This window comes from Schistosoma mansoni, chromosome 4 (assembly GCF_000237925.1).
Source record: "Schistosoma mansoni strain Puerto Rico chromosome 4, complete genome".
NCBI lineage: Eukaryota > Metazoa > Platyhelminthes > Trematoda > Strigeidida > Schistosomatidae > Schistosoma > Schistosoma mansoni.
Genome location: NC_031498.1, coordinates 19,054,859 through 19,165,019, shown reverse-complemented (window position 1 = coordinate 19,165,019; position 110,161 = coordinate 19,054,859). Strand labels below are relative to the sequence as shown.

The following is a 110,161-nucleotide window of genomic DNA, read 5'->3' as shown; positions in this document are numbered from 1 at the left end:
AAGCATCAAATCCATGGGGGGGATATGGCAGCAAAGATCCTGAAAAGCTACACACGAAGATCTACTAAAAATACTTTTAATTCACTGCAGCACTGAACTGTCTTCTCCTGTATTCAACTAACTCAAGAATGTCTTACAAATAAACTGTTATTCTAGTCCACGTTAAACTGCATCTGATAATGTGGATGATGTTGATGTTGTGAATGATGATGTTAATAATAATAATTGTATTATTTATGATAATAATTTGTTTAATCTAACTAATCGTTTCAATGCGATTTGATAATAATTCTTATTTTTATTTTCTATCAATTCTCCTTTGATTGGTATAGGATGATGGTATTCAAAGAAGGAGAATACTAGAATGGAACAATGAAGAAGAATGTGATTTTGATTGTGTACAAATTTGATTTTACATTGTATAATATAATCTTAAAATAATGCACATTTGTGTTTTCATTGTGTTAATCGGTAGATAGTGAATGTGGGCAGCTTAGAGCGTACTAGTTAAAGTCTGACCACTGTGTAAGTTCAGTTAAATGAATCATACTGAACAAGAGTTAGAAATAGAGTAAAAGGCGGGCGGGGGGGGGACATAAGGGCTTAATAATTTTGAAATTTATTAGCTATTTAAGCTTCAATCTTATAGTGACTGATTAATAAAACCGAATTAACCATTGGTTTCCAATTAATAGACTTACATTCCTTATATGGATACTAATTTATTATTACCAGTCATCATATCTTTACATGTTGAAGTTACAAGTTCAATATAGGAAGAAATGTTGATGATGGCACCCATTCCAAGTTACTTATTATATATCTATATATGTACTATTGGGTTCGAGTCTTGGAGTGAACATCAACTCTAGGATGTAAGCACATCCACTTGGCGAATCCCAAATGGGACTAAACGCATGTCCTAGGTTCCACCGCTATTCACCATCCATCTATGCTTACAATATTTTTTATGCTTATTACTATTTGTGAGTTAATGCTTCAAATGGTCAGTAAAATAAATAGCTACCATAACAATCGCTATAATATCAGGAACCGATGAAATAGCAACTTGTGGAAAATAATTTTCTTCAACTTGACCATAAGTTTTCATTAATTTTGTAGCTTTAATGATACTTCCATGTGATTCACAAAAAACTAAAATGATCAAGTCATATAAACACTGGGGTTACTTTTCGATAACACAGTTTATTTACACAAAAGAATAGATCTTAAATTTAGATCGTAATTTAGAATGACCAGGATAATCTGATGTTGATCATCGGATGATTTGGATGAAATATGTGTACATTTTTTTCTACAAATATCAGTTACACTGAGATTCACTTTCAGTAAATATTACCAATAAGATTTATAATCTATGGCGTGTTGGTTGAAGAACAGTTGGAAGTCAAAGAGCATCAAATAAATGTTTTGTATACATTTGGGCTTCCTTGGTGTTATGTTTCAACAACACTCTACTGGATAAAGTCCAGTAAATTTGGGCTCTTTAGTGACCACAACACCTAGAAATCTTTGAATACACTAGTTCAAATTCTGAGCACGATTCTAACTGAACATTGTTAGTGAATTGTCTCACTCTCAACTTTGCTGACACCATAGAGCAAGGCTATTCACTAGACTATGAGAAATTCATTTTGATTATAGTCAGTAATACTAATAGATTAACATAATATTTGATGTTTTCATGTAGTGTTATATATTTCAAAAGTGATCATTTTCAAACTAGTATGAAATAGCTGTCCAATACCATGTAAAATATGGCTAACAGTGGAGCCCAAGACGTGCGTTTCGTCCTGTTTAGGACTCGTCTGCTGTATATATCTGCATCCAAAAAGTCCATGTTCACTCCAGGACATTCCATCTATACTATACTATTTCGTGCCATAATCGCTATAGTGAGGCAATCATCACAAGATGCACATATCTCTACCAAACAGAGTATCAGCAACGGGATAATCCAATCTTTTGCAAATTAAAATCAGAATAATAGTTCAAAACGGATGTAATTGAAGAACATAAAACGGCAGGAGTCAATACTGGCTTGAAATATGTTGTGATCCGTATGAAAAAGCGATGACTAAATTAATTAACTATATATTACTCTTCAGAGTCCGTTGGCCTGATACCATCAACAACAACCTACTGTATGAGAGAACAAATCAGCTTCCAACTGAAGAGGAAATCACGGAAAGATGTTGGAAGTGGATAGAACATACATTGAGGAAATCCCCAAACTGCATCACGAGGCAAGCCCTAACTTAGAATGCTGAAAGAAATGGACAAGAGGATGGCCGAAGAACACATCACGTCAGGAAATAGAAGGAGATATGAAAGGGAGTAATAGCAACTGGAAAGAACCGGAAAGGATTGTATAGGACAGAGTTGGATGGAGAATTCTGGTGAGCATCCTATGCTCCTCGACGAGGGGTAACAGGCGTAAGTGAGTAAGTAAGTACTCTTCACAATTATGCTTGTAATTTGCCCTGAAATTCATTCAATAATGCTAAATCTCAACTGTATATCGATCTTCAAATATTTCACAGTCTATAAAGTTGGCAATGTTTAAGTAATTGATATTTGGATGCCGGCTCAGTGGTCTAGAGGTTAAGTGCTCTGTCACAAGACTGGTAGGTCCTGGGTTCGAATCTCGCGAGGCGGGGTTGAGGATGCGCGCTGCTGAGGAGTCCCACAATAGGACGAGACGGCCGTCCAGTGCCTCTAGGTTTTACACGGTGGTCTAGCTTCAATTGACTCATGATTTCAACTATATATAAATAATTCATATTTGTTAAGGAAAAGCTGTATAGTGAATTACCTTTTAGTTTAAATTTATATTAAGGATAACATTGCTTAGAAAAATAATGAATGTAATACCATCAAAATATTTGCCGAAATACTTATAGTGTGTTTAACCAGGTCAATTAATAGTCACTGTTTTTGTAATAACTCACATATTAATATTTAAGTACACATTTTGTTAATTTGACATAAGTTCAATAACCCCCGTATCTTTTAATACGTGTGTTAGTATCTAAAACTAACGATTTTTGTATCTAAGTTTTATCAAGAACACTTATTGGTTGTAACATCTAATCTTTGGAAGGTTTGGTGTATCGCTTAGAAATTTATTATTATTATTTAGAAAGTATGGTGATAATTTAGAGTATTGGAAACAAGAGTCAAACAAAATCACGAGTCAGTAACTCAATAACCATACTGGATCCAGTTACACTTGTAGGTCATATATGTGGCGATCTATGTTAATGATTTTGATCTACTCTAGTTAAATCGATGTTAGATAACCTCCTAGCTTACGTCGAAATTATACTTCATGGTTGATACCTAACCTGGCTTTTCCTACGTGATAACTAGGTGAATTACCTTTCATGATGACTATCTAGAATAAACAGGGTCCGACCAAAATAATTGGCATACACCAGTAAGAACTGATTAGAGAAGTATAAAGTAAATCCATTGTTGTTTGGTGCCATCCGTAGTGCACCAATGATTGGTCGGCGTTAGTCATCCTTGACCTTGAAGATATTTGGACAACTGTTCAACCTTCAATCACCTCTTATTTAACCTATAAACGACTTTGATGGATGATTTCGCTTGGGCTCAGTAACATTTCACTGGTCCTACTCACTCAATAATAAAAACGATTAAAGATAATTAGCACCACACCAGAATAGTTGAAATCAAATATTAAACAACTGGGATTTTGAGTATACTGCATATCTAAATAATTTCATTTAATAAATCATAATTCGAATTATTCATCAGTCAAAGTTAACTTACAGAAGATTATGGTTTCTGTGGATTCATTTCAAAATACTATAAGTAAAAATGGATTGTATCATATAACAAGTGGATTAAAAAATTTAATGTATCAGTAGTCAACTATGTTTTTTTGTATTATTAGTTATTGTAACTATGCCATTGTCATATGTAGGCAAAAAAATCCTTATTATCAATATTGCTAAAACTTTTTTTTTTCGTTGTTTGTACAGTTTCTATACATAGGTGTGTTAATTAATGTTCTCCTCTACTTATATTACTATAAACATTAATAGTAGTCGTAGCAATGGTATTAAATAGACAACAGACAACTCCCTTAATAAAATGAACAAAAACTAGACATATTTCAATCATTATTCCGATTAGTTGCTATGTGAAAAATATGATAAAGCCCAAATAAAAAAAGTATACAAAATAGATGGGAAAAGTAATAAACTACTTTCTCCTTTTCTATGTCTCCCTACCTTTTTCTTTACCGAAATTTACAGTCCATATACACACATACACTAGAGAACAAAAAGTTAAGATGAAAATGATATACTTACTTTTCTCACCTGCCATCTGCCTTAACAGTAAAGATGCTACAAATTAACCATATTAAGTAGCTTTGTCAATAAAGTTTATCCGTCCGTTTTGAAAAAAATATCTAACATACTAAAACTACTACTCTCACATCTTATTCTCCCTACATTCTTATCAATTTCGCACTATTATTCATCATCTATGCTCGTTTCACATACCATCTGTTATAGATATACCAATACACAAATTGACTGTTTTCACTAGAATACAATATTATCACCTAATACGTGTAATACAAATATTAAAATAAATTTAATATCAGTAGTATCCAACTTGCTTATCATTTTGCTCATTATTAACTTCCATTATAACGTTAACAACAGTAAAGTCAATCATATTCTATATAACTCATGTTAATATTAGAAAATTTAACACACTTTTCATTTCAATATTAAAATTGAAGTCACATTTATACTGGTAAAAATCAAAATCGAATGTGGTTATATGTACCATTATAATTAATGGTTGAATTCATGAGTCAATTTAAGCACAAACCACCATGGAAAATCTGGACTCACTGGACGACCGTTTCATCCCACTATGGGACTCCTCATCAGTGAGCACTCACGATCCCGCATATGGAACTCAAACCCAGGACCTTCGGTTTGAAGCGTGAACGCTTAATCTTTAGACCAGTGAGCCAGCATTTAACGATGTTAAGGTCTAACTTCAACTATTCTGCGATATTGCGTGACCACCCATCATTATCTTCAGTGAGTAACTGCTCACAGAAAACACGGGTGAACCCCATATTAAGACGAAAGTGCCATCCAGTGATTCCAGGTTTTCCATGGTGGCCTAGCTTAAATCGACTCATGAACTCAACTATTAAATATTAATACAATCTCCATGATCCCCCACTACGATAATAAACATGAAGTATTACTCAAATAATAAGTAAATTAATGGGAAATACGTTTCATTTCTGTTCAACAAATATTATCCATTCAAAGGTGAAAACAACTTGAATTTGTAAAACAAACCAATAATTTTTGTGACTGACTGATCATTAGGATAGAACTAACCAGAAATACTTAAAAACGATGTTATTAGATGATGAAAGTAGTAAACCATAAAAACTTATAGACAGTGGAGCATAATACAGCACTTTAATATTAGTTTATTAACAACTTACTACGCATATCTGCAGTTCAAAGGTTCGATAAATACCTATGAAGTATACCACATTAAATCAATGTTAACCATGACCTACAGCAAGAACAATCCATTTGAAACAGTGAGACGAAATTCAATTATAAGTGTTTTCAAACATAGATATTTAGTGTCTCATTTGCTTATGAGTTGGAGGATTCTACAGTTTACACACCATGCCACTAGTAGTTAAAGTGACCCACCTTGAAGCAACAAAGTGAGCGACTAAAGTTAGCCAATGTAAACTAGTGAAGTCTTACTCAGTGAAAGAACTGTGTAGTGTTCATGATGAATTCTAAATGTCCAGAATTTGATATTCCATAGGATTGTAATAAACCAGTAACTCATTGATGATATTACATGAGAACTGTACTGTATTAGAAATTGATGAAAGTTAAAGATGTTGACCGTCGGATTCCGATTTGAAGGCTTATAATTAACTTAAAGTTTCAGAGACCAAATCATCGTAGGTTCTCATTTTTAAAATGTCTCAGCCTAGGACAAAATTTTTATTGCTATTCTTCCTGGTTTTGAACAATTTTCTATCGGAAATCTATTTATAATAGAGATTACGTAATATATAGTATTATAAACTCTATGAATCCACCAAACTATTTGGTTTTGTCTGTTATATAAAAATTTTGGTTAAATCAATGTATCTTCTCTAGTAATTATAAAAGTTTTACATGTCAATTGCAATTTACTGCATAGTTAATACGTGTTTTGGCCATGGTTATATTGTTAAAACTATTTACTAAAACAAACAACTCGTATAAGCTGCCACATACGTTTCCTGTTCAACGATCAAGATGCATAGTTGAGCAAAGGTGAAAAGCCCCAAGTGAAAACAAAATAATCATTCATCATTCCCTAGTTTTCAAAGCTTCCCCAGCCGCTGACAATCCCTTCAATCAATCAATCTAATTAATGTTTTGTCGAACACCCGTTTATATTCATCTATACAGAAGTCTCCAAATGATTTCTATCTATAATCAGAATTACAATATACATTACCTTAACGGTTAATCACAAAACTAAGCAAGCTAATCTAAATTTTAGATGATTATCCATGTAATATTTATTTGAGCTAATACAAGTGCTGAACATATTTCGTCCAATTTGGACACACTTCATCAGTACACTTTGCATTTTATTCAATATCGATTTTAATATTTACGAAATGTGAAAATGAATAAAACAGTTATTTACTATTCAATGTCAGTAAAATTGTATGCTGAAAGTTATATGCTTTATGATTTATTTTTATTTTACGATCATAAAACTAATATTTTGAACATAACAAAAAAATCTAATCTCTGACCTTTCTTTCTTCCCCATCTTCGTAATTTCATCTTGAAAATGTGGTATAACGATCCTCGTTTCATAAATCATGGTATCTTTAAGGTGGACATCTGGAAGGTGTATTTATTTTCCTATATGATGTTACAGAGTATTTTTTTCATCAGTAGTTACTAGGTTGTGGGAATGATTAGACTATATTTATAACCCTAGCAGATGCAAGTAGTACATATGTATATGTGCACAGACGTACACACCAAAGATAAATAATTAATTGCTTATATCTCCTACCAAATTAGAAACATACATTTATACGTATACTGTGGGCTTAGCAACTAATACCCAAGATAGCAGTAAGACACATTTCTTCCTAATTCACTCAGTGAATAATAGTTATTATTATTATTATTATTATTATTATTATTACTGTTCGTATAAGGTCATTTATTCACTGACCCTTTCGTTTAACCGCAATCATGAAGTTTCAATGATTCATTAAACAGTTCGCCAGATGACTATTTGTGCCTACACTAACATATAAATGTATAAATAAGGTGTTAGTCCAAGTGAATAAACAGGTGGTAGACAACTTTTTTTATGTCTAAAATACACGTTTTTTTCACAAAAAAATTCATCCCTAGTTGTAGTATTTTAGTAATTATAACTTGACATTTATTCATTTACATCAGTGGTTAGTTATAAAGTTGCTTGTTTTTATAATTATAGACTTGGTAGAATTTAGTCACTGAGGTATAATATAATGATAATATTGTACTTTATATTATCTTAAACTATCACAATGGGTGAAGTCTAGTAATTCTCAGAGTCAATTAAAATGGAGTTATATGTGAGATAAAAATATACATTTTGTATCGTAAAACTTATCTTAGTATACTTTACTGTCTAATACTTTTCAATTGATAGTTACACTTTCAAGTTAAGTTTCATAAAGACCCGAAGTTTACTCAAGAACTGGTGAAGTGGGGGTAACATTGGATACTAGCAAACATTAGACAGTTATTTCGTTCTAGAATGGGAATCATTAACAGAGCTCAATCATGACTACAATACAGATTGAATTCAAGATATTCGAGTTTCGTGATGAGCTCTTAACCTTCAGACCACCGAGTCAACATCCAATGGTTTACATTTCTATTCAAATTAATTACGTAACCATCGACTAGTGGCATATGTGAATAACTGGTACACATTCGATATGCTCGAACTCCATTGATTACGGCTTCTTACCAGAACGCTGGGAATTAAGACAATCACTAAAAACACGAAATAAACTTTCGAAAAATTCACCTCATGCCAGCCAAACTGTAGAAACTCTTTAAAATACCATCCCGATTTCGAACTGAAAGCATTATAATCTAGTCAGACGCAAAGTTCTTCATTAGAGAAACATGTAATTTTTAATGACTGTAATCTTACAGTAAGATAAAGATCAGTGTTTCTTCAAATCATCTGTTTGTTTGTACCTTGAATTATAGATCATACTATGCACCTCTGATAATCCAGTTACCTTAACGTTGAAGAGAAGAACGAGTGTTTTGCTTCTTTTTTTTAGTGTGATATCACTTGTTATATGATCTAGAATAAATAGATTCTATAAAACAGATATTTGTTAATATCATGACTGGTCTTTGTCAGATTTGAGTACTGAATGTTTCATGTTACAAATTAATATTAATATTAGTACATAATAGTGAATATGTATGTGAACATGTTAATGGTTAGTAAACAAATGAAAAATTAACTATCCTTAAACTTGGAAAACAGATAGTTCCTGATAATTTTTTCATATGATTAATACCATACTTTAAAAAGTTCATTCTTCATCCAGATATGTCAATTGAGAAACATGGATGAACAATCTAAGCTCTATTCATTTCACTCGAATCTAATGTCATAAGTATCATAGATATAGTAAGTTTAACCTTTTAGATTCGTGTATACATCCACTACGTTAAATTACTGAACATACTCACTACTATAGAAACATTGAACAATGACAGATTTCTGGCTAGTATCATTTTTATTAATAAAAAAAACGCTGACCTAACTTAGATTTTAATGAACCCGCACATGCGTACAATTTTTCTACTTCCATTATTTATGTATTAGTTCATGTTAACTGGATGAAAATAGGTTGTAATGGCAGGTGTTAATGTGGTTCAACAAATCTATAAACCTAACAAACCTTTACATCATTTAATCACCTTTACAGTGTTAATTCACTTTTTGTTGTAAATCTGGAATTTGAAGATCAATCAAAAGATAGAGAAATTATATTTTATATAGAAAAGAAATTCGAAGGGAAAAACAGAGAAAATAAGCAATGAATAGGTAGACATTTTAGGTGGTCAATATTAGGTTGTGGAGACAGTTAGATTCCAATGAAATCACGAACAGGTCTAAATTTGTACAGCCATTCAATACCTGAAAGCAATGGACGTCTGCAAATTGATTGAATTACACCACTGTATACCGATTCAGTGGCTTAGAGTCTAAGCGTTCACATGAGAAACTGATGGTCCTGAGTTCGATTTCCACTTGTGTACTGTTGAGGAGTCCCATATTAGTGCTCCCATATTTCCAATAGTTGTCTAACTTAGATCGATTCGTTATTACAATGGTATAAATGTATATTGTCCCAACTTTGTCAGTAATTGCAGTTGTTGTGTAAATAAACACTCACATATAAATAGACAACAATGATAATATAATCCTATTTCAGTTCAAGAACTACGTAAATTCCCAAACTAACCTTATGTTACTCCTTCAGTTGAGCTAGAACCTCTCTAACAACAACAAATTAGTTTTAACTAAGATTGTAAAAAATAATTTAAAAAGTCTTTCTAATGAATAACACTTATTCAACCTTGTTTTGGGGTGACTTATCATATCTTTTTTTAATTGTTTCAAATTGTTTGGTGTCTATTATCCTCTTCTGTATCTTGTAAATGTTGAGTCACAAAGGTCTACTTTATATTTTCTCATAGTCGATGTTAAGAATTGCATTTGACCAGTCTCCCTTGATATATGTACATCGTGAGCGGATTGTCTTGATATCGTTATTTAGTTACAAGTATTTTAGTACAGTTGGATTGTGACTTGCAGCAGAATCCAAGACGGGAAAATATAATTCATAACCATCTCACAAGCTGGGTCCTGGATGAATATCAACACTGGGATACAGGCACCTCAAACTAAAGGGCCCAAACTAGAAGAAACGAGCGTCCTAGATTTCACTGATAGTTACTATCCAGTGTTACAAAATCTCAATTGGTCATTCGCACTTTTAAGCATATTATTATTAACAGTATCATAACTTTAAAGACAAATCGAAATGTATTTGTTTTATATTTTATAAACAAGGTTGAAAAAACATGTTTAAGCAAGTCGTCTCCTACTGTGCACAAGGTTTAAATGTGAAAAAAGCACATCTGTGTAAAGTATTAATACTTATTGGATAAGAATAATTCCTAGGTTATTAAATCAAGACCTAGGTATGATCAATATTTTTAAGGTTCATTAATTAGTCTTTCAATTCTGATATAGCCAACAGTGAAACTAGAACAACTCAACGAATAAAGGCGCTTTCAAATACAAACGGATAATTTGACTGTTATATAATGGTTTCGTTTTAAAAAAAAAGCTGCTGAAATATTTACTAGCACTTATTGAATTCTATGACTTTCAGTAAGATATGTAAATATATTACTGAATGAAGTTTTTATTATTATTTAGTCAGACTGATTGAATCTAAACTGTCGTACACTTGACTGAATTCGGCAAAGCCACATTTGAATGAGAACTTAACAAACTATTGAACATTACCTTTCAGTAGTATATACCTTACGGTTTTCGTCTACGAAATTCTTCACTAATTAGTTACTTCTCGTCTTTTATTTTCTTATTTCGTACTCTTCGACTTAGAGAATCCATTCTATTCGCTTTATCATAGTCGTTTTTCCACCTCAATGACTTGTGATTTACATACTCTATGCTATAGACCGATTGTGTGGTCACGATTACTGGGAGATAAAATGATAATAATAACAATGCATATGACGATAATCATCTAGTCTGTAGCGAATTCAATGGTATTGACTTGAACTGACCAGTTGTATGTAAGCACCATATCCTTGAATATTACAAATAGGTTTTGTTAATTGTTAATCACTATAAAACTTAGTTCTTAGGGTTTTCTGTAGTTTGTTTTTAACAGGTTTTTTTAGTTTACACTATAGGACTAATAAACTAAATTTCTAAACGAACTGACTCCTTCTCATGACGACAGAAAACTTCAAAACAGAGTTAGATACCGAGATGGTGGAGAAGACTTGTAGCTCAGGTGGATGATTTTGATGGAGTTTTGTTCTCTGAGCTGAATGGTTTGGTCGTGGAGCTTTCATCGTCCTTCTGAAAGACATTATCAGCACAAACCTCGGGTAGAAGTGAACTGTTTGATGTCGTTCAGATGGACGATGAAAGCTCCACGACCAAACAAATCCAGCTCAGAGAACAAAACCCCATCTAAACGAGTTAGATATCTTAAAAAAAGATGTATATTTTAGTAGTGACATTTCTGATTACATAATAAAACCAAATAAGAATTTATAATCATTCATAATTTATCTCATGAAATATTTAATCCGATCAAAATAGCTTATGTACAATAATGTATGTATTTTTATGTACAGTTAACTGGGTTTAGTGTTCAACGGTGGTTTGGGCTGTTTACCATCGAATACGTTCACTTTTTTTATTTACAAGGCGCTGAATTTGTAGTATTTAAAAAGATTTTTTTATCGTATCCTTTCACCCTAATTGATCAATATCATCATCTGTCTGATATGGCGTACTGCCATTGGAATTTAAATATTCATAGGATTTTGATAAAAAATTATGATCAGTAATGTAATTAGTATCTAGTTGAGATATATTATGATAGGAATTATTCGTATGAAAAAGCAAATTCTCTTCTGATATTGATTGTGATTGATTATTCTGACTAGATAATAATTTGAAAATAAACGCTGGAAGTAAGGAGGATGAGGACAATGAGGAAGAATGAAGATTACCTGTAGGATGAAGAAAAAAAAGAAAACAATGGATTGATGAAAACCATTATTTTTCAAAAGGAAATAGGTATAACTATAATCACTTCCTTGTCAAAAGCTCTATCATTTAATACCTTCAACATCTATTATAAAAAAAAATTATATTCAATACCGACAGTTTTTTGCAACCATGTCTTAGTATCGAGATATTTTGGATATTTTTACAATACTGAACATCGTTATCTCAGTAAACCGGTAATTGGATATAACTTTCTATGGAGAAATCCAACTCATACATTGTCATTTTTTGAGAACGAGGCCATCATTCAAAACCTGGGACCACTGGACGGCCGTTTCGTCATGGTATGGGACTCCTCAGCATTGCATATCCGCGACTCCACACACAGGATTCAAACCCGGGACCTTCGGTCTCGCACGTGGACACTTAACCTCCGGACCACTGAGCCAGCATTCAACGATGCTAATGTCTAACTTCAATCGGTTCCTAATCTTACGCAAAGCTGAGAAGTATCATACTAAGACCAAACGGCCGTCCAGTGCTTCCAGGTTTTCCATGGTGGTCTAGTTTAGATCAATTCATGAGTTGGTAAAATTACTAAAGTATTGTACTATAAGAATGAAATACTTCCTAAATGTGTTAATTTAACTAAATGATTCAAGATTAAAATATATTTTTTAAATGAGAATAGCAGTGAATCATTTGGATGTACTCGTTATTATTATTATTAATTCTACTACAATATCATTTTGAGAATTGAACCATATGTTTAAATCAGGTATTTATTTATTATCTGATAGTAGCACGCATGTATATTATATACACAAAACAACATTTACTTTTACACATACAGAATTTGGAATCATACCAAGTGATGTGTGAACAGAACATGTGTTATTAATTTACATAAATAATTCTATTGACTTGCCAAAACATACATATATGATGATTAAGAATATAAATGACCTGATAGTTACTAACATTATTCATATTTTTATTTCTAAGATGAACTTGCCTCAAATTTTAAGTAGACTTATTCATTCAACAACTTGAAAATATCATCTACAAGTCGATTGAGAAATAAACATGATCTTGGTTTTTGCAATAGATACAAGGAATAGCATCTAGGTTAAGCATCGAAGTATTTTCAGCTGGATGTTATTAGCAATCATTATTCGGGTAACCTCAGTATTTCGACCTTTATTTTATTATAAAATTGGCACAAATAAGCTAAAAACATGGTTAAGACTACAGGGCATGAAAAGTTGTAATAGCAACTTAACAAAAGTAATGTATAGTACACATCTTAATTAAATATTTGTGACTTAATATTACGAACCTCAAATTTCTACTCATTAATACGTATCGTTATTCCTTGAATTTCAGTTTTTTGACCATTGATAAGAAGATATATTTAGGATGAACAAATAGAATTAGCGTATTCATATACAGTTGAACTATATCAACCTTTTTACAAGACCTGTAAATATTTTAATTTCCTCAAACTAAAATAACCCCATATCCACAGTTGAAGGTACACTGACTATTAAAGAGAAGAAACTATACTTAATGTCTAATTCCATTACTCCTCCCAGTCAATTATTTTGAAAATTAAACTAAATTATAAACAGTTTGGAGAAACTTTAACAAAATGATCATAATTATCAGTATGGGGTTGTGAAGATTGTTGTGTTTTTGATTGAGATCATGAATTGACTAATGTTAGACCTCTATTGGAAACCTTAAAGCACTAGACGGCCGTTTCGTTCTAGTATGGGGTTCCTCAACAGTGAGCATCCACGATCCTGCATGCCGGCTCGCTGTTTATGAGTCTCATACTAGGACAAAACGGCCATCTAGTGATTCCAGGTTTTCAATGCTGTTCTAACATTGATCGATTCATGATCTCAATTAAGTGGTCATAATAACACAGACGATACAAAACAAAGCTTACTGTTTTCAATTGGAGTTTCTACATTGATAATATTTAATCGTTGAAGTACTGCTTGTTCCAAATAGTTTATATGCTTTATTGCTTCTTGAATAATTTTCACCTAATAGAAAAATTAATGAAGTAAAAAAGGTTTATGTATCTATACAATAACTTCCATTTATAAAACAGAGTACATGATAAATTTCAGATTACCACAGGTGAGTAGTCGGCAGGATAAATAAAGCTAAATTACATTATTTATTCAAAGAAATAAGCAAAGCAAAATCTGACAATGATTAATCTGTCTCATTTAACTTGCTAAACGGCTCATTGGATTTTTTGTTTTGTTTTGATAAGCAACATCAGAATAAATTAACTTATATTTATATGAACAATGTGGATACTCATTGGTAAAACTGTCAGTTCTATCATTTGAGTGTTTACATTTGAATTAAGGAAAACGCACGTATATGTAGAACGATAAACTGACATTTAGAAAGAAACGTGATCTTATTTAAAAATTTGTCAATATCAAAGAGATCAGTTTTAAGAACGTGATTAATTGATAATCAAATTTCGTATACACAATTCCTTTTATTATCGTAAAGAGAGTAGAAACAAAGATTGGTGAAAAATAATATGAATTCATTCTATTTCGTTAGGTTCTCATAAGCTGCTTATCACAGATATTGACATACTTATAGGTGTCTTTGTTTCTATCCTCTTCATAATTGAAGTTGAATAACTGATTGGAATAGTAGTCATAAATTACTATTACTAACAATAAACATTTTATGAAAAGCGGAAGATTAGTTTTCGAGTTATAATCTGAGGATGGAGGTCCTTTCTAAGCAATTTGTGGGAAAACTTGTAAGCTATGAGGATCCTTTCTGCTCTTAACTAGAGAATTCTCAGTTTTAGTCTTACACTAAAAAAGTCAGCATGCTTGAATATCTGGACTAACTGTTCCTACTATCTAGATATTTCAACAAGTCATCTGTTTTTTGTTTGTTTCAACAGATCCTTATGTCAATTAATTGCACAGCCTAATCAGGTGCGTTTGTGAAAAGTTCATGACCTTTCGCCGTACAAGAGGAAAGAGCACAATCAAAGATATTGTGGTTGCTGGCAATATGCAGCGAAAAGAATGTACATTATTAACAGAAACTTGTTGAAATACATTGTGCTGAGAATTCTATACTGTACCGAAAATATAATATTGAATAAAGCTTATAATTTTTAAAAAATAGAAAGCTTGCTAGAATCTTATTATAAACATAATATAATATGATTAACAATTATCAACAACCAGCTGTATATATGTGTGAGATCTTGGATGCAGATACATCCAGTACAAAATAGAACCAAACAACACTCCACTTTTAGTCAGGATTCAACTGTACTGAAATTTATAACTAAAGGGATACCTAGTCAAACAACACAGGGTGCATATATCTTAATAAAGATTAGTCAGTTACAGTCCTGAAAATTTAATCCAGACTGCAACAAAAAGTATGGTATAGTTTTAGAGTTCCGGTGCTTATAAAAATAACTATACATACGATATCATTATAGCATATACATAATTTTAAGGTTTAATAACTTACTTCATCCAAATTTTCGCAATTGGCAACAGTTGGCAGAATTTCCTTCAATCGTTCACATTCAATTTGATGTGGTTTTAAAGAACTATTGCCATTTAATCTTTTTAAGCATGTTCTCTTTCGGATATTTTTATTCAATCCACTGAGTAATTTGAATGTAGATTGACATCGTTTTGTTAAAAGTTTCCGTTGAATCGGTGATAGATTTCTGATACGATTTCGCGACATAATGTCTTTGAAGTAAAGCAAGAATGTTGTGTAGAAGAAAATGAAATAAGGATCAACAACAATATAGCTTTAAATAGGAAAGATGTATGCCTCAAGTTAAATATGCATGATTTTGATTGGACAAAATAAAGGAGACAGAAAAAATAATTAGACCAATCGGAATAATCTGCGTTCTTTCAGGTTACATTTACAGTTCATAAAATGACCATGTACATAATCATTTTTTCTAACAAAGGGAAAAAACAATTTAACTCAGAGGGCGTGTTTGAAAAAAAGAATATTTTCTGAATCCATTGAAACCAAACATTTTATTTTATCCAATGAATATTGAGATATTTTGTTGCTTCCTTATTTCTAGAACAGTAAACAGTTCGTATGCTTGTAAATGAGATTAATGAAATAAAAAAATAACACGCCAGTAAATCACATGCTCAGATATAAAAAAACATTTAGGGGGGATTATTCAATATTTAATATATGCCAGTAGTCAGAAGTTGTGATGTTGATTAATTGAGTTTGGAAGTGATTTTCACCACGAATTGACATTAATTAGAAAACCACTGAAAACCAGAGAGTGCTTGGCGATTATCAGGTTCCATATCAGAACTTATGTATGAAGATCACCCAAAACCGTTTACTAATTAAAAACCTTCATCCTCAAGACTCACGACATGAGTATTGTGCTGATTAACATCGTGATTTATTGTAAAAAGTACTTCAGTACATAATGTGGTTCACAGAAGTAATTATTTACCTGTAGTGGATGCTGAATGGAAAACATCATTGTAATATTTGTACAATTGAGGCATATATAGTCCAGGGATTTAAATAGGCTACTTTAAAATACTTCACCAAGGATTATACACGCGAATATAAACAGTAATAAAATCATTATCAAAAACATATCATTTATTCGGAGTTATAATAATAATTTTATAGTTGAATTCATGAGTCAATTGAAGCTAGACCACAATGGGAAACCTGGAAGCACTGAACGGCCGTTTCGTACTATTGTGGGACTCCTCAGCAGTGCGCATCCACTGCTTTAATCGACTCATGCATTCAACTATAAAATTACTGAAATCTTCACAACACCCCTTCTAACTATAATAGTAAGCTTTGAAATAAAGCTAGCTGAGAATAGTTTTCATTTTTGATTCGATAGTATTGAAAACCTCAAACCAAACAAAGATTATAATCAAAGATTAATAGAGGCTAGCAACGGCATTCAGGACTCCGTTTCATCCTATTTTGGACTCGTCAGCTGGATGTGCCTGCATCTGAGATGATGTTCACTCTGGGACTCGACTCCAGTACCGCTCGCTTCAAACACCATCGCGTAATCTACTTAGCTACTGAGTCATGGTAGCCGTCTCCCTATACAATGGAATGAAGTTTAAATTCATTTGGTATTGTTCACTTGAATCTTCCCATTGATGTTTAGGACTGCAATTGGTCAGTCTCTTATGTGTATACTGTGTGTATTGCCTCTATATTGCCTTAATTTACAAGCATTACAGACTGATTGATTGCAGTCCTAAACATCAATGGGAAGATTCGAGTAAACAATACCAAGTGAATTCAAAGAAAGATTTGTTAATTTTAATTGAAAAAAATTTAAGATCTATAGAAGTAATTATGTAATAAAAATAATCCCTTAGATTAGAACATAATACATTGCTAATGTAAAGTAAGATAAAGTATTCAAGCTAAATAAAAGAAAATGGTTTGATGAAATAAAAAAGTGTAGAGCTTGAAAAAGAATCAGTGAAAGGAGGAATTGATCAAACATATTATCCATGTAAGGCTATTTTACAAATTGCTTGTAGCCTATTTATGCAAAGTAGATATTTATATTATCCTTCAGATTTAAGAATCATCCCTAAGATGCTTTGAAAACTAGGTAACATGGTACTCTTATTTATTTTTAGTTTGAGATTCTGTGGCACTCAGGGCACACAATAAAATTGAATGAATAAAATTCAGATTATGAACAGAGAGTGAATAGGTCATTCAATCCATTTAATCAACCATGTTTTCTAACTTTAGTGGTAATACAACTTGACTGTTATCTGTTGTCAGTCGTGAGTAAATGACTCTTTTAATGGTCGACTTTGCAGGTCGCTGTACAGTTTGTTTAGTTTGAGAAAAAATGAAATCTATTAACATCTTGTTACATAAACACCTTTTAGTTTTAATAAATTACTTCCTTCATATAATTACATTCAAAATAATTGAGAGGATCTTATTAAAATAATCTATTTTTACAAGTGACTAACATTGAAATCGATTTTTAATAAAATTAGATTGTGAGTAGTAATGGAACCTGGGTCTCAGATTCCGTCCTATTTGAGACACACCCGATGAATTTACATACATCCTAGTATTGGAATTCATATCAAAACTCAGAACCAGTACCTTTCCCTTTAATCATCTAATGAATAATCCACTAAGTTACTTACTTACTTACGTCTGTTACCCCTCGTCGAGGAGCATAGGCCGCTCACCAGCATTCTCCATGCAACCCTGTCCTGGGCAATCATTTCCAGTTTTTTCCAGTTACCATTCATCCTTTTCATATCTGCTTCTATTTTCTGGCGCAATATGTTCCTTGGTCTTCCTCTTTTCAGCTTTCCTTCGTGATTCCAAGGTAGGGATTGCCTCGTGATGCAGTTTGATGATTTCCTTAATGTATGTTCTATCCACTTCCAATATATTTTCCTAATTTCCTCTTCAGCTGGAAGCTGGTTTGTCCTCTCCCATAAAACGCTGTTGCTGATAGTATCCGACCAATGGATGTTGAGTATTTTGCGTACACAGCTGTTTATAAATACTTGTACCTTCCTGATGATGGTCGTAGTAGTTCTCCACGTTTCAGCTCCGTATAGTAGGACAGTCTTGGCGTTCGTATTGAAGATTCTCACTTTGGTATTAGTTGAGAGTTGTTTTGAGTTCCATATGTTTTTCAATTGTAGAAATGCTGCCCTTGCTTTGCCAATCCTCGCCTTTACATCTGCATCCGATCCTCCTTGTTTATCAACGATGCTTCCCAGGTACTTGAATGTTTCCACCTCTTCCAGAGTTTCGCCATCAAGTGTGATTGGGTTGGTGTTCTCCGTGTTGCATTTGAGAATCTTGCTTTTTCCTTTGTGAATGTGGAGGCCTATCGATGCGGAGGCTGCTGCTACATTTGCTGTCTTCATCTGCATTTGTTCGTGTGTATGAGAGAGGAGGGCCAGGTCATCTGCGAAGTCCAAATCATCTAATTGATTCTGAGCTGTCCATTGTATTCAGTATTTCCCTTCAGATGTCGAATTCTTCATAATCCAGTCAATCACTAGAAGGAAGAGGAATGGGGAGAGTAAACAGCCTTGTCTGACTCCGGTCCTTACTGGAAATGCATCTGTCAGCTGTCCTCCATGCATGACTTTGCACTGTAGTCCATCGTATGAGTTTTGGATAATGTTGACAATCTTTTCAGGAACCCCATAATGTCGAAGAAGTTTCCATAATGTTCCCCTGTCCACGCTATCAAACGCCTTCTCATAGTCAATGAAGTTGACGTATGGTGATGAGTTCCACTCAACTGATTGTTCAACGATGACCCGTAGTGTCGAAATCTGGTCTTTGCGCGACCTATCCTTACGGAATCCAGCCTGATGATCCCTAAGTTCGGTGTCTACTGCGTCTTTCATCCGATTCAGCAGCACTCTGTTGAAAACTTTTCCTGGTACTGATAACAAACTGATGCCTCTGTAATTCTCACATTGGCTCAGATCTCCTTTCTTTGGTATCTTGATGAGATATTCTTCTTTCCAGTCAATTGGCACTTGTTCCTCCTCCCAAATCTTTCTGAGTAGAAGGTGCAGCATGTTTGCAGTTATTTCAATGTCTGACTTCAGTGCTTCTGCTAGTATATTGTCAGGTCCTGCCGCTTTTCCACTATTGATTTGTCTGATGGCTATCTTGACTTCTTCGATCGTTGGTGGAGTGACATCTACTGAGCCTAAATAGGCGATGGCTTATGCGACAGGTATGCGCATCTTACCATAGAGAATAATCAACTGAGTTATTTAATAACAACAACTAGAAAACATGTACTCTGAGGAATTTGAAATCGATTCTCCAAAGTTTGTGTTTTAAACTATGATCCTGGTAGAGTTAACTCAGTTGACATCGATGCAGTTACTTACTGATAAACATTAACTAACAGTCGCATTCATCAAAATTGAAACATGTGAACCAATGACTTCCCATTCAACAGAAACATATTTAAGACAGAAAACGCCATATATAATTGAATGAACAGGATACTGATGATTCTTCAGCCTCAACTGACTATAATTTCATAATTTTCAATAGTGTTAGTTAATAATAAAGATAAACTTTAAATCTGACAGTTTTTATTATGTATTGTCATATGTTTTATAAGAAACTTTAAACCCCTGGATACATTTCTCTTCTTCTTATATGACTTATCTATGTAGGTAACATGAACAGGTGTCCTATTTTTAAATGATAGAAGTTTAGAAAAAAAAATTAAGATCATTAGATGTATATCACAATTGTCCCATGTTAATTTACTTCTCCCAGTTTCTATCATTCTCATTTATTGTTCATTTTAACAACAAAACTTGTAGTTATGATCATCATGTTTCTCTTTATCATTTCTTTATATTCATCCGAATGAAATATTATTATTATTTTCATTATTATGGAACTTAGTAACTAAAACGATTCATATCCAGTTAGGGATAATGAAATTATTGAGCGGGCAAAGAGTTTAACAATGAGAAGAAGGCTTGTCAAATATGGTGATTACACATGATTAATACTAATAAATAACTTGAGTGAAAAACATGTTCACTAATTTTAATTGTGAGTTAATTCATATACATTTTATAATAGCAGGTTTACATGTTCAACATTTTCCTGACTAGAACATCATCATCATCACCATCATCATCATCATCGTTATAATCATGAATGGATTTAGTTTCAGTAGTTAAGCGGATATGGTTATTTCGATTGCATATTTTTTTGAAAAAGGGTGACATTATTTCTAGATTGAATTTCACTAAATATCACTAAGATTGATTAAACTTACACAATGTTAGTGAGGAGATTAGTAGACCAAATGTCTGTGTATAATAAGTTGAATCATGTATAAAAGAATTAGTGACAATTTTCAAAGGGGGATAATTGTTGAAAAATTATTTTACCAAATAAAGCAATTGGGATGATAATTTAGGCCATAGGATTCTTGGAGCCTTTGTTGTAATATAATGTAGATCATATAAAGTAATGGTCATCGTCGGTAACTTAAGCATTTAAAAGCAAAGATGGATAGTGGCTAGCAGTGGAATCAAGGACGCGCGTTTCATCCTATTTTGGACTCGTCAGAGTTGATTTTCACTCTGGGACTCGAACCCAGTAACTTTCGCTTCAAATGCCATCGCACAGTATGCACATATGCCAATTAGAGACTGACCAGTTGCAGTTCTAAGCATCAATGGGAAGATTCAAACAAACAATACTAAGTGAATTAAGCATTTAAAGTTATGTTGATGATTTTTAAGATTCTGTTTCATAAAAATATCAAACGAAATAATTTTGGGAGACTGAAACAAATCATCTGATTGCTAGTTGAAGGATACAAATAGAGAGCACAAATACACATATTTCCTTTCAATAAAAGTTATTCCCATAAATAGAATGATACCTAAACCTTGAATTCTTCTTCAAATTTCTGTCAGTAGTGTAAAAAAAGCTACTATCAAATAAATGTGATATGAATTATTCTTACAATTTGTAATGATTTAGAATGTGTTACATACTATAATCATCAATCAAGGGTGCTTGGTTTGTCATAAAATATACAATAGTGGTTTATAGGAATTTTGAATATTTATTTAATGTCTCCACTCATCAAGGTAAATTAAAAATTAATCTCTACACTCACAGTTTCAGTTCGAGAACAATAGGCTGGATGCTTTGTTATTCCTGGTAATGTTTTCTCCTCAGTTTGTCCGAATTTATTTTTGAAGAGTAGATGAAAGGAGCTCTAACCACATATTGATGTTTCAATGAGAAAGTTGTTAGTCAGCTGAGATGTAATTAGTTCAGGGCTTATGAAATTTTTTGAGTGTTCTCTTAAATCCCTTGTTCTAGAAGGCAAGAAAAATGGACGTAAGTCAAGAGCAAAATGATTACTAAATAATTTGAAAGACTATGAATAAATCACCACAGTTCTTTTTATATAATAGGGGAATAGGTCTAATCTAACCTGTCTGTCGTCATACGGTAGGTTTGAGATTCTTAAAATCAATTCAGCTACTGTTACTTAGACCTTAATTAAAAGCTCACTGACTTTTTCCAAACAGAGGTTGGGTGTTTGTATGGAGCACTTAAATTTTAGCCAACCGAACACTATTCATAAAGTATGCCTTAACATCTATGTGGTCGGAAGTTCTACCCAATGATCGAAGAGTTCTGTACTTTCGGCAGCTATTGTACAGTAGTATTAAGTGGTACTCAGTTCTTGACTGATAAAGATTCTTAGATTATTGTTGATTGAGTTGGAAAAATTGCATTAGTGATAGTCCGAAAGAAATTTTAGCACAACCTAGATGAATTTTCAGTTTCGTTGTTAATCATAATAGAAATAAGGACCATGTATATATATTTGGATTACTGAATTTTATTATGTTAAGAAAATTAAATATCTCTTATTGTTATTATTATTATTATTATTATTATTATTAGTCTCAAATAGGACGAAACGCGCATTCTGGATTCCACTGCTAGCCACTATCCATCTTTGCTTACAATGCTTGTGAAATTAAGCTATATCGAAGTAATACTCACAGTATCCACGTATGCCAATAAGAGACTGACCAATTGCAGTCCTAACAAATCGATGGGAAGATTCAAACAAATAATACTAAGTGAATTTTAACTTCACCCGATTGCACAAGCAAGTGGCTATCAAGACTCAGTAGCCGAGTGGATAACGCGATGGTGTTTGAAGCGAGCGGTACTGGAGTCGAGTCCTAGAGTAAACATCATCTCTGAGATCCAGGTACATCCAGCTGACGAGTCCCAAACAGGACGAAACGCGCGTCCTGGACTCCACTGCTAGCCACTATCCATCTTTGCTTACAATATTATCATTATTATTATTCGTTGATGTATCTTTTTAGATTTCAATAACTAACATCTTGCATAAGTTCAAAGACCTCTTATCTATATATTTTTGATTAGTCATTTATTTATGTTATATCGCCTTATCGAATCTGTTTGTAAAAGTCACTCGTGAAAAACCAAATTTGTGTGTTAAAAAAAATGACTGTGCAAACAATAAGATAAAGTACAATAGAAACAAAGGACTATACACTAAATCAAGGTTCAGTAACCTCGGTAATATTAAATAAGTCATTTTGATTATCTATTTATTAGTATAAATGAGTTGCAAGTAATTTTTCACTAGGGTAATCGAGCTTTCAATGTAATTTGTCGTTTCGTTCACTTTAGTTTGAGTGCGTAAACTTGGGGAAGCAGTGATAAGTAAGTCCGTTTGAGCTTAAATTATATCAGCTCTGGTAAAGATATTAACCTGCAAACATTGACTAACGGAGAAAACTATGTCTAACTACCTTTTATATTTTAAATGGACTAAAACATGCAGATACTCTCAATTATTACTATTAACTATTATCTATGTAGTAAAAGAGCACCTATCTACTCAACTGTATAAAATCTTAAGCTATACCTAAAAATGAAATATCAGTCAGATGAAGACCTATATTTTAATTGGCAAGGAAATCATATTTCTTCGTTTATTAAGTTTAAATTTACGTGAATTAAATGTAAATATTAATTGAGATGAATAAAATCTTGTATAGCTAAATTATTAAGATGAACTAGAGAAGAAGAGTCAAACGAGAAGAATGCAGTAAATGCTTAAAATTGAAAAAAACTGAACAACAACAAATAATCTAAAGGTTAAGTTCTCGCTATGAGAATTGAAGGTCCTGGGTTCGATCTTTAGTGTTTTCATGGATGAACAATGCTGAAGCATCTCATACTAGGACGAATCATCTATCTAGTCTTTTCAAACTTTTAATGGTCGTCTAACTTAGGTTGGTTTGTGATGTCCATAACAAATAGTCAGTCAATACTAGAGTAATATTGAATGACATGAGAAGATAGATAGTTCTTTTATCAATGTGTACTAAATTTATAATGCTATTTTTTTTATTGAGAGGTATTAAGAATCAGTCGATAAATACAGATCTTCAAATGACTAATCAATACTTTAACTTATTTCCATCACACTTCTAACCTTTAAAGTAGTGAATAAACAGGAATAAAATTATCAGTCTCTTATTTGGTGCTCACAGTTAACTCTTTAATAAAAAAAACGATATCAACGTTGATGAAATATGGATTCTATTTATTTCCGATATATTTTGTTGAAAAATCACGTTGCTACAAGGTAGATAGTAAACATTGAATACGAAATATATTTAAGCTATGTACATGTCAGACATGCTAATGTTGCATGGCAGACAAGCAAATAAAAGATTCAGTGACTGTATAAAGCAATGGAGTTTCGGTAACACTGATTCATAGAATAGCAAGGTGACTCAGTCTTTGTAAGTTGTATAAGAAGTACAGTAATTGAATAGACATAACGTACTAAATACATACATGTATAAAACATGGTCAACGTTATACGTGAGCAATTGAGATGGTCAAACACATAGGTGACAGAACAAATGGGAAATTAGAATAATTGATCTGTCCAAACGTTAGAATAAATCACGTAAACAATACTAATTTCTACACTTTAGATACATGTGCTTCTTGTATGGACAATTTTAGAATTGTTTTTTGTAATATCTCAATTAATGGAAAGATCTTATGTGAGACCCTTCTTTTATGTAAGGATCACTAACTGAATATAACAACATTCCACTTCAGTTTTGGACTGTTTCTGGGACTCGATACCGTGGACACAAGCGACAGCTGTTTTAATTTAACAGCTGAGCATGTGATACTCTGGGTTTTGAAGTGATTTCAATTCAATTTCAGCAACATTAAGAGGATAAAAACTAACTATGATATAGATGTATCCTTGTAATGAATCATAGGTAAGACCTGTGAATTTTATTCAGCTGTTAGCTATCCAAAAGTAGATGTATGCTTTATTTTATTCAGTAGCAATGACTTTTCATTAAAACTTCGAAGTTCAACAATGTTAGTGGTCAGATGGCACTTTACTGATAAATTTGGGTTAGAAACGTGTTATCGTGTTAGGAGACTTGAAGTTTCTGAGTTATATCCAATGTGTGATCATTGGTACTTACTTTACTTAATCCTTTTACCATTTGTGGAACATAGTCTACCGGCAAGGATTCTCCAACCTGTTTAGTCCTGGGCTCTGCAATCCCGTCCTTCCATTCTTTTGATGTCTACATCCAATTCTCGGTGCAATGTACTCTTAGGTCTGCATCTTTTCCCTTCGACTTTAAGATTCCAAGTTAGGACTTGTCTCAGGATGCAGTTTGATGAATTCCTCAGTGTATGTCCGATCCACTTCCTACATCTCCTCAAATAGAAGCTAGTTTTTTCTCTTCCACAGTAGGTTGCTGCTAATAGTGTCTGACCCACAGATCTAGAGTATATTACGGGGATAGTTGTATATAAATACCTCTACCTTTCAGATGACGGTTGTAGTAATTCTTGAAGTTTCAGATCCGTACAATAGAACTGTCTAGACGTTCGTATTGAAAATACTGATTTGGGTGTTGGCTGACAGTTTTTTTACTTTTATATGTTCTTCAATTATACGAATGCTGCTGTTGCTTTGCTAATATGTGCCTTCACATCTGCATCAGATCCTCCCTGTTTATCAGTGATACTCTTCAGGTACATAAAGGTAAACCTCTTCCATAGGTGCTTATTGTTTTAAGAGTCTCACATTAAAAAAGCGATAGCTATTCACCTATGCAGGATTTTTATGAGTTACCTATCTGATGTCAGTGTGTAGTACATAAATGACCAACGAATTAAACAATCTATACAAGATTCTCATGAAAGTAATCCAACCAACATTCTCAAAATTATATCGTATGTCTTTTTTAAAAGAATAGAAAACAACTACTCCATCTGTTTCTTTCATTTTCTTTTTGTTCCAGTCGCCTTTTTTCACTTCTTTTTTTTGTTGTTGAAACAGATGGACTCATATCATATTCAACTAGGATGGTCAGATGGTTACAGTAATTATCTAAAATGAAAAAAGTCTCATCAAACACCACTGTATTATAAGACAATTTATTTATTAAATTTCTGTCGCATGCCATTTGTTGAGTGTTTTAATTGTTCTAGTCACCTTGACAACAATTATTTTTATCAAGTATTAGTAATTATATTGAAATTAAGCATACAGATGAGAACTGAGATTACATGCTTATGTAAAATATTATAAAAGGTCACCTATTGGAAAAATTGATGCTCTATATAACTGACAAAAACGACAGATTTCCTTACCCTTCCTCCATGAGTTTATCAAATAGAACTTGGACAATTTCTCATTGAATTAAAACGAAACTGAAGTTTGAGAATTGATTCCAGATGTTTCTTATTAATTATTAACAATAAATGAAATAAATTAGAATAGCTGAAGTCAACCTTCATCAGGATATTTAATTAAGTAATCAATACAATGAAGTCAGGGGAGTTATTAGAATAAGGTTTCACTTATATTTAGATGTCGGTAGAACTATTCCTTATTGTCTGTTTTCAAAAGAGAATATAAGGGTTCAATAACAATATAAAACTGCGTAGAGTTCGTACACGGATTCGAACTTAATACCTGATTTGGACTTAAAAATTCTAGGACCAAAAAGAATAACTTCTTAAATATGTGGTATTATTATGAAATATCAAATAAACACTAAACATTTACAAACGTCAGATTGGTGAGGTCTTGAAACATCCCTAACCTAGTCAATTGCACAATTAGAAGAACGATAAGTGAAGAATGAAAAATATTCTATAGAGAAAAAGACATAAGATAATAATAAACGATGGTGATAGTTGGTACATTTTATATATTCGATATAACCTCATTGATTAAGAGTAAGATAACCCTTTTATGAACTAAGATAGACATACAGGTTACCTTACTTTAAATTCATTCCAATAGTTTTCTTAGTAAGTTACATAAACAGTGAAAACATAAACACCCAGTCTTTTGTATTCAAATGATACAAATCTATTCAATTGTGACTGATTCATCGAATATTCCATTCTTCTGTTCGGTTATCATCAAGTTCATAAATCATGTGGTGAAAACGCTTTGTCATTCAGATATCTTCGATACTACCAGAAGGCTGCAATATCATTAATTGAAAAGTGTAGACTATTAGGATCTAAATTAGAAGCTGGAAATTGTTACGATCAAACAGTAACTTAAGAAACGGATGCCAAACTCAATTTTGTGAGAATTACACTGCAGATGGAATAGCTGCATATTGTCTTTCGGTTTTCATTGATTTCCTGTATTTTAAAAATGTGTAGATATCTTAAAACTACTTATTAGTAGCACAGTTCTGAAACGATATTTATGGTTAAGAGAACCTCACTTTGCTTCTAGTAAACGGGACTAGACTATATTGATTAAGATATATCTAAACGATATGAAAACCTGTATCTTTAAATGCTTAAGTCTTGCGTACTGCTTCGTATCTCAGAATTTTTAAACATATATAACTATTACTAGTCATCTTTTGGATCATATAGTTACTTTGATATTTAGCGTCAGTTGGCAATTTTTTATTTAAAACATGAAACTTTTTACGCAGTAGGCCACCAAGAAATGCACTAGACAAAGTGAGGTTATGGCAAAATTAAGAGGTGTGAGAGACGACGTTTATATAATAAATAAATGAAAGTTGTATTTATTCAAGAAGACAATGAAATGAGATTTCGTACAAGGCATATCTTAAATTTATAAGGAATTTGATAAAAGAACTACAATAACAATGCCACAAGCTTCTGTTCTGAGTCATGTTTAATAACATTTTGAACCATTGAGTTGTAGGGTTTCGAGGACCCCAACTAGGGAGTCACAGTGTGGATCGTCATTTCATTGTAAAGCATCACGTAAATTACTGACCACTTTACTTCTCCTTTCACTCAGTCCTAGTATCAAAAAATAATATGTTATATAAAAGCCACTGAAACATCATTCGTAAAATATGTACAAACCAGGAGATATAGAACGCATATATATATATATATATAGGAAGATGTTTCAAGTGTTTTTACTATCTTATACAGAATTTTGGAGCCTTAGAGATACTGCCTCAATAGGAATATTGATCATAACAATCGACTCTTCATATGAGGATTAAGAATTTACTGTACTGAATAATAATCAACTATTATTCACCAGATTTCTAAATCCCTATTTTACCACAATATTTCATTGACAAACTTAAAAATATGCGTGAGCTGTATAAAAGGATTTTGGTCCATAGATCTGCAGTAATATATAAATCTACAAAATAAATATCTTTATAAGTCTTCGATATTGATCTCAAAAGTTTTACTGGACACATCCCTACCTGAAGGTGCTCGGTCAAGCATCCTTATCAAAACACACTTAAGTATGTCGTACTGTGAATCTCTCACGATAAATAGTCAGCTTAAACTCTATACACATCGACCATTGTCCAAATATATCTTCACATCCCTTCATTCTCGAATTGTGTTATAACTGGTTTTTAGCAATGTTGACATTTTTGTGAGGTGTTGAATGATAATAGGTACACAAACACAGTTTTATTTACAATAATTAAATAGAGTACGGTGACTTCATTCTATAGTAACAGAGCCTTGATTATATGTTCATGAATAAATTCTTTCCTTGTTCTCTGATTCTTATTTCTAATCAGTTGAAGCTAACGGATTAGTCCTTATCAGCATATCGGGTCCTTGAGAAAATTTAGCGATTCGGCATTGACTTTGTTTTAATACATTTTGTTAATACTTCTTGCAGTGATCTAGGATTGTGAATGCATAATTTGAAGTTGGCTTGATGAATGGAGAGTTTATTCTTAGTCAAGGACAATACCACCTAATGGGATTCATTTGTTTCTAACCGAATAATTCAATTTGCGGTGAAAAATGAGTTCAAGATTTTGTTCTTTCACATCACCAGTTATGTTTAAGAACTGTCCTAGTTATCTAGAACGGAAAAAGTTTAAAATATTTATCAGTCACTGAAGCATTTAACCCCCCTTGTTGATATTCAAGGATCTGAAACAGTGAATTACAGGCTTGAAGTTCCCTATGATTACCAACACTAGAGTCTAAGTAGATCCAACTGACAAGTTCACAGTAGAATAGAAACAAATGATGAAATGATCCACAAACCACTGAACAAATATAGTCACACTTAATTATTAATGATAAAAAAGTATCGGATAAACTATTGAGGTTTAAAATTTTATTACCGGATATCAATAATCACTGATAGATTTTAAAAGATGGTATACATTCTGGATGACTGATATTCGTAAAGCAAACAATAATTTATTTTCATCGATTACAAAATGAAATGTGTTTACTAAATGTTTATGATAATTTTCAATAATTCCCATATATGCATACTTTTTATTAGTGTAACTTCATTATAATTCAAATACGTAGAGTTTATACTTAACTAAATTCTGATCAACATTAATGATTGAAATATTATAACAAATTACCGAATAATAAGTACTGTTAGAAGAGATAATCCGTTACTCAAATAAGTTATTAGTGAATACCGGTTCAGTGGTCTAGTGATTAAGCGCTAGGGAGCGAGACTGATAGATCATGGGTTGGAATCTCGCGAGGCGGGATCTTGGATGCGCACTGCTGAGGAGTCCAACAATAAGACGAAACGACCTTCCACTGCTTCCAAGTTTTTCATGGTGGTCTAGCTTTAATTGACTCATGATTTCCACAAAATAAACCCTTCTGATAAAACAACAATAATCCAAAGTCTACTAATAATTCTTATCAATCATTTAAAACATGACATATCAAAATTATTGATCACAATATTCTGTTATTTAATCAATGATTAGTAATCAGGATTTTTTTTGAGTATTAGCTACTTGGGATATCTACTCCTCAGTTTATTGATTACTTTTAATAAATCAATAATTTATTCTGTTTCGTTTAAATTCATTATGTTACATATATTTGACACGTGTATATTGAAACCTTCCATCTCTAATTGAGTAATAATCACTGTTCCTTTTTGTGATCATAAGTTTATCGATCTGACTGATTAATGCTCATCAGTGATGAATTATTTATATAAACTTTATATTCATTATATTCAGAAGAGACTAACGAATATAGTAAGTTCATATTATTGAAATATGGAAAGAAATAATACTGAGAATATTCCAAAAGCTATAGATGATACTAATCAAGCAATTAATTGTTATATACCGAATCGAAAACAATTAGATGATCTTCAAAAAGAATTAGAGAAGTATACAAGAGTTACACAAAATGAAACATACAAAGATTTTTATTTCAATGATGATAACTTTAGGAATACAGTTTTAAAACATTTATCATTTGAACAATCAAGTTATGTTGTTGATAGAAATACAATGATCGAATTAAAGAATCAAAATAATCTGGAAAATTCTGAAATCTGTTATTCAATTATGAATGGTTATCCTTTATCATCTTTCAAGCTTAATTTCTCAGAGCTAAGTTATTCACAGAAATATGATAATGAAAATTGTATAATACCATCAAAAGGTCGACATTATAAAACAGAATTGTGTAAACGTTATTTAAACAGTTCTAATGGAGATTGTAGTTATGGTAATAAGTGTCAGTTTGCTCATGGAATTAATGAACTTAGATTTGCTCCACGTCATCCACGGTATAAAACTGAAATATGTTATAGTTATCACGTTTTTGGAACATGTAACTATGGGAAGAGATGTGATTTTATTCATGATGAACCATTGGAAAAGTTGATCCTTATTCGATTACAGAATCAATTATTTCAAGCTTATCGGAAAAGTCATCCACATGTACAAGAAGTTCGTTTGATCGAGTTATTAGGATTACAAGAAGATAATTTGGAGAGTTTAAAAATATTATCATCAGCGTTATACGATGAAAAAACGTTTCATAGTAATGATGATAACTTTTCTGTCATTACCAACAGCGAGCTCTAATATTTATGAAGGACTTTTCGTAATAGAGACAGATGTTTCATGGGTAGATTGTTATACTTGCTTACCTATATTTACCTTAAACTTAATATGTGCAGTTTTTCTTGTTTTAACCATCATTTTCATAGAACAAATTTTCATTTGTATGAGTAATATATTTAAAATTTATTTTCTAAGATTATGTACAATGCTTTTACTGAAATAATAATTTGGTAATTAATAATATATTGATGTTACGCAATAACCATTAGTCTACTCTTTTAAAAATGACTAGCATTATACGAATGAAATGGCGTTGTAGATTTAATCAGCTTAAAATCACCGTTCATCATGGTATGCTTTTGCACAACAAATTCGAAGTATTTAGGAAGAGCTGGAGGTGCAGAGTCAGCAATGGACACTTTAGATCCATTTCGAGCAAAAAGTCCAGTTAGTTTGAATATTATTAATTTAAACCAGAACATGATAGGAATAATCACACGGATTCAGCAGATGTGTTTGTTTTCATTTAAAAGTCTCCCAATAAACTGTGTACCTGGGTCACTAAAAGTGAAATAGTTGTATATTTACTTACTTACCTACGCCTGTTACTCCCAATGGAGCATAGGCCGCCGACCAGCATTCTCCAACCCATTCTGTCCTGTGCCTTCCTTTCTAGTTCTATCCAAGTTTTGTTCATTCTTTTCATGTCTGTCTCCATTTCTCAGCGCAATGTGTTCTTTGGTCTTCCTCTTCTGCTTCGGCCTTCAGGATTCCATGTGAGGGCTTGCCTTGTGACGCAGTTAACTGCTTTCCTCAATGTGTGTCCTATCCACTTCCAGTGCTTCTTCCCAATTTCTTCCTCCGCTGGAGTCTGGTTTGTTCTCTCCCACAGTAGAATGTTTCTGATAGTGTCTGGCCAACGGATACGAAGTATCTTGCGTCGACAACTGTTAATAAATACTTGTATGTTCTGGATGATAGCTTTCGTAGTTCTCCAGGTCTCCGCCCCATATAGTAGAACTGTCTTGACATTTTTATTGAAAATTCTGAACTTGGTGTTGGTTGACAATTGTTCTGAGTTCCAAGTGTTCTTTAGTTGTAAATATACTGCTCTTACTTTGCCGATCCGCGTTTTCACATCTGCATCAGATCCACCATGTTCATCAGTGATGCTGCCCAGATATGTGAAGGTTTTCACATCCTCCAAAGCTTCTCCGTCAAGTGTAATTCGATTGGTGCATGCTGTATTGTATCGGAGAAACTTGCTTTTCCCTTTGTTTATATTGAGACACACTGCTGCTGAGGCTACTGCGACACTGGTCATCTTCTCCTGCATTTGTTGTTGCATGTGTGATAAAAGAGCCAGATCATCTGCGAAGTCAAAATCGTCCAGCTGCATCCTAGCTGTCCACTGTATCCCGTGCTTCCCTTCAGATGTTGATGTCTTCATGATTCAGTCGATCACCAGGAGAAAATGAAAGTATGAGAGTGAGCAACCTTGCCTGACACCGGTCTTTACCTCGAACGAGTCAGTGAGTTGTCATCCATGAACGATTTGGCAGTTTAATCCATCATAGGAAATCCGTATGATACTGACTATCTTCTCAGGCACGCCGTAGTGATGATGAAGACTCAATGGTGTTGTCCTGTCCACGCTATCAAATGCTTTCTCCTAGTCAATGAAGTTGATGTAGAGTGATGAATTCCGTTCAATTGATTGTTCCACAATGATCCGTGGTGTTGCGATTTGGTCTGTACACGATCGATCCTTACGAAATCCAGCTTGTTGGTTTCGAAGTTGGGTGTCTATGGAGTCCTTCATCCTGTTGAAGAATTTTCCTGGTATTGAGAGAAGAGTGTTGCCCCTGTAGTTATCACACTTGCTGGGATCGCCTTTCTTTAGTTTCTTGATAAAAAGTCCTTCTTTCCAGTCTGTTAGTACTTGTTCTTCATCCCTAATCTTACTGAAGAGAATGTGGAGTATCTTTGCAGTTGCTACTACATCTGCTTTGAGTGCCTCTGCTGGAATGTTGTCTGGTCTCGCTGCTTTGCCACTCTTGATTTGTCTGATGGCCATGCTGATCTCTTCAATTGTTGGAGGGCCAACATCGATTGGGAGGTCCGTGGGTGCTGCTCCGATGTTGGGTGGGTTCAGTGGAGCTGGTCGATTCAAGAGTTCTTTGAAGTGTTTTACCCACCTGTTTCGTTGTTCTTCGGTGTTGGTGATTACTTTGCCTTCCTTGCTTTTCACTGGTCGTTCTAGTTTACGGTAATTTCCAGCGAGTTTCTTTGTTGTATCATACAATTGTCTGTTTCCTTCTCTTGCAGCCTTTTCTGCTGTCATTGCTAAATCTTCCACATATTTACGTTTGTCGGTTCTGATGCTCCTCTTCACTTGCTTGTTTATTTCTGTGTATTCGGCTTGTGCCTTGGCTTTTTCTGCTCCTATTCGGCTAGTATTGATTGCTGTCTTCTTGTTCCTCCTTTCTTCAATCTTATCTAGTGCACCAACAGTGATTCATTCCTTTTGATGGTGCTTCTTGTGGCCCAGAACCTCCTGACATGTTGAAATGATTTCCTCTTTTATTCCTTTCCAGTTGCTCTCCCTAATAGTTCTCTCTCCATTGAGTAGATCATGAAAGATCTGGAACCTGTTGCTGAGGGCTATCTTGAATTTGTTGAGTTTATCAGTATCCCGAAGAAAAGCCTATTAAGCTTTTGTAATCTTGTACACCTCGCTGTCCAGTGCTTCTTAAGTTTTAATTTCATTTTGGTGACCAGCAAATGATGAACTGATGCTATATCAGCTCCTCTCCTGGTTCTCACATCCTCCATCGTCTTCCTGAACTTTTCGTTGATGCAGATATGGTCAATTAGGTTCTGTCTAGTCCGGTGAAGTCCGTGTGGTTTTTTTGAATGCGTTTATGTGGGAATATAGTGCTACCTGTGACCAGTTTGTTGAAGGCACATAGGTTTGCAAATCTCTCACCATTATCGTTCCTTTCGCCCAACCCATATCGTCTCATGACGTCTTCGTATCCAGTGTTATCAATTGCAACCTTGGCATTTAAATCTCCCATCAGAATGGTCAGGTCCTTTGTTGGGCACTTCTAGACTGCAGCCTATTGTAGAATTGGTCTTTAACGTCTTCATTGTAGTCGTTGGTAGGCGCATAGCATTGGATGACGTTCATTGTAATGCCCTCTTTCTTTGTTTTGAAGGAGGCTTTGATGATCCCTGGTCCATGAGATTCCCATCCAATAAAGGCATTTTGTGCTTTTCTGGACAGCATCAATGCAACTCCTTGTGTATGTGGGGCATTTTCTTCTTTATGACCGGAGTATAACAGAAGTTCCCCTGAAGATAGTCTTCGTTGTTCAACCTGCGTCCAATGTGTTCACTGATCCAAGCACCCCCGGGTTGTATTTCCTCATTTCTGCAGCAATTTGGAAGACTCTTCCGGTCTCCCACATTGTCCGGACGTTCGATGTACCTATAAAAATTGTTGTTCTAGTTGTTAGAAGGTGCATCGGCCTCATGACTTCCGAAGAAACTCGGCTTTCATCATGAGACGTCATAATTATTCCTTCTACTCCCAGGTCAGAGTTTAAATGGTTTGAACAATTTTTTCTGGTTAGCGTTTTTTGGCGAGTTGGTTTTCTACGGGATGGGGTCTCTAACTCCATGCCCAACCCTCCTCCTTTACCCGGGCTTGGGACCGGCAGTAACCCCCGGAGGAGCTACTGGCGGAGTTAGTTGGATATTTGGTTCATGCTATTTCAACTTACCACAAAGGGAGTATGGATAAGTCAGGCTTTACTTGTCACTGGTTTTATTATGGTCTGACTTCGTCGAGGGCAGACTGCTTTTAAATCAGTCTCGATCTAATGTTCCACGATTTCAAATTTGGTCGATACACAACACAGCGCTACTAGAACTATCTAATGTTTCACGACTGATACAGATGAACTACATCAGTCAGCACTTTACACCGAAATCTCAGCAAATCATCTTCATGTTAGTTATTACTGAATAAATGAATTTATTTTCTCACAATAATTCAAGGAATGACCTTTTTGAATAGAGAATTTTCTCTCAAGGATTTTATATGGTCACTTAATGCTTCATTTTTAATTACTGGTTTTAAAAAGATATGTCTTAATCATAAATCTTTAACGTCCACTACACAATGGTACACTTCAATAAGGACGAGGACAGAAAGGTCAATTTAATAATAATAATAATAATAATAATAATAGCAATAATAATAATAATGGTAGTAGTAATAGTAATAATGATAAAATATTTATTCTGGTATTCGCTACAGTGTTTGACAGAATATCACAGAACTATATTGGGTTATTTAACTGTCACGAGATTCCTACAAGTTTCCAAATAACGAAAGTAATAAAATAACATTATTAATATATTAACTGACTGAATATAATAAATCAAGAACGATCATCGAAGCAGTAAATATCAGTAAAACTATGGGAAGGAAAAATAACTAGTGGTTCGATTTGAAATGAGTTATTGGATACGGAGTATAGATCCAGGAGATAGAATATATGAAGATATTAAACTCAATCAAGATTAATTAATTGTAATAAAAGCGTGATTATATATGAAATAAATTAATATCTATTTGCCTAAAAATAAATTGTTTGGTTAACGTTTGAAACGATAATCTTATATATAAAGTTAACGAACCATGTTCCGGGTCATATTTTTTTAACAACCCATCGGAATGAAAATATAATGAGATAAAGGTAACAAGGGTACTGAGTTTCGTTAGTGAATAGCCACAACCTTAGGAAAGAAGTGATTGGTGACAAAAAGTTGTTAGATGCGTTATATTGTACAGCAAAGTATAGATTGCTTAATTTTTTTTTATATTTACATAATAATTACGTCAAAAATTACTCTTATGGTGATCGCTCTTGATTTAGTTAGTTTATATATTGGAGACATTATTGCATTATATTCTTAGACCTCCCAATTGGAAGGTGTCATCATAAAATACCGTTAGGCTACTTTTGGTACAAATAATTGACATTAAGTTTGTAGAACGAAACCAAATACCTATAAACTGTAGTACACAAGGTGGTAACGATTCAACCATTTACAAGGTAAAAAGCGTGATCCAGAACTATTATTTTGGGAAAAGTCTGCACTTGTCACTGACTTGATAGTGAAGATGACAAGTAGTGTCAACAGAAGCCTACCGACTGAGAAAACTGAAAAATCACTAGGCAGAAGCGGAAAATTCAATAATCCATACAGTCGTTAACTGTTGGTCGGTAAACACCGTAACAAGTTGCAGTAACGTTTATTTTCCTAAATCGTGAATTTAGCGCTACTTTCCAGTTATCGACTCAATTTATTCTTCAATCATACTTAATATTACTTCTTACCGTGCTTTTCATCTGGTTAATCTCTTGTTGCACTAATTCGAGACCTGAAATGATATACATTTAAGCCAAGTTCCACATTGACTATGACAAACTTAAGGCCTTATCACACGGGTTCCTTTCTTTTTCAAAGGCACAGATGTATTATGGTGACTGAATTACCTATCTCTGGTAAGTTGAATGAACCGTAAACATTTTCTTTCAAGGTAGATATTGGATTGTAATTACGCCCACAAACCTCTAAATTCCAAAAACTGGTCTAATACAGTAACCACGTACAAGTTCTTGTGCACAGATTTGATGTATATCATGTCAAAACTAGTGATAATGGGAGGTAACCCAAATTAATGTAAGCAGAGCGGAGTTTGAACCTACACCCAGTACTCGAGAGCGAAGGTGTATATGCAGTACGTAATACAATACCCATGTTATTTTTTCCAAAATTGGTTATATGATTAGACGTTTATGAAAAGTCTAAAGTGTATATTATCATAACTGAGAGGAAAACAGGACTACAATGTCTCAAAATTACAAGTAAATGATTTACTGAAGTCCACTCAAACATGAACCAAATCTTTCTGTCTCCTTCAGTATGAGCAGGATGATAATAAAAATTGGTTTCCATCCTAGCCACATAAGTTAACCAATAGACGTACTAAACAATACAGTTACTCCAAAAAACATAGATGTTTTTGAAATAATAACTCTATACTTTAAAAGCATGTTTATGAAAATTTGTATTCCGTAAAAATCATTTACATGATATACTGCCATGAACTGAAAAATAACCGGAAAGTCGTTTCGTCCTGGTTTTGAACACTGCAAGAATGCTTTCCAACGGTTCTATATTCTATTAAATCAATGTTGTGAAGCGAAAATACCGTTCAGCTACTGGGTAGAGATCCAATGACTTTTACTATTTGATTCTTCAGATAGGCGCATAACATAATTCTTATTTGATATCACCAGCCAGTGACCATTTTATTTCTGAACCGACTGAGTTCAAGAAGTACAACTTCAAACTGGAACTATGATACAAAATTCACAGAACATACCACTACTATCTATCTAGGTAGTTAGTTTTTATCTACCGTTTAGCTTAACTACTAGCATTAATTAAGCATACTCGTTTTTAGTGGAGATTAACGTTATCGCCCATCATTTAACCTAGATTCTTTGGGCAGATCATTTTTTGTTACGCTTGAGTTGATGCAAACTAGCACGAAACAGATGTTTGGTGAGAATGATGTTCGAATTCCGCCATTAGTTGGTGTATACAATAAGTCTACCGCATTATTATAGTTTTTGTTATTTAATCCCATAAAACCATTTCTATGTTCATCGTTAGTTTGGAAATATTAGTCCAGATATATAGAAATGAACTTTTAAAAACGAAGGCTGGATTACAGCTAAGCAATACAACTTATCCAACTAAAAGAGATTTTATTTGCACACACTGTAAATGGTGGAATGCCAAAGGTTCAATTGGTATAATATAACTGTGTTACTCATGAGTAACTAAACTATTTTATCATATAATCTTTCCTCATGTTTTATTGGTCAGTAATAAACCAACTGTTTTCTCGTTACTGATACACCTTTTGTCTGTGCGGATATACTGAACTGTTTATTTTTTACGAGTTTCTGTGCTGAGTTGACTAATTTTGCGAAGCTTATCACCCCGACTGAGAATTATAACTTAAGTTAATGATTATTTATTGTAGGACCATTTCTAATTTGCATATATTCATATATAAATGTTCCGAGCGACCAAAATAGTCTTTTGATTTTGAAAGACTTCAGATATGTTATTCTGGTGAAGCTAACAGCAGAACTAAATTATTCGTGTTACGTACCTAGAAAACGGCACAAATATTGGTGATTCAATAAAACCCCATTGTATTAACTGTAATTAAGAAATTATCTCACAAAAAAATTTGACGCTCGTGTAGCGAAAATCTCTTTGAGTTATAAAACGATTTTGGAATGAAAAGGCTGGTGGTATCTCATGAAACAAATGGAAATTGAATTATTAGCTACTGTATTTCGAACTACAAATTTAATGCAGAATTGTGAGAGCGTGAACTATGAAAGCTAAAGTACAAACTGAGCCATTAAAGTTCTTAGCAAATTTCAAGAGAAGTAAATCTTACATATTCATCATACCCAGCAAACTTTTAACATGGCTCATGATTCCAAAGACATCCCAGGGGCATATACTCTATTCAATTCAAAAGCCTCAGTTATTTTTACAGAAAACAATTATATACCCTGATACCGGTGTGTGAGATCAATGCTATTCTTATAAGGCAGTGATGAAAAATAACAAACGTACATAAAATCACAAATAATACTGTTGGTATGAGAAGACGTCTATAAGTCGGTCAATTTCATGCTCGATAAAACAACACAATGAGTAAGGAATAAAGCAACAAGAAACAACTTAGTTTAGATTCCCCAAGACTTTATAACGATGAGTTTAAGTTTCAACATCGGTATTCAATAGGAACACAGAATATGAATTAAACCACTATTAATAAACGTAAAATTATTAATAAGTATGATGTGTCATTATAAGAACAACAAACTCGTTGACAAATGAATTGATGTGAAAAAGATAAACTACTAAGTGACTAACCCAATAAGATAAAAAACACCAATATAATTCATGAATAGTATTTGATGAGACTGTAAAAAACGGAAAATATCTGAAAGTAAAATAAGCAGTTATACATAAATATTCTGGAATTATATAAATCTTTATATTTAAAGTCGATTGATTAACATATTAACATGTGGATAAAGAGAAAGTAAATTATTATCTACTGATAATGAAATGGATAAATTCGACTTTGTTTTATGTTTTGTTTTCCATAAGTGACGTAAACGTACCCACAAACCAAGAGCCATGTAATCTATGCGCATATCAGATGAAAGGTCAGGTCTCATGAGAGGCTTCCACATTATGTATATTCGTCTGTAATAAGAAAATACGAAAACACCGGAACGTTTTGTATAAGTTCCAAGCAAAACTGATATGTAAATAGGTTTACACAATTCACATGACATCACTGATTGAGACCAAATGACAAGAAAGGGAATGGAAGTATTATGAGCAAATATATTTTACGAGAACCATAGGATTACTGTTACAAAAGCATTGTATTTTGAAATTCATAGTTTCTCGTTCTCGATACTTACGTACAATAAAAACAAGACATAGATAAACTGTTAATATTTACATGAATTCTTTTTATACTGGTACAGCTTAATTCTAAAGATTCTCAAGGTACAAACTGGTGCTTATCTATCCTAAGAAGGGGATCAGTCTTCAATTATGCCACAATCCCGATTGAATGGAAATTTTACCACCTAACTACCCACATAAAACTTAACTCGAAAGCATCTAGCATTATATTGATAATATAGGAAATTAAGTGGTATATGAACTCAAACTTCACTCACCATTCGAATGAAAGTAGTATTTCATATTATATTGCTATCTTGTGACTAACACAGGTTAGAAGTTTATATGCCGTAGTGAACCAAAAAAATATCTGACTCATGTATTCAGAAAGTACTGTAAAACATCAGGAAATTTACACATGACCTCACAGTGATGTTGCTGAAGTAATTGCTGAACAAGTGGTGTTTAGGTGGTCAAGGGCGATAGGCACGAAACCTTGGATATCGGTATTATGCTAGCTGACATAAGCAAACAAACCGTATCTACATTTTAAATAGATTGATGTACTCTCAGAGATCCGAACCTGGGTCATCTAGTGGAGTCGATTTTACTGTTAAACCGTATACGTAACAATACTACATGAAAATTCTATATCTTGAACTAACTGAACTTATTATATTGTATGTAGCCAAAGAGAAATAAATAAAATAAAGTGGATTCATTTAGTACCGAGAATATTGTTATTCTTGTTTTGCTTGTGAGGGAAATTAATCGCATCAACATTTTCTCAAAGAACATCAATTGATTGTTAGTGGCTTTCTTTTGTAAGTCCAGTAACTTAAACCAATGTATCGCAAATCTATATTCTACGTCATTACACCACAATAAATAATTTAGATGTATTTCATGATTATAAAGAACATGGTGGTATGATGACACTTGCCAAATTTTTTCACGACTACGAGACACGAGGCTACCACTATTTTCGACACAATAAGTTGTCAAACTTAGACAGATTTTTGTTCTACGTTAAATGTTTCACAAGCCAACAATCACTTTTTCATGATGTTGCAGAGGGATTCCACCAATTGTATATATAAGGGATATACGACTAACATTTTCAAAAGGGAATTTACAACAGCGGTTAAGAGATACTTATCTTCGGATTCTAGGGTTTAGGACGTCATGTTTTCTGACCTATTTGTTGCATATTAAATATGATGGGTAAGGCATTGTATCTTTTTAAATCTGAGCGATGTGAAAATTCTTTCACTTATTCTCACCTTCCTCACCCAAAGGATAGTCAAAGAGGAAATTGTAACAAAAACAATATAAATTTAATAAGATTACACTGTCCAATTTCTCTTAACACTCTGAATATCTGCTTGTAATAACATTTATGACAAAGTCAAAAAGATTATTACCAACTCTACTAACAGCCCTTGAAGTCAGAAGTAACGCAGATTATCTCAAAACATCAGGAGATAGTAAGGAGGACAATAAAGCAGGAAAGTATATACAAAGCAGTGGGTAAGTAGCCAAATATAGATGTCTATTAATACCTAAGACACATTACCTAGCCACATAAAATCGAGTTTCTATACAGTGAAATATGAGGAAGCTAGGAAGAATTAGACAAAAAGAAGTAGCCACGACAATTAATAACTGCGCTTTATAACAGGATCACAAACATTACAATTTGTCAACAGTTGACTATACAGCAGAAAAAAAGTAAGGCAACCTAAAAGATACCCATCTTCATGGTTCGTTCAAAAACAATTTGCTTAAACGCAGCTAGGGGAGAAGTACAACAGCATGCGTAGTAAAACCAGTGTATGACATGGTGTCGTGGCATGAAAGAAAGCTGAAAAGTGCTAGCTTCTGTTGGTCCTTCACGACTCCCTGGCTGGGGTCCGAGAGATGGTGCAACACAGTGGCTAGAGACGTTATCGGATATGGCTCAGAATAGAAGCCAGCGACGATCCTGCTGCAACCTTCTTTTACTTTCTACATAAAGAGTGGTTCTAACTTTCTTAACTGAAAGTGTCTTCTGGTTGTACATTTTAGTCCGCGTTATCTTTTCATCCTTTCTCTTCCTACTTTCATTATTTTGTGTGGCGCATATGTATCTGGGTGCATCTTTTGTACCAATATATATGTTTAAATAAATAAATATATAAGGTAAGATAAAGAGTGTATACACCTTCGCCATTGTGATCGATTCTGAGCCATGTCATACAGAGTCTCCAACCATTGGTTACGATAGTCACGCGGACCCCAACCAGGTAGTCTGCATCTACTAACATGGCTCAGACTAGAAGTTAGTGACTTCAAGCACTGATGCCACGTTTTGGTTTGGCCGCCCCTAACTCTCTTCCAACCATCCCCTACACTAGTAAGCATAGCGCGTCGTGGTAATCGGTGTTCAGGCATACGTAACACGTGGCCTAACCATCTCAGTCGATGAAGATTCATCACCTCATCAACTGATTTACCATCATTTTCTAATACCCCACGTCTAACCTCACTATTACTTACCCGGTGATCCCAACAGATGCGAGCAATATTTCTAAGGCATCTGTGGTCAAATACTAGTAACTTACGAGTATATTCTACTCTTAATGGCCACGTTTCACAGTCGTAAAGTAGAACAGAACGAACTGCTGCGCAGTATACTCGTCCCTTAATTGATAGACGGATATCTCGTCTTCGCCATAGGTGACGTCAGTCAGCTACAACGTAGGACCAGGCACATTTATGCATCGGTTCAAGTTGTGCGGCTCATATATATCTGGTGCCCCTTTGTATCAATATTTATGTGTTTAAATAAAAAAATGAGTCTTGAGATGACTAGGTAAGTGATCCTCCTATGATTACTATAAAGCTGAAATAAAAACACCAGAAATTCCTGACAAATCATTTACTGAGCAAAGCTGCTGTATCTATGGCTGTGAAACCAAACGTAACGAAGAACGTGAATTGTTGGGTCTAGATAGATAGTGTCAAACCAGTGAATCTTTTATACCCATCGACAACATGGAGATCTTTTGGTAGATAAACAATCAGGTTATAAATAATTGAAGACGTTAAAATTCAGATAAAGATAACAGATGGACTGATAACAAAAACGACCTACTTTGCAAGTAACTAGATAAACAACATTTTACAAGACCAATTAGTCGGTGACCAACTTAATCTATTACGAGCAATCATGACCTGGGGGGGGGGAATCTTTCAAGACAGATTTAGAGATCATACCAAAAATATAAAGATATGTTAGTCAGTACATTCATACTAGTAAATAAATTAAAAGTAGAAGACGCATTGAGACACATCATTTGCACAATTCAATGGAATCAGGGCACTCAAATACCAGTGTATATAAATAAAGTTGTGTTACCTCAATATTTTAGCAGAATTTTTCAAGAATCCTCTCTGCATTAAGCTTTGAGCAAACCATAATTGGGACTTAGCTAGGAGAATAGGCGAGTTAATTTCTAACGCAAGGCTCATTTGAAAGAGTGAGACCGTCCCAGCCAAACTCGCCTACTTGAGTTAGGCAAAAATATCACTTTACCGCATAATCATTGTGATCTCCAAGTGAAGAATATCCACCACCAAGTGTAGAAAGCCATGCCATGGACTCTTCGATTACAATCGCCTTTACCAGACGACTTATAACGATTTTCCACCTTGTACAGAATTATACAGAAAAGTAGCTTACATCGGGTTATCACATAATGTTCGTTGATACTGACGTGGAAGGAATATAGCCGGTACGGTTTTGAGATGCCTGAGGTAGCGAACTAGACAAGCAGCAAAGACCTGATCCATGGAAGCATCGTACAAATACTGAAATTCTAGCAAGCTTAGAGAGAAAACATTTTTCAGTATGTGATATGCATGGATGGAGTGTGTGCTTTGTATTTTTTGAATAGTTAAATCGTGTTTAATTGAGTCACACTGATCATAAAGATAGGTACTAATTAGACCACGTAGCTTACACTCTGGTAGATTTACAATACGAATTGATGTGGCGTAACATACTATCGCAATCATGTGAACGTCAAGGCCAATCCGGATGTATCAAAACCAGTGCAGGTGAGTGTGAATGTACCTATATCTCTGCTTTCAATGATTCAAACGTTTAAAAATTCTTTCGCTTAATGGGTTAGCAAGTCTGGTTTCAAATGGTAACCGTGGTATCTAGTTGGAAAAAGTGGTCAGCGAAACAAAGAGAAGTAGAGGAAGTTGTCAAATAATGCAAATAAGAAAAAACACTACTGTGCCTCGACATTTAATGAAGTGGAATGAGAATTTTACAATATCAACATCAGTCATTGATCAATTTAACTGTAAAAACCTATAAGGAGCATGTGTGCTAACACAAGCTGTGTCTCTCAATTAAAATGTGAAAGTCAGCTTGTGAAAACTTCAATCAAGCGTTCGAAGTATTTTCGTAAGTGAACAAAAACACTGCCAATAATTCTATATCTAATTACTGAGTGTGTCACGGACTATGGAGAAAGACCAGGGTAAAATTGAAATCATTGCAAATTATTTTGGGCCAGTCTCCACTCCAAATCCTCAGCTCAACCCTGGACTAGTCCCAGAAATAATGTCTCATTCCTACTGTTCATTGTGGACTCGAATTGCCACGAGATACCAAAACTATTGGACCTCTAGGATACAGTATCAAGACAACCCATAGAAGAACTTTTTCCATGCGATGATATCATTTACTCAAGCTGTACATTCGTATTTATGGTTCGTAGCAGTAAATAAGTCCCCCAAGCTGAAGGCACTCGGCCACGCGTTCTCACTAGGTCACGAGTGAGTACGTCATCCTATGCATTCCTTCTAAGTACTAGCCAACTTAGATCAAAAGCTTCTGGACATATCAAATATACCTTCGAACCGTTCCATTTCTCACTTCCAATTTGACTTGGTATGCATCCTTCGGTCATAAAGATGTTACGTGTGAAGACGTTGTCAAACTCCAAATACCTGTGGCGTCTTTAATTTAATTTACAAATAAAACGTTCTGTTGAAAGTTAGAAGGACGGTCACACAGTAATATGCATCAAAGATTACTGCTTAGCTATCTAGAATTGAGGAGAAATGATAAGATAAAATTGAATGTTAGAAAGATAATTGTTCACTTAGCGAGTATATTAAAGGTGGAGAATAAATCAAAAACGCCTTGATAATCATCCATAAAATAATTAAGAAGCTCCTCTGAAGTACACAGGTTATTACTTTGGGCTCCTTTTGAAACCAAACGTCCTGACCTTATGGATGATTCTAAAAGACTTGTCCATTAGGGCCATGTTATCACAGTTCACAGTATGCTCTGATATTGAGTTGTTGATTGATTTACATTCCTCTTTTTAAAGCCACATTGGAGATGTGTTTGGAAAGCGCCTGCTTATTATGGCCCACTTGACCTGCTCGACAAGAGCACGTGAATTTATAAGTACACAGTGATATACCTAGATGCGAGAGATCTCCCTTCCCAGAGTTATCAATACTTCGGCTTTTCAAATCTATGAAGTCAGATTCTTTTGGTACAACTAAGTTCTTTATAGTTAACGGAAGCACTGTTGACGACGCTGATACTGTTTGTAAACTATTTAATCAGCACTTCTCGCAATGCTATAACACTGGAACTTAAACCTCTATTAAAACATTTTCAATGTTGGCATCTATACATCTATCCAGAACCGATTTCATATCCACTAACATCAAACAGGCCATAGCTACCCTGAAAAAGTCTTATGAAATACGGTAGTAGAGAATTCCCATTATTCCGTTTTGAAATGTTCTATCTATAGAATATGAAGTCGATCCATCTGTATGTAAAACATCTCTAATCAATTCTAGATTCAAATTGGAATTACGTAGTGATATTGCTAACTTCAGGTACATTAACTTGACATCTGTACTATCAAGAACCATGGGAAAAAATCATCCACAAACAGCTATTACCATATTTGTTTTCAGCTTGCCTGATTAGCCCATCCCAACACGGGTTTATGACTAAACGCTCATGCTTCACATCACACCCGGAATTTTTGGATCAAATTACCCAGCGAAGAGATGTTGATCAGTCAGTGATAATTCTGTACTTCGATTTTAGTAAGGCTTTCGACAGTATCTCACACGAACGTCTTCTAAAATTCTCTTCATTTAGCATACGGAATCCCCTCTTATCTTGGCTCAAATCTTTTTTAGAAGAATGCACTTGAATCGTCCGCTTTGGATCTTGATACTCTAAGCCTGTGAATGTAACCTGTGGGATTGTACAAGGAAGTGTGATTGGACCATTACTCCCTCTCCTTTTCATCAATGACGTATGTTCTCTCTTTCAATATGGTCAGCCTTTCCTTTCCGCCGATGATCTAAAAGTGGTTTATTCATTCCCTTTTTTCACCAAAGAAAGCTTTATTTCAGCGGTAATCCAAGAAGAAATAAACAAGTTGTACAAATGGACTCTTTCGTGGAAGTTGCCACTTAATATTGATAAAACAGGATTTATTCACATTGATCGCTGCCCTAACCTAAATCTGGCTATATACAAACACACATTGAAACGTCTCAACACTGTTCGTGACATGGGTTTGAGATTTAGCAACAGCGTGAACTTTTCCGAGCACATTGCATCTCAAGTATCTAAAACTAGAAAGCTCATTGGATTCACAATGATGGACTGCAATAACACAGAATCGAGATTGTTACCATACAAAAAGTGTATCTTACTCACTCTTTCATCTGATATTTTAGTTCACAGTAATAGCAGGCATAATGACCTGATTGAAACTGAGCCTGTTCACAGAAGGCTCACCAATGCTTTTTTGGGGTGTTCCGAAAACAAAGACAATCAACAAAGATGTCAACAACTCAAACTAGAACCTCTCTGGATCAGGCGTTAAAAACTTATATTCATCTACCGGCTTACTCACGGTATTTCTTACTCTTCGGCATCCACCCCTTCAAAATCTATGGTACCATCCCACAATCTACGCAATAAGGAAGATATTCTAGCGATTCTAAAAGCCCACACAAATTTACGCCTGAATTTTTTTGTTATTCGCTACTCAACCATGTGGGACACTACCGGAGAACCTACGTTACAGTGAAACGGCGACCCGGTTCCGAAAGTTCTCCGATGATTTTCTTTCCAAAAGTGGATTGTGTCACCTATTGAGCATCAATGTGTTTAACAATGATTTATACAAACAAGTTCTGTCATCTATCTAATTGACTGAAAAAACAAAGTGAAACGCTTGAAACTTTTCTCCTTTATTTTCTTTTCTTTCTATTCATTTTAACATCTGAAGTTCGCTTATGTTCATATTTATGATAACTATTATCATGATGATCTGTTCCTCGACACATTAAGTACTCATTTTGTCCCTATTTTCCTCCTAAACATCCAAAGTCTATAACTAGAAACAAATTATCTTATGTTACAATTAAATAAATTAACTTTTCAGATTCATTTTTATCTTCACCACATATATATAACACATACAAATTTATATTTGTTTATCCTTTGCAATTAATTACTACATTTACAGCGTCATTCTAAATTATTATTGCACAAGAGTTTATACTAATATCGAGTTTTCCTCGGCATCCTATTGCATAAATTTACGTGTATTTACCGAAGTGGACCTAACAAAATTTTTTTAACTGATGGTTTACTTCAGAGGTCGATATTATCATGCTTGAACCCTCTGACTAGGTGTTCATCTTTTTTATTTTAGAATTTTGTCTTCCTCTCTTCCTTCTAAAGAAATATTATTTTTAAGTATCCGAAGTTTGTAGATTAGATAATATCTTATGTTATGCTCAAATTAATTTCTCAGACTCGTTTTATCTTCACTATGTGTATATGACTCAAACATATTGATATTTGATTGCCCTTTCCGCCTAATTGAGGATTTCATGGCATTGCATTAAACCATTGCTGTATAAGCACTTATTCTACCAACATACCATGCTTCAGTAATGAGTTATACTCTTGTTTCTTTATGATCTTTTTTATTTTCTTTTTAATGTTCATATGATGGTACATACATAGTCGTTTATCCTTGTTCTGTGACTATTAAAATATTTACGTATTTCACGTTTCCATCATTTCTATTCCTTATTTTCTTCCCTTCCTTCTTTAAAATCAACTCGATATTTTTTTCAATTACACAGAACCCGATTTGTTATTATTATATTATCACTGTAAGATCCAAACCTAGATTCCAATAGGTCTGGATGTGGCCGAGTAACCGAGGAATAGTTTTATACACTCGTGCCCCAATCAAAAGCAGAACAAGGTATTTTGGGCAACACGGTTCTGAATTTCATCATATATACAAATGTACAAATTTACCTAAACGAATATTATCACCCGGTTATTCAACCAACAATTGATACAAAAATATTCAGTCTAAATTACAATAAATAGCAAGGTGATAAGAAATATATGAAAAATTACCGAAAACACAAAAAGGCAAGCGTTATTCTATCCTTTCTGGATAGATCAAGTGAGATTTCGTTTGAGCGGCTATTTTATAACACAAAGTGTTTCAATTTCTGGGAAAGTGCTCCAAATTACAAACAAAAGTGCACGATCCCAGTCAAAATCAAACCGCACAATCAAATAGCGAGCAGCTAACATGGCAGACGCCAGAATAATAGCAATTAAAACAAACTAGATACAGTTCAGTAAAGAACATAGAGACTCAATAAAGAACGATAGTAAAACCAAGAAAATTGAACGTTACAGTCTTAATTAGCATCAAAAATGTTAACAGCATATACAAATAAAGGAAACGTAAGGAAGAAATCACAAGTGTATGCATGGAGGGATTTTCACTTGCAAAATGGATTCAACAATCACTATTATTCCTTTCTTTCTCCCTTCATTTTTTTTATCCAAATATGACAAACGTAATGACAACATGATTGAAACTTTTGTATTATTGCATTTCTGAAGAAACCCGAGATGGTTTCTTCAAAACATCTATGTACCCACGGTAGTATCTCCCAAGTATTCGATGTTCATAAAAAGTTTCTTCTTTAGAAGGTGTTAACAGACATGTTGATGCCCCTGAATATGCAGCAGGTATTTGGAGTTTGACAACACCTTGACCAGTAACACCTACTGTCAATTGTACTCACCTAGTGAAATCAAAAGTCAGAAGCAAGGAGGTTCAAAGATATATTTGATAGGCTATCAATATATCGGGGACCGACCGATCTAAACTGCCTGGCGATCGTAGGGGATGTTGAGCATGGTGTTCCCACTCGTGATCTGGTGTGGATGCCTGACCAAGTGCCTTCAGCTAAGTGAGTCCACTAGAACTAATGTGGTCAGTATCCAATGTCGAACACTTACAGAGCTATTGATTTTGGGGGATTTATTTACCGCTATAGTCCCTCGCGATAACTTTCGGAATGTCACTCAGCCAGTAGACGGTACGTTTGAACAACGAAAATATTATGGCTACCAGTGCTTGCGAGATAGAAAGATAATGAAATCAAGCAAGCTATAGACCTGCTACATACAGGAGCTCAGTAGTGAAATTATTGAGACTATCACAAGTCCAATTTGTCTAATTTTTGATTACGTCTATTACTTTAGTGGCAAAGATAAATGCACTTAATACTGACCTTGAACACGATCTCATAAGCTATTATTATTTTCCTGAAAGCAGATAACTTTTCACGGTTCATGGGACTGTTTCGGAGTAGTTTGTTTTGTTTAGCAAATCTAACGATAGCAGGAAAAATAGAAAAACAGCCATTTTATGTTGGAAATTTAGTGGATAACTTCTATTTAATCTGCAGTAAAACCTTTTATAAGATGAATGGTAATGAACTAATATGAATGCTAGAAACTAGGGTCTTCTCGACATTTACTTAAGTGTAAAGAGGACCTGTTCATATACCATCAGCAATAAGTTAGAGTGAATTTTATGTGCTCTACTTGTAGACTAATACTTGATGGAGTATACTGAAGGTATTTTATGAGTATTTTATTATTTGCACTATATGTAAGCAAACCTCAGCGTACGATTTGTCTTCTAGTACTAAGTTAAGCTGACAGCAACCAAATGTAGTGATAAATAGAAGCAGATGATAATGTATTTGTACAGTGAGCGGTCTTGGACGTATTGGTAGGCTGATATGAATTGTGATCAATGTGTATCAACGCAGCGAAGTACACTTCGCTTATCGAGCATATCGAGCATGCAGATACACATAACTACTACAGAAGTTAAATGTCCACTCCTTTAGTCTTGTCTCACGAAAGTCTAGGGTTAACAGTAAGTCACGGCGTTGAGATCATGGGTCTATGCCATACGGTCGCAGTTAAAGAGCTGAGAACCTCATGGTTGTTGTGACGAATATTTGTTAAGCTGGATACAAACATGTTCACTACAGTGTATATAGCCGTGGTTTCGTAAGTCACTGACGTAGATGATCTTCGTCGAATGATTTGGGGCCTACCCAAGTTAGACGGAAACGGTGTAAACAGACCAGCTAACCTCAAAGTCACACCTCATAGTCAGAACCTAACGTGGATTACTCTTTCGTTGTATCCAGGTACTATGGCTGCTTTGACGACCATACAACACAAAGGACATCATCACAGAAATATATTAGTAAGAGTGGACACAAGGAATGGAGTGACCACCACCTTATAGAACAGTCCATGACGTCCAACTAACTGATGCGTGTCGGTCATCCTTGAACTTGACAAGGATCGGCGAACTGTTCGACATTTAGTGACCTAACTGCCGGATGATTTGTTTAGGGCCACGTGACATTTCACTAGCCCTACAGTTTTGTCCAAACTGGAAAGCTCTGGAAAAGTGACTCGGATCATCGGAACATAGCACATAACTCGGCTGCTCTTCCAGTCTCGTAACTGTGAGACTTGTTATGCAAAATGGGCCTTGAAAATTTCGACTGTTTCACACTTTCACAGATTAAGAGGTGATCTTATTTTGATGCATAGAATACTAAGGTATGATTTTGGATGTGAAATTCCTCTTTTTTCTTCATCATCTAATTCAGGATAATCTAAAAATCGCTACAGGTTAGTTAAATTTGGGAAACTAAAATGATGCTCAAGTTAAACGGTTTTTTATACACACTAGAAAAATATTAGAACATAATAAACGAGGAATTGGTTTAAATGTCTTCTATACCACAAATGGTTTTCAAACGTTCATGTTTCCATAACATCAATCAGCAGAATAATTAATTACCGATATGTTGGACAATTCGTTAGGAAGCGCGGAGATTCATTTGTTGCCTTAACAGATGAGTGCAGATTTCGAGACGGGCTATCTGTGTGGTGTTAGGGATGCGTGGGTCTCTGCAGTCGTGAAGCATAATAATGCAGTTAGAGTTTATGAACAAAAGTTCGTTAGATCTCAACGTTCGATTGCAAGAGTTACAGATCTGTTGGAGGAGAGTTTTAATTCGCTTTCCCTTAATGTAAATTCTGAAGAAAATGAAGAAGCCTCTATAAATACGTGTCAAACCGAGACGACTTATGCTCCAGCAGAAATATATCCTTCGACAGCATGTATGGGTTACTATGGGTTTTCTCGGAGACAAACTAATCAGGATTTACTCAATGATATCATCAATAACATCATCAATGTTCGAGTTGAAGTAATGAACATGCGGCGTCAAAATTTAGGATCCTCCTTATGTATGTCATACTAAGTTTTTTTGGTTTTTACCGTCTACTTAGGACATATCTAAGAATCTTTAGGAATTCTAGTTGCAATGCCAAGTGTTCCTGTCATGTAGACAAAAAAGGGATATTCGGTATAAAATCGGGATGTTTACGAGGAATGTATTTTGATTGGCACTTGAGATATATGGAAAGATATATTGAGCCTATTATAAACCTGAGGCATAATTGTTTCCGTTTTCAAACTGAGATCGAGTTTTACATATTGATTGTGATATGAACTCATCCCCTCTATGCTTGTTAAAATGTCGCTCATGTAAATCACTTGCTATTACACTTAGTGATCGTTATATTTGATGTACTATGTAAATGGATCTTTTGTACTGTGTGGATTATAACATGTCTGGCGTACATCACGTGAGACGCATAAAGAATACTAATATTCTTACGCATCATAATATACCCGTAAACATACAATACAGACGATAGGGCATGGGAAAGTCGACAGTGGCAGCTAAAAAACACGAAAGTCCTGTGGGACGTAATCGGAACTGCCAATATGCTTTGTGTCAAGAACGATATTAAAAGGAAAAATTCAGAACCAAAGTAAATCTCTAATGTCGCCTGAGGCTTCTAATCATCTGTGTATTTCCACCTTTAAATGTAACATTCTTGCATACACCTAATGACATCTAATATGCGACGCCAGCGGTTAGTTTTCCGTTTATCTTTTTATTGCTTGTTTTCTATTTTTTGCTGTTGCGAACATTTTGTGTGCTATGAGCTTACACGGTCAGTTCAGTCTGTCCAACATTCTCCTTCAGTTAGTAACTGGAAATTCGTAGTAGGTGTTTCAGCCTTACTAACATAATTAAATTCGATTTAGTTAATCTTTGTTTATTTCAAAATTTACGTAAAATGTTCGGATCCCGGAAGTGGTTTTACCATATGGGAAGCTCTTAATGACAGCAGTGACGAGTCGTATTGATTAGTTTCGTTTCAGAGCAAGATGTTAGTAACGTATGAAGATCAAATGCAAGGAATTTGAAAGTAGCCCAATAATTTTCGTCTCCAACCACCTCCTAGTTTTTATCGTTATTATTAGTACTCCTGTCTTTGTCGTGAATCAAACACTATGACGGGTGTTCAATCTATTGCTAAGTCAGCTCATGACGTATGAACGCTTGTTTTAATTGCGTTTCATCAACATTGTTTATAGGACATTACTAAAGGAATTAGATAGTTTTCCTGATGTTGCGCCAGGATTTTCAATCTTCATTTATCTGTCTCTATAATACTGTTTCAAAATCCATGACTAGTCTACTTTTAAGTGAACGGCTGCATCAATATTTATCCGAAACATTCAGGTTATTTAGTCGGCGTAAACATTGCGCTCATCGTAAAATTTATTTGCTACATGCTTTCACTTGTGATAGATTAGTGAGTGCAATCGATAGTCACTTACATCTATCGTAAGTTAAAACGTAAACTACCTCTATTACGCGATAATCTCCACTGCTACCAGCGTTTTGCAGTACCTTTTTCCATCTGTTTACTCCATTTACAGTTCTATCAACCATCGGTATCATTGCTTTTTCTTTTTTATGGCTGTTGTGTTATAAACTGCCGTACCATAGATCAATCAACATTCCTCCCAGGTCTTGGACCCCTTTCACCTGTTGTAGTATTTCCTTTTCGTATAGGTTGTCTATTGCTGCGAGCGGTATGTATTTGTTCATTATTTGAGTTGTGGTAAATTTCTCGTACAATAGTTGGATAATATTACCAACCTTGATAAATAATACTCGCATACTGAAGCTGTGTACACAGAGCTTTGGTAAAGTGGCTAAAATATCTGTATTTTCGGGTTTTGTTTTTCTGCCATTTATTTGTAAGTTGAAATTATACTCCAATTAGTTCTCCATGGCTGTTTGTCTAATATTTTTAACATTTACATATGATGTATCTCGGAATCCTTTATGGAATCAAGTACATAATTATCCGTTTGCTATATTCAGACGATCTTCTATATCGTGCTTATGGATAATTATCAACTTCCCTAATTTTGTAGATCCATCGGATAGCTTGATAAATGAAATTGAAGAAATCGAGACTCGCGCTTTGACTTTGATGACTTCACCATCTCCTATTTTCGATGATTGTGATGGAGCAATGGATTATCAAATGGAATTAATCATGAAAAAATTAGAACTTCAAGCTAAAGAATGTCTTCTAGCTTGCAAAACTGTTACTTCCACAGGTCTTCCAAAAACAAAGCAACTTCAGTCGACAATAAGTGTTACGTCAGATGCGTCATTGTCTGAGAATGATTCTGTAAGTTTAACTTCTACTGTGAAAAATCAGTAATTAGGTCAATTTATGTGAATTATAATACCTACTTTATTTCTTTCCAAAGGTGTTTCCAACGTTTGGAAAGGCCCGTGCACTACTTGAAAATTACACAAATATACTTTATCCGTCATTATGGGATTCAAAATTCAAAATGGATGCCTTAAAAATAAAACAGGATATTACTTGTGCATGCAGTCAAGTAAGTTAACTGTTGTGAACAAATGCTTATTTGCTTATCCACTATTTCTTGTAACTGAAGCTAACCCGTCCACTGTTTCACAAGGTCAATGAGAGAATCGTCGGTCCACTAGTTTCCAGTTATATTGTGTCGTAAATTTGTAAGAAGCTTCCATTTACGTCTCAGATCTACCATAGTAATGATGCAGTCACTTTTCCCGCTTTCGTAATAAATACAGAGCTATTCTAGTCTGTTATTCATCTTCCTTATTTTCATTATGGAGTCTTATATTTACCCCGTTTGTTAACCATTTCATGTACCTGTTTTGGCAATAGATTACGTTATATAAGGCCGTACTTAGTTTCACCTCCCGAACATTAATGAATCCAAGCCAAAGGAGTTTTTTTGTTTTGTTGATACCATATCAAGTATATATTTATCTCGTTGTGGCTTTGCACAGCTATCTTTTGGTTTGTTTTCCTTTGGGAATAAATACTTTGAATTTAGAAAATGGACATTTACTATCATTATTAGTATTGATGAGATCTATGTGACTTCGTGTTGTAACTTTTCTCGGCGCGCGTCTATATAAATAAAATAGATTCGCTAAATAATTTAATGCAATTAAAATGCGTTGGAAGTTGATCAAACGAAGATTACTTTAAGTCGATATGCGAATCTCAAGATTGATTTCTTTCCTCATTGGTTGTATCTGAGAATTTAGCGTCACCAACAATCTATCAATTCGAATGAGGGTTTGTGAATATTTTAGTACTTTTAATAGTCGGATTCATGAGTCGGTCCAATTTAGACCACTGTTGAAAACCTGGGAGCACTGGACGGCCGTTTCGTCTTAGTATGGGACTTTTCAGCAGTGCGTTCGCGCACGAAATCGAAGGTCCTGTGTGCGGGATCGTGTATGCACACTACTGAGGAGTCCCATGCTAAAACAAGACGGCTGTCCATTTCTTTCAGATTTTCAATAGTGGCCTACGTTATGTCGACTCATGAATTCAACTATTAAAATCTATCAATTGCCTTAGGTCATAATAAATCAGTTATTCAGTTTTAAAGTAATGACAAATTCAGGGTATGTTCAGTCGTGATTACTTTCTATCTTTTTCAGATCAGTTCACATGACCCACCTCATTGTATTGGTAGATTAGAATGTCTATTAAATATTTTTAGACGTACCACTATCACTGATTGTTCAGAGCAAACAAAACTTGGCAAATCACGAAATACCAACCAGTTAGTCGACAGTTTTGCATGGCAATGTCTCTATTCTTCCTCCATTTCTCAAGCAGAAAAGCAATTCGCGTATAACATTGACATAACGTTAGTCTATGCTTCTCTGCTTTCTGGGATTTTCGCACTGTTTCCCGACAAGCTGGTAATTTTTCTTTATTTTGTTCAAAGTGTATTAATTTATCTAATTTTTAAGCTGAATATTATAAAAAATTATCCTGTAACTTTTTTGAATCTTTAATTGGTTTTTAGACTTCCACTACGAGTCGATATTATCTTAGGGACAATCTAAAAATAAACACACATAAGAGTTGTTTCTTCCTGATATAAGCTTCTCTTGAAGCTCTGAACGCATACCGGTATAAGATTTATTCCAATTAAGCACTTCTATGCTCTATGATTTGCTCATCTGCTATCAAGTTGAATCATAATGATATATATTTAACGGCATTAATTGGCCCGTAGTTAAGTAGTATCTTCTCGCTCTCTATACCTATGTACACTAATATTTAAATTAAAGTTACACTTATCCCCCTCCATGGGGGTAGTGATTCCATTTTGATTTATGATAATCATACTTTTCTGGCAGCCATTTTGTTGTTGGCTTATGGAAATCCAATAAGCCTAACTGTTATTCTGTCATTGATTCTTGATTCTATGAAATTCTTAAATGGTAAGTTAACGATGGTAATCTATTTGTGTAAGTAGAAAACTGAATATAAACAATAACTTTGTCAGAGAAAATAAAACAAATTTATCAGTTTATATCAATTACAGTTCTATTAAATTTTAATACTAGTTTGTTTAAGTTAAAATAGCTTATGCAATATTGTTTCTGATTTAAGCTTATGACACATTTTTAATTTAACCCAAAAAGATGATTTTGTTTCTTGTTTGACGATTGATTTTCAGTTTAATTTACATCTGTTGTTAGCATGCTGTGAAAGTTGTTAGTAGTTCGTCTTTTAAGGTTATCGAATTTCAGTGAAATTCCATAGTTTGTTAATATGATTTTATTTTATTTATTTTATTTAAGCACATAAATATTGGTACAAGGAAGCACCAGATACACATGCGCCTCACAAATCTCATTTGATTTGTGTGAGGGCTGTGATACTGCCTAGGTGCCCGAACTGAAGCAGGTGGTTTTCTTAGGGGGCCACACCCGGAGCCTTTGACCTAAAGATCTGATCCACAAGGCAGTGGAGCATCGTAAGGTGATGCAGTCCCATGGTAGCCGGTGACCAACGATTGGTTCATACGCCATTTGTTCCTTCAGGATACTGGAGCCCATGTGCACCATTGGTTTGGAATCAGGGTTTTCCAACTCCCCTAGGTGGATCCTTCATATCCACCAACCCGGTTATAGCGCCGGACATTCGTTTTTCTTCCCCTCAATTTCGTAAACAACAGTAATGCCTCTAGAAGGCAGTGAGTAGGACTTCCCTGGCAGAGGCTATATATTCGCGTGGCCATGCGAGAGCATTTCGAGAGGGAGAGCGGACTCTCCCCACTCTCGGCCGTACCAGGGCATTTGGGGGCTGTTAATATGATGGCTCACTATGACTTCAATGACAATGAATAGGGCTGTTCTCATCCTTTTCTTTCCTACTCGCTAACTGGAGAGTAAAGTTCAAATTTGTCTAAACGTTTTCGTGATAGAGACCTAGGAAGGAAAAATTTATATTTAGCTTAATTCCACCATATATCGATAACAGAATTTATCTAACCGGGCAATTGTCACTTAAATGCAGAATCACAGTGAGCTGATCAATACAAAGAAAAATGTGTTGAAAGTTGACTAGACAAAAACCATAAATCAATATACTTATTTTAAAATTGACTTTCTGTCTATAATAACAATTCCAGAATATAGAGCTCATATCAGTACAAATTATGCATGAATCTGTAGTATTCCTAGTTTCGCATTCTAATTTTTCTTTAATCTAATAAAAATGTTTGACTCAATCTATATTTGATCGACTTTGAACTAATGTATCAGAGGGATTTCATTCTACACCCATTACGTAAAGTTCACTTGAACCCTTCAAATGTATTTGCTGTAGATTCTCGTCAACATAAAAATCTTTGTTTCCATCAGTATTGTATATATAGTATTCGTTTCCCCGAACATAAATTATTAAACCTTAGACATTCGGAACCTACTGTGTGTTGCGAATCATTGATTAAATGATTTAAATTGTACTCATCTTTTCGCCTTTTTGTGGAACAAAGATAAACGGAGTTTGTTTCCTTTCATCGAAATTTTTGAAATAATTCATGTAGTTTATAGGTGTCAATACCAAAGTTGGACTTGGTAGTTTCAAATAAACTGAGCATTGGGTAGAAAGTTAATGATAAATGTATTTTTTGTTATATCCCAATGAGTAGAAGAATCGTATTTTTGGCGTTTAGCGACTTAGTTTAAGCCACTTCTTCAGAGTAAATAAGCAATTGATGTAAATTAACATAAGTTCCTTTGTACTATTTCAATCTGTGTTGATTTATTTCGGCTATTTATTTTAGAGAAGTAGTTTACATTAAGTCACGAAATGTTAGAAATACAATTTTTATGCTCATTTGGATATAAAAAAATATATTCATTATTAGTTCGTGTAGTTTTTTGTGTTACTTTACGTAACATATTTGTGACTTATTTGGCTTTTTCTTTCGTTAGTTTGAATTCTTCGGTCGAATATTCCTTGCTTGTCCGGCATTGGGATTATTTTCTGATCCAAGTGGACTTAACTTAATCGAAGAGATGTTTTCAACCACTGATATTCTCTCTAATTGGCGTGGGGTAGCTCGATTGTTTACTGCACTTTTATTGGCACACCCACCTCCACATCTTGGGGTTTCTCGACACAAACTTCTTAATCCTTCACTCCTTTGGCGAGTAATAGCAGGGATAGTAAATCAAGAATTTATTCCTTGTGCAACTGCTGAAGTGAGTTTCTGTGTTTTTGAGATTTCTTCGAGTTATTATAGAATCCTTTAAGCTACAGTTCACGTGGTAATATAAAGTGATAAACTAGGCCTTATGCTATTATGTCTTATAGTTAATTTTAGTAGTTCCGATGTATCTGCTTTTCATCTTAAGGCTTTTGAGCATGGAGTTTTCTAATTAAGGACCTTATATCATCCAGCTATACTCCGGATACCGAATCCCGAAATACCAACATATAGGAAGATATCAATTTCAGAACTCATATGAAATGAATTCTTTCTTTGAATTCCCATTTATTCTCATGAATATTAATTAATTCAGTCCTAATTTAGTTTACTTGATCGTCAATGCATTTCATTGTATTGATTAATTCATTGTGATCTTAAGTTTAAGTAACAGTTACTCAGTTTGGTCAAAATTCTGTAGTTAACAATAAATGAATGAATTGAATTAATCTGCATATAAATAAGTTCTCTTTGATCTCTCACGATAAATATTTGAAATATTGAGGATCTTTATTGGGTAAATTAGAATAATACATACATGTGAAGAATATTATTTTCAATTAGATCTTGATTAGGGTTTACTTCAATTTACAGTAATATTTATATGTGTATGTTAAAACTGTTAAACCAACCAAGGCGATTGTTAAGCTAATGATAGATTACACAACTAATCATAAGTAAGAAGTACGAGTTGATAATAGGATTACAGTTGTACCAGCAGTAATAATTACAAATATAGAAATAGGATATAAGTATGGATTTGGAGAAATAAATACTAAACCAACAATTATTAAAATTACGTAATAAAAAGTGTACAAATAATCAGAGTGAATATATACTAAAAAAGTGAAGAAAAACAAAGGGTCTGAAAAATTAATAAAATTGTTTAGTAGGTTTTACTCTTTCAAGGAAGGGATGGATATAGGAGACGAGATCAAATCTCGGTGAGAAACAATGAAGGTATATCGTGAATCACTCGAAATTATTTAATTGTCTATCACATGATCATTATCGACCAGGTTTGATAAAATAAAGCTACATGTTCTCTTCGTCTGACCCTTTCTAAACCATCTACTCATTCATTGGTTAAGTTGTCTGATGATACTTTAATTATAGGTCTCTCCACAAGACCAGTTAGCTTTGTAAATGAATTTATTTATTTATTTATTTATTTATTTAATCACATATATATTGGTACAAAGGGCACCGGATACATATGCGCCACACAAAATAATGAGAATGGGAGGAGAAGGAAGAAGATGCGTATATATAAAAGAAGGAAAAAAAGAAAAGGAGAAGAGTAATGATGGGGGGAACTGAAATGTACAACCAGAAGACTCTTTCAGTTAAGAAAGTTAGAACCACTTTATGTAGAAAGTAAAAGAAGGTTGCAGCAGGATCGCCACTGGCTTCTATTCTGAGCCATATCTGATAACGTCTCTAGCCACTGTGTTGCACCATCTCTCGGACCCCAGCCAGGGAGTCGTGAAGGACCGACAGAAGCTAGCCCTTTGCAGCTTTCTTTCATGCCACGACACCATGTCATACACTGACCTCCTCTCCACTTTTTCCAACCAGTCCCAGAGTCGACAAATAATGCACGACGTGGAATTCTCTTGGACGACATTCGTAAAACATGTCCAAGCCACCGAAGTCGGTGTTTCAAGATGGTGACACCAATTGGATTATCGTCTCTGCGCCCGGACACACGATGCCGAACCTCTGCATTACTAACATGGTGTTGCCACTGAATGTTAGCAATCCTTCGGAGACAACGATGATCGAACACAGAGAGACGTCTAACATCCTCAACTCGGAGAGGCCAGGTTTCACAAGCATAGAGCAAAACTGCTCTCACCGACGCGTTGTAGATCCGACCTTTTACAGCCAGACTAACATCACGAAGGCGCCAAAGATGGCCCAGATTGGCATAAGCCGCTCTGGCTTTCATTATACGTGCATCAATCTCATCACTCACGCCACCACCAGCACTTATGTAGCTACCTAGATACACGAACTTCTCAACTACTTCAATCTGCTCACCATCTAAGGTGAGTACAGGATGAGAATCCTGCCAGTCTTGTAGGAGTACCTTGCACTTGGAGGGTGCAATGCACATGTCGTACCTGCGGACACTGATTGCCAACTGATTAAGTGCGGATTGCATGCCTTGGGCATTATCGCACAGTAAGACAATATCATCCGCATACTCAAGGTCGAAAAGTCGTTCTCCAGGCAGCAGATCCACACCGCCATTACTTACATTCATCAGAGCTGTTTCCAGGATGTCGTCGATGGCAAAGTTGAAGAGGAATGGTGAGATTGGGCAACCCTGCCTAACCCCACTGCTTGAATGGAACAAGGGAGAAAGGTGGTTGTATGCCCTCACTCTGCCTGAGGTGTTCGTATACAGGGCCTTTAAGATGTTAATGAACTTCTCAGGCACACCCTTCTTCAATAGACAATCCCAGAGAACAGTCCTGTCCAACGAATCGAAGGCAGCCCTGATATCAAGAAACACTACGATTGTTGGCCTGCGATAAGTATGACGGTGTTCTAACATTTGGCGGAGGGTGAAGATGTGATCAATGCATCCTCGACCAGAACGAAAACCAGCCTGCTCTTCGCGAGTCAATCGTTCTCGGGTTTTAAACAACCTACGAAGAATGATAGAAGCCAATAGTTTGGACGCAGTCGAAAGTAGACTTATCCCCCGATAGTTATTACAGGAACAACGTGAACCCTTTTTAAAGATAGGGACGACTATCGACTCATTCCATGATGTTGGAACACTTTCTTGCTCCCAAACCTTTCCAAACAACACAGTCGATTCCTTAGTCAGAAAGTCACCACCATCTTTAAAAAGAGCCGGAGGTAAGTCATCTGGGCCCGGTGATTTGTAACGTTTCAAGAGTTGGAGTTCCTTGCGGACTTCCGCCTCGTTTGGCGGATCAGTCGTCACCGGCCATGGGGGGCAGGACAAACCAGTTGATGTTGCCGGAGCAGCAGGCCAGTTGAACTGCCCTTCGAAAAATTCCGCCCATCGTCCAAGACGTCGAGAGATGTTAGTGGTTGGCATCCCATCATCCTCGTAGATTGTTTCACTCACACCAGACTTCTTGCTGCCAGTGGCTCGGATGAGTTGGAAGAGCTTCCGGCAGTTACCAGATGCAGCTGCTGCTTCCATCTCATTAGCACGCTCCGACCACCAGGCTTCTCGGTCCTTACGCAAGCTTTGCCCAATTTAATTAAGTAACAGCCTTCGCTTGTGGTCATACTCACGGTCACTCGGAGTAGACCGACGGGCTTCCATCAGTTGTAAGGAGCCAGAAGAAACCCAGTGCTTGTAAGCGGGACGTTTCGCGAAGCCGCAAGCGGCTTTACTCGCCATTTTCATGGCGTCGTGAAGATGCAACCAATGCTCATCTATACTTTTCGGTGGGATGGTAGCTAGCCTAGAGGCTAGCTCCGCTCGATACTTACTTGCAACAGAAGTTGCAGCCAGTTTACTAACATCGATCCGTTGGTGGTGGTCAATCCTTCGGCCACTGAAAAGTAAGGTGAGATTGGCGCAGACCAGGGCATGATCAGACTCCAGATAGGTACTCCAAGAGGAGCGGCAGTTTTGTACACAACCACGCCAGCGGTAGCTAATCGCGATGTGATCAATCTGAGTCCAGGCTTGGGATGCAGACGGAGGACGCCAGGTGGCACACCGGCGATGACTGTGCCGGAAGTTAGTGCTGGCCAGAAACAGGTTGTGGTCTATGCACAGTTGCAGCAAACAATCCCCGTTATCTGTCCTGAGACCAACAAGTCCCCATCGGCCACCTAAACGACTCTCTTCTGTGCCTAGACGCCCGACCTGTGCATTCAAGTCTCCGGCTAGTACTACAATATCTGTCGGACGCGCTTTCTGGAGAAGAACTGTTAACTGGTGGTAAAACTCATCCTTGATTGCATTCGGGCTGCAATCTGTCGGGGCATAGGCGGAGATGACGAAAAGACACCGTTTCTCACGCCGATTTCTTCTCACTTTGATGGAACTTTCTAATCTAACAGCACATAACCGACTGTTAATGGGGATCCAATCGATTAGTGCTGCCTCAGCTCTAGCGCTTAGTGCAACACCAACGCCAGCAAGACCAGTAGAAGATGCCACAGGGTCCCCGGATAAGCGCACGTGAAACAAGCTTTTCGAGGTGACAGATGGAGAGCGAATTTGTAGTACTTCACTAGAGTCTTGAATACGGGTCTCGGATAGACAACAAACGTCAACATTAAGACCTTCCAAAGACATAGCCAGCCCTATCTGTTGTCTGATCTGCATTAGTGTGCGAACGTTGAAGGAAGCCAGCTTGAACGGCGTACGTGGTTTCAGAAAGACTGCTTCAGTATTCATAATCGGTGGAAGCATTAACTTTCAACCAGACAGTGACTGGAGATCGTTTAGATAGGACAGATTTTCCACCAAGAGCGAGCTGCTGCATAGGTTGAAAAGTAAGGTTACACAAATTGGGGATAAAAGGGGGTGAATTAGCGATATGGTAAATAATAATAATAATAATAATAATAGTAATAATGCAAATTGATTTGTTTCTAGTATGAACGAGAATATAATTGTCAGCTGAATGTTCCATTTCATTTATTTGCGAGAGTGCTGTGATATTGCCCGGGTGCCCAAACCGAAGCAGGTGGTTTTCTTAGGGGGCCACACCCCGAGCCTTTGACCTAGAGGTCTAACCCACAAGGCAGTGGAGCATCGTAAGGTGATGCAGTCCAATGGTATCCGGTGACCAATAACTGGTTCATTCGCCATTTGTTCCTTCAGGATACGGGAGCCCATGTGCACCATTGGTTTGGAATCAGGATTTTCCAACTCCCCTAGGTGGATCCTTCATATCCACCAACCCGGTTATAGCGCCGGACATTCGTTTTTCTTCCCCTCAATTTCGTAAACAACAGTAATGCCTCTAGAAGGCAGTGAGTAGGACTTCCCTGGCAGAGGCTATATATTCGCGTGGCCATGTGAGAGCATTTCGAGAGGGAGAGCGGACTCTCCCCACTCTCGGCCGTACCAGGGCATTTGGGGGCTTGTAAATGAATATCAGGAAATCAAAAAAATAGTTAATTTGTCATTTGTTTGGATGGACATCTGGTCAACTGGAAGCCGATAAAGTAAAATTAATTGCGTGGAAAGTCCTTTTAATCGCTCTTACAAGTATGTCGTGTAGGACAGTACTAGCAAAACTCCTGTGGAGTTGTAGTGTTAGAAATAAACTTTTCTCTTGAACGGTATATATATCAAATTTTTCATTCACCGTATAAATATACTTCTTTAGAAATATTTGCTCATGGCCTGCTTCGATCACCAGGTTAATAACAAATTCGCACTCTTCTTTTATAGCTGCATTTGAGCAGATCGTTTTTACTTTACCTGTAAGATATCTGATCAGATTTCTTTTGCGTAAGGACGTAAAGGATGTAAAGATAGTACCAATCCAACTGTTTTTACTATATGCTTCATAAATGTTAGACACACCTTGATTGTACAAAATTGATTTCTAAACTAAACTAAACTGTATCTTTTATTAAATACTGTCCTTGTTAATTTATTTATTGATCGTGGAACCCTTCTGTCTTCTATTTCTTCAGAATACTATTAAATCATTCCGTACCTTATTGTTTCTGAATTTTTATTTTTGATAAATGAAATAGGACATGGGCTTGTTCCATCTATGGAGATTTGAATCAGAACTATATTTGACTATCACACCATAAATTTTTCACAAAACCTATTGCAAGTACTTTCTTAGTATCATTATCACATCTGTTTGAAATTATCAATCTATTCATTTCCTCACTTAATTTCAATAAATTATTTCTTGTGTTAATTTACTTTTCGAACTGTTTTGAGTAGGAGGAACTCCAATCATTATACACCCATAGGGTAACTTGCAATTTATTCTGCTCATTGAGATGTACAAATAGGTAATGAGGACTCAGCTGAAGCAAAAACCCATTGATAAAAATATGTTTTACTCTTTAAACTATACAATAATGATAAAAGAGTACGATACGGTGTAGTTCGAGCATTCAAAGTTATTTATGTCATTTATAGTAGTTATATCGATATATAGAAATATTTGAAAATGAAACCCAAAACTTTGATAGAGCTGCTTGACCACGTCTAACTTAAACATGGTAATGAAATATGTTAAAATTTGCCTAAAAGTGGAAAATACTGGAAGATTGTGCAATTCCAATTACGAAAATAAGTTTAATAGGTTAGCAAAATTAGCATAACTCAACTAGAAAGAAAAAAAAACAGATTCCGAAAAAATATGACATTGGTTATAACTCATTAGCTACGAATGACTGAGATGTCAACATCATGCCTACTACTGAGTGACATGTGATTGTACCATTATATGAATGCATATGGTTGTTTAAATTGCAGTTTTCAGGTGGGACATGTTCTAAAATACGAACTTCAAAAGGTTCCATTAAGTGAATGAGCTTCTAAAAATCACGTTGGTTACAATTCTATCCAATTAATGCACACATAAGTCCTATCGTCGAAAGAAGATCGAGAAACAATTAATTGTAATTGTTGAGAAATGCATACGAAATACTGATTATGAACCTTAATTTATTGGTATCTAGATCAGCCCTATTATTTTCATTTTTATTATTACTCAATGTCACGAACTTGATAACGTTTCCAATTTAAAGTCTGAATTTTCATTTGGTGTTCAGTTATTGTTCTGATTACTCTCGGACTACATTCTAAAAACCAGGCAGTTTGTCAAGAATTTTTACTAGTGTTTAGATACTTTCTGTTTCTTTATTCTCTGATAAGGGATTATCTGTTGGATAGATTTAAGTAACGGATTCAATTGAAAAGCTTTACGGAATAAATCCACTTTTAATGTACATATAGCTTTACTGCGTTCGGTTTAAGTTATCAACATAATTAACCAGTCTGACACAAGTCGATTTACATAAATTACTGTTACCTTTAGGAATTAAGACTTACTCCTGTTACTCCCAATGGAGCATATGCCGTCGACCAGCATTCTTCAACCTACTGTTGTCATTAAGAGGATATTCCTTAGCTTGATCATTTTGTTTGATAACCTATGGATTATGTTGTTACCTATGATACTGTTTTTAAATTTATTGATACTGTAGATAACTTGATCATATTAGATAAATTCGCTATCAGTATCTTAGTATCTTCCGTACAATCATATCGGTATATTTGAGTTGTTAATCCATTTTGTAATTGGTATAATTGATTGTGTTTTTATTTCTAAAGGTTTTGCACGGTATACTGGAAATTGGAGGCTCAGTATTTGCAAATCTTTATGGTAAACAAGCAAAACGTCTTTTAAATACCATCAGTATGATTGTCAATAAATCACCTGTACTACGCCAATCACTACCAGAAATGCAATTAATATCGTTGCTTGAAAAGTATGGAAGTATCGATACAATTCCAGATCGAATTGGTTTTATTGATAAGAGTTTTTGGGATTCTGTATGATGTTCATCCGCATGTACAGATTGTTTTTATTTTTATAGTTCGAGTTTTGTATATATTTACTTTTGTAAATAAAAATATACTTTTCAAAAATAGTGTTCTATCACACTATTTCAATTCATTTTTAGATTTATTATGTATTTATGGAGATTTGTCATGTTGTGTGTTTTATTTTGGCATGAAACACACTTATGTGACTTTTCTTCGGTTATTAAAATGGAATTTGATTTAAATGGTATCTTTTGAAATAGTTACATACGTCCAAATTAAGTTCTATAACTAAGCTATGATGAAGCGTAGATTTTAAATAGTGCGGAAAAGTATTTCGTGTTTAGTTTTTTAGAAAGTCAGTAGGTTTTTAACATTTCGGAGTTAAATTTGCAGGCTAAAAGATCTACAACACAACTCTCCCATCCACGGTAATCATAAAAGTCAATAGCATAGTCAAGAGTGAGGTTTCGTTCAGAAAGGGATGTTCGATCTGTCATTGATGCTGGATGGAAGGAAGCTTAAGAAATCCTCAAGACCTAGAGTTACTTTAAGTTACGGCCACATGACTGGGATTATCTGACTTTACCATATAATTGGTCCATAGTTCAGTAAAATTCCAAGTCCTTGAATTTAAATGAAAATTGCAAACTTATGTCTGTAAGTTCACTTGTTTCAAAATACGCTATTGTCGGTGATCCATTTGTAATACCATCTGTATTTCGTCCCACAAACGCTTCTTGAAAACTTTCTCGTTATGTCATGTTTATCTGTCTTCTACATGTTTTAATCACTAACTCTTAGGAGCTGCGGGTTGTATTTAGTAAAAACCGTTGAGCAAACCAAACTAGCTTTAGATAAAAAAAGTTGAGAACAATTTTGGGAATTCAGGTCTATCGAAAATGTTTAATAGATTCCAGTGACTTCAGCTTTACATTCGTTCCCACTTATCCAATGTAATGTCTTCCACCAACTAGTCATTCCACACTTTATCCTTGTGGTATCCTAGCTTTTATGTTTTATCTCTAACAGTTATGTCGCTCAGTATATTCCAATGTTTATAACTCTTAGTAGTTCGGAATATATTGTAGGTCGAATGAACTGTCACTGGGCCTTAACCAGATCATCCGGCGGTTGGGTCATTAACTGTCAAACAGTTCGCCGATCCCCGTCAAGTTCAAGGACCGACACGCATCAGTTAGTTGGACGTCATGGACTGTTCTATAAGGTGGTGGTCACACTCTATTCCTTGTGGCCACTATTGCTAATATATTTCTGTGATGATATCCTTTGTGTTGTATGGTCGTCAAAGCAGTCATAGTACCTGCGACGAAGGAGTAGTCCACGTTAAGTTCTGACTGTGAAGTGTGACTTTGAATTTAGTTGGTCGGTTTACACCGTTCCCATCTAACTTGGGTAGGCCCCTAATCATTCGACAAAGATTGTTTACGCCAGTGATCTAAATTACCGGTAATTAAACAGCTTAATAGCACAATGGGCTTTGCAAATAAGCCTTTGAATGCTCATGTACATATTTAGTTCTTTCAACAGTCAACTGTACTGCAAGGCCAGTCCTGGTGAATTTCCAAATCGTGTATTCCTTATTCTCGAATCCTAATGGTGATGACAAAAATAATCATGGTTGTAAAGGATTGGTTTTGTATCCTCATTTACTTTTTAATCACTCAATTTCTTAATATAAATGTAGAAAATCGGTTACAGGTCAGTCTGGAGACAAGTATAAGCGTTTATCAACGACTTAATCATCGGACTTCAATTTCCTCCCGGGAAGTGTTAAAAGACATATGAAGCAACTTATGATTCAATCTCTTTACATCCAGCAGCATTAATCAATCTGTAGCAGCATAGTTGAATATTACCAAACTTTTCTATAAAGTTGTAACAATTGTACATTTTCTTATTTTTATGCATCATGATTGTTCACAAGTATCACACTTTCAACTGTTCATTCTCTTCACGCGTCTCTCAGATTTTGTTTCTGGTGGCGTATGATCGTAACATACTTGTTTGAATTCCACGTATGAGGTTCTTCTGAATCTCATAATCTGTTGTCTGTTTTATCACAGGCCTCAGTGTGGTTAGTGAAAAGGTGGTTTGTACTAGACTAACCAAAATTTAGTAGTTATACGATCGATAATTCGCAATTATAAGTATCTCTAACACCCTAATATTAGAGGGGACACTAAATTTTGATTTACTTTGAGTTTTTTGGATGATAGTATTATTTGTTCTTATTCTATTTCACACAGGAAAATGTTTATACATACTTTTAATCGCAACTTAATATCCTCCCAAACCAAATGTCGCGTTATCAAAACCGTTGTGCATAAATTCATTTGTGATCAAGCCTTGAATGGCTGATTCACAATACATGTACTGTAGTGACTAAAATAGCTACAATGCCCAGTTCTATGCCAAGTCTAGATGGGTTATTCGTTCCTCAGTCACATTTTGATCTGATCAATTATTCCCTCATCAACCCTGGCCATTTTTATATGAGAGTATGTGTATGTATCGCCTACTCTATTCACATATCTTCAGCTAATCTTTGACTATAAATATGGAGATTAACACTAAAATTAGGTGACACAAAGTTCATTCTTGAACCAAGGTTAAACAGTAAAAGGCTAGGCAAGGAAGTCTAAAGAACATAAGGTGTTGTTGAGAGAGACCTGAATAAAGGTTAAAATACAAGACAGGGAAAAGAAACAACTAAATTACAATGCTGTCCTATTTCCAATGTGTTTGTAGGGTCACTGAATATCGAACAGATCATTGATCCCTGCCAAGGTCAAGGATAGTCAACGCGCACAAATCAATCGTACGCCATGGACTGGCCCACGCGGCAGTGGTTATTCTTTCACTTCTGTACTTCCGTAGTTGTACCTTAACTAATATATTCTTGTAATAACGTCCTTTGTGTTGTACTGTCTCTATAGCATCCATTATCCTTTGATGCGTCGATGGTTCAATGTACGTAAGGGCTGGTCGCAAGGTGTGACTTCAGCGTTAGTTGGTTCGTCACCATTCTCGTCTAACTCTAGTAGGCCCCCAATCATTTTGACATAGATCATCAACGTTGATGTTCCTACATGTTCTCGTTACATATAGTCTACGGGTATTGTTTACAATACTTGTCATAACTACACCACTGAGATACTGACTATAGGTCCTGTACATGTGAACGGGAAAGCTTAACGTCTTCCGCGGTCACTGGTCAGTTTGTATCAGTCACTCCTCAATACATTGATAATATATCTTCCAACCTCCTCGCTTGTGACTACAATACCTCTGGTATCTTCAGTAGCCTTTTTTATTTGAGAAGATAACTTGGGCCAAATAAAATCATACAACCTATAAATTCGCGGGCAACATAGGTTTCGTGAGAAGCATTCATGCTTAAGAAACTTACTAATTGCAAGAGAGTGTAGCTGTAAATAATTCCCCAAAATCAATAGCTCATTAAGTGTTCGACATTGGATGCTGACCATGTTGTTTAAGTGGACTTGTTTGACTGAAGGCTTTCGGTCATGTATCCGCACCAGATCACGTTTCGACTCGGCGTGGGACACAGCTCCTACGTTTCATTAGCCAGCTCATAGAAAAGGTCCTCGGTATATTGGTAACGAATCAAATATATCTTTCCTGCCTCTTCTCGTCTGACTTCTGATTTCTATCTGACTGGGAACGATCGAATATAGAAGGTGCTACTGGTAGCTAGTTGTAAAACTAGAACATCCGTGGTATCCTCATTGGTGAACCCGACGTGATCTGGTACACCAAGTCAATATACTGTGAGTCTGTTCCATTTTGGAATATTATTATTCATTGTTATTCTTTATTTGAATTTTATATATTGTGATATACCTTTTTTCGCGAATTTTTTTTTCTCGGATATATTTTAATTAGACACTTTTCGTTATCTACATTACTATGACGGAACACTCACCTAAGGTTCTTAAGTTTAAGTCTATTCCCCCTATTTCGATTCAGTTAACGCCATTTTGGCTCGACAATATCGAGTCCTGGTTCTGCTATGCAGAAGCTGATTTTTGCATGCACGGAATCACGGACTCGCGCACATGATTCCTCGCGGTAGTTAAGGCGTTACCGCGCGAGTTTAACAGGTACGTAACACCTAGTATGTTTACTAGTGATGTTCCCGAACTTTACGAAACGCTTAAGCTATCGATTTTAAAACGCGGAGACGTAACTGATCGACAACGGTTAGACCAACTCCTTAACAATGTCGACTTACAACATGGTTCTGCGACGGACATGTTGCTTAGAATGAGAGAAGTCATCGGCCAACGAACTTTCGATGATGGCCTATTTAGACAACTTTTCTTGTCTAAACTCCCTCAACAGGTGCAGGCAGTGCTTGTTTCATTTCAAAACAATGCCATAGATGAACTAGCTGCATCTGCCGATCGAATCTTGGAAATCACCAAATTTTCTAAGGCCGAGGTTTTTACTATCAAAGAAAAACCCCAATCGACCTCGACTGACATGGCCGAACTATGTCACACGCTTACACGATATCTTGGAGTTCGCAATGACCGTAGTCGGTCAAAAACCCCGCGTAGAAGCGCCTCACGTAAGCGATCTGGCTCTCGAACACGAGAGACAGACAATCCCGACTGGTGCTGGTATCATAACCAGTACGGTAAGTTTTCCAGAAATTGCAGGAAACCTTGCAATTATCCGACTTCAAAATCGACTGACACGAATAAGATTTCGGGAAACTTCCCAGCCGGCACGCGTTAACGGCAACCGTAGCCGGCGAACACAGCCGCCTCTTATATGTCACGGATGTGACTACGAAAGTTCGCTACCTCGTCGACACTGGCGCAGAAGTTAGCGTTCTTCCAGCAAATCCCGACGACAGACTTCGCGAGTCTGTTTTAAGTTTACAGGCGGCAAATGGAAAGCCGATCGCTACTTACGGTGAAAGGTACGTCTATCTTAACGTGGGTTTACGCAAACCCATACACTGGATTTTCGTTGTTGCAGATGTCTGTATGCCAATCATTGGTATAGACCTGTTACAACACCACAATCTACTCATCGACACACGCTCACGAAGGTTAATAGACGGAAACACTAAGTTATCCGTTTGCGTAACTCCTTGTTCTGGTTGCAGGTTATCCCCAGTCACGATTAAGCACACCATAGACCCCTTGTACCAAGCAGTACTCGACAAATACCCCGGGATATGCCAATCGCAATCGAAATTGCCTTGTGTAACCAGCAATGTTACACATCACATCTCGACTACAGGACCACCTGTATTTTCGAAAGCCCGAAGACTCGCTCCCGAGGAGCTTAGGTTGGCTGAAAACGAATTCGACCACATGATGGACCTAGGGATAATTCGACCATCGAATAGTCCATGGGCATCCCCATTGCACATGGTCCCTAAAAAGGACAGCAATGATTGGCGGCCAACTGGTGATTATCCGCGTCTGAATGCAAAAACCATTCCCGATCGTTACCCGCTGCCCCATATTCACGATTTGAGAGCTACCTTGAAAGGTACAACTGTCTTTTCGAAAATCGACTTGGTTAAAGCTTATAACCAAATCCCGATGGCATCTGACGACATTCCTAAAACAGCCATCATCACTCCCTTCGGTCTTTACGAATTCTTGTGAATGCCTTTTGGTTTAAGAAATGCAGCTCAAACCTTCCAAAGATTTATAGACGATGTCTACCGAGGTCTCAACTTCGTACATGCGTATGTTGATGACTGTCTAATAGCAAGTCCGGACAGAGAATCGCATCTCAAGCATCTGGACATTGTTTTCGATCGACTCCAACGGCATGGCATTACTGTCAACATTCAGAAATGCCAAATCGGAACTTACTCCTTAGACTTCTTAGGACACACTATTGATGCCCAAGGCATCCGACCCCTTAGGAGCAAAGTGGCGGCCATTCTGGATTACCCAGAACCGACCACGATCAAGCACTTACGAACTTTTAACGGACTTGTAAGTTTCTATAGACGGTTCATACCCAATTGGCATCCCTTATGAAACCGTTAACCGATCAGCTCCGTGGAAATGCGAAATCAATTAGTTTAGACGACACAGCCCGTAAAGCATTCTCCACAGTTAAGGAACACATCGCTAAAGCAACCCTGCTTGCTCATCAGGACACTCAAGCGCCCATTAGTATCGCAGTAGACGCATCCGACTCAGCAATCGGAGCAGTCTTACAACAATGGGTTAACAACTCTTGGCAACCTGTAGGATTTTTCTCGAGACGGTTGCTAGACGCGGAACCTAGGTACAGCACGTTCGGTAGGGAACTCCTAGCTATGTATTGTGCTGTACGGCATTTTCAACATTCCATCGAAGGAAGAGAATTCACGCTTTTTACCGATCACAAACCTCTTACCTTCTCTTTAAGTTCGTCCTCAGACAAGTACTCACCGCGAGAGTCTCGACAACTCGACTACATTTCTCAGTTTACTTCAGACGTACAACATATTTCTGGAGCAAACAATGTAGTCGCAGACGCCTTGTCTCGAATTAGCTCCTTGAACAGTTTCCAAGGAATCGACCTTCTTAAACTCGCTCAGCTTCAAAAAGAAGACATTGATCTTCAGCATGAGTTATCCTCGACAACTCTAAAACTAAGTATTAAGCAGATGGGAACAGGTAAGGAAACCTTACTCTGTGACACATCTACAGGTAGGGATCGTCCAATTGTACCAAAACATTATCGCCGCAACGTCTTCAATACGTTGCACAATCTTTCTCATCCAGGTGCTCGTGCAACAGTCAAACTTATAGCCGAACGCTTTTGTTGGCCTGGCATGAATAAAGACGTGAGGGAGTGGGCACGCTCCTGTGTAAGCTGTCAGAAATCTAAGGTAATCAGACACAACAAATGTCCCTTAGGCTCTTTCAAAACCCCTGACGCTCGTTTCGACTACGTCCATCTAGATTTGGTAGGACCCTTACCCGACTCGAACGGATATTCATATCTCCTAACATGCGTAGACCGTTTCACGCGATGGCCAGAAGCAGTACCGATTAAGGACATTACTGCTGAAACCGTGGCCCGTGCTTTCGTCGAACGATGGGTAGCAAATTTCGGCTGCCCTTCAACCATCACTACAGACCGCGGACGCCAGTTCGAATCTGGACTTTTCCGTTGTCTGACCTCACTATTAGGAATCACGCGCTTCCGAACGACCGCCTACCACCCACAAGCAAACGGGTTGGTAGAACGTTTTCATCGACAACTAAAAGCTTCATTATCAGCTTCAAACGTTTCACAGTGGACAGACGCTCTTCCACTCGTCTTGCTAGGTATCCGCAATGCAGTGAAAGCTGACATTGGATACACGGCATCTCAACTCGTTTACGGAACGACACTCCGACTCCCAGGAGAATTCGTGGATCCTTCAGCTTCTTCATTGAATATGGATCTAAACTCTCACACGAGTAGGCTTTCAAACGCTATGCGTTCAGTTAAACCTGCTCACACTCGACCTCAATCAACTGATGTTTTCGTTCAACCCGAATTACGACATAGTACATACGTCTTCGTTCGTCGAGACTCACATCGACGACCCCTCGAATCAGCATACGAAGGACCCTTCAAAGTTCTTCAACGCGAACCTAAGTACTATGTAGTCGATAAGAACGGTACGAACGATTGCATCAGTATCGATCGACTCAAAGCAGCGTACTTAGAAGGAAGCCCTAGCTACGTCGATTTTCCTTCGGTACAAGCAAACGACACAGCTACTACACTCGTAGTACCCTACACGACAACCAACACACAACTTTATACTTCGTCAACGACGATAGATAAACCTAAAACAACGCGTTCTGGAAGACGAGTAAGATTTCCAGAACATCTTAACGAATATTGCACGTAGGACATAAGCTTTATCTTGAATTACCCTTTCAAAGTTTATTATAAATTTTCTTTTTAATATGCTCATTTTTTTATTTATATAAAAAAAAACAAAAAAAAAACAAAACATTTTTTTGAGCGTATATATATATATATTTATATATTGAAAAAAACCAAAAGAAAACCTTTTTTCCGATCGCTTTTACGCTGTTTGTAAGTGTATCAGTTTATTTTTTTCCGCTCATCTTGTGTCCTTACGCAAGTACGAGTGTATTTTCGACATGCACTCACACGTTTTATTTTTCTTCTTTTCCAGGACGGCTGGAAAAGAACGACGAAGTTTCGCAAGGAACCGAAATTTTCATTGTACTATATTTCTTTATTGCTACGTTGTACATTTTGGTTCCATAGTTTAAGGAAAGATGACCAGACGCTGCTAAACGAAGCAAGCTATCAGAAGAGTGTTTACCAACGACAAACTCGTTGGGTTTAAACTTCTGGCTGGTCACGTCTTAGGGGCATCACTACCTCACTAGGGGGGGAGTGATCTGTAGCTGTAAATAATTCCCCAAAATCAATAGCTCATTAAGTGTTCGACATTGGACGCTGACCACGTTGTTTAAGTGGACTTGTTTAGCTGAAGGCTTTCGGTCATGTATCCGCACCAGATCACGTTTCGACTCGGAGTGGGACACAGCCCCTACGTTTCATTAGCCAGCTCATAGAAAAGGTCCTCGGTATATTGGTAACGAATCAAATATATCTTTCCTGCCTCTTCTCGTCTGACTTCTGATTTCTATCTGACTGGGAACGACCGAACATAGAAGGTGCTACTGGTATCCAGTTGTAAAACTAGAATATCCGTTGCATCATCACTCTTATCGTATCGTAGAACGCGAGGCTACCTTATATTGTCATTTCTCTTCTTTAATAATAATTTGGGCGTCACTATGTCTTGCCATTTTTCTCTGCAGAACTAATCATCTCCGAGCCTAGAGCAAGAAGGTTTAAAAATCACGATCTTAAACTCAGAGTGGGGTTGTTATTCTCATCAGGTAGTTAATGACTGGAACACTCTATCCAAATAGTATTAGTCCCATCAGTGAACATTTTCATGAAGAACTTTAACCTTCACTGGGAAATAGGCTCTAGTGATTAACACAGACCCACCGACCTACTATAGTTGTTACTGAAGACTTAAGCGGTATTTTTGTAAAGTGAGGTACTTTGTCTTCACACTGCGCAGGTTGCTCAACCTTTCTTAGAACCAGTTTTGACTGAATAATATCCTATGATTTGTACTCTTTAACTCATATTAAAAAAATGACCTATATTAAGTATTTATTTTAGTAGCTTACCTCCTGTGAAGGTCGTTGCGCTTAAGATGACAACTAAATAAAATAAGTCTGAGTAAATGAAGGTGGACTTTGAGGGAATACAAACGACACTAGCTAAAAAAGATGGTGTTAATTCGGGTAACATTACTGTCAAAAGTTGATTTTTTTCTTACACTGGGGGAAATAATGAGACATTTCACCCAAATGTCTCGAACATTTTACCGATCCAAACCGTAGTGATTGCCAAACTGTACACTTTTCACCTGAATGTACGTAAACTTCAAAAACCTCTTACGCCTACTACATTTATTCTTTTTGTCACCTTAATAGCCTGGAAATTTACCTTTACTTTTCTTTGAGAATGGACAGTACTGACGATAATAGTTAACACAGAGTATGAAATTATTTTAATCGTTAGTATTTAACAAAACTAAAATAAACACGAACATTCCAGTGGGGGTTATACGTTCTCGTACGTTCTCATTTATAAAACCATGTGTTGTACTGGCTAGAGGGTTTCCGACTTCTTTTCCACTCATCAGTAAGGATGTGAATTTTTTATTTTAGTAGACCTACAGGACAGTAGTTAAAACAGGACGTGATAACTAGTGCTTCCATATAATCGGAGTTTACTAAGGCCCCTGTTACTTACTGTTCCTAGTAAGGTGAAGTCAATGGACAAGTTTGGGGTGAGGATGTACTCCAGAATATATGTAAGAGATGTCTTTGGGTTGTCGTCCATTAAGTTTCTCACCTTGGTCATCTGAAATGTAAATCAATCGTCTAATGAACGGGAGAACTTACAAATCTGTCCCTTACATCTCATAGCAGACATGTTTCCAGTCTCTAACTCTTTCTCAGTTGACAGAGGGAAACGAAACTCTCACAGCTTGGAAGTACTGGTCGCCGTTGGCTGAAATGCTATATTGTTTACAACCTTCATTAGTTGTTTAACATCTGCAAACAAGTCTGATATTGCTCCCAAAAGGTGTTGCAAGCTAGCACATACTCTTGATAAGCTATTAAAGTTGAGACAATTACCCCCATGACTTATTATACCGTTTGACCGCATGTTCTTGTTGATGTAGAAGTTGACTGGTGTACTTTTATCCCAGTTGAACTTGTTTATATATATTTATGGTAAAAAAGGGCCTACTTAGCTACCGGTGACAGACGTTTCAGTTAACTGAAACTTCGGATGCTTGATGTTGCTGAATCCAGCCTACAATTCAGCTACATTCAAGTCAACGTAATGGTATAAATAGCCGTATTTTCGTTTCAGTGGCTTTCTGTCAATTATGTATAGGTTTAGTGTATTTACATTCTAGGCTTGACAATGCTCAACAGTACTGTGTTTTCATCTATGCTTCCTTCTGTGTTTGCACCAATGATACATCTTGCACAAGACGCGAAGTCTTAATCAGCATCAAAATCGTCTACCGTAACCTTAATAACTTTTGTTGAGACTCACCAGTGTAATGCGACACTTTGTATTTTACGACAAACCAGTCTTCTGTCACACTAACCTCTAGTATGTCAACGTCTCTGATATTTCCCCATACACATGAACTGATTATAATTCAAAATTCATCTACTAACAACCAAAAGAAGTTGCTTCTTCATCCCAGCCTCAATGATAGAGAATTTATCAGCTTGATGGTGAGAAAAAAAACTAAGTGAGAATAGTAAATTCAACTTTAAAATCATCACTTTATTATCTCAAACGTAACGGGATTACCACTTCGTAATTATTCTTCCTTATAGGCATGCGCATATAAACAATGTCTACCAAATATCCACATGTGCTCATGGCTCATTAATGAGCACATAAAAACAACTAGACTAGCTAAGTTTAAACCTTATGCTGACCTTTCAGGCTTCTCCTTAGAACCCATCACATCTAGTGATATAAGTAAAGGTACATTTCCGGACTATCCAGGCGAAAAGTGGACAGTTTGAAAATCACTAAGGTTTGGATCGGTAAAATTTTCGCCCCATAGGAGACATTTAGGCAAAATATCTCATTATTCCCCCAACGTAGGTGAAAACCTTTTTTTTTGCTGTAATGTCACCTGAATTAACACCAAATTTTTTTTGCCAATGTCCCTCGTATTTCCTCAACATTCGCTTTTGTTTCTCTATTCTTGTTTTATTGTGTAGTTCTTAGACGGTTGTAAAACTACTTTTGATCTGATGAATGACCAAAACATATTACCTGTTTAATTGTTGTTTTTCTAAAACACAAGAAAATAGTTTACGTTAAGATGAGAACAAACTAATTGTGGATTCCATATGCTACGTAATAAAGAAATATTCAATTTTCTCCTATATTAGCCCCAAATTCTTGATTTTGATGGTCCCTGTACTCGTCGGCTAATTGGGGCCTATAAATTTCAAGGTTGTTTTTAACGTCCCTGTAGTTAGGTTACATAGGAAGGCTTAATTGTTAGGTAATTTAACTTTCTGATATATTTTTTTTGCACAGGCATTTTAGGTTATTAGTTTTTGGGCATATTGTCTCATAACCAGTGACATGTTTAAATCGGCAGTAACTAACAGTGACACTTGGCTCTATGACTTCCGAATAAGTTCTCTTTCTTTTTCCGTATGTAAACTCACGAGATTTTGATTTCACTGTACTGTCAATCATGTATATCCCCTAAACGTTTAACTCAACTTGATGTCACCGGGATTCCAAATACATTCAAAACCTTAAGTATCACATTATCTGTGCTTATAGTTGATTGTTTTGAGGTAGGCCAGTATGATTTAACCTTATTAACCTGTAAGATATTAACCAGAAACATCGAATTAAATCCATATTTTACACTGAGGATGTCAGCAAACAGATATGTATTTCATTTTACACTTTATACAGAAATGCCATCAACTCAAAATACGGTTTCTGAACGAGATCCGCGCTACTGTCGCCAATGGAAGTGTCAAGTTTCTGTGGGTGAATTATATCGATGGATTTTAGCGAAACTTTCTGACAAAGATATCAAGCGGGCCCTGCATAAATACCGAGATCTAATGCCTAGACAATCGGATTGGAACAGAAAACTGACACAAGCTACGAGTATGCCAGAGCTTGGTTTCCGATATCTTTATCGATGTGGACAGATAGATGAAAGTAACCATCGAACTATGCAGAAAATGCTGAAATATATCGATCGTCAAGATGTGCTGCCATATTTTGATACAATTTTGTACAATACCAACCATTCTAATTGTTCTTTGGAGGAGCTACAAAAAGGTAATGTTACGTTCTCCTTACCTAGTTCCAATATCAGTTCTATTGGATAAAGTTAACGTGTTTTTGGAATATTCTTCTACACTGTCTGAAGAAAGAGTACATCCAGAGCCTCCGTACGAAATAATACGACGCCAACCAGTTGAGGGCTCACGAGTTACAAGGTACGTATCTCTCATCAGTTTGCTTTCATAAGGTCACTATTTGGTTCAAAAACACCTGGTCCTACTCATACTATTTCTCTGACATGTAATATCTTATATTAGCTTCCAGCCAAAAAATCCCTTTTAAGTCGAGTTAATAATTTTTTCCATCAGTAACGATACTTTTCAAGCCATAAGGAAATTTGCATTACTTTATCCATGATAACCTTTCTCATTAATAACGGGCCACTGTGATAAGGGTGGAAGTCCCCTGTCCTTATTTCTTAGAAATCTCCCCACCACTAAATAGAGTGTAGTTGAAAACTTAGATGGCACCAGGTTACATTCTTTATAAGTGGTGTATCCAGTGATTTATCATTTCTGTTGTAATTCACTTATCTCCTATGTAATTTCTCATCCTGAGTATTTTTGTCCTATCTTTTTATCGAATAAATTCTATTTTAAAGACTTAGTCTGAAAAGGAAATCATCTGTTGGTAGTACTGGTAATATTGCATCTGTGAAACGAGGGCGCCGGTCTATTAATTCCTCATCAGAGACGGGTCAAGTTAGTGATTTCGAAAATTCACCTCTTCGGCACTGTGGCAAAGTGCGATCGGCGATTATTTCCAATTCACTAAATGGTCCTGTTGTGCACACTATGCTTTCAGCGTCACTTATTAGCATGTTGGCATCTTTACATACTACCTTATCTCAAACATTCGATAATCCCGGTGTATCATCAATAATTTCTAATACATCGAATAGTAATACAACTGGAAGTTGTATTAGTGGTCCGAACTCTTCTATTCCTAAGAATCCTTTAATCTCTCATTTATTGGCTATTATCCCACATTTGATTGCTGTTTCACGTGCTGCAAATCAAGTATCCAATCCAAGTCTACTATCTAGTCCGGCACTACCCTCTCGAATATCGAATCTTCCAAATAATATAAATAATAACAATTCAGGGATTTTTGGTTCAAGATTTGCCGGTATTCCTAACAGACCGGTAATCAATGTGGACAGACGGCTGCCTCAACAGGTTCCAGATAATGTAGATCCTGCTGCTCCGGTTGTTTTAGATAATTTAAATCACGAACAGAACGTTCAAGATCCAATCCACCCTGTCATACCTGGTGTTCGTGCACCACTCATCAACCCTCCTAACTTGGAAGCAGATCGTCCAGGCGGGCTGTTGTTTGCACCTCAACCTAATATTCGACTTGCAGATGGTGGATCACCTCCTGTAGTTTCTCAACATTCGACAAATCCCCCTGTTTTATTAAAGCATGTTGTTTTGTCAAGCGGAGGAATAGGTATTACTGCCTCGCCACATGATTCAGTAATCCAATATTATTGCAATATTAAACTGCATGTCAATATTGATTTTGGTCCTTCTACAGAAAGTTTAGTGAGTTTTCTATCACCTAACGTAATTGTCAATAATTTGTATGTGTTTTTTAAGTTATCTAGGTTTCATTAAATTTATTATCTCAAAAAACCCCACCAATTAAGAGATATTCTTAACTCGGACACTGATATCGGACAGTCAGTCACAACGTTGAACCTGTTAAGAATGTGCATCGGTTCAAGTTGCCGTGCACCATCAACACAGAGAGATGAAATTGTCAGATCAGATCCCCGAATATTAGAGGTAGTAACAGTATCTGTGGTAAAAGGAAAAATTATACATCGAAGATACGAGTCGAAAAGGTATAAATTAGTGAAATATAAATAAAATTTTTATGAGGAATTCAGAAGCTGAGAATTTAGGGAAAGATAAACAATAGATGCACTTGTGTCATTACAGACAACCTCAGTTGGTGACGAGATGCCATATGTTTTTCAAGTGGTCATTTACTGTAAAATCATGAATTCTAAAGTTTATTAGTGTTTTTGACAATTCATTTTTGAAGCGATTAATAGTCCAGCAGGCATTATTACATTTAAAGTTTTCAGTAACCACTATATTTGATAAGGAAAGTAGGTTAAAACCTTCAATTTGAAGATTACAGTTTTTTCGAACTTTTTAGTAGCTTATATTGTACTTTTATTTATCATTAAGGCATGTGTTGGGTTTCTAAGTTACAGTTGTCGAGTTACTTTCAATATTTCCGACGTGTATCATTCCTTACTTTTTTTCTTTGGCTACAAGAGTTTACATTGCTTGAAATTTATAATATGCCTTGATGATTGAAGCCATCGATCATTGATCTGAGCCGTGTTGATAGGTGCAGATTACATAGTTGGTGTCCGCTCAATTACTGCGATCAGTAGTTGGAGACGTTGGATGACATGACCCAGAATTGGTCATAATTACGCAGATCCACTTACCATTTATCTTTAGGCCTGGAATCCCTATTTCTTCTTTTCGTCCTGTCTTCTCGTATCATATTCCTTATGTTTAATCTCTCTCATTATCATTACTACCACGTCATTTTGGTTTCTTTGCTAGTTTCACTCCGTAGTGTTATGGTATGACACCTTGGGTCAGCCCATACTTAAGGGGGCTCTACATTGATTATGACTGACTGACATGGTGATCTTGTATCAGTTAGTCAGTTAGTTATAAGCAACTTAGAACCTGGAATGTATGTGTAGTAAGTGAGAACTCAGGTGAAAAAAACCAATTTATTATTCAATGCAAAATTGCAGTGTGAGTTCACAAAATATGAAAACCATACGTTAAATACATTATTTGCACATCTTCCTTCAGCTGTCCTTTGTGTGCTTCATAATTCTTTCAATTCTGTTATTAAAACTGCTCTCTGTGTCTTTTCCTGTTCTCTTCATTTCAATCTTCTGGCAGGCATTCCGCATTCAATTACTGCTACATACTACTTAGATCTGTCAGCATAAATAGTTTGCACCACATATGTACACCGATTCAAGATACCAAACCATATCATTATAACAAGATAAAATTACAAAGATGAATACCAAATTAATAGCGGTAAAAACAGTATTGATGAAAGGTGTGGCAATGGGTTCACCGATTTCTCCGATTGTAGCGAATTTATTCATGCATTCCCTAGAAACCAGTGCGATCACAAAATGTGTATATCCACCAAAAGTCTGGTTACGGTATGTAGAGGACATTTTTATTATCACTAAACGGAATGGTTTAGAAGAATTGTTTTAAAATGTAAACAGCACTTTGGAGAACATCAAGCTAACAAATGAAATAGAGTCCAGTGATTACAAACTAGCATTTCTCGATTGTTTGGTTGAACGAAGACAATAATATGTTGAAAATTAATGTATTCATGAAATCAACATATTCTGAGAGATACTTAGATTACGGTTCAGCTTATGCGTATTTTATGAAAGTCACAGTCGTAAAAATTTAATTTAAAGCAATATTAATCTCGTTATAGATAAAGAAGACCAACAGGTTAAATTGAATGGAGTTTTGTCTACATTTAGGGAATAACAGTTATCCCAAGGAGTTTTTAAAGAAAATTATTAGAAATGAAAGATTTATTTATTTATTTATTTAAACATGTAAAAATTGGTACAAGGGGGCACCAGATATATATGCGCCGCACAAATCTCATTTGATTTATGTGAGGGCTGTGATACTGCCCAGGTGCCCAAACTGAAGCAGGAGAAATGAAAGAAAAACTAAACTAGAATGTATACCGAAAGATTGGAAGTCCACCGTGGTCATCCTATACCGTAGTGAAACATTGGAAGAAATCAAGGGGATTCTAAAGAAACATGATATGAGTGACACCATAAGATCAGCACTAGTAAAAGTTAAGGAGAGGCTCCCGATGGAAGAACAAGAGAATGTTCTCTATGAGATTAACTGTCATGATTGTAATGGAGATTATGTGGGAGAAACTTCAAGACAATTGAATGTGAAGTTGTAGGAACACAAGCAATGTTTTAAAGATGTCCCCAAATCCTTGATTGGTCTGAAGAAACTTGAGAATAGGTCGGTGATATCATTACATGCGTTAGAAACAGGACACAAGATCAGTTTAGAAAGGACCAAAATACTACAGGAGGATTTTGGGGCACATAAAGAAAGATTGACAGCAGAAGCGTTGTATATATGGGCGGATATGAACAGCCTGAACAGCAAGGATGGTATTCAACTAGCAACTACTTGGCAAATATACGTTAAGAAGTAATTGGACCCTATCTCTATTCAACCTGTTTATTTCACATGCATCGTTATCCTGACTAAAATTAATGTGGTTTATTTTAGCAATACGATTATACATTTGATAATCCTCATTTTACATGCACATCAATGATTCAGAAACGATTTCAATCTGCACTTTTATCTTTACTTCATATAAAAAATTAACGCCGAATATCAACTATTAATAACTCAAATTTACACACACACAATCAATCATTCATTCATCATTTCATATGATTTACATATAGCCGACTCATGTTATCTCACGAAAGGCAACATCTAAATATAATTAGATAAGCACAGTAAAGATTTTATTTGCTTATTAAAAACTACATATTTCTTTGACGATTTTAATTTAGATTCTTACTCTGAAGAAGTTTAGACAAGTTTTGTGGACGAAACATTGAAATGATTTAAATTTCAATCGCTGAAATTATTTCAGTTATAGTTTTCACATATCATGTATATTCATGATAATAGAAAAGATTAAATAACTATAATAATCATTTTAAAATAAACTATACTTTTCCTTTTCGAGAATATTAAAGTGTAAAGGTAGTTTTTAACCGAAGTATATTTTCTGACAAATCATTATAGTTCTTATCAAAATGAGTAAAATCTTAATTATCCAAAAGAGAAAAGAAAATCAATCATATTTTAAATGTCAGGAGTTTTGTGGATATTATAGTAATTTCAATAGTTCGAATCCCATGTGTGAGAGATTGCGAATGCGCACTTCTGAGAAGTCCCACAATAGGATGAAAACAGCCGTCCAATGCTTCCAGGTTTTCCATGGTGGTTTAGCTTCGATTAACTCATGATCTGAACTATCGAAATATTTTAATTGATCAAATTTTTCTATAAACAGTACTTACTTACGCCTGTTACTCTCAATAAAGCATAGGCCGCCGACCAGCATTCTCCAACCCACTCTGTCCTTGGCCTTCCTTTCTACTTTTATCCAATTTTTGTTCATTTTTCTCATGTCTGTCTCTATTTCTAGACGTAATGTGTTCTTTGGTCGTCCTCTTTTCCTTTAGCCTTCAGGATTCCATGTGAGGGCTTGTCTTGTGATGCAGTTGGGTTCTATAAACAGTAAACAATATTAATGAATAGATTGATTGATTATATAAATCTTATTATTCTCTTTTTTTCTCTCTGTAATTAGAGAAGAATTCAAACAGTTCGCCATGAATTTTTTGAACGTCAAATTGATTTCTTTTTACAAGCATCAAATTTATTAAAAACTCGTTCACCAAATGAATTTATTTGTAATTTACAATTTACACGACTTAATCAACTTGAAGATTTTTGGGCTGATTATCAGTCAGGTGCATTACGTTATGTAAGTTAAATTAAAATAAAGTCTATTTTCTTTATTCACTTTATATTATATTGTGATGTGAGTTACTTATATCCACATAAGTAATATATAATGATGGTCGGGCACTGAATATATTTCACTCGAAGATCGATAAGGAAAGAACGGAAACGAAACGTAATTTGTATGAAAATGCATGTACAATAATAATCGGAGACTATGAAATGATATTTACAGAAGGAATGGTCAAGATTGAGACAATTGATTGATAGTTTGCATGGTTGTCAGATTGTAGTGAGCAGTGTGTAATTTTGTGCTCAAATACATTCGATTGTCCCCACCCGTGTTCTGTTCATTACACTACTTTATTTAGTGTGAATAGTTAATTCGAAACTTATTAAATGCCTAGTAATTCTTACTGATCAACTTCATTTTGGGATATCACTCACCTATATACTTGCAGTAAATAGATCTTTCTAGTAAGCTTGATAAGGTAACAATTCAAATATATTTTCTAACAAACACAAAGAAAAATCAATTCATATTTATTTTGTCTTAGGAAGTAGAGACTACATTAATAATGAGATATAACTGATTGCTTAGTGGATAAACTGATGTTTTCTTCTGAACTATTCTTACTCCGTCTAATGATCATGAATCGAGGTGGAGAATAGTTGAATATAAGTAACACATGTCACAACCACCTCAGTCGATGGCAATTCACGGCATAGTCAACAGATTTACCGTAATTGCCTAATCCTATACATCAAACATCAACATTAATCAATCTGTTGTTTCACGGTACGTGAGAAATGCTTTGAAGAAACATTTGATCTAGAACTGGCAGTTTATCCATATCTTTTATCTTCATAAGCTATTGATACAACTCAGTTTCTTAAACCGAAGTAGATGGATGAACAAGGGTTTAAAACTGTGACCTGATTGGAAAGAAAGTTTGTCATCTTCAAACCCTAATCTTTCACATTACTGCTTAAACTCTTACTACTTCTACCACTATGTGATTTGAATCGACAACTGAATCTCTGTGCTAATGTGGTGTGGCAACTCGAAGTAATGTACGTACGTACGAAGTTCTACGTTGTGACTGACTGACCTTCAATCACTAAGCTACCGCTGCACACACTTCTCTAAATATTTGGTTCAAAGTGTTATAACAATAGATGCTACATATTTTGATATTCTTTTCGAATTAATTTCACAAAATAATTCTGTTTAGCATGCATAAAAATATTCCCTCCGATACTGTAATATTTCTCTGTTCCTTTGTTATCTCTCTATTTTCTAACTTAAGTATCTCATGTCCATACTGAGAAGTGAAAGGAATCGAAGTTTTTTTGGTGAACCACCACAACAGATACCTTCCCAGTCTTCATCAGTTGTCGAACAACATGTTGTGCCTGATGCTTTAGGTCGACAAAATGAAGTTGCAAATGCTGTGGATAATGAAGGAGTGGATGTAGCTGTTCCTTTAATGCCTAATAATGAATCAAGAAATTCAGCTGAAAATAATTCTAATGATATCAGTGGTGGTAGTAGTTCGAGGCCAGTTAATCCAAAAGTATCTGGTTTCAATACATCAGAATATTCTAATCATAATCCTGCATATTCAACAGTTAATCCGGCCTCATCTTCAAATATGGCACAAGATGAAAACTCACTCAATATGTTGACATCTTGTATTGAAGCACTGAATCGTTCATTTCATCGTATGAGACGCCGTGAAGTCACTAGTCCATCTCTGCCTACAGAACAAGTGAATGAATTTATTAGATTCGAATTGAATTTATTTGTTTCACGTAGAGAATATGAAAATGGCCGATGTTTATTAATGCGTAATTTACGTTCTATACCGAGTTTATGTCAATTGGTCTCAGCATCTTCATTATTAACACCAGATACTGCTGTGAATTCTGTCAGTACAACACCATAAAATCTCGAGAAAAAAACAAAAAATTCTTATGAAGTCTTTCTCGTTGATGTTTGTTTATTATTTGGGAACAATAAAACATTGTATTATTCAGTTCTTCGATATTTTTTGTTCTGTATAGCACTTGTAATTATACTCAGTTGTTGTATTTTTTTAAAATCTTTTGTGTAATATGAAATGAGACCTATACTGTTTACTTTTTTCATCTCGATGGTAGCAAAGAACAGTCGATAACTTTGTGAAGAGAAATTCAGTAGATCGTTGAAGTTACTTATCGTTTGTGTCGTTTTCTAAGTAGTTCACAAATTTTCATGAGATCTAACTAAGTATGATTATTTTAATATTTTGAAATTAATTTGTTTTAAACTGCACAAAATATATGACTTTATCTCACATTACGTTTTGGAATATACCTGTTTTCAAGTTGAAATTTTCAATTGTTCAAAACAGTTTGATATAGTTATTGAGGCAAGCAAGCGTTCTAACTAATTTAATCACTTAATTTAACAAGATTTAAATGATTAGATAAACAGGTGAAACCTCATTGAGTTATTACTTTGGCCCCCAAATGCCCTGGTACGGCCGAGAGTGGGGAGAGTCCGCTCTCCCTCTCGAAATGCTCTCACATGGCCACGCGTATATAGCCTCTGCCAGGGAAGTCCTACTCACTGCCTTCTCGTGCCACAGGTGTTGTTTACGAAATTGAGAGGACGAAAAGCTAATGTCCGGCGCTTCAACCGGGTCGGTAGACACGGTGCGTCCATCTAGGGGAGTTGGAAAACCCTGATTCCAAACCAATGGTGCACATGGGCTCCAGTATCGTGAGGGAACAAATGGCGTATGAATCAATGGTTGGTCACTGGCTAACATGGGACTGCATCTCCTCACGATGCTCCACTGTTTTGTGGATCAGATCTTTAGGTCGAAGGCTCGGGGCGTGGCCCCCTAAGTAAACCATCTGCTTCAGTTTGTGCAACTGGGCAGTATCACAGCCCTCACACAAATAGGATGAGATTTGCGTGGCCCATATATATCTGTTGCCCCTTTGTACCAAAATAAATGAAACCTCATAATATTTACCAATAGTTTTACTAATACCTATTGGGATAATCATTGAGTGATACTGTTTACGTTGGTCAATTTAAAATGCTACACATATGCATGAAGGGAAAAGTGTATTATAGGGATAAGTTAATCGGAGTTGAGAAAGCTACTTCGCATTTTTTGCACAAAATTAAAAAAATGAATAATTTTAATTACATAGAGTGTGCAATCGAAATGTCTTTGTGTTGAAAGCGCTTGTAGTCGTCAAGGGAATTTTTCTGTCATCACAAAGTATGAAAGATAATGTTAAGCGTATCACGTAGTTACCTTCTTGTATATAGACTTTACATTACTGGTGAATCAATCAGTTTTCATTTCAATTTATTTTGTCCATTGTAAACTTGCAAAGAATATAAGCTAGCTGGTGAAGTTGGGATACTAAGATGATAATAGGCAATTTTTACATATGAATTCCTCATATCGATAAGGTAGTAACGATGATTCTTCTATAATTTCATCCTAATAGCTCTTTCATGAGTTTATTAATAAAAATTTTGTAGGCAGTGATAAATTTTCTAGAAAACTACTTGTAGGTATGAAAACGATTTTTAAAAAAGTTACTGGAATGAACAAATTCGCCCTCAGATTAATGATGTTGTGTAGTGACTCTTCTACAAAATTAGGATAGGAGAACTGATAATGATTCTTTCAAAACCAATAAACTTCCTAAAACCTCCAAACTCTAACAGCCTTCATTAATTCTGTTGCGAAATACGTTTGACTCATATAAACTGCTTACTGGCTGGTTAGTAGGTTCGAAATCATGTGATTTAAGAATCGCTCAATCTCCTTCCAATATTATGCTTTTACTATTAGGAAGTCTTAGTTTAGATTTTCATTATTCGGCTCTTATGAATCGAATTCGACTAGTAATTCAAATAAATAAGTATCCGACTATGAAGCAAAAAGTCGATGCTAAGGTTTCAGATAAATCCTTTATTTTTCAAAACGGTTTGATTTGTTCCATTCAGTTATGGTTCTCCACTCATTTTAACTATCTGTCCTCCTATTAGTTTTTTCCCATGTATATTTCTCTTTGAATTGTGGAATATTGAATGGATAATATTTTGTTTTAATAATTTATTGGACTTAGTTTTTAACTTTCAGGCCAGCAGTTGATGTAACTCGGTAACTGAGTGAATGTTTATGCATAACTGCGTGCTCGTTTTACGGAGTGCGATAGTGACGATGACTCTAACGACAGTCTCGATTTTGTACCCAACAGCACCATCCTCGTTTAGCCCCAGCAAATTTAAAAGAGAAATCTTAAAAATGATTCACTAGAAACGACCAAAAAGACTAAGATTATAAACATTTTAATTTATCAATTTATCGAATGATTTCAGTGTTTTTCAACTGAGTAGTCTACGCCTGAATGCAAAAAAAGCAGTGAATTGATTAATACAATGTCAGTGCCTTAAATCAGATTAACAAATTTCATACTAAGTCAATCGATAAGAGTGAAGACACACTAGAAGTCAATGAACGAAGTTCACCTAATTTACATGTTAATTTTTAAAATTGATTTCTTCCTGGACGTAGTATTTGAGTATTTGGGTATTCAGTAGTTTCAACAGGCAAATTTTACCCTTAATAGGGAAGTAGTACTATAGTGTGGGTTACTGATATCCACATAAGTAGTATATGGTGATGGTTGGGCATTGAATGTATTTCAGTAGATCGATAAAGAGAGAACGGGAACGGATTGCAATTGGTATGAAAATGTATGAACAATGAAATCAGAGACGATGGACTGATATTTACAGAAGAAACGTTCAAGATTAAGACGATTAAATAGTTTGCAAATGAATTGTTTACTATATGGTTGTCAGATTGTAGTGAGAAATTCTGTAATTTTGTGCTCAAGTACATTGGATTGTCCCCACCCGTGTTACACTACTAATATTCGGGGATTTGACCTGACAATTTTATCTCGATGTGTTGATGGTGTACGGAAACTTGAACCGATGTCAATACGTACTAGGTTCAATGTTGTGACTGTTTGACTTTCAGTCATGATGTTTCCACTTCATGTAACTAAAATTCAAATAATTCACATTTATGTAACTTAAATTCATAATAAAACACATCATCGTTACATACTAACTCCTAAAAGTTTCAACTCATTCGCCGCAGGAGTATTTAGTTTGAATTTTCTACTTCATAAAGTTTGATATTTTATGCAGTATTCATTAAAAATGTATAACCTCCCTTAGAACTGGAGTTGAAAATTAAATACTTCATAGTTTGAATGTTGGAAGTTGTAATTAAATTAAGATTTTTATAGTCAAATGAAAATGTATAAGAACTGAATCCAAGTTGGTTTGTGTGATGCAAATTGTTCAGGAATTTCATCCCTCCACTTCTACGTTTAAGGTGGGTTTCTTTGTGTTATGTTGTTCGCAACCAAATACATCTTTAAACTATACGATATTAAATTTCAAATGCACTCATACGGTTTACGGCAGAAGTTGCAATAAGTAATTTGGAAACAGAAAACCTTGTACGACAATCTGATTACAATGTTTTTATAGTGACCAGGATGTTCTATAATTCAATAACTAAGGCAAAATTTTGATGTTAATCAGATTTGAGTCACAGCTCGCAGTTGACAGGTGCGAACACTTTCAGTTTCTGTTGTAACCAGTGAATTCAATGCTTTTACAATCTACACTTACTTCACACAAAGTTTGTCTATGTAATATGCAAACGAGAAACGATATGTTCGCTGTGACCTTGATTAGCTGAATAATTCACTTTCTACACATAGTTCCCTTTATCAATTTAGCAGTATACCTCGTTTGTATTTCTGATCTACTGTGTGGAATTTAAACATATATCCTCTTAGATTTCGCAACATGTTACGTGTCTAAAACTTCCCATAGTACCAGTTCCTTACTCTATACTTCTACAAGATCCATTTATTTACAACTATCATTTTTTCTGGATGTGTTCTGATTGTAGAAACAAGTGTAATCGGAAAAAAATAATAAATATCTAAGAGTTCAGATATTATCTATTTACAAAAACCTGGTAATTTAAAATAAAGCTGTTGAACACTTTATTAGATCTAAATAGTGGAAGAAGATGAGTCTGATATAGGAAGGAAATAATGTCTGAATGATGAAATATTTCAAAGCTGTTTATCATTAAGGAGCTTCGAAAGTCAAGTAATACTACTTAGTAGAGTGATTGTAGTTTGTAACTTTTCTGTATCCACGGATGACACCATACACAATCGAGGTTCACATCTTCACATCTTATGGGAATCAATAACCCTTTGAACCACTGAATCGAAATCCAACAGTCCAAATTTTCAATCTCAGTTAATTTTCAAGATAGTGCAATCCTCATTCAGAGTTATGGATAAGTTATTGTTTCATTTCTGACTTTTTTACCTCCATGCATTACAGGTTCTCACTAAAATTTTCGGTGACTCACTTCACAGATACTCACTATCATATACCTAATGGTGATTAAGTTTGGTGATTTCACGGAAATGAGACTATACTTGCTAAATAGAAAATTATTGTAGTTGAATATTCCAAGCCCAACTTACCTACTTATAAGTAGCTTAGAATGTTAATGAAATTTTATTTGTTGCAGTTAATTTTCTGAAAATAAGATAACATGTATTATAATTTCTCCATTGATTATTCCAAGTATTACTCACTTACTTACGCCTGTTACCTCTCGTGGAGGATTATAGGCCGCCAACCAGCATTCTCCATCCAACTCTGTCCTGAGCCTTCCTTTCCAGTTCTTTCCAGTTAACATTCATCCTTTTCATATCTGCTTCTATTTCCCGGCGTAATGTGTTCTTTGGTCTTCCTCTTTTCCGTTTCCCATCACCATTCCAAGTTAGGGATTGCCTCGTGATTCAGTTTGGTGATTTCCTTAATGTATGTCCTATCCACTTCAAACATCTTTTCCTAATTTCCTCTTCAGCTGGAAGTTGGTTTGTCCTCTTCCATAAAACTCTGTCGCTAATAGTATCAGGTCAATGGATGTTGAGTATTTTGCGTAGACAATTATTTACAAATACTTGTACCTTCTTGACGATGAATGTAGTAGTTCTCCACGTTTCAGCTCCGTACAGTAGAACTGACTGTCTTGACGTTCGTACTGAAGATTCTCACTTTGAAATTAGTTGACAGTTGTTTTGAGTTCCACATGTTCTTCAATTGTAGAAATGCTCTTGTAAAATGTATTTCATCAGGTAAAAAGTATTAGCACGTTTTCTCACACATACAATTCCCGTAATATTAACCGTTTAAACTTTATAACTTCAAAATGTATGAAAAGTATTCGTTAAACAGATAGGCAAGGCGTGAAATATGTTAACATGATGAATTACAATTCAAGTTATTGCAAAATATAACTGTCAAGTTACATAGTTATAGAAACACCCCCTCCGACTATTTCCATAAAATGAACGAAATATTGAAAATAAATCAAACGAAAAGGATGAACACGTAGGCGATGGCTAAATAGGAATAAATAAGTAAAATATTTAAGATTTAACGAAAGGTTAAAAATTAACTGTATCTCTATTACAATAGTTCATTTCGAATCACACCATTTAATAGTTTAATTATTGATTTCTGTTTGAGGATGACAAAGTATCTACTTTTATCCGTAGGTATCGTTGATTTATCTTTGTATCAGTAACTAGACTTTGTTATACAGTGAACAAAACTTGAACCTGACAGTTGATTGTTAATTACATTGGTTAATGAGAGAAGCACAAAGAAATCATGCCATGAACAAGTGTATTCGAAAAGATTTCTTGTCATTTCTATTGGTGTTTAAATATTTTGTGAATATTTGAATCATTTTATGATGAAGTAAACAATTTTTTGGTTGATTTCTCTATCTTTTGTAATTTTAGAAAGGAGTAAATGTTTACATCACAATAATTTGGTTTTTGTGCATAATCACCGTTCAAGCACACTTCTTAAAGCACCTTATTAGCTGATTTCTATTCTTCTGCTACTTCAAGAGTACTGTTACACTAGTGACTGACTTCAAGAGGTACTTCTTGGAGTTCTAGTGAGAAGCTGTGACCAATAAAGTTCAACCACGTCTGTTGTGAGATAGGAACTCACTGAAGACGATTGGTGAACCGATGCTCAACTTCGTGGATTAGTTGAAGTTAGACATTAACACCATCGGATGCCGGCTCAGTGGTCTATCGGTTGAGTGCTCCGGCGCGAGACTGGTAGGTCGTGGGTTCAAATCTCGTTAGGTGAGACGTGGATGCGCATTACTGAGGAGTCCTATAATAGGACGAAACGGACGTCAAGTGCTTCCAGGTTTTCCATGGTGATCTAGCTTCAGTTGACTCATTCTTTCAACTATGAAAATACTGAAATCTCCACAAAACCCCTTTTGATTGTACAAATGTTTAAATTACGAGTTTGAAAGCATTAAAAATGGAGGAAGGGAAATACAAATAGTTATTTATTAGTTAGTCACATTTTAAGAATGATAACTTGGTAAGCTAAGTTTTGTTTAATTCACATATTTATAGGGTGATGTTATTTTATGGGTTTAAAAAAAGTTTTAACTCATGTAAATAATCCTTGTTTTCTTCAGATCTACGAATCTTCGTTTTATTCAGAGAGGTTTTCGATTGGTAATTTTTATTTTAAAAAAATGTATTCATAGAAGTGTCAATTTCCTCAAAGTGATGTACTGGATATGTAATTTACCGAATAATATGAGTTAAGCATAAGGCATATATTAGTTGATAGAAGCCCTTTAAAACGACATAATTTAGTTAAGATGATCTTTTGAAAACATCGATCAATGTTATGTATTGTTATAGAATATCATCTACTTAGTATCTGAGTAGTTCACAACACAGAATCTTTTGAATAACAATATTTAGTGGTTAAAGCTTAAATTGGTTTTTGATCATTTTAAATGTTATGTAAGAATAGAAGATAATCGATCGTAGACGTTAGTGATACTTTTAAAGTCTTATTGAGACTTCTTAAAATAAATGTCTTTGAGTACTCTTCATTTTGTACGATTGATAAGTTATACCATTGAACCATATCGTCAGTTTATTTTCAAATGATTTACTTTTCCCAGATTTATTTATCCTATGAAAAGATCCAACAATTATGTTTGACAAAAAATTATACTGTAATTAACAGTAATTCGTTTGAAGCTTTGTGACGATTCGTTTCAAACTGTTAAGTCATTGAAGACTGTCAGCTGTAATCTATGGACTTGGATTTTGCCCATCGTTTTGGAGCTCATTAGTAAATTGTATGCACAGTTTTGTTCACCTTAAAAATAGTTTAATTCGTTTATAAAAATGATGGCACTTTAAACAATGTCAGTTTCAGTTTCAGTTTGGAAAGGACAGGAGGCTTGATGGCCTGTGTTAGTCCTGGCAATGATGGTCTCTCAGCTGATCCAACTTTCTTTTGAAGGAGTCGACGGATGGAGCCTCAACCACGTGCTGAGGTAATGAATTCCACTCGTTGATTATTCGATGGGAAAGTCGGTAGTCAGCTGACAAGTAATTCGTTCTGGGCTTGTGAACTTTTTTGGAGTGTCCTCGTAGATTTTCTGTTTTGGAAGACAAGAAAAATGAGGGCATATCAGGTGCAAATTTGTCATTAAGCAATTTGAAAACTGTAATCAAGTCGCCTCTGATTCTTCTATATGACAGCGGGAATAGGTTTAGCTTGGTCAGTCTAGTACCAAACGGGAGCTTCGCTATTCCGGGAATCAGCCTAGTTGCTGTTCTCTGAACCCTTTCCAAGAGTTCACTGTCTTTTTTAGGCAGGGGCTAGCTGCTTGTATGCAGTACTCAAGTTTAGGGCGTACGAACACTGTATACAAAGTCAGAAACGTTTTAGCGTCAAGATGCCTAAAAGCCCTGCGTATGGACCATAAAGTCCTAAAACCTTTGGCGGCTATTGCACGGCAGTGTGCAGTAGTCTTTAAGTCTTGAATAACGATGACTCCTAAGTCATTGTGTGCCTGGACAATAGGTAACTCAGTGTTATTCATCGTGTATGTATCTGTACCCTGGTGGCCAATATGCATCACAATACACTTGGAAGTGTTTATCGGTAATTGCCAGGTTTGGGACCATTCAGATAATCTCTCCAGGTCATTTTGAAGTTCTAAGCTATCTCCCTTGCTTTGTATCGCTCTCCATATCTTGACATCATCAGCATAGAGTAAGACCGATGACGATAGTAGACGAGGGAGGTCATTTACGTACAGGAGGAATAACACTGGCCCCAAAACTGTACCCTGGGGGACTCCACTAAGCACAGTTTCCCAGCTAGACAACTTGGAGTTCACCCTTACTCTTTGTTGATGCCCAACTAGGAAGTCTTTTATCCACATCAATAGATTGCCTCCAATCCCGACATTCCTTAGCTTATATAACAGCCGGTTATGCGGAACTTTGTCGAAGGCTTTGCTGAAATCGATGTAAGCTACGTCTATAGGTAACTTTTGGTCCTTAAGAGCGCACCAGCTTTCACGAGCGACTAATAAGTTTGTGAGACAAGAGTAACCTGTTCTAAAACCATGCTGCTTTTCGGAGAGGATTCGGTTTTCATCGAGATACTTTAACAGCTCCTTCCGAATAATCTTCTCTAAGATTTTAACAACCACACTAGTTAGGCTAATTGGTCGGTAATTCTCAGGCTTATGTTTTGTACCTGTTTTGAAGACTGGACTTACTATGGCGTTCTTCCAGTCTTTTGGTAGACGACTCTGGGTTACGGATAGATTAAAACATACACTTAAAGGGTTCGCAACAAAGTTAGCTAATTCCTTTAGTAACCTAGGATGCAGTTCATCGGGTCCAGTGGATTTACCTATGTCAAGCTTAACTAGCAGACCAAAGACATCGAGTTCTTTAATGGTCACGCTGTCCAGTACTTGTGTGGGGGGATTTTCATGGACTGGTGAGAAGAGTGTTTCTATGGTGTATACATCGCTAAAGTATTTAGAGAATACTTGAGCTTTGCCAAAGTCGTCTTCCACTAGTGATGAGGCAGTACTGTCTCCCCATAGTGAAGGAACATTTCTTCTTCTTTTTGTCCTTTGGTTTATATACGAATACAAGCGTTTAGGGCATTCTATGGATTCCCTAACGATTTTCTCTTCGTACAGCTTTCTGGCCTTACGGAGGGTCGAGGCACAGGTATTTCGAGCCTTTTGATACTGAGATTTTGCCTCGTCAGTCCCCAGTAACCTAAATCTATCCCACATTTTCCTTCTTTTACGGAGAAGGATGCGAACCTCCCTACTGAACCACGGTGAGGAGTTTCTCGGCATATAAATTCCGGAATACGTCCCAAGCCGTTTCGATTGATGACTCTGGGTCTATTTTCCAATCTACTGATGATGTTTCGATTGATGACTCTGGGTCTATTTTCCAATCTACTGATGATGCTGATTTCATGATGTCTGGTATGTTTGCTTTCAAGACGTTAGGTCTGGATTGAGCTGAGGCGTGCTCGTGATCGACAGTTATATGGAAGTCAAAGCTTAAAACTGCATGATCACTTTTGCCTAGGGGTGGCATGTAATCCAGGTTTGCAACGTCATCCTCATAATGAGTCAATATAAGATCTAGTAAGGATGATACAGAACCCGGGTCGTACCTAGTTGCTTCCTTCACGTGTTGCACTAGGGCACATGTGATTACCGCATCAACTAGTTCCTGTTCGAAGGAATTTGCTGACGATTCAGTCCGCAGATTTCCCCAGTCCACCATGGGTGCATTAAAGTCCCCTAGGATTAGACATCGATCACTTCGTGATAAAGTGTTGAGACTGCTTAGCAGGACCTCGTTTACCTCACAGCTTGGACTGCGATAGATCAAACTAAGCAGCAACTCTTGTCCCCTGCATTTCAGGCGGCAGCAAACTAATTCATACGTCCCACTCTCATGGGATACACTGTCGATAATGGTGAATGGAATAGCATTCCTAATGAATAGAGCTACTCCCCCTCCTTTACGCGTTTGTATTCTATCGGCCCTTACTAATGTAAAACCCTCGAAATCAAGTTCCCTACTACCTATAGACGGCGTCAGCCATGTTTCTGTGACTGCGATTATGTCTGGCCTAGTTGAGTCAATCTGTACACCTAGTTCCGGTAGCTTATTGAGTAAGCTCCGGGCATTGGTATAACAGATCCGAAGCCTATTTAAGTGGCCTCGTGCTTCACCCAGAGTGGCTTCAACATCATCCTCTGTCGAAGCCTCACAACCCGAAAATTTATAATTTTCAGGTCTTTTTCGCCAGCGTCTAATCTGAGCTGTAGTTCTTTTTCGGCTTCCCGTCTTTTTACACGGTCCGCCAACGGTAAGCCCTTACGGAGAAAAACTACTGAACCCTTTAGTTTGTGTCCATTTTCTAAGATTAAGTCGCGTTCGTTAGGGGATTTGGAAACGACTTTGAGTAGTCTAGACTGATTTGGCTTCAGATGCGCTAGGTTTCCTAGTCTATACACCTTTAGCAAGGTGACTCCGGAGATGTTTTGGGGCATAACTTGGTTGAGTAGTTGTTTTATCAACACAATGTCATGCTCAAAACGAGCTTTCGGTTCTAAGCTGTCAATCTCCTTGACTCTATGGAAAATGACTGATCTGTCGCTGTAATCAGACCTCGGCTTGTCGACCATTTTGGTGGGGGTAGGATTCCCTTTTACGTCATTTTGCCGTTTTTTCCTTACGACCCGTACCCAATCGCCAACGTTCTTTGGAGTAGTAACCACAGTCGCGTCAGGCGTACTGTGGGATTCCGGAAGGTTCAGAACGACTTGGGAGGTTGGGTCATCTTTCGCGCTGGAAACCGATCGAGCCTTGCAATTTTGGGTTCCGGAAGTTCCCTTCTGGATACCATTTTTGATATGTCGTTCATTGATGTGTGAAATTTCAGAGTTAATTAACTATCATGTCAAATTTTATAAATACAAACAACATCGCATAGTAACCACGCTACATAGTACGAGTTGACTGAATTAGGAAAATTTAGTTTGGTGAATGCTGATATCCTGGCTGTAAATGAGGACATGCACTCTGGGTAATATGGAAGTTTTACGTTCACTAACATTTGAAATTCAAAGTCTATGTATCTTTGACTAAGATTAAAACACAATGTTTATAATGTTATTTACTGTTGCCTGGTTTTTAATAGTTTACTATTTTGGATACTAGTGGAAAAGAGCTTTCTTGGAGATTATTTAACTTTGTAGTTCAAAATCACAGACTGACGATATTTAGACAATATTGAAAAGTAGGAAGTACTGGACACTTGTTTTATTCTAGTAAATGACTTCCCTTCACTGAACATCCATATTATCTATCAGGTATCGAATACGACACCTTCAAGTCTCTCAGTGAGTGCCTAAATTGTAGATTACTAGTCTGACATCCAGTAGTTCAAAAGTTTCTAAATTGTGATAGAATCTATTTTCCAACCACCATTTTATTTTACAGAATACTTGTCTTTTATTTTTCAAAACTATCTATTCTGATCATTCTTTGTTATTCATGACAGAATAATTTATTAAATAATTAGCTATACACAGATAACAACCAATCATGTGAAATTCACCGTTACCACAATAAACAATACCAATAATGTATCTACTATAATGGAAAATGGAAACTGTAGTCAACACAAATAATTAAAAACCATAAATAAGAATTTAATATTTTTTTCTTTTTAATAGTTATATAATAAAAGTAGAATAAAGGAGGGAGAAGGCAGAGAGAGGAGAAGTGGAAGTACACACACAAACAAAAACAGGTATATATGATGTGAAATATATTTCAGCTAAGTGGTAACTTTCTACTTTTAGCCTCCAAAAGATTATTGTCCGTAATCATTATATATTGTTTGTTTGAATCTTACCATTGGTGTTTGGGACTGCAATTGATCAGTTCCTTATTGGTAGATATGCATCCTGTAGTGACTGCCTCGATATTGTCTTCAGCCACAAGCATTACAATCAATCAGGATTCAGTAGCTAAGTGGTAAACACGATGGTGTTTGAAGTGAGCGGTACTGAGTTCGATTCCTGGAGTGAAAACCAACTCCGGGGTGCAGGTACATCTAGCTGACCAGTTCCAAATAGGACGAGATGCGCGGCCTGGATTCCGCTTCTAGCCACCATCCATCTTTGCTGATTATTGTACATGTTACGTCTACGCAAAATCTCTTAGTATTACATTCCGTTGTCAACAACGTAGAACCTGGAACGTACGTGGATCGTTTCGTATTATCAAACAGCACTAGCACAGTTAGACGAAATTATCGAGACGATAGTATTATTCAAATGATAATGGTTTCGTACAGTTAAAAGTATAAGTATTGTGAGATAGAATTAATGCTTTAGAAATGATTCTGATCCATGTCACTTGGACCAATGGCCACATTGCAACTTCATCCATAGAATTCAATCAGACCAGAAGACTATAGGAAGATGACATTGATTACTAATCAGTGATCAGCCAGTTAGAATCTAGCAGTCCTATGAAAGTTTGATAGCAACCAGAATAGTCCAGTGATACCATCTCAAACTGTGAAACTGTGTGACGTGAGTTTGAATGCTACAGACAGAACCAGTTCCCACATGAATGCAGGTACACCTTACTGACGAGTGTCAACAAACACGAAACACAGGTGAAGAGCTTTCTGAAAATTAACTCCAACCACCAAATATTAAATTATTTCCTTTTTCCTGACCTCAGTTAATTGGGAACAGAAATCACCACTGAAAGATTCACTGAAGGGAATAATTGTTAAGCGTAATTACGTAGAGATTGTACTTGGAAATATGGTAAAAAACATCAGCATTGAGAAATTCGAATTATGTGAATGAAAAAATTATTCAATTTATTCGTCTAATTTTGTCGTACCCTGAATTTTCATAGAACACCTCACGTCTCTGACACTTTGTTAAGCTCTGACAGTACACTAACTCATTGTTCTTTCCATACCATTTTTGATTACATTCCCATATCGGATTTTTCATAATGCGCAACCTACTTTCATAATCATCATTTATCATCTAGTTTCCATGACATCATTAATTAATTTTTCCATCTTTCAAAAACTTTGTTTTTAGTGTTTGAGTAGGCATAGTATATTTTTTTAGGATTGCCGTTTAACAAACATATTATACATTATCACTGTGGAAAATTCTATATTAATGCAATTGTGGGATTTTGAGAATAAGGTCAACAAAAAAGTCTTTCTTCACTAGACTGCTCTCCTGTTTTATGCTTAAATACGTGTTTTTCATCTATTAAAAGTGTAATAAACCAATAGATGAGAACTTTTGGAGGGAAAGTCAGGAACCAAAGTTTAAAAGATGCTATTGAAAGTAGTCAGTGACTATTAAGGTATTTTGTGGAGAGGCATATCACTATTCATAATGCAAGTTTATTATCTGGACTAAATGGGGTAACAGATAGTAAATTCACCATCGAATTCTTCAAAATCACTTCAAAACCACGTTATTAAACATGACATTTAATTGGTTAAAATCACGAAGCAGTCTAAGTCAGAGCATCGTTGAAATACTTGAAACATTTGACGGCCGTTTCGTCTTAGTATGGGACTCTCAAGTTGTGTGGATACACAAAACCACCGGAGGTTGAACTTAGAAATCTCAGCTTTCCAGGAGAGTGCTCAAGTTTTAGGAAATTAACTTACATGTATGCCTGCTACCTCCCGTGGAGGAGCATGGGCTGCTCTGTAGCACTTCTAGGGTTAATATCGGTACCCAACCCGAGTAAAGGAAGAGAATCGGGCATGACATCTGAAACACGGTGCCGTGGAAAACAACCTTGTTAAAAATGCGTTGAACTATTAAGCAAGCATGCAATGGTGAAAATTATTATTAGCCATTACTTGTTGAATGATGTCTGGAATTAGCTATTTAAAACTCTAACTGAAAGTTCTGGTTTCTTCGAAGGAATCAATTATTTTGTTTTCTGGAAATAGGTCGTACAATATAACCAGCCTAAAGAAATTTCAAAAAACATTAGGTGACAGAATCAAGTCTAACTGTTTCTTCTTCATCATTGGATAATCTACTAGCCACAAAACTTAAGCACATCAATCTTAAAATGATCTATACGTATATGCTGTTCAACAGTCCTTATTTTGAAATGGAACAACTATTCTATGTAGTGTTCTGTAACAATGACTAGACTGATTATACATTGAGTTACACTATCAAACAATCATATAGATATATATACATTCAGTTCAAATCAATTTATACCGAATAACTGACAGATTTATTGTTTGAAATTTGGCAAGTCTGAGCATGGTATGTTTTCAACTAATCAAAATGAAACTTGTTTCTCTAACTGGTCTATAAAACATTTGTTGCAATAATTTGATCACATTGTCTAATCTTATTCATTCTCTTCTTTTCGCATTATCAGAGAAGTCAAGTGAAATTTATCACTCTTACATGTTCAATAGGTCAATAAAGTGAGTCGTATTTATTTAAATTGATGCATTGATATAGATTATTGACAGAATTAGTAACTGTAGGATTGGTGTAGTATACATGGTGATAACAATTCCAAACATTATTATCACATTTAGATGTAAACGATGAATAATATTAAAAAGGCATCTAGTATTGTGAATCAACGATTTGTGCATATAGTTCATCTTATGTACAATCAAACATGTGTTTGATTAACCAATATCTGATGTGTATCTCAGTGAATCGTGTTGTATTTTAACTAATTAGGAAGAGACTAAATATTCAATAATATTGAAACAAGCGAAAATGGTGTAGAGTAACTGATGATCATGATCTAATTTGCAAGACTTATTAGTTCGAGATAATCTCATAATAGTTTAATCCTCTTTACTCTGTTAATCCACTGTGTGTAAGTGAAGTTCAATAAAGAAAAGAAGAAAATATTAGAAAATTGTATTTCCGGTTTAAACACATTCGTAGGCGGATAACAAATAAAGGTTTTGAAGTCACACAATATGAAATGATTTTAATTAAACTAAGATTGAGAAACAGAATGTGCTGGATAGTTGCTTTGTTCAACCACAGACTTCTCTGTAATGCGTAACTCCAAGACAACCATCGATCAAAACCAATGAACACAGACTCAGTGGTCTGACGTTTATGTGGTCATCGTTAGGTCTGAAGGTCTCGATTTAGAGTAGAGTGTGGAGTGGATGTGGATAGTCACAGAGTCGTATACTAGAAAGAAACTGCAGTCCAGTCCTTTCAACTGGCCTAGAATTTGATCAAGATAATTCTGTGATGTGAAATTCAGAAGTTACCGAATATTAAATATCCGAGTACATTGAATACTACATTGTGGATTATCGAGCAAACCAATAATCTCTAGTTAAAAAGAACTGAATAGAGATGTCATAAATAATCTGACACTGAAAATACCATTCAAAGTCCATTCAAATGCACTCATGAATCTAAGTGAAAATATGTGGAAACATTTGGTTGATAATTTGAACACAACGTATCAAACATCATCGTGTAGTGTTGTCATATGGCTATGTTCTGATTCGAATACAAACACATCATTCAAACGTTTCATGATTCCTCTTGTTTTAAATACACATTCTACGTGTCATCATATACATAAATTACCATTTTATGGAATAGTATTTAAACGTTGCTGGAGCCTTCGACACTAAAACGAGAAATTAGTTTGACAGTTGTTTGATATGTCCGAAGACAATCTAAACCAGATTAACTTAGGAAAGACACTATTAGATCTCACTATATCTGTTGTTCCACAAACTCATTAGCCAGTGATAGAAATTATTTAATGAAGTGTAAATCCTTTTATTTATGTTTGAAGGATTGGAGAAGAGTGAGCGATCAGATTCGAATTCAATGAAACACGTATTTATCTACCGTGTGACGTGAACGCACTGATGCATAACTGTTCACGACCAAAATATCAACACCAAAATAGTGATTGAGTTATTGCAAAAAGTATAAAAATTATGAATAATATATAAAAATATGAATAAACCCAGAGAAAAATATGGAATGTTATTTAAATTCTCATAAGGAAGTGTGTTACAGATTGTGGTTTCGTAATCCACAATTATAAGAAGTGGTCATTCATTCCAAATACGATAGATATAATTCGAGATAATGGGTAGCCGGAATAATCACGTAATGAGAGTAACAATGGGATATGTAAACGTAGATATGAATTATATCAGGGGTCTGTTATGGCTGCAGCTGAAACAGTGAGAACGAGAATTGTGTGTGTGCAACTGTACATTCATGATGGATAATCAGTGTGTCATGAGAGCACAGAACAACCCATGACGACATGTCAATGCTACATTTTGATACAATAATTGGACAAGTTATGTGAAACTACTGAAAATGTGAATCATGACAAATTCCGTTACAAAACAAGTCTATGTTAACCATCTTCACAGAACTCGTGTCAAAACAATATTCTACTGAACACTTACAATAACATAATAATTAATTAGCAAAATAATGAAAACCACAAAACACTGGATAGTTTTCCACTTGTTGTTCGAAATCATCATACACTGATGATTGGCTTCGGAAAGCAGAGAGGATTAGACAGCTACGTTGTTCTCGTTTATGACTTCTTACCAGTATGAAATACACACAATCACGCTCAACTTCAATCAGGTTATTCAAGTTTTATCCACATGTATAGGTTTGAATTCTCTTGTCGTTAATATTAAAAACTGCAAAAGATGACCAGTCTCCATTGACAGATGTTCATTCTGAGTTCAGTATTATGGTTAGTTACATATGTTACGTATATTAGATCTATGGTTATCAGTGGAATCCAACACATGTGTTTCAACCTACTTCGGACAATTAAGAGGTACATGGACTCATTTGTTTGGTAAATAACGAACACATTGGGATCCAAGTACATCCATCAAACGAGTCCAAACACGACTTAATATATAGTGGCGATCCAACTGCTTGTTATAATACAAATATACGAAAGATTGTAGAAATCAGATCGTTCGTTGAACATTTTCTCCTACAAATGTCAATATTATAAAAACATATTTGTTTGACTACGTCTAATAAAATGTCATATATTCACAGAGTCAAAGTGGTAAGTACATTCGAATTTCGGTATGACTCGATTTCAACTAATCTCAAATATGCTAAAACTGTGAAATTCACCAAAAAACATTTACATACAGCTTGGCATACGGTTATGTGGTCACATTTGTCTACAATCGTTCAATACTAAGATCACTATTGTGGACATGATAAAAAAACCATGACCGATTCACTTCAAACCAGATAGCGTATACATGAAAATCTACATTTCTTGAGCAACTAATTAAATGTTATTTGTGAAAAATAATACACATTGTATTCATTGCTCAACCAGTGTCACCAGTCTGATAGTTCGTAAGTCTCAATTCACAAATAAAACAGAAACGTTTATTGGTAAAGCGAATAGTGATGTACATAATGATCATGTGCAAAGGTGAATGATGGTTCAAATGCAGGTATGGAATTTGAATTGGTGCACAGAATACATAAATAAGTATTGAGTCAGAAACATGATTGTGTTGTATTAAAACTAGTTTGAGAACTTAATACACTCAGTTAAAGTTGAAAATATTGATTAACATAAAATTAATTAGAAAAACAGTGGTAGAATAGTTAACAGTGTTTTGTGGTAGTTTTCAAACAAGTGAAACAATATCGATTTAGTGGATCTTTAGATATTTCAGAGATGCAAAGTGTTGATGAGATTGTAGCATACTGTTGAATTTAGACGATATTTTAAGTGGTCAGTGAAATATCTATGACTGTTTTCTCACCAGTTTTCCTATAAAAATGTTGAATGAGAGAAAGATTGGTAGAGCCATGTCCAAAATGGTTAGTGAATTATAGACTTTTCAAGAGTCATAACCAAACCACTATCAGCACAAAAACGTATTCATGTGAATGAGAGTAAGCTTCTCTTTGGATCTCTTCGAAGGTAGTGGTCGATAGCTTTTCAAACAATCAGTCATGCCTCCCATGTAATGTGTGCGTGCACTCGTTACTAGGCTGAGAGAGTGGCATAATGAGATAGCGATATGAGAACTGTGTACATGTCTTAGACTGTTTAAATCTCTCTACAATACAAGAGTGCCTATTTTCCAGTGTATCATCGATAGCGTTAACTGTGTGAGAGGTTAATTTGGAAATATGAAAATTAATATCAGTCCTTATTGAAATACGTCGTCGAATGACCTGTAGGACTGAGAAATTTACACTAACTGATCACTATGTAGTAAACAACATCATGGTTGTTTAGTCCAGAGTGTTGACTGAACTCTGTCAATCATGTTGCGAAATAGTCACTAGTCCATGTGACTCGACTCGAAGTCAAGTATCAGGGTAGTAATCGAAATGATCTAAACAAATTTGCTAAATGAAACGATGGAATTATTTCAATTTCAATCAATGAGATCATTTCAAACATATTTCTTCACAAACAATAATAATGTGTTTAATGATAAATCAGAATGTTATTGAAATCAAGTAATCACAATACCGTATTCATTTACAATTGGTTTCAAACATATCATTCTGAATTCAAGTTTATTTGCAATTTGATGAATCGTAAAATCTTGGCTAATTAACTCACCCACACACTTAACGTAATTTGGGCCTAATATTTTTTATTGTACCTTTTATAGAAAAAAAACACAACAATTATAACAGGTACAATAGTTACCATCCACTTTTAAACGTGTGATTCATTCAGAAAAAGAATGAATTTCACAAATCTGTATTCATTGATTTAATTATTAAAACTGTATCATCATTTAATAGGAATAATATATTTGTAAAATCTCAGCGATTTATTCCTATTTAATGTCTTACATCAACTCGGCGCTCAAATACTGTGAAACTATTCGCTCTAATTTAGACGAGAGTTCTTATGTATCATCATTTGTTTATCAACTATTGACTTTCAAATAATGAATAACATTCAATAGCTTACACTCATACGATTGAAAAAAAGTATTCAGAGGATGGATAAAAGCACAAAGTTGAGTATGTAAACTGTCATAAACTCTTAGGTGACTACTTCTGTGTACATGTCATCTTATTATTTTTTAAATTAATAAATAGTGTTTATTTACTGATTGTGACAGATGTGATGTGTAATTTAGTCAATCGTACTGCATAGATGGATGATGGCTAGTCGTTGAATCTAAAACTCGCGTTTCGTCTTATTTGGGTCCAGTCAGCTGGATGTACTTGAATCCCAGATTTGATGTTGACTTCCTAATTCAAACCGAGTACCATTCTTTCCAAACGCCACTATGTTATCCATTTAAGTTAATGAGTTCACTTAGGGATTAGCTATGCAATATTACTTTCTTGTTTTTGCATTTTAACATAACAAAATCTAGAAATCATATAACCTGAATAATTAATTGGTGTACATACATTCGAACAGGGATAACAAGATCATTATCAGCTGTCGGTAATTCACTATCAGCCTCTTCACATATAACATCAACTTATGATTTTCATGTCTTTCGACGTTCAGGATACCGTACAGTCTTTGGGGTCAGTATATTAAATGTTAGTGGCATAATTTCATGTAGCTAGATAACAAATGTGTAGATCACTAACGTAAATGTTTTTGTCGAATGATTGGGGGTCTACTTGAGTTAGACCAACCAGCTAACTACAAAATATTCTGTCGACTTTTCATAATTTTTAAAAGTAGTTTAATAATGCACAATATTATTATTTCACACATCATTGTTTAAACAGTGTATTTTCAGTAAACTTCAATAAGCACTTTTCAAAATTACTGATTAGTAAATATTAAAACCCAATCGTCTTTCTCACAAGAATTACGAAATTATTAATCGTATTTCCAAAATAAAACTTCTAACGCCGAATATTCGCCTGATCTATTTACATTCAAATCTCAATTATATTTAAGCAAAATAAAAATATAAGTATAATTGACTAAATTACACATTAGATGCCGGCTCAGTGGTCTAGTGGCTAAGCGCTCGCGCGCGAAACTGATAGAACCTGGGTTTGAATCTCTAGGAATTGGATCCTGGATGCTCGCTGCTGAGAAGTGCCACAATAAGACGAAACGGCCATCAGGTACTTCCATGTTTTCCATGGTGTTATAGCTTCAATTGACTCATGATTTCAACTACATAAAATTACTAAAATTTCGAAGAAAAACCATTCTTATATACATAAATATTAAGTGTAAGCTATTGAATGTTATTCATTATTTGAAAGTCAATAGTTGATAAACAAATGATGATACATAAGAACTCTCGTCTAAATTAGAGCGAATAGTTTCACAGTATTTGAGCGCCGAGTTGATGTAAGACATTAAATAGGAATAAATCGCTGAGATTTTACAAATATATTATTCCTATTAAATGATGATACAGTTTTAATAATTAAATCAATGAATACAGATTTGTGAAATTCATTCTTTTTCTGAATGAATCACACGTTTAAAAGTGGATGGTAACTATTGTACCTGTTATAATTGTTGTTTTTTTTTCTATAAAAGGTACAATAAAAAATATTAGGCCCAAATTACGTTAAGTGTGTGGGTGAGTTAATTAGCCAAGATTTTACGATTCATCAAATTGCAAATAAACTTGAATTCAGAATGATATGTTTGAAACCAATTGTAAATGAATACGGTATTGTGATTACTTGATTTCAATAACATTCTGATTTATCATTAAACACATTATTATTGTTTGTGAAGAAATATGTTTGAAATGATCTCATTGATTGAAATTGAAATAATTCCATCGTTTCATTTAGCAAATTTGTTTAGATCATTTCGATTACTACCCTGATACTTGACTTCGAGTCGAGTCACATGGACTAGTGACTATTTCGCAACATGATTGACAGAGTTCAGTCAACACTCTGGACTAAACAACCATGATGTTGTTTACTACATAGTGATCAGTTAGTGTAAATTTCTCAGTCCTACAGGTCATTCGACGACGTATTTCAATAAGGACTGATATTAATTTTCATATTTCCAAATTAACCTCTCACACAGTTAACGCTATCGGTGATACACTGGAAAATAGGCACTCTTGTATTGTAGAGAGATTTAAACAGTCTAAGACATGTACACAGTTCTCATATCGCTATCTCATTATGCCACTCTCTCAGCCTAGTAACGAGTGCACGCACACATTACATGGGAGGCATGACTGATTGTTTGAAAAGCTATCGACCACTACCTTCGAAGAGATCCAAAGAGAAGCTTACTCTCATTCACATGAATACGTTTTTGTGCTGATAGTGGTTTGGTTATGACTCTTGAAAAGTCTATAATTCACTAACCATTTTGGACATGGCTCTACCAATCTTTCTCTCATTCAACATTTTTATAGGAAAACTGGTGAGAAAACAGTCATAGATATTTCACTGACCACTTAAAATATCGTCTAAATTCAACAGTATGCTACAATCTCATCAACACTTTGCATCTCTGAAATATCTAAAGATCCACTAAATCGATATTGTTTCACTTGTTCGAAAACTACCACAAAACACTGTTAACTATTCTACCACTGTTTTTCTAATTAATTTTATGTTAATCAATATTTTCAACTTTAACTGAGTGTATTAAGTTCTCAAACTAGTTTTAATACAACACAATCATGTTTCTGACTCAATACTTATTTATGTATTCTGTGCACCAATTCAAATTCCATACCTGCATTTGAACCATCATTCACCTTTGCACATGATCATTATGTACATCACTATTCGCTTTACCAATAAACGTTTCTGTTTTATTTGTGAATTGAGACTTACGAACTATCAGACTGGTGACACTGGTTGAGCAATGAATACAATGTGTATTATTTTTCACAAATAACATTTAATTAGTTGCTCAAGAAATGTAGATTTTCATGTATACGCTATCTGGTTTGAAGTGAATCGGTCATGGTTTTTTTATCATGTCCACAATAGTGATCTTAGTATTGAACGATTGTAGACAAATGTGACCACATAACCGTATGCCAAGCTGTATGTAAATGTTTTTTGGTGAATTTCACAGTTTTAGCATATTTGAGATTAGTTGAAATCGAGTCATACCGAAATTCGAATGTACTTACCACTTTGACTCTGTGAATATATGACATTTTATTAGACGTAGTCAAACAAATATGTTTTTATAATATTGACATTTGTAGGAGAAAATGTTCAACGAACGATCTGATTTCTACAATCTTTCGTATATTTGTATTATAACAAGCAGTTGGATCGCCACTATATATTAAGTCGTGTTTGGACTCGTTTGATGGATGCACTTGGATCCCAATGTGTTCGTTATTTACCAAACAAATGAGTCCATGTACCTCTTAATTGTCCGAAGTAGGTTGAAAAACATGTGTTAGATTCCACTGATAACCATAGATCTAATATACGTAACATATGTAACTAACCATAATACTGAACTCAGAATGAACATCTGTCAATGGAGACTGGTCATCTTTTGCAGTTTTTAATATTAACGACAAGAGAATTCAAACCTATACATGTGGATAAAACTTGAATAACCTGATTGAAGTTGAGCGTGATTGTGTGTATTTCATACTGGTAAGAAGTCATAAACGAGAACAACGTAGCTGTCTAATCCTCTCTGCTTTCCGAAGCCAATCATCAGTGTATGATGATTTCGAACAACAAGTGGAAAACTATCCAGTGTTCTGTGGTTTTCATTATTTTGCTAATTAATTATTATGTTATTGTAAGTGTTCAGTAGAATATTGTTTTGACACGAGTTCTGTGAAGATGGTTAACATAGACTTGTTTTGTAACGGAATTTGTCATGATTCACATTTTCAGTAGTTTCACATAACTTGTCCAATTATTGTATCAAAATGTAGCATTGACATGTCGTCATGGGTTGTTCTGTGCTCTCATGACACACTGATTATCCATCATGAATGCACAGTTGCACACACACAATTCTCGTTCTCACTGTTTCAGCTGCAGCCATAACAGACCCCTGATATAATTCATATCTACGTTTACATATCCCATTGTTACTCTCATTACGTGATTATTCCGGCTACCCATTATCTCGAATTATATCTATCGTATTTGGAATGAATGACCACTTCTTATAATTGTGGATTACGAAACCACAATCTGTAACACACTTCCTTATGAGAATTTAAATAACATTCCATATTTTTCTCTGGGTTTATTCATATTTTTATATATTATTCATAATTTTTATACTTTTTGCAATAACTCAATCACTATTTTGGTGTTGATATTTTGGTCGTGAACAGTTATGCATCAGTGCGTTCACGTCACACGGTAGATAAATACGTGTTTCATTGAATTCGAATCTGATCGCTCACTCTTCTCCAATCCTTCAAACATAAATAAAAGGATTTACACTTCATTAAATAATTTCTATCACTGGCTAATGAGTTTGTGGAACAACAGATATAGTGAGATCTAATAGTGTCTTTCCTAAGTTAATCTGGTTTAGATTGTCTTCGGACATATCAAACAACTGTCAAACTAATTTCTCGTTTTAGTGTCGAAGGCTCCAGCAACGTTTAAATACTATTCCATAAAATGGTAATTTATGTATATGATGACACGTAGAATGTGTATTTAAAACAAGAGGAATCATGAAACGTTTGAATGATGTGTTTGTACTCGAATCAGAACATAGCCATATGACAACACTACACGATGATGTTTGATACATTGTGTTCAAATTATCAACCAAATGTTTCCACATATTTTCACTTAGATTCATGAGTGCATTTGAATGAACTTTGAATGGTATTTTCAGTGTCAGATTATTTATGACATCTCTATTCAGTTCTTTTTAACTAGAGATTATTGGTTTGCTCGATAATCCACAATGTAGTATTCAATGTACTCGGATATTTAATATTCGGTAACTTCTGAATGTCACATCACAGAATTATCTTGATCAAATTCTAGGCCAGTTGAAAGGACTGGACAGCAGTTTCTGTTGTATCCCCTGGCGAATTATGAATCATAAATCTGAGGTCCATTTATGGACAAATGTAATACGCCTATTCCTATTGGATAGTTGTTAAATGAGTAACCTAAATCTGATGTCTATTTATGGACAAATATAATATGCCTATTCCCTATTGGATAGTTGTTAAATAAGTGACCTAATTGTTCCGTGTTCCTCGTATCATAACCTTTGTTTTGACCTTGGAACTATTACTATTGATTACTTTCTCCCTAGCTACAGCCACATTGGCCAATTACTGTACAAATGTTATTTTTCTATTTTTGGTATATTTTGGTCTGTTTGGTTAGTATATATAACCCAGTATGCTTGTGAATAATGATTCATATTTCCGAGGCTGTTATTTGTGTTCTGGACTCAACTGGCTGGGCTAGGCAGATA

General features: G+C 35.3%; 5 protein-coding genes across 6 annotated transcripts; 3 read left to right on the top strand and 2 right to left on the bottom strand.

Annotated features, from left to right (window-relative positions):
- Nucleotides 1-991: 991 nt before the first annotated feature.
- Nucleotides 992-15,708, bottom strand: Smp_087310 (hypothetical protein; the record flags this gene model as incomplete). The annotated part of the gene is made up of 3 exons (XM_018797088.1): nucleotides 992-1,155; nucleotides 13,898-13,997; nucleotides 15,484-15,708. The coding sequence occupies 3 exons, from the start codon at nucleotides 15,706-15,708 to the stop codon at nucleotides 992-994; spliced, it is 489 nt and encodes a 162-aa protein (XP_018652164.1).
- Nucleotides 15,709-30,152: 14,444 nt separating this feature from the next.
- On the top strand, nucleotides 30,153-30,974 carry Smp_087320 (putative zinc finger protein; the record flags this gene model as incomplete). The annotated part of the gene is made up of 1 exon (XM_018797086.1): nucleotides 30,153-30,974. One exon carries the CDS (start codon nucleotides 30,153-30,155, stop codon nucleotides 30,972-30,974), a length of 822 nt encoding a protein of 273 aa, XP_018652163.1.
- Nucleotides 30,975-39,130: 8,156 nt separating this feature from the next.
- Nucleotides 39,131-43,610, bottom strand: Smp_087330 (hypothetical protein; the record flags this gene model as incomplete). Its single annotated transcript, XM_018797085.1, has 4 exons — nucleotides 39,131-39,341; nucleotides 42,952-43,097; nucleotides 43,129-43,243; nucleotides 43,276-43,610. The coding sequence occupies 4 exons, from the start codon at nucleotides 43,608-43,610 to the stop codon at nucleotides 39,131-39,133; spliced, it is 807 nt and encodes a 268-aa protein (XP_018652162.1).
- Nucleotides 43,611-50,882: 7,272 nt separating this feature from the next.
- On the top strand, nucleotides 50,883-65,628 carry Smp_087340 (hypothetical protein; the record flags this gene model as incomplete). The annotated part of the gene is made up of 6 exons (XM_018797084.1): nucleotides 50,883-51,279; nucleotides 53,336-53,598; nucleotides 53,681-53,815; nucleotides 54,921-55,187; nucleotides 57,720-57,989; nucleotides 65,316-65,628. The coding sequence occupies 6 exons, from the start codon at nucleotides 50,883-50,885 to the stop codon at nucleotides 65,541-65,543; spliced, it is 1,560 nt and encodes a 519-aa protein (XP_018652161.1). The 3' UTR covers nucleotides 65,544-65,628.
- Nucleotides 65,629-74,600: 8,972 nt separating this feature from the next.
- Smp_169670.1 (hypothetical protein) lies at nucleotides 74,601-85,584 on the top strand (the record flags this gene model as incomplete). 2 transcript variants are annotated; one of them, XM_018797082.1, is made up of 5 exons in its annotated part: nucleotides 74,601-74,646; nucleotides 77,640-78,017; nucleotides 78,714-79,570; nucleotides 83,481-83,657; nucleotides 84,946-85,584. In XM_018797082.1, the coding sequence occupies exons 2-5, from the start codon at nucleotides 77,642-77,644 to the stop codon at nucleotides 85,582-85,584; spliced, it is 2,049 nt and encodes a 682-aa protein (XP_018652160.1). In that variant the 5' UTR covers nucleotides 74,601-74,646; nucleotides 77,640-77,641. The 2 variants fall into 2 exon arrangements, with proteins under 2 accessions (XP_018652160.1, XP_018652159.1); XM_018797083.1 differs by lacking the exons at nucleotides 74,601-74,646; nucleotides 77,640-78,017 and adding an exon at nucleotides 78,053-78,179 and having other exon boundaries at nucleotides 78,625-79,570.
- Between the last annotated feature and the right edge of the window lie 24,577 nt (nucleotides 85,585-110,161).